The 144179-nt window shown below is 38.8% G+C and overlaps 1 protein-coding gene across 2 annotated transcripts; it reads right to left on the reverse strand.

The window, feature by feature from the left end:
* Window positions 1–1738: 1738 nt before the first annotated feature.
* Window positions 1739–112137, reverse strand: LOC131682698 (lachesin-like). Of its 2 annotated transcripts, XM_058964383.1 has the most exons (11): window positions 110397–112137; window positions 63922–63963; window positions 38658–38755; window positions 38392–38599; window positions 38157–38303; window positions 37954–38082; window positions 37749–37883; window positions 17689–17841; window positions 4186–4272; window positions 2141–2248; window positions 1739–2069 (listed from the first exon to the last, which is right to left on the reverse strand). In XM_058964383.1, the coding sequence occupies exons 1-11, from the start codon at window positions 110485–110487 to the stop codon at window positions 1906–1908; spliced, it is 1362 nt and encodes a 453-aa protein (XP_058820366.1). In that variant the 5' UTR covers window positions 110488–112137; the 3' UTR covers window positions 1739–1905. The 2 variants fall into 2 exon arrangements, with proteins under 2 accessions (XP_058820366.1, XP_058820367.1); XM_058964384.1 differs by lacking the exon at window positions 63922–63963.
* Between the last annotated feature and the right edge of the window lie 32042 nt (window positions 112138–144179).

Here is a 144179-nt window from a genome sequence, read left to right on the forward strand (position 1 = left end):
ATCGGTATCGGGAGAACTTCTTTCGTCTGGGACCTCTCCGTCAGCTTACAGTCAGATTCACCGCCGGGAACGATACCGCGTGGGCCGCGACGATACACCACCAGTCGCGCCGGGGATCCATCTAACCGGATGCCCTACTCTACCGGAATTGCCGAACTGACCGCAGCACCTGGCTGGTTGGCTCGAACTTCTCTCGCCGGGGAACTTCTCGTCGGAGTAGTCTAGATCTATCGTCGGGGACTCGACCGAGTGGTTCGCGAACCAGTCGGAAGCTCAACGAAGAAGTGGTACTGAATGGCACAAGGGAACTGAAGGGCTCAGTAAATTAGACAGTCTGAAGTTTGCCGCCCAGATTGTCCTCGTAGAGGAAGAGCATTAATTCTATACCAACAGCTAGCTTTCCTACCTTGACTACCCAAACCCGTTCCCTGAGTTGTTGGTTTTTGAAATTTTTTTCTCCTGCTCAGAATGTTTTTGAACATTTTTTCAAATATATAAAAAAAAAATCATATCTTTCCCGAAAAAATTTCTTACTACGCCACTGGAGAGGGGCTTCGAAAAATTGAAAAGGAAATGTTTTCGATGCCCCCCCCCCCCTGCGAGTGAAATTAGTGATCCACAAAATAAATTTCGGCCATTACGGGAGTACACAATCGCGATTGACTTTTCGCAGACCCGTCTTAAACCTACAATGCGCGAGGTGGAACAGTTGATCAAGGTGAAAATGTAACTTGTTCTTACAGAAGTTTCCCATATACAGCTGCATCATACGGGACAAGTAGTACTAATAATGTTCAACTCCTTAGCCAAGGCAGCCTTAGACATCTGCTGATAATCCGCAGACAACCGGCCAAAAAATAAATGCTGGACAAACAATATTCAACGGTTCCCACAAGCTCATAGTTAGCATACATAGATAAGAAATAAACAAAGAAGAAGACGGCTATAACAGCGTTACTCGAAAACATAAAATGCATCAAACATGTAAGAGCGAAAATCAAAGCTCTAGCGACGACGACAGGGACACAAACGCAAGCAAGGGAGAAGACGGAATGATCAGCAAGCGACAGAAAATAAACCTGACGATTGTACACCATCAAGAAAGAAAATTAGCACCAGAAGTGGAAAGCAGTGCACCCAGGAAGTTGACAGAAATAATATTCTATTATTTATTTTTTTATGTATATTAAATTGTAAATAAAATTGTATTTTTGTAATTTATCTTATTCACAATAAGGCGAATGACCCTTGAAGTTAAAGCCTTGTAAAACAAATAAATACAATACAGTTTTATCAAAATTAGTTATGGAATTTGCGTTTAATATAGACATAGAATTTGCGTCAAATTTAATTATAAGGTACGTGCTCTTCTGGCACAAAGATTTAGGTTTTAAACAATTGTCTCCCCAGTGGAGAAAAAATAGTTTTTACCTAAATAAGGAGAAATATAGCATAGTTTTATCTATTGGAATGTGTTCATAGTTCAGAATTTCTGAGCGATATGCGCAAAGATATTAAAAATTTATCGTGACATGGCTAATTTATAATCGTTCAAACCAAACCGTTGCCGTTTTTGTTACACGTCATTTCTATTGAATTTGCAAAGTACACCCCGCATTGAAAACAAAACCGTACTTCTCGGTTAAAAACACGAAGGCAACAAAACGCCAAGGAATTTTATATTCGGATGTGAAATAAAATTAATTATATTTTTTACTATAAAACTATTTTATTGTATAACATTATTTGCACGATTTTCTTTTTTCAGATTTGGTTTTGTGTATTACTCTCTCATTTCACTATTCTATTTTTGCTCAAATACACCTCTGACGGGATTATCATCAAGTAAATAGTTGAAACAAATAAATTTATTCAGCATATTTTTAACGTATTCAATGAGTCTGATCACCTTAGGTGAAATATCATAAGCAACGCGAGGAGTAGGTTCAAGTCCATCAGTTTTATGTGCGGCACACTGCAAGCTGCCGATTTTGTGTCGTTATCGACGAACGCTTCCTTCTCTCGTTGGTCTTCGAGATTGGCAGAGTTTTCCCTGTATCGGTCCCGGTCTGTGGTAAGGAAGTAGGAAAGGATGCTCTTAGTTCATTTGATAGTTTAAAAAGCGAATTTCCGGATTTACCTTTATCTTTCGATAGGTCTTTGTTCCACGATTCGCCGCTATCGCCCATGAGAACTTTGTTGGACGATGATGAAAACTCATCCAGTGGCCGGTAGACTTTATTTTTGTCTGTAAAATGGAAGAATGGAAGAATAGGTGTTATCCAAAGTGACCGAAAAAACAAAAATGCAAAAAGATTTTTTGCTTATTCAGTCAATATTTTTTAATTTAACGCAATGACATATTCCCAATGAATTTCAAAAAATTTTTTCCATAAATTGTAGACTGTATTAAGTTCAAACGATTGATTTATGTATCATCGGATTGAATTCAATGTTGTAGGCTAAACAAAGGTGTATCATGCTTGTTTTCCGCGCTTCCATTTATTTTCCTTTGTAAATGCGACAAAACCTGCAACTGACATGTTGGTCCATGAAGAGTAACCGCAACGCAAAATAAATGGGCTAAAAACATTAAATTTCAATATAATATTTAAAAAAAAATTTAGACTACTATCGAATTTGATAAAAACTTGAATAAAATTAAATTGGCTGAATTTTTTCCATCATTTCATATCATTTCATATATAGGGGGGCTATTAAGATAGTGGGGGTAATTCGGACCCCCTCTATTTCTCAGAAAATAGCCAGATTTTCTGACTATCGTACATATTCGTGGAACCGCTATTCTGGGACACTAATTTTGACAGATAAATCTCATTCTTCGGTTTTTTTAGAAAGGAGATACAACGTGTTTTATTTATTGCCATCCTCTAAGCAAAAATCATTATAATGGATAAACCGTGATTAAAGCAACAAATAAAAGTGAAAAATAACAGGTAAGTGTTTTGGACAGTTTGACGTTCCTATTTTATGGAAAGATTTTTGTTTGGGTGAAAATGCAGGTATTTTGAAGACGCTCACCACTTTTGTGCGAAATGAGCATACGGGGCTATTCGGACCGCCTATTCCGTCAACCACCGTTCAGTGGCTTGTGGCTGCGCACACCATTGCACACGCCACAGCAAAGAAAATACATGGGCCGCCAATCGACAGCTGTGACAAACCAGATTAAGTTTTTGTAAAACAATTTATTTTTTATTGCTTCTTAAGGAGTGTCTCTCGTAACTAATTCATAGGTAAACATAATTCCACTGTATAAAAATTAAAGAAATATCATGGTCTGAATTGCCCCGTAGGCAGGTCCGAATTACCCCTATATTGTAAAATGATGGTCAAACGTAGAGGTTTGCCAATCGTCGCCTAGCGCTGCCATTGAGTGGTGCAAATGAACCTTTTATGGCACCAAAATGTAGCTGAGGTTTCAAACTAACAATTAGGACTTTTGACCGGTAACTTTTTTTTTACATCTATCCACCTAAAAGGGTGATTTGCTTAAGTAGATTCGAATAGCCCCGGGTTCCCCTAAAAATCCTTTTTGAAGTCACAAATTAAAAATGAAAATTTTAAAAATAAGTTCCGTTTTAGGTACGGTTCCAGTTTTGGCAACTGAAATAAAAAATATTGTTGCCAAAAATGAAATCCAACTGTAATTGACTTATATTTTCCTATTTTCACTTCCATGAAGTGCAACCTAGCGGTGAAAATACGAGCTATTGAGTTATCTCCGCGTAAATTGTCAAAAAATCTCACAAAAATTTCAAATATGCTGGTCCGGTAGCAAGACTTGTCTCATCTGGTTCAAGCTTGAACAAATACTCCTGGCGGGATACGGAATCAATTCAGGGGGACCGATTAAGTTTTCAAAAATTGTTTTTTGCCAGTTTAATGTATGCATACGTAGGAAAGTGTAGTGGTAGAATCGAGTGATCAACATTTCTGAAAACGCGATCATTTCGACACAGTGTAAGTCGATAAGCTTTATGCTTGTCAATATGACCCTACCACTTTTTAAGTGTCTGCCCATTTCTAAATACCAACATAATTCTTATTCCTTTACATCTTTCTCTCCACAACAGCTTCCAACTGCTCAGACATGAAACAAACTTGTCAGCTTCTTTTCAAACTCGCAAAGTAATTTTTCCTCTACTAACTAGGTTTACTTACAGTTTTTACGATAAGAAACATCCGTTGTAGTAGGTAGCGTCGTCGTGCTTGGCGGACTAGTAGGCGTTGTAGTTGTTGATGGAATATCTGTAAAGTAAACCATTGGAATGGATTGTTAATTGCAGTATGCATACGATGGACGATTGTTCATCATGAGAGATGAGTTAGTTAACATAGGTAACTTGGCAAAAGAATTGGTGAATAATGTCGAATATTTTCTCGTATTGTAATCTATGAACATCTTAAATATCGTAATTGTAAAGAAAATAACGAAAATTGTTCATGAAATTTACTATTTGCACCTAACATAAATCTCAACCATGTTTTAGTCCATTATCATATTGGGAAATTAAGTAAATCTTAATATGTGTAGGAAGTTTTCTAAACATACTTGTAGAGTGAGCTAAACGAGTAATCGGATCTAAAATCAAATAAATCAAAGATTCCAATTGTTGCAATTGTTGATATTGATTATTGAATACATTTTTATCGGAATGTTGTTTGTGAGTTGATACAACTTATTTGTTCTATACAAAAGAAAACAGTTTAAAATCATTTTAAAATTTTGTGCTGAATCCCATAAGGCGCTTTTTTCTGATAGCTTGACAACTTGATCGGATAGGCTCTGTATATATCATAGCTGTTATGGACAGTATCAAGACGAAATAAGCATTTAAGATATTTGTTGCTGTTTCTTGAATTTCCTTAAAAGTAATCTTTTGTCATAGATCAGACCCAATTATTTAACTTGATCAAGTCATGTTAAATCCAATTTGTTTTGCAATGAATTTCATGTAGGAAAAGAAGGTCCTATGCGGAAAAAACTATTGCTGAATGGTGGCATCGCGAAAAATTTTCCATTACTTCAGGAGATCATTCAAAATATTCAAGCATCGTTGTAGTCGATTTCAAATGACATGTAGGTTCATCGCAGATATCATAAAAAGTGGAAAATCAGTGCTGAACATATAACATAGATAAGGGAAAACGCACCTCCGGGGCAAAATGCACCCCTTGCTTATATCTTAAACTGCTGAAAATTTATAGAAAAGTGTAACACCAGTCGGATGTTCGCCATAGTATACATACTTTGTCAAAGTTTGATAACCGTACATCAATAGCATCTCGAGAAATAAACAAAAGACAATAACGTGCTCTTCTCATGTCATTATCGTGGCTCGCGCAACAAAGATTTTCAGCTCATATAGATGCAATTTGTATTATTATAACAGCGTATTCCAGTTCTAATTATACCGTTCTGTCGCACTATATATGAAAAATCTATTAAATAATTCCCTTTTTGCTAAATTTATATCTCTGCTCCATCGGGGGCAAAATGAAAAAAATCTACTTTGATTTGGCTGATTTTTTAATCGAAAACAGAAAAATTGTTCTGAAAACCTACTAATTTCATAACCTAAGGCTATTTAATAGCACACTTCTATGAAATCTCGTTAGCAAACAAAACTACTTGCTTGTTCACCGAGCATTCTACCCCGTTGTTGCGGTGCATTCTGCCCCGTTGTTGTGGTGCATTTTACCCCCGAACAGGTGCGTTTTGCCCCGCTTATTTTTCAAAAGGTAATTTTTAATGATTTTGAGGAATCGGATATTTTTCATGTTCTAGATTATTTTACAAAGCGTTATGATTGTGATTAGAGAGGAAAATGTTGGCAAAACGATACAATTAATTAAAATCTCCCGATTGATGTTCTATAGCTGAGTTATGATCATATTTCCTTAGGGGGTGCGTTTTACCCCATCTTCCTCTATACAGGATTGGAGCTACCCGTTGAGATGCTAGTTCTAACGGTTAGCAAATCAGATTTACAATTCTGGTAAGTTACCTGAAGAGTACGATTGGTTACATAATTTACAATCACTTTACAACAAGTTATCTCTGTGCCATAAAAAGCAAGTCCAGTAAAATAATCATCAAGGATAATGTCCAAACTGTATTTCTTTGAATTCTACTATATAGATTATAATAAAGTGCACGTGCACTTCACTATTAAAATAGATACTGGTATTTCGTCTACGACTTATAGTCCTCAAAAGTGTTCGTATCAGTCTATATACTTAGTGGAATTCATAAAGGAGACATCTATATTAAGCATGCCGAATCAATGGGTTATCGCTTTAGGTGGTAAAAATAGCAGCTTTGTTTTATTTTTTAAAGGGAAAACCAGACGGATTGTTTTTGAAAATTTGATTTATTTTGGCACATAGCACAAGTAATTTATTTCTTATCATTTTTTATTATTTAATATATTATTGCAGTCTTCATTAACTGAACGAAGCGTTCCCGAATAGTTTTTCCTTTAAGAACGGAGTCGGTTTTCCTTGATAAATCAAGTTTTGGAGAAATTTTTTTGTTAATAGGGTCAGTAATAATTGTTCAAGGATAAATTTCTTTGTTCAATTACTAGCTGTTCTAAAATAATAAATGTTCAGTTCAGTTCTTCAAGTGAATGATCTTTTCATGGCAAGCTCGTTTCTATTCCTTATAAACAAGGTTTACGCATGCTTTGATCAATTTAGTATCTGTCAGACCGATTTACAAGTGCTTATTTTTTCCTGTAACCCTGATCGATTGCGCCCATTTTTTTCTAATGAGATTTTTTTCTGACAAATTCTTCAAATTATCGCTCCGAAGCAACATGTGCTCCTAGCGTACGCATACAAAAACTGAGAACCTCCCAATTTTATGAGATATAACAGAGCTACATGATCGCCATGAAAATGATATTAATGCTTTTCATAGTATGACCATAACTGACCATAATGAAGGTAACGCAATATTCTCGCTAGTATTTTTCTCGCATCAGTTGAGCCATCAGAGACATTTTTGCTAGATTTAAAGTATTTTGGACGTAAAATAAATTTTTAACAACTTTTTTAAATGGCAAACTCAAGTGTTTGATGCATGATTTGGTCATAGGAACATAGGTGCAATTGTGCCTTTCTCATTTCTCTAAACTATGGCTCGGTGGCTGGTTATGTTCAACATAATTGTGGAAATATTCATTACATTCTTAGTACGTTTTGCACTTATACACAATGGTTTGCCAGCCACGAACTTGATGAGTTACGTGTCGACGGTGAAACACTTGAAACAAAAAATATCATACTTAATTAGCCTAATCAGCATTAGTTCAATGTTATATGTTTGCTAACTCATTTTGTCATGCGGGGTGGGTGTGAGGAGGGCAAAAATCCCACGAACAAACGACTCCCCAGCTTAATTTGGTATGCTTTGTGATATAGTGGTGGTTTAAAGATGGGGGGGGGGGGGGTATGAGGGCTGGATGAGATGGTGGTCTGAAAGGTGATTGAAGAGGATTTTAAAGGGAGGGGAGTAAACAAAGGAGGGTGGGGGAGGGGGTAACCCATCTCCGTATACCATCAACTAGGCCCCTGTTAAAATCCAGAAACCTTATTCCAGTCAAAAAAAAATTGGCCGGGATTAGATTAACGTTTTTCAGAGTGATTGCATAACCTTTCTATATGAGAAAGGCAAAAATGTGCCAAAATCCAAAAAAGTAAATTTTTGTCAAATTTGTTTTCGAGTTTGCATCAAATCTCGAAGTTTCATGCACCTTAAAGACATTTGGCATCAAAAATAAAAAAAATCTATTTTTAATTTTTCCTATAGTTAAGAGGGTTAATTTCATTAATTTTATTTAGTTATAATACAAGCATCGCTTATTCTCTGCAGCCGGTACTTCGCAAATTCTCAGTTGAGCAGCGCTGCCTGAGACATTTTCATTTAGCGATGAAAAATAAAAATCCATCAATTTAGACGTCAATTTTTCCCATGCATTTGGACTATTTTAAACATACTAAGAGTAGGTAAAACTTGAGCAGCTTCTAGCACTGCGATAGAAGCACCTTGATCAAAATAGGTTTTTCGTGTTTCTTGACCCTAAAAGTCTTCAGAAAAGTTTAGAATCCCTATATGCACTAGAAATTAGTTAACCATAAAAGGGTTAATAGTTAGTTTATGAATGAAGGTTTTTTTCCTTTATGGTGTCACTTGGACACCGCTAAGACCCTTAACGGACATGCAGGAGTGCGTCGACTGCTGTTGCGGCACTATCGAGGATGATGTCCAACAGCTCAAAGGTGTGCGCCAGTAGACGTAGGCTACTGTTTCTACATTTTCACAGTTATCTGCAGTATAGAAAGATTCAAATAAAAGCAAACCAACGAGGCAAACTAACTGCAACTATTATCATATCTTTCCATGAATACTATTTCTTTAGTAGGTATTGGTTGTTAGCTTTACTGGTGCCCGATGTAAGGTAAACACGTGAGTGTGGGAAGTGTCCTTTTTACCCGATTTTTAGTTATTGGCCAGTAATGCAACATTTATTTTCAAGTGCCAACTCCCTATTGAATCTATCACAATCAAAAATCAAATTCAAAATCTCCCTCAATAATTCACTTCCAAATTGATGAGAGTTTCATGCAAAAGCGCTCACGCCTCTATTTCAAAACATACACATACAGTGCAAAGTATGCTCAGGATGTTTTCGTACAAAAAACCAAGTCAGTACTCACAAGGATAGATATTCATTTCATCAGTGGAATTGAAAATCAATGGAAAAGTATTGAGCGGCTTGGCTGCAGTATGCATCGTATGAGAAACTGTGAATAGAGCATAGTAGGGCATGATTTGAGATCTTCATTAAAATAAAATAAACCTGTCATCTTTTAATAGCTTTGGCGGTAACTATAAATAAATACACCAATCAAACAAAAATTCATTCTTTCCAACACCTTAAGATATGCTATCTTTTATAACTATTCTAAACGCGTTCATCAATTAGTACATGAGGATTATCTCTTAAAGAGCTATGAAGGGATGATTTTTTTCTACGATGGTATTCAGATTGGACTGGATCTACAAACAAATGTATAAAATTACATCATTTTTTGACGTAGGACTACGTCTTTGTTTTCGATGTAGGGGTGCACGTTACAAATTCTACAAAAATGGTATGTAACGAAAAGTGGTCCAATTTTAAACGCATATAATTCAGCCATCTCACGATAAATTTTCAAATTTTTTGCGCATATCGCCCCGAAATACTTCTAAGAATAGATTCCAATAGATAAACCCAAAGATTTTTGATATCATGGCATTAAAAATTTAAATAATGAACAACCTAGCCAAAATATCGCGCATTTACACACAGAAGATAGCGCTTCCCTAGTTCCCGCTTCTATGAATGACGTCATCATCGACTATTTAAACGGACGCATTGCGCCGAACCAGCTCAGTTGCCTGTTGAACGGCAGACGAAGCAGATCACTGCGCTGTGTGTTTTCACAGCCAGTGTAGCCGAGTTAGAAGTCCGTTACACCAGCTGTGGAGGTACGCTACCCAGTGACTGAGCTTGTCCGTTCAAACACTATGCTATCTTTTGTGTTGTGCTCGTTTCAAGCACATTTTTATGAATAATTATTCGTACACAAAATAGTTTGTACATGCGAGCTCCATTTGCAAACACGGTTAACATAGTGTCGTGGTATTAGTTGTCCCTTTCGCTCTACCCATCATCAGCGTTAATTCATTTTGCTTTGTGCGCTTGGGTTTAATGTTTGAGGCGAATGTGTAGGTACGTAGATCTAATTTGCTACTAAATTTCACAACGAAAGCTTATTATTTACGTTCGATCATTTCATTGATTCATTTCCCCTTCACGTGATTCATTTCCACTCAGCCTATAGTATTTTGATTCTACTAATAGGTACATACTACAAAGCCTATTTATGAATGAATGCACTGCCACTTGAAAAACCGTTGCAAAAACGCATCTTGTTCTTATATAAAATTGTTTTCGATTCTTGTAGATTTATAGTTTCGATATATGATTAAGACCACTGCATTCGCTATATTTGTATGCGTACTTAGGAAAGTTACAATAATGGAAAAATATAACTAGAATGCTTGGTGTGGTGTGTGAAATGTGATTATATTGTCTAAAATTTGATTTTTCTTCATTGGTCCGGGTTTTTTACCACACACAATCGAAAAGTTTTTACAAGCTAATGTTTATGTTTATTACCTTCACCAACAAGCCCCTTGGCCCCAATGGTGGTTTCTTAAACTAATTACATTTTAAAATTGCCAACATTTTCGCTTTTATGCTATAAAGATTTAGTTCCAGATATTAGTTCGGTCACAGTTTTCTGTCTTCTTTGTTCAGATCTTCTTAAATAAGTTTAATCGGATTCGATCACCTACTACAAATGAAATGACCTGATAACCAAGAAGGTTTGGTTCAATATGTAATATTCGACGTTGATTGGTTGTGATTAAACCAAACGTAAGAAATATATTTGATTTATTATTACTCTAAATGTGCTAAGAAAATAAATATTTTACATTAAATAGTATAGTCCAACGTCTACAGCTCGTGCAACCCCATAGGGCTGCCCCTTGTAGTTTTATTCACCAGATTTCGATAAATTGGAACCATCCTAGCTAACTCGTTACTAAAGACTCCCCCAAGAAATCAAAATGTTTCTGTTCACTTACAAAGTATCTGTTTTGAGAAGTTAATAAAATTCACTTTTGCAAAATTCCAAAAAAAACTTTTAGAGCCATCCTAGGCTGTCTAATTTTCATTTTAGCGTCCTAATTTAATCAAAATCGAGTTCAGCGCACCAAAATTACCTTTAGATGATATTTTCAGACATTTTAAACTACTTTTTAGGATTTGTCCAGCTTTTATATGGAGTGGATTCACTGCGCATGGGGAAGTTCACTTCCATCTGACACAATTCCTGTCAGGCCATGGCTGTTTCCGGCAGTACCTCCACAGGTTCGGGCACGCGGAGGTCCCCGCCTGCTCTCACTGCCCGGGTGTAGACGAAACTGCCGAACACATACTGTTCGTATGTCCTCGTTTCGACGTCGAAAGAAGAGCAATGCTTGACGTCTGTGGCTGGGACACAACCCCTGATACCCTTATTCAGCGGATGTGTCAATCGGTGAAGTGGAATGCAGTCTCGACTGCAACCACCCAGATTGCCTGTAGGCTACAGGGAATTTGGCGCACCGAGCAACAGACGTCGGGCATGACTAACTAATGATTGGTTAGTCGGAGCGAAAAAGGCCGAGCACAGAAAAGTGAGTGAATGGTCTGTTCATGCTGAGGCAGGTTTGGCGCAGCGACTGGCAACCGCGTAACGGGTAAACCCAGCCACCCCGAAGCAGAAGAGCGAGTGTATAGGCGTATAAGTGGACTGCCTCATGCCAAGATGGGAGGGTCGTAGCGTGGTGTGTTGGGACTTAGCTATCGATGCCTCGTGGCGTGGCAGAGGAGCGAAAGGGTGAGCGTCCAAATCAGTCTCACATGGTATGTTAGAGGCTAGCACAAAAGTAAGCCTAGCAAGGAACGAAAAAGGCGAACACACAAGTCAGCCTCGCAAGGAACGAAAAAGGTGAGCACAAAAGTCAGCCTCATGTGGAGTGTTAGAGAGTGAATCAAGGTGTGACAGAGAGAGAGCACGCAAGTGAGCCTCATACAGGACGTATGAATGTGTGAGCGAGAGTGAATGAGTACATCAAGTACAGCCATCCTCCCAGAAGTAATACCGAGAGGTAGTCCCTTGGGGAACATTGACGGAGCCCAATGGAGTTTAGTCGGTATTAATGGCTGCGTCACCATTCGAGCCCGACACACCCCCAGTACACCCCGTGTGGTAGCTTGGCATCTACTAACAGCACGTGTACTGGGCTAGTAAGTAAATGCATTCTCCATTGTAAAAAAAAACCTGTTTTAATCCACCTAGCGGTGCAATTGTGCCTTTCTCAATCATGAACACGAGAATGTTTGCGTTGTTTATATTCATTAAAAGCTTTCAAATGCATATATTACATTTTATTATTATACATGACATGACAAATATACAAAAAAGAAATCATTATTTGAGTTCTGAAATTTTGTAAAAGAAAAAACAGCCACGGTAATATTGAACTGAAAAAGGTGCGAAATCGGCAAAGTCCCAAAAAGTCGATTTTTATAAAAAAAATATTTTTCGTTATAACATAAAATCTCGACGTTTCATTCATGTTTGGCATCAAAAATACGAATTCGATTTCTGAAATTTCATGGGGTCCCCCCTTTGAAAAAAATTTGAGTTCCGGCTTATATGGGAATTTCATATGTGACCGGACGGTTCAGTCTATATTTCCGGAACCATATAAGCGATCCGTGCGAAATTTTATAGACATCTGTGGGGACAATATAGCTATCATTTGGGACTAAGTTTGTGAAAATCGGCCCAACCATTTCCGAGAAGCTGATATGAGTTTGCTAGTTTTAAAAAGATGACCGATTTTTCCGGGCACTTTCTGTACCGTCTATGGTGGTCAATGTAGTCAACGAAAGTTTGTTTGGCTATCGGTGACCTAGAACTGCAAATTTAAGTTGTTTAAGAGACATTTTAGCGAAATTTTTACCTTTTTTGCTTTCATCGAGCTGAATCGAATGGTATATGTCATTCGGCCCTCCGGGCCTCCGTTAGAAATTCGGTTTTCAGAGCAATTGCAATACCTTTCTATTGAGAAAGGCAAAAAAGACCCTTAACGGTCCATCTCTTTTGAGGGTTTTCTCATTCGGATAAAAATATATTTTCTCTGATGAAAAAATCTGAAAAATCTTCTCTATTTCCGTAATTTATCTTTGTTGATTAAATATTTTATTCGCAAATTAGCTGTTACAGAATCAATCGGTGCATTGATTGTGAAAATATCGTGCACACCGTAAACTTCCCATAAAAACTACAAGGGGCAGCCTTATGGGGTTGCACTAGCTGTAGACGTTGGACTGTACTACTTAATGTAAAATATTTATTTTCTTAGCACATTTAGAGTAATAATAAATCAAATTTATTTCTTACGTTTGGTTTAATCACAACCAATCAACATCGACATATCAACATATTGAACTAAACTTTCTTGGTTATCAGGTCATTTCATTTGTAGTAGGTGATCGAATCCGATTAAACTTATTTAAGAAGATCTGAACAAAGAAGACAGAAAACTGTGAGCGAACTAATATCTGGAACTTTATAGCATAAAGCGAAAATGTTGGCAATTTTAAAATGTAATTAGTTTAAGAAACCACCATTGGGGCCAAGGGGCCTGTTGGTGAAGGTAATAAACATAAACATTAGCTTGTAAAAACTTTTCGATTGTGTGTGGTAAAAAACCCGGACCAAAGAAGAAAAATCAAATTTTAGACAATATAATCACATTTCATGTATAGACCAAGCATTCTAGTTATATTTTTCCATTATTGTAACTTTCCTAAAGTACGCATACAAATATAGCGAATGCAGTGGTCTTAATCATATATCGAAACTATAAATCTACAAGAATAGAAAACAATTTTATATATGGACAAGATGCGTTTTTGCAACGGTTTTCCAAGAGGGCAGTGCATTCATTCATAGTATGTACCTGCATTCGTAGTATGTACCTATTAGTAGAATCAAAATACTATAGGCTGAGTGGAAATGAATCACGCGAAGGGGAAATGAATCAATGAATTGATCGAACGTAAACAATAAGCTTTCGTTGTGCAATCAAGTAACAAATTAGATCTACCTACCTACACATTCGCCTCAAACGTTAAACCCAAGCGCACAAAGCAAAATGAATTAACGCTGATAATGATGGGTAGAGCGAAAGAGACAACTAATACCACGACACTATGTTAACCGTGTTTGAAAATGGAGCTCGCATGTACAAACTATTTTGTGTACGAATAATTATTCATAAAAGTGTGCTGGAAACGAGCACAACACAAAAGATAGCATAGTGTTTGAACGGACAAGCTTAGTCACTGGGTAGCGTATCTCCACAGGTAGTGTAACGGACTTCTGTCTCAGCTACACTGGCTGTGAAAACACACAGCGCAGTGATCTGCTTCGTCTGCCGCTCAACAGGCAACTGAGCTGGTTCGGTGAAATCCGTCCGTTTAAATAGTCGATGATGACGTCATTCATAAAAGCGTAGCGCGATAAGTACGCAAATCTGTCGTGCTGGACTAGGGAAGCGCTATCTTCTGTGTGTAAATGCGCGATATTTTGACTAGGTTGTTCATTATTTAAATTTTTAATGCTATGATATTAAAAATCTTTGGGTTTATCAATTGTAATCTATTCTTAGAAGTATTTCAGGGCGATATGCGCAAAAAATTTGAAAATTTATCGTGAGATGGCTGAATTATATGCGTTTAAAATTGGACCACTTTTCGTTACATACCATTTTTGTAGAATTTGTAACGTGCACCCCTATATCGAAAACAAAGACGTAGTCCTACGTCAAAACAAAAGCCATCTCGTGCCAAGGACCATAGCTCTGTCAATGTTAATCAATGCTTAGCTGGTTTGTGTGATCCTTAAATAAACACATTGCGAAAATCACAAACAAATACTACATTTTACCCAGGTCAGCTCGGAAACGTCTCGTTGTTAATAGAGTCAAAAAGGATGGGAAGAAGGGCGGCTGACCTGGGTATAAACCAAGACTTTTCACTTAAATTGTCTTATACGATATAGAGCAGTCGTTTTGCGGAAACTCACATGCTCTCGAAAAATTTCAATGGTGAACTTTCAAAAGTACAAATATATTCATATGTTCAAGGAATTAACACATTATGGAGAAACTGCAGCGAAGCAAATTCAACTCTTTCCATCTCGTCAGTCAACAAAGCCATGTAGAGTGATTTCGGACTGTTTGCGTCTGGGTCATGATTCACATTTAAAAGTTCATTTCATTATTTGTGCCACTTGAAATTCATAACCACCTAAACTTCAGTTATAGTCTGTCGACACATGGAATAAGCTGGGAATAACAGATTCACAGATGTTAAACGAACTGTGTTTACAGGGAGGGCTCTATTATGCCCCACAAATCGGGTTCCGTTGTAGGGGAGGTATAAATATGAATGAAACAAGCACAAGAATAAATGTGCTAGGAAATAGAGTCGCAAATAGAAACTTCTGTCGTTACTAAAGGGGGACTGAGAAATGCTTCCTTCCTGCCATGTTTTGTCTACTCGGCGAACGAACGAACGACTAACGGCATCTGTAGCAACCGGTCCATGATCCTTTCTTCTTGTATTCGATTCGCACTGTGCGGGCAGAGGACCAGTACATACATACCGTATGCGAAATAATGATTTAAACATAACCGCGTCAGTGAGTGTATTCAGCTAAATAAATGCTTTGATATAGTACCAGCATTCTGATGAGACTGCTGTGAAAAACTAAATAACCATTTCAACTTTATAGATTAAAATAACAGCGATCGCGAATGCATGTACAAAGTATGCACTTTCTAAACTACGTAAAAATAAACATTATTTCATCACTACTTATATGTATTGCAGCTTTTTTAACCATTCATACAAAGCATTGAAAAAATTATTACATATACCTGCACGATCGTCAGTGTTATGGTACTCGCTCTGGAGCCTTTTAATACGTGAATATCATTTCAAGAGTTTGTTGATTTAAAAAAAGCCTGATTATGCGTTTACACTAAGGAACGGTATAATAGATGTTAAACTAATGAGAGAAAACAATATAAAAATACTTATTTGACAATTTACATTAGTGTCAGTGAGAAATTCTAGAATCAAAATAATGCTTCAAATTAAAGTTTTTTGTGATAACAAATTTTCAAATGCCTTGATCATTTTGATACGTATTGTCGACACCGTCTCACCATGCACATATTCATTACAATCGGGCTACACTAGGCTGACATATGAGACCTCTAAAATATGTGTATTTTGCATTCAAGGTTACCGCTCGTGCTATCAAATTGAGTACGACAGCCAGAAGATTAATCATTAAATGGAACGTAATCTCGCACACGGTAGAGCTTCTCACGCATAACCATGCTTCGGAGCATATTTCGAATACAATGTGGTAGGGTACAAGAGAACAAAACGTTAAAAATTTTAAATTTGCATTAATTATTTGAACCGTAAAAGTAACTGACTTTTAAAACTACACAGTAAAAAAAAGCTTGTAACTTTACATCTTGCCAGATGCACATAAAAGGAGCGTCCCAATTCATATAAATTTACATTTAATTACTTGTAAAAATGTGAGTTGTTCGGCTTTCCCTGGGCCATTCAGTCTGAATTTTACATCAAAATAGTCGCAAAATTTAATTTTACATATCAGAACACGTAAAATACTAGTATCAGACAGAAAAATACGTCGCTATATTGTTTAAGTGAAATGTAATTTTTATTTTTTCTAAGAGTGTACATTTTAAGAAGTATTTTAGTGAAGTAAAACCAGCAAAACGAGTCAAGCTTGATAAACCACCTTTCGCTTATAGTATCAATTTTCAATTAAACATCTGTGAAATTTTTCATAAATATTTGTTCCCCCTTTTGTGTACCAAACTATATTGTTAGTTTTAAGATAACTGTAAATATTTCCTAAAAAACTATTACTATTGAATTCCTTGTTTTAAAATTTTTCATAAAAAAAAATCTTTTGCCCCCTCTCTTATATATAGAATTTTTTTTTCTAGTCTTAAGATAGCTGTAAATTTTTTCTCTTTTATAAAAAAAATATTTCAACATTGTAACCTCCTAGTTTTAAGATATTCAAAATGTAAAAACAAAAGAATTCGGCACCGCCAAGCTAACGCATTTGTGCCTATCAAATAAACGAAATGAAAAAAAAAAATTCAATTAATAGAAATCAGCCTAATGAATAATACGGTACATCCCCTTATAGAAAAGACGGTAAAATAGCTGTGTCTGAGATAAATCGAGGTTTGTTTTACATAATTGCTCTTTTTTCAACATGATTAACACTCAAACAATATGACTTCAGTCGAAGCAAAAAGCTAATATTGATCAGTTTTGAAAAACGGGTTAGTACAATCTGTTAAAATGTTTCTTTGAAAAATTAGGATGGAAATTTCTAACTAATTATGAAATAAGCAAAGTAATCGAAGTTTCGAACTTGTGTAGCCAGTCTTCTTGGTAGGGGCGTATTTGAAATTTCTACCCTACATCCAAGCACCACAAAGCATGAGCAAGAATAAACAATTCGGTGAACGAGGGAGCCTGCAGAGATAAACCAACCGATAGAGAACACAGAACACTGCTATAGGACTTTAAAGTGACCTAGCATGGCTCGTCGGTGGCACCCTCGGTTTTGATTACCAACTGAGAATAAATTACCTCAGCAGTGTGTACGTATGATTTTATTAGATATTAAACAACTTTGAAGGCAACCTAGAACAGCTTCAGCCCCGACACTGAACAGTGAAAGCCATGTTGTGAGACGAACATTTGCACCGACCAAGATTTGCACTATTGTTGCGAACCAATTATCCTTTGCTGTTAAAATTGTAACTTGTTTTGATAGTTGAAATTGAATTCTCACCGCAACGTTACCAGATTTGATTCAGTCAATAGAGAAGGCATAGTGATTTCCTGTACTTACGGTACACTTTGATTGATCCATCAGTTTCGCCGAGGGAGTTCTTGACCACACACTTGTATGTGCCAAAATCATTGATGTCGACCTCCTTTATCGTCAGCTTCATCACCACCTTGTAGTTGTTAGCTTCGTGTAGTGCTGGTTCGAATCGTTTGCCTGCAAGAATGTACAAGGAGGAAACATGTTTCAACTACAAAGCAATTGTTGCAATTGGCAGCGCAATATTTCCGTCCCATTTAATTGCGATGATACACCCGTATGCGATTCAGTGTTTATGTCAAATATACCTATATTCTAAGCTTTTAAGAATGTGACACTAACTAAGCAATTACTCAATATCAGTATGTTTGATGTAGACTGAGTCTATGGATTGTATGTTGTCTTCAAAATGTGTTATTTCCACCGCTCTAAAATTATTTAATAGCATCTACGATTCCGAGAAGTACTTTATATCAATTTGAGTTAATTAATCATGTTAATGTACTCAGCGCATTAGTAATGTTAATACCGAGATTTTTCCATACAAGAATTTTCACTTACTTGACCGATTAACCCATTAATGCCTAACTTGTTTGTCATGCATAGCAAAACGCTTCTGAACCATTTCGATATCAAATTGGCAAAACACACATGTTGTGATTGGACAGGTTCTATACTAATTAAGAGCACATTTGTTCCAACTGTCTATGAACGTAAACTTTTATGAAAATGCAATTACCGTTTTGAACTATCCGACACTTCGCTCCATTATGATTTAGTTGGAACCATAAACCCTTGCCATTATTGGGATTTGTGCTGCTCCCAAGTCCAGTTTTATGAGAAAATTACATGGTCAAAAATGGTAAATTTCACCTGGAAGATGTTATATTTTTCATATTCACGAAACTTAGGTTTTAAACTGTGAAGTTTCTTTTCAATTTTGACATTAAAAATGTTTTACTTCACTATTTGGTGCTAGGTGCCATTCTGAGATCTAAAATATCTCCTATGTAACGAAACCCTATGTAAGGTTTGCATGTTTATAACTCCGCTATTACTGGATGTATTTTAAGCATTTACATACTAGCCGATTGGTGGATCAATCTAACATGAAATGTTCTAAATAGTGGTGCAGCGTTCCCGTTTAAATCAGTTGTTGCTCTTATCCCAAACGAGCAACATCATGATTATAGTGTCCGGATAGTGCAATAAGTGCTATGGATTTTCGGTAACGTTAGCATTTGTACACACTCGCACCTAAGTGACTAAATCAACTACGGGTATTTTGGAAATGGAGTTGCCGCGTTGGTTGCTCGCTCGCCAAACGAGCAATATGATGACTATATCGTCTGGACGGTCCAATCGTTCGTGAACATGCATATTTTCAAATTGAGCAGGGTGAAGAGCGCACAATAAACACTCCACACAGCAAGGACACGGGTCCAAGTTTTACATGGTTTGACTGTGTGTCAGCAGATACTATGGATTTTTAGCAGTGTTGGCATTAACTCGCCACAGTTAAACCGTGAGTACGTTTCTTGGTGTGTACAAAGTTTATCGCGTGCTATTCGCCATGCGATAGGTTCGAGTCGTGTACACACGATGATTTGCAAAATGAGTTGGTTTGGATTGAATTCAACACCGCAGGGTGTGAGTTGCGTTTGAAAATATGCGCGCAAAATGGATCGATCTCGTTCTCGGGAATTCGGGCAGTGCACGTTTATGATGCTATAGTTGAAGAAAGGCTGTGCATCACCCCTACACACATTATTTCGCTGATCGTCTGTCACTCGATCACGTGTTGGCTCATTTTTCCCAGCACTATAGGGCTGATCTCAGCTTGTTTGTTATGCTGTCGCTCTGGTAGGCTTTTGTACCGCCAAGCAAATTTCCTGCAAGGCTACAACTTCAAAGTTGCGAGTTTTCAGCGCATCATATAGCATTCGGCCGAACCCGGGCAAACCAAGCGACTTTCGTGTTCCAAGTAGGGTTCGTCGCGGTTGCGGTAATTACCGCAACCGCGCGATATTTACCAAAAAAGTTGCGGTGCGGTGAGAAACTTTTCCCCGCGGATGCGGTGCGGGAAATGAGCTTTTACCGCGCGGTATTACCGCAACAGCACTTCAAAAAATAATTGATAAAGTCTGCAGTCTGCATTAAAAACTTTTGGCATTTGAGAAGGACGCAACTAGATTTATTTTCTGAGCGAATGCTTAGCAATGTCATTATTAGAAACATCTCTCTGTCGGAACGTTCGAGTTTCATTTATTACCCTACCTCTAATTGCTCTAATTTCCATAGACTTGACAATGATTTGAAAAGAAATCCGATTATAATCTGTATTCGACCTATCGCTACTTGTTTTTTTACATTTTAGTCATTCAAATATGATAAAACATACTGTTACTAAGAAATAAAATCTATAAGATGTGTCCAATGTAATTTGGCACCATTATTTTACGACATATTTTGGAAACTATTTATTTTATACTTCAAAGAAAAAGTTTACAAACGAACATTTTCAAATACATAAAACGCAAAATCCAATCATTGAAAAACAATTGAATTTTACTGTCAAATCCAATTACAAAATGCATCATTTCTCCTGATTCCTCTTGGCAATCGTGGAATATGAATCGTTTTTGATGACATTTTCTCAACTGTGAATTTTGATTAATTTGGAGAACTTAGAGATGAACTAACTACGGCTTAAAAACAATCCAAAGAATGTAATTATCATCATCATACCAAACGAATTTGGAAGAATTTTTTTTTGCGTGCGCCCATTGTTCGTCCAATTGGGAATATTTTCTACCAAATTAACAAATAATATTTTTTTTTTTCACTCAGTCGAGATAGAAGTCTTTTGTCATCGGTCCGTACACTCTATAGCGACAAATAGTGTTAATCCGCGTTCAAGGTTATTGGCACACTCTACACCTAGTTGAGGTTTCATTATTTTTCCCTTTTTTTGTGTTTCTGTTTCTGAGTACCGTTAGCCGGTCAGTGAAGTGAAGCAGTGTTCTTTTAGTAAGCCGTCTGGATACCGTTACATACACAAGCTAAGTATTAGTTTTCGTTTCCCCTTCTTGGTTGTCTTAATAACGTGCACTGGGCAATAGGCCCGTGCAAAAATGACTTCCCCTGACGGCGGTTCATCTCAAGGTGAGATGGACGTCGAAATAAAATCGGCTCCCCGGCTCAAGGTATATCCGAGCTCGGCCACCGGGCCATTTGTGATCTTCTTCCGGACCAGAGAAAAAAAGTGTTTGAATCTGTTGCAGATTTCTCGAGTTCTGACGGATCGGTATTCGGCCGTGACAGAAATATCGAAAATTCGCCCTGATAAGCTTCGGGTGGTGGTTAACAGTTCTACTCAGGCAAATGATATTGCTGGCTACGAGCCCTTTACGAAGGAGTACCGGGTTTATATTCCAGCTAGCAGGGTTGAAGTCAGTGGGGTCGTTTCCGATTCGAGTCTGAATTGCGAGGACCTGCTAAAATATGGGACTGGCTGTTTCAAAGACCCCATGCTTAAGCCAGTGAAGATACTGGAATGCAAACGTTTGCATTCAGCATCAGTCGCAGCTGACGGCAAGAAAATATACGTCAACTCAGACTCTTATCGGGTGACCTTCGCCGGCTCTGCCCTGCCCAATTACCTCCTCTTTGACAAGGTTCGTCTACCTGTTCGCCTCTTTGTGCCGCGGGTCATGAACTGTACTAATTGCAAACAATTGGGACACACAGCCTCCCATTGTAGCAATAAAGCCCGCTGTGGGAAATGCGGTGGGAATCATGCGGATGATTCCTGTGGTAGAGATGTCGAAAAGTGTGTCTACTGTGGGGGAAACCCACATGATCTCCCTTCATGTCCCGCGTACAAACAGCGCGAGGAAAATCTTAAGCGTTCCCTTCAGGGACGCTCTAAGCGATCTTTTGCAGAAATGCTTAAGATAGCTACGCCACCTGTCTCTACGAACATCTTTACCAACTTGTCTACTGACGAAGGCGACTGTGATGAACCCCAGGAGGGAACATCTTCTGCTGTGCCTAGAAGTAGTAGAAAAAGGAAGAACATTTCTTCTTCCAAGCTTCGTCGTAAAGGCCAGAAGGTGTCTCTTCATGGTCCCCCTAAAATAACTACTCAAGGAAGTACTGGTGCAAAACCGAAGCAAGTCGCTCCCGGTCTCAGTAACCTGAGCTCAGAAAAGGAGTTCCCAGCACTTCCAGGAACATCAAAAACCCCAAGTGTTCCCATATCTCAGCCAGAGAAAGAAAACAGTGCTGGCTTAATAAATTTCTCTGACATTGTGGACCGTATTCTTACAGCGTTAAACATTTCTGACCCCCTTAAAAGTATCTTGATAAGCTTTCTCCCCGCAGTAAAAACATTTTTGATGCAGTTCACTGCGAAATGGCCCCTTCTTTCAGCGATTGTATCCTTCGATGGCTAATTCATCGAACGAGGTCAAGGATTTAATCACTGTTCTACAGTGGAATTGCAGAAGCATTATCCCGAAAATCGATTCGTTTAAAATCTTACTAAATAATTTGAAATGCGATGCATTTGCCCTATGCGAGACATGGCTCACTTCAGAAATAACCGTACACTTCCACGATTTTAATATTATTCGCTTGGATCGAGAAGACTCTTACGGAGGAGTACTTTTGGGGATCAAAAAGTGCTATTCTTTCAATCGGATCGACCTCCCCTCGACACCAGGCATTGAAGTTGTCGCTTGCCAAACCAGAATTAAAGGCAAAGACCTTTGCATTGCTTCCACCTACATCCCCCCTAGAGCCTCAGTTAGCCACCGACGGCTTTGCGATATTGCGGAACTCCTCCCCGCACCGAGGCTAGTTTTAGGTGACTTCAACTCCCACGGCACGGCATGGGGTTGCCTTCATGACGATAATCGATCTACCCTACTCCATGAGCTTTGCGACAACTTCAATATGACTATTTTGAATACGGGTGAAATGACACGGATTCCTGCCCCTCCAGCGCGTCCGAGCGCCTTAGACCTGTCCCTCTGCTCGACATCGCTGCGGTTAGATTGCATGTGGAAGGTAGTCTCTGATCCCCACGGCAGCGACCATCTGCCAATCGTAATTAATATTGCTAACGGTTCAGGGCCACCGAATACAATCAATGTTTCGTATGACCTCACACGAAATATTGATTGGAAGAGCTACGCGTCCGCGATATCCGAAAAAGTAGAATCGACACAAGAGCTTCCTCCGGAGGAAGAGTGCGGGTTCCTGGCTGGCTTGATTCTCGATACCGCGATTCAAGCTCAGACTAAACGCGTACCAGACGCGAATTCACGCGGGCGTCCTCCCAATCCATGGTGGGACAAAGAGTGCTCAGACGTGTACGCGGAGAAGGCCGCTGCGTATAAGACCTTCCGGGACGACGGGCTGCCAGCTAGCTACCGACAGTACGCGATGGCGGAAACGCGCATGAAGAGTTTGATAAAAGCCAAAAAACGTAGCTACTGGCGCCGGTTCGTCGACGGACTAACGAGAGAAACATCGATGAGCACTCTTTGGAGTACGGCCCGACGCTTACGAAACCGAAACAGTACTAATGAGAGCGTGGAATATTCAAACCGTTGGATATTCGATTTTGCCAAGAAGGTTTGTCCGGATTCCGCCCCGGCACAGAAGATCTACCGCGCCGCGTCCCCTCACAATAACGCGAACGAAACACCGTTTTCGATGGTGGAGTTCTCACTTGCTCTCTTATCATGTAACAATAAATCCCCAGGGCCAGACAGAATCAAATTTAACTTGTTAAAGAATCTGCCAGACTCTGCCAAGAGACGCTTGTTGAATTTATTTAATAAGTTTCTTGAGGGTAATATTGTCCCTCATGACTGGAGGCAAGTGAAGGTCATCGCCATTCAAAAACCAGGAAAACCAGCCTCCGACCACAACTCGTATCGACCGATTGCGATGCTGTCCTGTATCCGAAAGTTGTTCGAGAAAATGATCTTGTTTCGCCTCGATAATTGGGTTGAAGCAAATGGCTTACTGTCAGATACACAATTTGGTTTCCGCAAAGGCAAAGGGACGAACAGAAATTCAAATGGCTTATGCTAGCAAAGAGCAGATGGCATCAGTTTTCCTAGATATAAAGGGGGCTTTTGATTCAGTTTCTATCAAAATTCTTTCTGAGAAGCTGCACCAGCATGGTCTTTCACCGACGCTAAACAACTTTTTGCTAAACCTGTTGTCTGAAAAACATATGCATTTTTCGCATGGTGATTTATCGACATCACGAATTAGCTACATGGGTCTTCCCCAGGGCTCATGTCTAAGCCCCCTTCTCTATAACTTTTACGTGAATGACATTGACGAATGTCTTGTCAATTCCTGCACGCTAAGGCAGCTTGCAGATGACGGTGTGGTCTCTATTACAGGTCCCAAAGCCGTCGATCTGCAAGGACCATTGCAAGATACCTTGGACAATTTGTCTGCTTGGGCCCTCCAGCTAGGTATCGAGTTCTCCACGGAGAAAACTGAGCTAGTCGTATTTTCAAGGAAGCGTGAACCAGCGCAACTACAGCTTCAATTAATGGGTCAAACTATTGCTCAGGTTTCAACTTTCAAATATCTCGGGGTCTGGTTCGACTCTAAAGGAACCTGGGGATGTCACATTAGGTATCTGAAACAGAAGTGCCAGCAAAGGATCAACTTTCTCCGTACAATAACCGGAACATGGTGGGGTGCCCACCCAGGAGACCTGATCAGGCTGTACCAAACAACAATATTGTCGGTGATGGAGTACGGGAGTTTCTGTTTCCGCTCCGCTGCGAACATACATTTCATCAAACTAGAGCGAATCCAATATTGTTGTTTGCGTATTGCTTTGGGTTGCATGCACTCGACCCATACGATGAGTCTCGAAGTGCTGGCGGGCGTCCTTCCGCTGAAAAATCGATTTTGGGAACTCTCATATCGATTGCTCATCCGATGCGATATCTTGAACCCGTTAGTAATTGCAAATTTCGAAAGGCTTGTCGAGCTCAATTCTCAAACCCGATTTATGTCCTTGTACTTCGATTACATGGCACAAAATATCAATCCTTCTTCATACTATCCCAACCGTGTCAATCTCTTTCATGCTTCTGATTCAACTGTATTCTTCGACACATCCATGAAAGACGAGATTCGTGGAATCCCCGATCACATACGTCCGCAAGTGATCCCAAACATCTTTCATAGTAAATTTCGAGAAGTCGACTGCAACAAGATGTTTTACACCGACGGGTCAAGCCTCGACGGCTGCACTGGCTTCGGTATATTCAATCAAAACCTCACCGCCTCATTCAAACTCAATGATCCTGCTTCAGTTTACGTCGCAGAACTTGCTGCTATTCAGTATACTCTTGGGATCATTGATACTTTGCCCACCGATCATTACTTTATTATCTCGGATAGCCTCAGCTCAATCGAGGCTCTCCGTTCAATGAAACCTAGAAAGCACATTCCATATTTTCTGGGGAAAATCTGGGAGCGCCTGCGTGCTTTGTCTGTAAGATCGTACAAGATTACCTTAGTTTGGGTTCCCTCGCATTGCTCCATTCCAGGTAATGAAGAAGCGGACTCTTTAGCTAAGGCGGGCGCTTTACAAGGTGACATATATGAAAGACCAATTAGCTTCAGCGAATTTTTCAGTATCACTCATCAGAGAACCCTCGAAAGTTGGCAAACTTCATGGAGCAATGGTGAACTGGGAAGGTGGCTACATTCGATAATCCCTAAGGTATCGACTAAACCTTGGTTCAGAGGGATGGATGTGGGTCGGGATTTCATTCGCGTGATGTCTCGGCTCATGTCCAATCACTACACGCTGGACGCACATCTCCGGCGTATTGGGCTCGTGGATAGCGGTATCTGCGCTTGTGGCAACGGTTATCACGAAATCGAACATGTTGTCTGGGCATGCGCCGAGTACTGTTCTGCCAGATCTCAACTATTCGATTCCCTTCGGGCCCGAGGAAGATCACCCAATGTCCCGGTTCGAGATGTACTAGCAAGCCGCGATATTCTCTATATCGTCCCTTATATACACGTTCCTCAAAACCATCAATATCCAAATTTAAATGCCCCTATCTTTTCTCTTATTATTCCCAGAAGTGCCCTCTTCCGCCTACCGTACCCCAACGATGGTTTGATACGACCCCAAGACGAGACAAAACATCTATCGAATGAACCAACAACACGAGATCTACAGTACAACATCACACGCGCAACGCGATGTGTTCCCGATCCGTATCTGAGCCGTACTACGAAATCGTCTGGAGGAACCCCTGCCGGCTCGAGGAAAACCGCCCGGCGTCCCAATACTTGATACATCCGTTCGAATCTGTAATCCTGGTCGTTGATTCCTGATGCCGGAAACTGAAAGTTTATATCCCCCCCCCTGTTCAGCCTTGTCCACCCTCTCTCCCATGTCTCTGATACACAGATGTATGACTTCACCCCTTCTCCCCTTGAATATCTTCCCAAAACTTAAGTGCTTAGTTTTAGTTGATCAATATTTAATCTCGTTAAGAAATGCCCAACAGTACCACTACTTTAAAATAGCCCTAATTAATTCCCCTTAATCTTGAACCACTCTTTCTAGTTATTTCTAGTTAATAAGCTTGTAAAATGTTCCGCTTAGTTAATAATTAATTTCTCCTACAAACTCCCTTCTAAAAATCATAAAGTGAATTACTAAACAAAGAACACACAAAATGACCCGTCCCCCAAATCTTACGAATATTATATTATACCCTCTTTTATATGTATAAGTTAGCTGTAAAGTTTTTTTTTAGTTTCATTATATAAAACAAAATAATATTGAAATGTGTAACCCCCTAGTTTTAAGAAATTCAAAATGTAAAACAATGAAAAAATGGCACTTTTAAGCTAACGCATACGTGCCTTATCAAATAAACAAATTGAAAAAAAAAAAATAATATTTTTCAGCTAGGAGTATTTTGTAACTTCTTGAAAATGAAGCTTTCTAAGTTGGTGTAGGGCATTGCGATTTTTTTGTCTCCCTCAAGGTCTTCCTTCATATTGTGACAAGTGTCAAAGTTAGCCCAGATGCCAAATTTTGCATAGTTTGGACAGTTTTTACCTTAATTGAAAATTTATCTCGAAGCTTTAACGTAGGGGTTAGGTATTTTTACATAGAATCCGCACACAAAGTTTGAAAGAAATCGCTTAAGTAGTTTTTGAATGGCAGATAACACCGCAAATCATGTTTTTCCAGAGACGTTCTACAAAAAGCTTCGCCACCGAGTCGTTTGTCGATATTTTTGCATAGAAAAATTACAGCATGTTACTGATATGTTACACTATAATGCACAAAAGTTTTGATCAGTTCGATTCACGCAAAGTTAAAAAAAAAATCGAGAAAAAGTGTTTTTTTTCACGCCAAAACCCTTACCACCCTTAATAAAACTTGCAAAGTTGAATATTTTCATAAATGTTACATTCTGAAGAGTCCGTCAAAGATAATTTTCGTGCAAATAAGAATAAAATTTTACCATATATGGCTATACAAAACAAATGAATAATTTTTCAGCACAATTTTTAAAATACATGATTTTTACCGCATTTACCGCATTACCGCGCGGTGCGGTAAATGCAATGCGGTTGCGGTAAGCGGTGCGGTTTTATTATATTTTGCGGTAGCGGTGCGGACTATCCATTTACCGCCCACATCCGCACCGCGACGAACCCTAGTTCCAAGTTGTCAAGCGTAGTCTTTTTTCGTCGCGCGAATCTTTACCAATTCTTCCGATCCGCATTTTCTTCTTGACTGTTCGTAGCTTGGTGTTTTCTGAACGGTTTGTTGGACCTACAGCAAGCCCCTGTCTTGTTGGGGGACCGTCGTGTGGTGTTTTTCTTTGTTGTCCATTACCCCACATGATTGATACAGATCTGCGGTAGGATTATAGCGCTTATATAAAATAGCTAAAATTACGTACAAAGAGGCATGAGATAGGAGCTCGTAAGACTAGGAAATAATCACTATATGACGGTCAACCTTCGAAGTTGACTGTTTTGAAATTGTGTTATCTTGGTCTTGGTGTGGAAGCTATTCTTTATTGCTTTTTCTTGTTTGTAGAATGTAATGGTATCAAATTTACATACATTACAAGTTCGAAAAAAACAACGAATGAACCAAAATCTCCCAAGCAAAATTTCTGGACACGCCACTGTAAACAACTTTGCTGAAAAGATAAAATCGTTGTGGCTTGTTTAAAAAAGTTCGAAAACCATTGAACTTCACTGATATTATGAATATTACACTGAAATTTTATAGTTGTATACCAGTTTTTTGCTCTAGTTGTTTGTAGTGCCAATGACGAAAAAACGTAGGCCTGTTAATACTTTGGAGTATTTCCTTCGAAAGTTTTGGTGACTTCGAAAAGAGCTAGTTTTATCAATAGTATCAGTAAAAGTAAAGAAATGGAAAGATTAAAAATGTAGTGATTACAAAAATTAAAACCATTATGTAAACGGAAATAAAAAAAAGAAGTAAAACAAACTTTGGGAAAACTGAATATTAAAAGAATGTACAGAAAAATTAAAAATATGAAAATCAACCAAACAAATCAAAGTCAATTGTCAAAAAATGTATAATCGAAAAAAAAAAACAAAACAAAAACGTAAAACCAAAAAATAGTAGAAAAACCAACATGGTATACTAAAAAAAGTCACAAAATGGATAAAATAAGAAAAAAATAAAAAATGGATTAAATTATTTAAAGAATTAAAAAAAACATTAGAAATGAAATTTGAAATAAACTCAAACAATGGACTAAATGTAAGCCGAAAAAAAGCTCGCATCGGAAAATGACCAACAGAAAAAGTACTTTCAAAATAGGTTAAATGGTGAAAAATGAAGTATAACAATAATAAACAAAATAATAGTTTAAGTAAAATATGTAAAAAATAAAGAAAATTATATTAAATTAGCCATGGGAAAAAATAAAACTACGAAAAACGGAAAGCTAAAAACCAGAAAATATGGAACAAATTAGAGAAAGGTAAAAAATGGTGCAAAAAGACAATTGGAAATAAATTTAAAATAAGTAAAAATGCAAAAAATATATGTAAGAAAAAGAAAATAAAATGTCATATTTTCCTCACATTCATTGTAGAGTACATTGTTTTGGTAGAGTACACTATTGTGCCGTTCACATTTAGGTGTATTTTTTCGCATTTGTGAACAGTTTTGTTGATTTGGTTGGGTGTAGTACATCACTTTCTCGAATATCCACAAAAAATCACCAGCCACTCTCGCTGTGAAGGATAACGCGAGCTAGCTTTGCTCTGCCCTACAGTACACAAATACGGGGCGTGAAATCACACTTCAGTGTCTTTCGAAATTCTTTGTAAGTACCATATAATGCGTTGGTCCATTGAAATGAAGGTCATATGGGGTAAAGTAAACCTTAACCCAAACGGTGGTGAACACTTTTGAAATATATTGACCAACACTGAGGGGGGCCTTCTTATCAATTAGGGCCTCCAGCCCGATGATGATGTTTGTGATGACTGTGTACTTATAAAATGATGCTGAGAGTTCCTAGTCAAGAAAAGGGCAACGCAAAATTGCAATATAATCCACTTTATTCTTCCGGGCGAAATCCGAATTACCTGAACGAAGACTCAGAATTCGCCTCCACAAACAGGTGTGGCAATCCTAAACAGAAGGTTGAGAAAATTTCTTGTTCTTTCTGTTAATTACTTTCGAAAATAATCCAGCAGTTGCCAAGACTGGAAATTCAATAAATCGAAAAAATCGATTCCATACTGGCAAATTTTGAAGACAACCTCATGACTTCTAATCAAATCATTTTATTGCCCTAAGAAATCTGATCTTGTTTTTTTCGAGTATAGAAAGTTTAACCTTAGGGTCATTCGCTTCTTCATTCAGGTTAGAAAGTTTTCATTAACAAATTCTCTATTCCAGTGTGCGCGGTTGGGAATCGAACCCAGGCGAGCTGCGTACATGGCAATCCATGCGCTATGCCCGCCCGGGCCTGATCTTCTGATTGGGTGATGCAGTAGTTTATAATTTTCGCTGTTCTAGGCAGAGCCACAAATTTTCAACAGGTTGTTTTGAACTTGAAGGAGGAACAAATCTCAAATCATGCCCTGCTATATTCCATTCGCAGTTTATCTTTTGCATCATTCATTCAAACAGCATCAAATCATTTTCCATTTATTTTCAATTTCATTGACTTGTGAATATCTCTCTACTGGGTATTGACTAGTTTTTTCAAGCAAAACTACTCTGAACATACTTCTTACTGTTCATGTAAGCTTGAAAACGCAAAAACATGTCAACATTTAACCTAAACTGGCCTCTACAGAGCAGATAACAACTTTGGATGGTGAATGAAAAGGCATCAATTTGAATTGAAGACGGGTAGATCAGTCATGAAAATCCTACCAACTTGAAAATGAATTATTAAGGGAGGCTCTGAATTTGAATCATGGTTGGGCTGGATTGAACTAAAAGTTGGCATTTGAAAATGAAAATTTGCATCACTGATTCTAGTTACCTCATACACAAGATATTGATTTTATAATTGAATTCACAAATAGTTTTTTGTTGAAAAATTATTTGTCAACAGGGCCGCAGAGAGAACATACGGGCCCGGGGGGTCCAACGTACGGGCCCCCACCAATGTGTATTGCCTAAGTACAAAAAAGACAATATTTGAAATCCATTGGAGTTCACTGATATTATGTATAGTACACTGAAATTTTATATTTATGTACCATTTTTTTGCTCTAGTTGTTTGTAGTGCCAATGAAAGAAAAAAACGTAGAGTTTTTTTATACTTTGGGAGTTTTTAATATCTCTTCGACTGTTTTGGTGACTTTGAAAAGCGTCATTTTTGTTAATAGTTTTTATAAAAGTAAGGAAATGGCAAGATTAAAGATGTAGTAATCTCGAAGATTAAAAATATCTAAGCGGCGATCAATCAAAGGTAATAAACAAGGAAAACTAAATATTAAAAGAATGTACAAAAGAGCTAAAAACAATAAAATCAACCAAATAAATAGATTAATGCAAATTGTTAAAAAAATGTTTAATCGAGAAAAACCAAAACAAACTATAAAAAATTGATAAAGGAAAGCAGGAAACTAGAAAAACAAATGGCGAAGATTAAAAAAGTCGAACATTATTGAACAAATGGTGAAAATAGTAAAAAAAATCGATAAGAATGTAGGAAATTTTTTTTAGAATCAATGAAAATGAATAAAAACTACTAAAAAGAATAATAATATAGAAAACATTAAAAATGCATAAAACTGAAAAACTCGATAAATCGAAAATAATACAATTTATTTAACATTAAAAACAAAACATATTTAAAGCGATAGAAAAAATAAATAAAACGCTAAGAATGCATAAAACTAGAGGAGTAGGGGAACCTACTTAAGCAAATCGCCCTTTTAGGTGAATAGATGTGAAAAAAGTTACCGGTCAAAAGTTCTAATTGTTAGTTTGAAACCTCAGCTACATTTTGGTGCCATAAAAGGTTCATTTTCACCACTCAATGGCAGCGCTAGTCGACGATTTGCAAACCTCTACGTTTTTTCATCCTTTTACAATGTAGGGGTAATTCGGACCTCCCTACGGGGCAATTCAGACCATCATTTTTCTTTATTTTTTTTACAATGGAATTAATTTTACCTGTGAATTAGATACAAGAGACACTCCTTAAGAAGCAAAAAAAATGCTTTACAAAAACCTAATCTGGTATGTCACAACTGTCGATTGGCAGCCCATGTATTTTCTTTGCTGTGGCGTGTGCAATGGTATGCGCAGCCGCAAGCCGCTGAACGGTGGTTGACGGAATAGGGGGTCCGAATAGCCCCGTACGTTCATATCGCACAAAAGTGGTGAGCGTCTCGAAAATATCTGTGTTTTCACTCAAACAAAAATTATTCCTTAAAATAGGGGCCTCAAGCTTTCCAAAACACTTATCTTTTATTTTTTCACTTTTATTTGTAGCTTTAATCGCGGATTTTCCAATTGAAAATATCTGTGTTTTCACTCAAACAAAAATTATTCCTTAAAATAGGGGCCTCAAGCTTTCCAAAACACTTATCTTTTATTTTTTCACTTTTATTTGTAGCTTTAATCGCGGATTTTCCAATATAATGATTTTTGTTTTGAGAATGACAAAACAACGAAACACGTTGCATCTCCTTTCTACAACGAACAAAGAATCAACTTCAACTGTCAAAATTAATGTTTCAGGACAGCGGTTCCACGAATATATACGATAGTCTGATAGTCTTGCTATTTTCTGAGAAATCGAGAGGGTCCGAATTACCCCCACTGTCTTAATAACCCCGGGTCCCCCTATAAATAAAAGACAAGAATAAAATAACTATAGAGAAATTTAAAAAAAAATGGTCGAACTAGAAAATTTTGAAAAACTGGAAAATTGAAATGATAAAAAGACGAAAAAGTAAAGGAAATTGGAAGTATTGAACAAAAACGTGGTATACTATAGAAACACAAAAATGAAGATATTAACACGAAAAAAATTAATAAAATGGATATTTTTTAAAGAATAGAAAATCACTAGAAATGAAATTTGAAATAAATTCAAACAACGAACTAAATGTAAAATTAAGAAAAAGTGCGCATAGTGATAAGAAAATAAATCAAATGGTTTTTTAGGAAAATAAAGAAAAATCCAATGTTAACGTATAGGAAGATGGTCAATAGAAGAAGTACTTTCCAAGTAGGTTAAATGGAAAACATGAAGAAATAACAATAACGAATTAAATCTTAAGAAAAAGGTATAAAAATAAATAAAATTATATTAAATGAACAATGGGAAAAAATAAAACTGCGATAAACGGAAAGCTAAAAACTATAAAATGAGAAGGAAAATAGAAGAAAAAGGCAAAAAATTAAACAATAAGACAAATTGGAATGAATTCGAATAAGTAAAATTGCTTTTGGAAATGCAAAAAATATGAAAAAATAGGAAATAGAAAAAGGATATGGCAAGAATAAATATAGTAAATACACAAATTCTAAAAATTAGATGAAATGACAAACGAAACAAATAAAAAGCAAGGTATTACAATATGAAACAATAAGAAAAAAATAAAGAATACAGAATTTTCTCGAAAAATTGCGAATAAAGTTAAATAACAGAGAAAAAACTTTAAATTAAAGTAAGTGATAGTGATAGCAAAAGTAAGGAACGTTAAAAGATGGATAAAATAAAAGTATGCAAATAGATAAAACAGGCAGAATCTTACAATTGTAGAAATACAAATACAATCCACAACTTGAAAAAATAGATCAATGAAATTTTAACAAAATAAAAATGTAAATGTAGGAATAAAAAAATGAAAAAAATCAGTAATATGGATCAAATTTCAAATAAGGGTTGTGGTTGGATTTTACGCTATGCTGGTTTCGAAAACATTCATAACCCTACAAAAACATGAATTATTCTTTTATTTGTGTTGGTGTGTTAGCACTCCTTAAAATATTTTACGAGAATATTTTCTAGAAAATAGTTCAAAAATAAAAATAAAATCGTTACGTTCAGGAAGCGACGTTCAAAATCTCACGCTCACTCCTCCGAAACGAAAAGATTTTGTATGCGGATTTAACTTGCTACAGTAATCCTGCTAACTAGTAGATTTAATTTGATAACAGAGTTAAATTATCTATTCGAAATCAATCAAACACAATTTAGCAATTTAGTTGAACGTATGCTTCTTAGAATCAATGGCAGCTGCAGGATTGTGAACTGAGAGATCTTCTATTCATGCTCCATGACATATAAAATTCAAAACAAAACTATTAACACTGTACTCGTCACGAAAGGGGCTTTTTGTGTACGCAATTTGCTGTTATAATGAAAATGTTGATAAAAGGCCGTATTTGAAAGAATTGCAAAACGTATTTATTTTTTCCATCCCTGGCCTCTTTGCTAGGGGGAATTAGTAGTCGAAAAAAGCTACGTCATTTGAGTATGACCCTTTTACAAAAATGTTTCGGTATCATCTCGTATCTGAATATGATTTTTTATAGATTGTGTATCAATGAATGGCAAACCAAATATATTAAATTTTAAATTTAAATTTTTGGATTAATTTCGAATTATTTTGGTATATCAAGAGTTTTCGATGACTCATTTGACCAATTGAGCTCTCAAATAGAGGTAGGGTTACCGCCTCTAGTGGTACTTTGACCAGCGGAACTTTACTGAGCAGGGGATAGACTTCAAGAGACACATGGGTATGCGTTGAAATCAATTAGAATTTCGAATTAAAGTGATCACTCGACAGAATTTTGGAGCGCTTCTATTGCTTTTTATTGTATGAAACGCGTAAAAACAAATAAATATGCACTGTTTTATTTCTTATGTAGCTCGTAGCACTAGGAGGAAAATTATCTTATTTTCTTCACATTCACCGTAGAGTGTAATGTTTTGGTAAAGCACTCCACCTTTCTGTGCTGTTCACATTTAGTTGTATGTTTTTGCATTTGTTTATATTTTTTTTTGATTTAGTTGGATGTAGTGATTGGCTTTCTCGGATATTCACAAAGAATCCAAAAGCACCATCCACTCTCGCTGTGAAGGATAACCCGAGCTTTGCTCTGTTCCTCAATAAACAAACACGGGGTGTGAAATCACACTTCAGTTTCTTTCGAGAATCTTTGTGAGGAAAACTACTCCATTGAAGCAAAAGTTCAATGGGGTAAAGTATACCCATATGGCTCTTTTAAAATATTTGTCAACGCCAAGAGGGGCCCTCCTTAACAATTAGGGCCTGCACGCAAAATTGCAAAATAATCCAATGGATTCTTCCGGGCGAATTCGGATTTACCTGAACGAAGGAATTCGCCTCCGAAAACCGGCGTGGCAACCCTAAGCAGGGTTTTTTTCTTTCAATAATTACTTTTGATACTAATTACTTTTGATACTACGCTTTCGAAGATTGGAAATTTAATAAATCAAAAAAATCGATCTCAGATTGGCGAAATTTGAAGACAACCTCATGACTTCTAATCAAACCATTTAATTGTTTAACCCTTACAAGTCTGATCATATTTTTGTTTCGATTATAGACCTTTTAACCTTAAGGTCATTCGCTTCTTCATTCAGGTTAAGAATTTTCCTATAACAAATCTCTATTCCTGTGTGCGGGGTTGGGATTCGAACCCAGGTGAGCTGCGTACATGACATTCAATGTACAAATTCCGCTATGCCCGGTCGAGTCTGATCTTGTTTCGATACGAGAATTAGGTTGGTATAAACATAGTTGATATAAAATATGCAGTAGTTTAGAATTTTCGCTATTCTAGTTACCTCATACACAAGATATTGAATTTTTAATTGCATTCTCAAATAATTTTTTGTCGAAAAAGTATTTGTCAAAATTTTAGTTTCTATTAAAAATCCGGGACCCCTCCAAAAATCCGGGCCCGGGGGGAAACACCCCGGTCCCCCCCCTCTCGGCGGCCCTGTTTGTCAACATTTTAGTTTGTGTTAAAAATCCGGCCCCCCGATAGAACTCCGGGCCCGGAGGAAACACCCCGTCGCTCTAGCCGGCCCTGGCAAAAACTATATTTTTATCTTACATTTTTCTGAAAGTGCTGGTTTGCTTGAAAACAGCGATGAATACGTTTATCCGTTCACACCTATGCAAAAGTTATACACTGCTCAAATCTTTGGCCTCTCTGAATTCGCGTGAAATGCTGATTGAACTGATATAATTTGAAAATTTCTCATTCAAACGTGTATATAATTATTTAAAATAACAGTCCGAAGTGTAGTCATGACACTTCAGTTATGTCACAAGCATTACCCATTACGGTCAGGAAATCGATTTAGGTTGCGAAGGCCTACTTCGGCAACAGAGTGACTTGGATATTACCTAGGCAACACTCCATCCAGGACAATGGTCACGCCGGAGAGCAATTTATTCAGCTCTTCGTCATTTAGAATGGTCAGCAGCAGATGATATACATTGGCGGTAAGATATTCTATCATTGCTGCCTGGTAGATGGGTGCTCCGGAATCGACACGCTCGGCGTAGTGACCCTTTCTCAGCAAACGATGGATCTGGCCGACAGGAAATTGGAAACCAGCACGAAGTGAAATAAAAGAATGATGCCACACTCGCATTCGACACCCAGTTTTGTACTTGGTTCAGTTTACATTCGAAGCCAAAGTGGCTGGCCATCGAACAAAATCAGTTTACTTCCATCGTCGAAGTGAAGCAGCTTCGAACAAAATCTGTTCAACATTTGGACGGCTGGAGCATCATATTGAAGGCTTTGGCTGAGATGAGCTGGAAACTTTCACCTTTTATGAGTATTTTTCGAAAGATTTTTAAAAACACTATTTTTGCGTTATTAATGCATGTCATACAAATATGATACTATATTGCTGAACATATTTTCAACAAAATTGCGATGAAATTTATTAATTACATGCAGTACGTCAGGGGATATAAGCGTTCCAAACCTTACACAACTTTTCTTGCAATTTTTTTTAGAGGGGCTCCTATATTGACGAGAAAACGCGTTTTGCGAAAATTGCTAAAACTTCGACAATTATTGATACTTTTTCATATTCTCACGATGATTTTGCAGATTGGGCATTATGGCATTATACTACGCTACATATACAACAAGTATTGAATAAAATTGTGGTTACATCCTACCTTTACACAAATCCAAACTTTTCCCTTTTTATTGAACCTTCATAATAATAATTCATATATAACACGTTAAGTAAATCTTCGAAACTAAAGTAACATAACAGGCAAACATGCCGAAAATGTACAATTGTAACAATGGAAAACAAGTCCTACATTATCCCATGTTACAGTACCGCGTTAAACTATGAAAGTTATGGCAGTAATTTGATTCAGGCTGACAGTCGTAGGGTTCAATCAACGACGTTCTAATAACACAGTCAGATCACCTAATGACGCTGAGAATAATTACTGTGAATGTAACTCTCTGGATGTACTGAATAAACCCTAAAAAGGAGGCAGTCTGTTGCTAATTTTTGATATGTCGTGGCAGCGTATTTAGAAAAAGCAGTTCAGAAAAACGCTTCTAAAGTTCACGTTTGTGTAGCATAAACCATTTAATGACCCACCATCATTCTAATATGCCCTGCCCACTATCAATCATAGATCATAAACCTTTTCATTATCAAACCAAACCGTTGAAATCTGGTTCCTGATACAGCCTTCCTCCTGAAAAAGTTCATTTCGAATGGTCAACAAAAGGTGAAGCTAGATGTCCTTTGTCCTGTCCAGGAACGCGGTAATATGTCAACCTACTTAGTTTTTTTTTTTTTGGAATGTCAACAAACCACTTCTTTATTCTGGATGAGAAAGAAACTACATATAATGAATCCAATGCCGCTTCGACCTCGTTATAACCCTGTCAGTGGAAGATTGAATGGACGACAAAATTATTTCTGCAAGCTACCCAAAATACGGGAAAAACATTGGGTAAAAATACACAGTAAGGCCTGTCACCCGAATGCGTCTTCCTCTCTGTTGTACTTCATTCTTGATTGAATAACAAGATGATGATTTTGTCACAATTTTTCTCGTTATCAGATTCTTTTTTCATGCTTATTATTTTCATCCGTTTGACTTTGTTTCGTTACGCTTAGTCGCCAATTTGCTGTTTGGCTGTCCTAGTTGTGTTATACACCAGCAACAGAGAATAATTCTAGCGTTTCTTTTTTCCCTAGTCAGTCAGTCAGTCATTTAGTCAGTAGATAAGGAAAGAGCAGAACCAGTCTCGGGAAAGCAACGAGCAGGAAAATATTAATGATGGATGTTGTGTTCGAGGTTCAAGAGTGCAAGGATGGAACGAAACGGTCAGATACTGGACTCAGTAGGAAAGCCGGAAGAGGGATACGATTCACTGCTTCATTGAAATTGCGCCATGAAGCCTGCCTGACTTTTCCACTGACGCATGGCTGATGATTATGTATGATTCCCTTGTTGATATAGAAAATTGAACTAGACTTACTTACCTTGAGTTATGATTGTGTCGTTTTTCATCCAATAGTTGATTGATCTGGGGAAAGCTTCTGAGTTGCACTCTAAGGTCAAACGTTGGCCGAGCGCAGCACCCACCAGCTGGTCCTGTATCCAAATCATGGGAGGAACTGTGAATGATAATAACAAAAATTCCATCATTATCCAAATTATCTCACTGCAAACAACCGATATTCTTACAGTGCACTATCAGCATCACACGCTTACTGACTGATGGCGGTATTCCGTTGGAAGCTATACACAAATAGGCGCCCATGTTCAATCGATTAACACGAGCGATAGAAAACACTGAAGTGTTTAAACTGGAAGCTATAAAAACAAAAAAAATCTCTTATGTAGAATAGCATGACTGAAAAGGTTTGAATATAACTTTTAATAATTACCTCCCGAACTGATTGGTTCGTTGCCCTCCCTACGCCACATAATAGTTGGCTGAGGAGAGCCAGACGCTGCACACTTCAGTGTCACGTTGCTGCCCTCCCGAACCACCATATCAGTGCTTGTTGGATAATCCAGAATGTTGGGCGGAACTGCAAGCGAACGAGATCAGTACCAATTGTATAAAAGATGAATGGGCTATCTATGAAATAACTGATTGATGAAACATGAAACACTTACCGACAACATTGAGGAAGCCAATCTGATTCCGCATTGGATCGGTATTAACCTGGCACATGTACCAACCCTTGTCCGACTCCTTGACGTCCTTTATTCGCAGCACCCATTTTCTTCCTTCGACGTGTGTTATCGTCATTCGGTGATTCTTGGTTATCACATGAGTCTGTATCGTCAAGATCGTCTGCGTGTCCACCCTCAGCCAAGCGACCTGCGTGATATCGTTTTAGCACTCAATAAATTGTCATATCCGTCCCGCTATTTCTCACCTTGTACGTTTGTAAGTTATCAATCACGCAGATCAAAATTGCTTCTCTCCCAAGAGCCACCGTCAGATTCTGGATAGGCTCTCCAAACTTTGGCAAATCTGAAATGAAAAGGAATAACTATTACACTGAAAGAATTTACAGGGTTACGTACAGAACACGACCACTGTGACATTAAAAATGTAGTTTTTTTGAAGAGCGTGCAATATAATTCGGGAATGTATTTTAATCTATCAAAATCATTGACTCATCATAAGACTGGAGTCGTTAGTAAAAACCTGTTTTAATCCACCTAGCGGTGTAACTGTGCCTTTCTCAATCACGAATACTAGGATTTCATCGATGTTCATATCCATTGTAAACTTTCAATTGTATATATTACATTTTTATTATTCGTGGCATGACAACCATAATATAAGAAAAGAAATCAATATTCGATTTCTAAAATTTTGTAAAAGGGAAAGGGCCAAATCGAAAACTTGAACCATCACAACCAGTAATCGGCGGTCTGAGATTTACTTTAGTCGTCTTGAGCAGCTGGTGAGTTATGAAAGGTAATGTTCGCAAAATGTGTAGGATTCTTTATGCCCAAATGGCCTAAATACCACAAATCGCTTGGGAAAAGCTTTCGAAACAGCCACGGTATTATTAAATTGAAAAACCTGTGTTAATCCACCTAGTGGTGGAATTGTGCCTTTCTCATTTGTCGAAACTACGATTCCATGGTTGGTTATGTTTAAGGTGCCCCCCGGTAAAGGTTTCAGCATGGAAAAACACAGTTTTATTGCGAATTTTTTTGAACTTTGCGTGAAGCGAATTGGTCAAAACTTTTGTACATTCTAGTATATCATTTCAAAAACATGCTGCAAGTTTTCCTTGCAAAAATATCAACAAACGACTCGGTGACGAAGCTTTTTGTAGAACATGTCTGGAAGCAACATGATTTGCGGTGTTACATACCATTCAAAAACTGCTTAACCGATTTCTTTCAAACTTTGCATACAAATTTTATATTAAACATACCTAACCCCTACGTTGAGTTTTTGGGATTAGAAGCTGTTTGTCCCAACATTTCTTTTTGAAGGGAATTATAATAGTTGGCTTAAACGACCACAACCTATATTATGCGACTATGGTCCTTTCTAAAATATAAATGTAAGCAAACCCTTGCAGCCAAGCAATACCGTCCGACGAACAGAAGTTTCTTCGAATCTATCTGGAAAGATTAAAAACTTAAACAAAAAGCACAAATAGTTTTTTGTCTCTGTTAAACATCCGAATTTTTAGAAGGTTAATTAGAATTATCGATGACGAAGTTGTGATCAATTCCGTCACATATTTTAATACCATGAATTGTCTGATGGAGTTTGTTGAAATTAAAATGTTAGAATTTAAGCCAAAGGCCAAGATAAGAAATGATGGAGGAGCAGATTCATTCAAGAATACTTCAGTTGTCCTCGAAATCAAGCGAAGAAATGAAGAATAAGAAAAAGATAATTCGAAAAGATTTTCCTGCATGAAAAATCGCCTAGCATCTTGGAAAAGAGCATTTATATCGTACTAGTTTGGCCAACACTGGGTCTGTTTTCTTATTTCGAAGACATCAGAATCCGTCATAATTTTCAGCTAAAGGATGAGACATTTCAAGCAACTTTTCCGGGTAATTTCAGATCAATTTTTTGTTGTCAACAAAGTTGTAGACAATTAGATTTTCTATAAAATTCTCCCTTGTTTGAATATCTAAAGCACCATCTAGAGGCATAAATATGAACTGGTTCCAGTAGTAAAATTTATATTGTTACGAGGAAAACTTAAAAAAAGTTGCTCTGGACCCCCGACGGATTATTTTGATGTTAGTTTCAAATGAAAGGGGAAAGCTTTTATATTCCGAAGTTTCAGAAATGCTGAATTTTTTGCCTAAAGTTGTTCTACCAAACATTGTTCTATGTTGATATCAGGTGGTATTTCGCCCTCGGTCATTTAAGCTTCGTGCAGAGCGTTGTGTAAACAGGAATGTATTTTTTATTCAAGGAAGTTGTACAGCTTGAGCTCGAGCACTCCACAAGTAGGGTTCGTCGCGGTTGCGGTAATTACCGCAACCGCGCGGTATTTACCGCACCCGCACCGCAAAAACTGCGGTGCGGTGAGACACTATTTCCCACGGATGTGGTGCGGGAAATGAGCCCTTACCGCGCGGTATTACCGCAACCGCGCTTCAAAAAATAATTGATAAACTCTGCATTAAAAAGTGAATTAAAACTATGACTTTTACCATTAGAGAAGATTTATTTTCTAAACGAATGCTTAGCAATGTCATTATTAGGAACATCTCTTTGTCAGAACGTTCGAGTTTTATTTATTAACCTACAATGGAGAAATATGATAAACATTAAATTGCTCTAATTTCCATTGACTGGACAATGATTTGAAAAGAAATCCGAATATAATCTGTATTCGACCTATCGCTACTTGATTTTTTACATTTTGGTCATTCTAATGTGATAAAACATACTGTTACTAAGAAATAAAATCTATAAGCTGTGTCCAATATAATTTGGCACTATTATTTTTACGACTTATTTTGAAAACTATTTATTTTATACCTCAAAGAAAAATTTACAAACGAACCTTTTCAAATACATAAAACGCAACCTTCAATCATTGAAAAACAATTGAATTTTACTGTCAAATCCAATTACAAAATGAATCATTTCTCCTTATTCCTCTTGGCAATCGTGGAATAATGAATCGTTTCCGATGACATTTTCTCAACTGTGAATTTTGATTAATTTGCAGAACTTAAAGATGAAATAATAATACTAAGACTTAAAAACAATCCAAAGAATGTCATTATCATCATCAAACCAACGACATCAAACCAAAACGAATTTGGAGGAATTTTTTTTCGCTAGCGTCCATTGTTCGTCCAACTGGGAATATTTTCTACCAAATAAACAAATATTATTTTTCAGTTAGGAGTATTTTGTAACTTTTTGAAAGTAAAGCTTTCGAAGTTAATGTTGGGAATTGCGATTTTTTTGTGTTTCTCAAAGCCTCCCTCAAGGTCTCCCTTCATATTGAGACAAGTGTCAAGGTTAGCCCAGATGCTAAATTTTGCATAGTTTGGACAGTTTTTGCCTTAATTGAAAATTTATCTCGAAACTTTAACATAGGGGTTAATTATTTTTACATAGAATCTGTATACAAAGTTTAAAAGAAATCGGTTAAGTAGTTTTTGCATGGCAGGTAACACCGAAAATCATGTTTTTCCAGAGACGTTATACAAAAAGCTTCGTCACCGAGTCGTTTGTCGATCTTTTTGCATGGAAAAATTACAGAATGTTATTGAAATGATACACTATAATGTACAAAAGTTTTGATCAGTTCGCTTCACGCAAAGTTTAAAAATATCGAGAAAAAGTGTTCTTTTTTCACACCACAACCCTTACCGCTCTTAATATAACTTACAAAGTTGAATATTTCCATAAGTGTTCTATTCTGAGGAGTCCGTCAAAGCTAATTTTCGTGTAAATAAGAATAACATTTTACTATATGGCTATACAAAACAAATGAATAATTTTTCAGCACAATTTTTAAAATACATGATTTTTACCGCATTTACCGCATTACCGCGCGGTGCGGTGCGGTAAATGCAATGCGGTTGCGGTAAGCGGTGCGGTTTTAATATTTCTTTGCGGTTGCGGTGCGGACTATCCATTTACCGCCCACATCCGCACCGCGACGAACCCTATCCACAAGTATCACGGGAAGAGGATATTTGTTAGTAAATATAGGAGTGCAATTCTTCATCAGAGAGGTGACTCCACTCTATCTGGACTAGATATCGACCCATCAACTCATGGACCAACGACTTTACCTCCCGTTCGAAGGAAGACGTGACCAGAGGATTTTTTACCTCAGAAAAATCTCAACGACCTCGGCTGGAACTGAACCCAGACCAACTAGGTTAGGTGACGGTCATGCTCACCACTCAACCACCGGGGCCGTCAGTTTTTATTCAAGGAAATAATACAAGGCAAAAAGAAAGAACGGAAAAAGACAAAAAATAATTTCCAGTGAGGACAATGTACTGAATTTACTACCGATATCAGCAAAACGGCGGCAAACAAAACGAACAATCATTTTCACCGAGAAAAGTCAACAAGTCCATGAAATAAATATGTTGCGGTGACCATAAAATCTTATATCTTATAAAACGAACAAAGGCTGGCTGACTGAGAGGGACACACAGAATCCTACTGTGAAAACAAAACGATCTGTTTCGTTCAAAGGAAGTTTTGAGAATTTAAAAAAATGCAATGCCCCCTATCAATAATGAAAGTTACCTCGTTTGGTCGAAGATGGCTAAGCCGTTGTCACAAACTTTTTCAAATGAAAGATAAATTGAGCTTCATTTGGATTGTACTTTTGAGTCCAGAAATATGGGCTGTAGTGTTTGTTCAAATATAAAACTTGTATATAAGCTGGAGCTGATAAGGTGCGAGATATTTTGGAAATCTCGAAAAACCTACAAAAACGGTTGCCTGAATTTGTCGATGAAAAACTAAGCCTTCACACGTTCCGATGACCATCAGATTTCACAAACATCACAGTCGATTTTTAGTGTGCAAAATAATTCCCGGGGAGGTACTACGATCAAACGGACACAAAGAATCCTTTCTGGGTTAGGCTATAATATAATATAAAGACTGGTGTATGATACAAGCGCATTTATTTACTGTTCTGTCATAGTAGAGCTTGATTATTGATCGTCAAAATAGTTTCTCTTTTGTGCATTGTTTCCAAAATTCAAATATTGATTTTGATCCTTGTACAAAGTATAAAAAATCATAAATATTCCTATATTATATCGGAAGTAACCAGCTATGACATCCTAGTGTTCATAAATGAAAAGGCACAATGCCCCAAGTAGAAGGACAAAACAGATTTTTTACTGAAACTAGGAAAAAAATCAATCAGAGTTTAAATCAACCCGGACGCCTAGACACTCGACAAATATACACAACCGCATATAATACGTCATCCCATCGTAAATCAGAGACTGGTGACTGCAGATGTAACCTAAATTGAAAACGTAAAAATATCTGTGCGCGGAAAGCTTACCAGTTTGGCGAGAAATTGAAAAGTTTCACTTTTTTCTACTTTTCAGACAGATAAGTATCCTGAACTTTGCCAAAAGGAATGCTAAATAGACCGGCTAAGTACATTCATTTCTACCTACCTGGTGGTAGCTGTTTCTCTTGAAGCAAGATAGCAAAGGCCCTTGCGTAACTTTCCCGCATGTGAATCTTTCCATCCGGGGCGAATGAGTGCAAAATGAGCGCCAAGTGAGAAGCACACCAAAAAACTTAAGGTACACAGCAAGGAACCCCCAGAAGCGCACCGAACGAACGAGGCAGAGCAATTAAGTTTTTAACCTAGATTTTCGTAAACTAAGCACGTAATCTGTTGAAAGTTATGTAAATTAACGTTATAGAGAAAGTTTTGTTCCATCGTCGGGTACTAGTTTCATCAGGGTGGATTTGAGACCGCACCGATTAATGGGAGAAGTAAATGGTGCCCAGTCAGGGCTAAGTTCATCCCTGGAGCATTTACATAAAGAGGACCGCTTCAATTCCTTTGTATCCTCCGGAACACAAGCTTCGGAGGAGATACTTCCGGTACGTTTGATTTTCCCCGTTTTCGAAGTCGTTCTTTATTTTTCCTATCAAGTCAGGAAAAGTTATAACGAGGTATTGAAGATAAAAATCAGCATACGTTTTTAGTTTTTCGTTTTGAAAACTGATTGAATGAAGATTGATTCCGTTCAAGTAGGAGTTTAATGATGGAAATAGAAACTAAGCTAGAATGAAAGATGTAGTAGGTTGTGTTACCATGCGTGTTTCATAGATGGCAATTGAAAGTTTTAGAAACTGTATTGATAGTGAATGGTGTAGGATAATTGAAAACTTTCTTCTGGCGAGTAATATTGAATAATATATTATCGGGAATTTTTAATCTGTAGGGGAACTGAACCAATTCGGACCTAGTAAGGGTTTATGAGCAATAGAACTGGAACGTGTCAACAGGTTCACAAATAAATACTTTTTTTTCTGAAAGCTTGATCAATTCTGCACATTTTTTTCTAAGGTGACTTTTTTCTATTATTTACCGTATTGTTTATAAACGGTTCTGCGTAAAAGTACATGAAAGGTCCGAATTACCCCAACCCTGTTCCAATTCGGACCACCAATTACTTTTCGAAAAAAATGAATTCCTTTTTTGGCCTAAGTTATTCTCTTTTGATTTTCCTTAAATTTCGAATTGTGTAATGAAGTAAATATACAATAAAATACAATAAAAAGTAAGAGCTGGGCCAGATTACCTAAAAATAGGTTATGAGCTATAACGTCGAAATCTGTCAACCGATTTGCGAAAACTTATGTTTTCTTGAAAGTTTGACCGACTGCGCACACTTTCCTCTCAAACGGTTTTTCACGATCGCGTATCAGATCGTATATATGGCAAAAGGTCCGAATTGAACCAACCTATATTCTATTATTCAAACACTGATTAAACGAAAATAGTTGATAGTCTCGCTCAAAACAAGATATTAAATAAAAGATATTATCCGGCAAATCCAAAATCACGATAATGCACTTGATTTAATTAATTGTTGTTGCCAACAAAAAACTTGTTTTTCGGCTTACACATTTTTCAAAAAGCGCTCCGAAATAACAGTTGCCCCTAACGGACACACACGAAAACTGAGAACCGCAAAATAGAACAGAGTTATATAACATTTTTATACGCTTTTCATAATATTACCATAGCTGAGAAACAGCTGGAGGTCCGAATTGGCCCACTTCCCCCTGTTTAAACGATCAGATATACGAAGATTGTTCGTCAGGGGAAAGTAGATTAAGATAGACTTAAGGCTAAATTGCAGATTCAACACGTCATTATTTTAGATTATATTTTTTAAAAGGTAGTAACTTACACATACTGTAAACACTTAAAACAAAACAATGCTTATTTAAAGCGTTATCAGTATAACTTAAGGTACGTACTGGCAGTAGGTTTCGATGAACAAAATACATCAGTTACTGGTTGGTAGCTTGAGACTGTTTTAGCAACAGATATCGGAGGTTGTTTTTTGGATCTTATGGCAGATTGTTTTTAGCGACTTCGGAGCATAACATTCCGTAATCCTGGGATGGAAGAATCAGCCCGGATATGCGCAGCGTTATTCGTTTATAGATAATACATTCCGCTCTTCTGAATTCTAAATGAATATGAAGAGATTGGTTTAGTCAGCCACATTTTCCCCTCATATACAGCATATGATAAGTCAGGGAAAATATTTTTCAATGTCCTCCGTAACAGATTCCACTGCTCCGTATTTCGACATGAAGTTTTTTCTGGACGAAATTACTAAACGTCATCAGTACACAATCAGGGCAGTGACGTAACCAAGGGAGGGGAGGGGGGGTTGAATATATCATTGAAATTTGAAAAATTGAATGTGTTCGATAAAAATGTGCCTAATATTTAAAAAAAAAAATTTTCAAAAGTTATCTTCTGAGAATATTATAGAATAGCTCTCAGTCAGAGTAGGGTAGATTCACAGCCTGGGGCTAAATGACTCAAGGGAACGGGTATCAGTTTCGGGAGAAATTGCGCTGCAGGGAAACTCTCAGTCGGATTAAGGTGAGTTTGCCACCTATCATTAGGTGAGTGTATCCAAATTGATCGCAACAAAGCTGGGAACTAAATGGTTCACGGAAACCGGAGCTCAATGATTCATTGTATCAGGAGGTAAATGGATAACTGATACGAATGCTAAATAGCTCACGAAAACAGGAGGCAAACGGCTCACAGAAACCAGAAAGAAATACTAGTGGTAACTTACCGCTGGGTAACATCCGAGTGTAGTTCGAGGCTAAATGGCTCAAGTACGCAGAGGATCTGGATATTAGATGGATCAAGCGAGGCTCTGAGTTAGATTCAGAAAACTCGTTTCGACAGCATGAAGCAACAAGTTTTTTACGCTTGTCCGGACATGCCGTAGACTCAGGTGATTCGCATTCACATTGCCACAAGATCCTGACTCCTGCGGTAACAGACAAAGGGTTAAGTCGCCGATAAACTCTAAGCTTGCTCATATGACCCTTTCCATGCTTTTCTAAACTTTCGCCTTCAACTTCTTGCTCTCCCTTGAGTACTATGGCTCTTAATATTGAAAAATATACTCCACCTTCCAGTCCCTTGCTAATTAAATGCCGTAACAACAGTTGACAAATTGACTCAATAGGTCGTTAACAAAAAAAAATGGTATAAAAAATACACTCAGAAAACTCGGAAAACTGATAACCGGATGAGCTTCAACAACCATGTCGACTACGCTTGCGAAAGGTCGCAACGAATGAGATTATCATACCAAACGTCGGCTGTCCAAAAAGCAGCATGAGACATCTGCTAGTTAGTCTTTCGTCATCAAAACTGTGGGGTTCCGACCTGGGGTGCATTGCTGAAAACCAAGCGGAACCGCGAAAAGCTGTACAGGACATTCCGACTGCTGGCCGTTCGGGTCACGATCGCGTACATAACGATATCGTCGGAGGCAGTATGCGTTATCGCCATGATGATCCCTATCTGCATCACCCTGGGAGAGAATATCGAGTGGTACAATCGGAGAAACATCAGAAACGCGAGTAAGATAGTGAGATATGATATCGAAGTGGCTGCAGGAATGGGACAATAGGAACAAAGAAAGGTGGACCTACCGGCTTATCCCTTTTTTCATAAAACGTTCATTTAACACGGCATTTGCAAAAGCTTTTTTACGCCGGGGTTTCAACATGTTTTGTAACATGTTACAAAAGTTCTTAAGACTATCACGTTATAATAAAAATTCATTTTCTAATGCTATCACTAAGAATAATCATCATTTTAAATATTTATATTACTATTCTATTTTCTTGAATTTCAATGTAAACCTATTGATAGTTTTTCTGTAGTCTTTGTTTATTTTCTTTCCTTTATTTATATTGTTTGATCTAACTTAACTAACTGCGAAGATATCTAAATTATTTGTGGGTAGCAAGAGAAAAAAAACTAGGAACATAGTGGGGATAATTATACACGGTGTTCCTAAAACCGTTATTGACAAAAAATGACCATAAATTTGACATACGGCATTCGAAAGATACAGTATCCAAGCATCTTCTCAGTGAATTTCAAAATGATCCATCGAGGGATTCAAGAGAAATTGCAATTTGAAGTTTTATGACACGTTTCATAAGGCTGCCAGCAAACACCCACGGGTTTGGTCCTATCTCTACAAACAAAATTTTTTTTGTCTACTTATTTAGTACATGTCATTCAAAAGATATAGTAATCAAGTATATCTCCTGCAAGTTTGAAAATATTTCATTGACGGAATCGAAATTTATAACGGTTTGGATGTGGTATGCGGTCGTAGATGGGTTTTCTACCAGACTTCAAGCGTGAATCCATGTTTGTTCATTGACTATTTAGATCGTTTATACGTGCCGCGGTTTTTAAAGGAAAACCTGACCATTTAATTACATAAATATAATGTACAAAAGGTGTTATTTATATGGTACACTGAAAAAATATGCAAATAGGGTTGTCTACCAAACGTTAAATATAATGTGAAAACTAAAAAAATGAATAAAAGTTGGAATGTTTACTTCAAAAGGCCATATTACAATGGTTTGTTGATCGATTCTAATTATTTTTTCATAATTGAACAAGTAGATGTTTCATCGTTAATTTTCATTAAGAAGAATATAAAATAGAGTTGCCTACTTCAAACAATAGACAACAGAATTATTCTCAATTATATGTATTATCACTATTTAGTGAATATCTTTGTATTCAAAACGATGACCTATACATTAGTTGAATGCAACGAACACAAACTACAAATGATGGAAAAATAAAACCATAAATTTAAAAAATATGAAGGTATTTGCTGATACAGATCAATTTATGTTATGATACGGTTTTTGTTGGAATTTTTTTTATAATCGCTGGTTGGTTTGACAGATTAAAAAACTGGTCAAAGGGGATGTTATTAGTACAAGTTCATCTGCTCATATCTCTAACTATTGTCAGTTTTATTGTCGCATTGAACTTATCATGAGAATTTGACATTCAGATGTTTATACAGCAATTGCAATCAACTAGTATATAAAAATGGATAGGCAGCTATTATTAAAACAAAAATATTTACTAAATAATGATAATACATATAGTTGAGATCAACTATATCGCCTATTTATTGATGTAGATGACTCTGTTTTATATTCTTCTTAATGTAAATTAACAATGAAACGTTTACCTGTTCAATAATGAAAAAAATAATTAGAATCGGTCAACAAACCATTGAGATATGGCCTTTTGAAGTAAACATTCCAACTTTTATTCATTTTTTTTAGTTTTCACATTATATTTAACGTTCGTTAGACAACCCTATTTTCATATTTTTGTACATTATATTTATGTAATTGTACATTATATTTATGTAATTAAATGGTAAGGTTTTCCTTTAAAAACCGCGACACGTATAAACGATCTAAATAGTCAATGGACAAACATGGATTCACGCTTGAAGTCTGGTAGAAAACCCATCTACGACCGCATACCACATCCAAACCGTTATAAATTTCGATTCCGTCAATGAAATATTTTCAAACTTGCAGGAGATATACTTGATTACTATATCTTTCGAATGACATGTACTAAATAAGCAGACAAAAAAAATTTTATTTGTAGAGATAGGACCAAACCCGTGGGTGTTTGCTGGCAGCCTTATGAAACGTGTCAAAAAACTTCAAATTGCAAATTCTCTCGATGTATCATTTTGAAATTCACTGATAAGATGCTTGGATACTGTATCTTTCGAATGCCGTATGACAAATTTATGGTCATTTTTTTGTTAATAACGGTTTTAGGAACACCGTGTATATATATTAGACCTCTCCACATTTTGAAAAAGTTTTCAAATATGCATCGGTCAGCTCAAATTTTTGTTCTAGGTGTGAATTTAAGAACTTTCGCCAAAAATGGCTTAATTTGGACATGATTTAGAGGTGTCTCCAATCAAAAATCGTGTTTTTGCTATGTTTCCACAGGAAGACCACTTACACTCTGATTTAATAGGCTCTACATGGCCACATATCGTCAAAGATTGTTCCTTAGACATATCTTAACATGTTCTAACAGGTGAACATAGCTCTAAACGCAATAGAAAATTTGTTAACTGGATTTTCATATAGAAAAGTATATCAAAACCAAGAAAAATTAGTACTATTTTTTCTTGGTTTTGGAATTCTTTTGTATATAAAAATCTAGATAACAAATTTTATATTGCGATTAGAGCTATGTTCACCTATTAAAACATGTTAAGATATGTCTAAGAAACAATCCTTGACGATATATGGGCATGTAGGGCCTATTAAATCAGAGTGTAAGTGATCTTCCTATGGAAACATAGCAAAAACACGATTTTTGATTGGAGACACCTCTAAATCATGTCCAAATTAAGCCATTTTTGGCGAAAGTTTTTAAATTCACACCTAGAACAAAAATTTGAGCTGACCGATGTATATTTCAAAACTTTTTCAATATGTGGAGAGGTCTAATATATATTATTGTTTTCAGGAAATGATAAATATGGCCCACGTAAGTAAGATCTCGTAAAGCGAGGATATCACGAACAGGAACATAGGGTGGTTTTCTTCTGGCTCGTAAGGAGTCTATTAATTGGGATCTGGCTTCACGATATTCAGTGCAAGACCAAACAACATGTTCAATGTCTTCGTAACCCTCTCCGCAAGCACAGTGATTATCTTCTGCGATCCCAATACGGCGGAGATGCGCATTCAACGTATAATGGTTAGACATGAGTCTAGACATCACACGAATGAAGTTTCGACTTACATCCAACCCTTTGAACCATGCCTTCGTTGATACTTTAGGGATAATTGAGTGCAACCACCGTCCCAGATCTCCATTGTCCCATGATTTTTACCAACTAGTAAGCGTCCTCTGACGAGAAGCGCTGTAAAATTCATTGAAGGCAATATGTCTTTCATAGATGTTACCGTCCAGTGCCCCTATTTTGGCTAAATTATCCGCTCTCTCATTACCCGGTATGGAGCAATGAGCGGGAATCCACACTAAGGTGAATTGATAAGATTTATTTGTTAATTAATTCAAGTATTCTAGTATCTTCTTCAAAAAAAAAACGGAGCGTGATTATCAAGCTTTAATGAGCTTAGTGCCTTAAGGTTGAACAGAGAAAGCACTAAAATCGAAAACGAAAAAAGCAGTTTTTTCCAGCAGTACTGTAACAACATTCTACATAAGCTGATTGATTTTTATGAAGATCTACCGCACGGTGTGGAAAAAACTGCTTTTTTCGTTTTAGATTTTTGCCCATTCTCTGTCCAACCTTAATAGTGCTGAGGCTATCTGTGAGGATGAAATAATGGCTCGGGAGTAAAGTATCAATGCTTTCCAGACTATAGTGAACTGCTGCTAGTTCGGCTGTGTAAACAGAGGCATTTTCTGCAAGCTTGAAAGAGATCGAGGTGTTATTGTTGAAAATACCGAAGCCAGTGGCCTCATTGATTCGTGACCCATCAGTATAGAACATTTTATGACAGTCGATGTGTTGGTATTTACTTATGAATATTTTAGGGATCTCCAGAGAGCGCAGGTGATCCGGGATTCCACGAATTTCCTCTTTCATGGACGTGTCGAAAAATAAAGTGGAATCGAGAGTATCTAGTATATTAGCACATGTCATAACATAACTAGGAGGCGTTATTTCTTGTGACATGTGATTGAAGTACACTGTCATGAATCTGGTTTGGGATTGAAGCTCGACAATTCTTTCTAAATTTTCAATTACCAGTGGGTTCATAACCTCACATAGTATAAGTAAACGAGAGGAGAGATTCCAGAATCGATCTTTTAAGGGAAGAACTCCCGCTACTACGTCAAGACTCATCGTATGTGTCGATTGCATGGAACCTAAGGCGATTCGTAAACAACGATACTGTATTCGTTCCAATTTAATAATGTGAGTATTTGCAGCTGAACGGAAACAGAAGCACCCATATTCCATTACTGAAAGTATCGTTGTTTGATACAATCTTATCACGTCACTTGGATGAGCACCCCACCAAGATCCGGTTATTGTTCGGAGGAAATTTATCCTTTGTATGCACTTCTTTATCAGATACCTAATGAGGCCTCCCCATGTACCTTTAGAATCGAACCAAATTCCGAAATGTTTAAAGATCATGACTTGGGCTATCGTTCTACCAACCAACTGAAACTGAAGCTGAGCTGGATCACGTTTCCTTGAAAAAACAACCAACTCGGTTTTCTCCGTAGATAAATTGATACCTAGCTTCAAAGCCCAACTGGATAAAGTATCCAAACTATCTTGCAATGGTTGTTGTAAATTTATGGCTTTTGGTCCTGTAACAGAAATCACGCCATCATTTGCAAGTTGCCTTAGAGTGCATGGGCTGACAATACAATTATCAATGTCATCCACGTAAAAATTGTAGAGAAGGGGACTTAAACAAGAACCTTGTGGGAGGCCCATGTAACTTACTCTGAATGTTGCCAAATCGTCATATGAAAAATGTATGTGCTTTTCTGACAATAAGTTGTATAAATAATTATTTAATATTGGTCAAAGACCACATTGATGTAGTTTCTCTGAGAGAACATCAATGGAAACAGAGTCGAATGCTCCTTTTATGTCTAAGAACACAGACGCCATTTGTTCTTTTTCGCGTAAGCTAATTGGATATCTGACGAAGGTAGCGCCAGACAATCATTCGTTCCCTTTCTCCTCCGAAAACCGAACTGGGTATCTGATAGCGAGCCATTCGCCTCAACCCAATTGTCGAGCGTCGTAGAATATTTTTTTCCAACAATTTCCTGATGCAGAATAGCATTGCAATCGGTCGATACGAGTTATGGTTGGAGGCTGGTTTTCCCGGTTTTGGAATGGCGATAATTCTTACTTGTCTCCAGTTGCGTGGGACATTGTTCTGCTCAAGAAGCTTATTGAATAAATTCAACAAGCGTCTTTTTGCTAGGTCAGGCTAAGATTCTTCACCAAGTTGAATTTAATTCTGTCTGGACCCGGAGCATTATTGTTGCATGAGAGGAGTGCAATCGAAAATTCCATCATTGTCAACGGCGTTGTTACTTGTGGGAGCATCGCGAATGATTTTCTGCGTAGGAGCAGAATCTGGACAAACTTTCTTGGCAAAATGTAAAATCCAGCGATTTGAAAAATCTTCGCTTTCATTGGTCACGTTTCGATTCCTCATTCTTCTGACTGTTCCAAAGAGTACTCGTTGATGTTTCTCTTGACAAGCCATCAACGAAGCGTCTCCAATAAGTAGACTTTTTGGCACGACGTAGACTGTCAAACTTGTTTTGCAAAATCGAATAATTTTCAAAGTTCGTGCGTGTACTCCCTTTCCGTTCCATAATTTCTTTGTAGGTAACTTGTTTAACTTCATATGCATCCGAGCACTCTTTGTCCCACCAGGGATTAGGAGGCCGACTATTCATTGTCATGCCAGGATTGCATTTCATTTGGGTTTGTTCTGCTGCTTCAATAATCAAACCCGCTAGAAGTTCATATTTGTGGCGACAACACATAACTTACCCTAATCAAGACAAAGTCTAATTCCATACGTTATCACCTAATCGTACCCACACACCAATCACGCACTCGATCATCTGATTGTACCTACGGTATCATCCGATCACACACACTCGATATTGTATCTCACTCATTCGTTGGCATATACTCTAGTGCCGATCAGGCTTTGTACATAGAATAGCAATTAGTATTAAATTGACGATCAATCTAATCAGACGTCTCCGCGTATTGATTGATATATCCGAGATACCCCAAAACTGGTGACCCTGATGTTCATTTGAAAACGTCTAGTAAAATCGCGCTCACGAACCGTATAAGTACAACGCGTACGAATTCGTTATCATTTAATTATTCAGACCACCTGAAAACCACGAAAGTGCAGTAATGGACGCCGGCAAAAATGAAGATGGTGGCTCCGGTACACAAGTGAAGAATGAACTACGTGATGAGACCGCCACAATGGTTGCTAACATCAATTACCCTCCGTTCGATGCGGAAGATATTGATACGTGGTTTATTTGCCTTGAAGCAGCCTTCAGTGTCAACCAGATCAGGCAGGATAAAAACAAATTTAATGCCATGATCGTTGCACTCGGCTCACGTGCCAAGTTTGTGCATTCCACCATTGCAATTTCAAACCTCATGGCAGAGAACGACTGCTATGAGACACTGAAAGCCGCCATTGTTGCTCATTTTCGCCCATCGGAAATGCAAAGATTAACCAGTTTGCTTTCCGGGATGACACTTGGTGATCAGAAACCAAGTATCATGTTGTCCGAGATGCGTTGCCTGGGAGGTTCAGGATGCACCGATACCGTCCTCTCTAACCTTTGGTTGCGCGCTTTGCCCACCACCACGCGCTCAATCGTCACAGAGATTTCATCAGCGTCAGTTGATGACCAAGCAAAAATCGCCGACAAGACAATGGAGATACCCAAAAACGAAGTTGCCGCTATCCATTCGAAAGCCGAGCCAATGATTTCTAGCCTCGAAAACCGCATCGATGCCCTTACCAGACGCCAGGAAGAAGCCCTTTCTGGAGATTATCGCAACAGAGGGCGATCACGTGCCCGATCTGGAAACCGTTCGGCAGGACGACGACCGCCCACACCGAGTGAACCAAGAAATCGTCGTCGGTGGATTTGCTGGTTCCACTACCGGCATGGCGCACAAGCAAGTAAGTGCGAATTAGCAAAAAGGGGACAACCCTAACATCCCGTGTATTTTCTACGATGGTAGCATCGAAACATACACCCGTCGTGAAAAAAAACTAAATTATATGCAGCCCACTTGCACTCAAACTCCCATCGCTCCTGATGAACCATCAAAAATTACCAGCATCGTCCTGAACCAACCTTACATCTGGCGGATCCACGTGCGAGATCAGACAACACACCAACACTTTCTGATTGATACTGGTGCTGATATTTCTGTCTCCGACAACACGTGAACAGCTGAATCCAGTAATGACAAACCAGCTTTTCGCTGAACCCCCATCAACACATACGGCACCAAGCGCCTGAACATCGACATTGGACTTCGCCGACCATTCACTTGGGTTTTCACCATTGCCGATGTCAAATCTCCAATCATCGGTGCTGATTTTTTGAAGCATCACGACCTTCTAGTGGACCTGCGACATAGCAAACTCATCGATAACCGAACCAATTTGGAAATCAACAACATTTAAAGGAATTTCAGGACATCACTGTTCTCAACATGAACCAAAGACCAACCAAGGCAAAAACAGTACATCAAATCTTCACCACTGGTCAACCCGTCTTCTGTCGTCCACGAAGATTGCCAATCGACAAGCTGAATGAAGCTAAAGCTGAATTCAGATTCCTCATGGAACAAGGCATCTGCCAGCCCTCGAAGAGCTGTTGGGCCAGTCCGTTACACATGGTTAAAAAACCCGACGGAACTTGGCGCCCCTGCGGTGATTATCGAGGATTGAATGCGATCACCGTGCCTGACCGGTATCTAGTACCGCACATACAGGATTTCTCAAACATCTTGCATGGTAAGAAAATATTTTCCTGTATCGATCTTCAGAGAGCATATCATCAAATCCCTGTGGCTCATGAAGACATCCCGAAGACAGCCATAACGACACCCTTAGGAATGTTCGAATTTAAGTTCATGACTTTTGGGCTCCGGAATGCAGGTCAAACGCTACAGCGATACCTTCATGATATTTTGGGCGACCTCGACTTTATCTTTCCTTACGTGGATGATCTGTGTGTTGCCTCCGAGAACATCGAACAGCATAAGCAGCATTTGCGCGTAGTGTTCGGCCGGTTGCGGGAGAACGGACTCACTATTAACGCCGGTAAGTGCCAGATAGGAAAATCTGAGGTCGAATTTCTTGGCCATCATAGCAATAAAGATGGAATCAAACCAAAACCGAGCAAGGTTGCAGCAATCCTTGAGTTCCCCCGGCCAGTAGCGGCCAAACAGTTGAAACGTTTCTTGGGAACAATTAATTTCTACCGTCGTTTCATTCCACGAGCCGCCGAAACTCAGCGAATACTCCACGCTATGATCCCTCACAACGTGCGAAATGATCAAACAGTTCTGCAGTTGACCGACGAAAACAACGCAGCTTTTGAAAAATGCAAACGTGATCTTGCCAACGTAGCCCTTCTCGCCCACCCATCAGCTGACGCAAAATTAGCCCTGGAAGTCGACGCATTGGGTACCGCAATTGGAGCGGTGCTGCACCAGATCACCGAGCAAGGCTGTCATCCTTTAGCCTATTTTCTAGCAAGCTAAGCGACAGCAAGGGAAAAGCCAGACACTTTGACCGCCCGGGAATTCTGCGTGTATACGGACCACAAGCCCCTCACCACTGCTTTCCAGCAAAGGCCTGAAAGAGCATGTCCGATGCAACAAAGACATCTCAGCTTCATCAGTGAATACACAACGGACATTCGACATGTGCCAGGTGAAGAAAACGCTGTCGCCGATATGCTGAGTCGAATCGAAGCTATCACACAAACAAATGATGCTATTGATTTCGACGCCTTGGCAAACCAACAAAAAACCGATCCCGAACTCAACACATTTGTATCGAACCCGCCAGCCAACACAACACTGAAGCTGAAAGCACTACCATCCCCACTGTCATCTGTACCTATCTATTGCGACATCTCTACAGACGCCATTCGACCGTTTGTCCCGGAGAGTTTTCGGAATCTGATCATCACTAAGCTACACAGCGCTTCACACCCTGGAATATGTGCAACCACCTGACTGACCGCTACGTCTGGCCTTCGATGCGACGAGACTGCAAGAATTTCGTCTCCCGTTGCATCTCGTGTCAAAAGTCTAAGGTTCATCGACATAACAGATCGCAATCGTTGCACATCGCCACTCCTGACGAACGATTTGCACACATCCACATGGACCTCATCGGCCCACTACCACCGTCAGAAGGTAACGCTTATTGCTTAACATTAATCGATTAATTTACTCGTTGGCCAGAAGTTATCCCAATCCCGAACATGACGGCAGCTACTGTGGCCCGAGCTTTCATGGATGGATGGATCGCCCGATTCGGAGTTGCCACTAACGTAACTACCTATTTGGGGAAGCAGTTTGAATCCGAACTTTTCAGTTAACTGACCAGGACACTCGGCATCACTCATTTCCGAACCACGCCATACCATCCTCAGGCCAACGGACAAATCGAGCGAACTCACAGACAACTAAAAGCAGCAATAATGTGCCACCATAACCCATGGTGGACAGAATCGTTGCCGGTCGTGCTACTGGGCATGAGAACGTCGCTCAAAGAGGATCTTCAGGCATCTACTGCCGAGCTAACCTACGGCACTACACTTCGCCTGCCTGGAGAGTTCTTTACTGAGAGCAGCAATAGTGTTAAACCGACATCAGAGTTTGTCACCGACCTAAAACGAACGATGGCGAAACTCCGATCCACACAAACAAGCAACCATTCAAAGCAGACACCATTCGTTCAGAAGGAGATGGCCACATGCAGTCACGTGTTTGTGAGGGTTGGTGCCATCAAACCGCCAATATCACCACCTTTCGACGGCCCATATCGTGTATTTCGCAGGAAGAAAAAAGTATACGTCGTTGACATCAATGGCAAACCGTCTCCCATCTCTATAGATCGACTGAAGGCAGCTTTTATCCAGGCTGCTGAACCGTCAACACCTCCAACCGAGCCTGAACCGGAACCATATAAAACCAGATATGGACGACAAGTTCGGATTCCTCGCCGTTATTGGAAAAATTAAGGGGGAAGTGTTGTGGCGACAACACACAACTTACCCTAATCAAGACAAAGTCCATTTCCATACGTTATCACCTAATCGTACCCACACACCAATCACGCACTCGATCATCTGATTGTACCTACGGTATCATACGATCACACACACTCGATATTGTATCTCACTCACTCGTTGCCATATACTCTAGTGCTGATCAGGCTTTGTACATAGAATAGCAATTAGTATTTTAAATTGACGATCAATCTAATCAGACGTCTCCGCGTATTAATTGTTATATCTGAGATACCCCAAATATTCTTCGGTAGGTGGTAGCTCTTCCGCCGAAACAAGAGAAGTGGAAATTAAAGCTTGGTATTTTTCCAATCAATATTTCGTGTCAAGTCATAAGGGACATTGATTAAATTCGTGGGGCTACTTTGCACATTTTAGTTTTTCAATATTTACTAACAGGCGTACGTTTACTAGTTTTATTATACTGTTGACATTTGGAGAGCCTTGAATTTTAACCATGTTGCATATGTCTTTTGTCATTTTTCTTAACACTGTTTACCACAGCAAACAAAACACTTCAAGGGTCGATAAAAGTGATTGGAGGCTCGTAAAAAAAGACTGCTCAACAAAACAGAAAATCTTAAGTGTACTGATACCACATGTTGTTTTTCGGAAAGAAGAAGAAAAAAGATGAAAAATGGCGTTTTCCGTTTATTTCTAGTACGTCAGGATCGATTTTTATGAGCATTTGAAGGTTTTTGTGGGATGAAAAATGGCGTTTTTCGTTTTCTTCTAGTATGTAAGGATCGGTTTTTATGAGCATTTGAAGATTTTTGTGTCTTGTTTTTAATATCATTATCAACAACTTTACCGAAGATACCAGATAAATAATGTTTTGAGTTTATTCTCCGTAAATATGTCCAAGAGAATTAATTATTAAAATTGTTTTTTTCAAAAGATACTCTGTATGCTTATGAAAAATATGAGCAGAATTGGTTCACACATAAAAAAGTTGTTCATGTAGCGTTCAAAAATATTTTTTGTAGACTAGCTGGGGGCTACTTTGCATACTTCTTGAATTCGATATAAAATAAAAATTAACCAGTTTTATTTACTTTCATTGAAATATTATTTATTTATAGTATGTTAGAATAGGTTTTTAAGAGCATTTAAAGATTTTTTGAATTATCAATTATAAAAATAGCCAGGTGGGATTGAAAATTTCGCAAAATAAAAAAGTGAAATAAGGGGCTATTTATGACGTATATTTGAGTGCTAAATTAATGGCGTACACAAGGCCACGTTCTCAAGTTATGCACTTTTTATGTCAAGAATTCTGAAATAAAGGTTTGAAACCAGTTTTTTCACGGCCAAGATCACATTATTTCGCAACTACCAACTTTGGAGGTTCAATGTCTTCAAAGAAATTATACAACATAATTGAAATAATGTGATCTTGGCCGTGAAAAAACTGGTTTCAAACCTTTATTTCAGAATTCTTGACATAAAAAGTGCATAACTTGAGAACGTGGCCTTGTGTACGCCATTAATTTAGCACTCAAATATACGTCATAAATAGCCCCTTATTTCACTTTTTTATTTTGCGAAATTTTCAATCCCACCTGGCTATTTTTATAATTGATAATTCAAAAAATCTTTAAATGCTCTTAAGAACCTATTCTAACATACTAGAAATAAATAATATTTCAATGAAAGTAAATAAAACTGGTTAATTTTTATTTTATATCGAATTCAAGAAGTATGCAAAGTAGCCCCCAGCTAGCCCACAAAAAATATTTTTGAACGCTATATGAACAACTTTTTTATGTGTGAACCAATTCTGCTCATATTTTTCATAAGCATACAGAGTATCTGCCATTCAAAAACTACTTAACCGATTTATTTGAAATTTTGCATCCACAATCTATGTAAAAATACCTATTCCGTACGTTGAGTTTTCAAGATAATATTTCGATATTTTAATCATGAAATGGCGGAATTTTTCGTGAAAGATAGCAGTTTTTATTTCAAATGAGTAAAAAGCCCCCCTAATTGAAAAATTATTTCAAAAATTCAACGTAGGGGTTTACTTATTTTTACATAGAATGTGTATGCAAATCTTAATCAATACCGTACAAATCTCTTTTTGCCTTTCTCATATAAAGAAAGGCTATGCAATCACTATAAAAATCGACTTTTTAACCGAGGCCCGGAGGGCCGAGTGTCATACACCATTCGATTCAGTTCGTCGAGATCGGCAAATGTCTGTGTGTGTATGTGTGTGTGTGTGTCATTTAAACTCACACAATTTTCTCAGAGATGGCTGAACCGATTTTCGCAAACTTAGTTTCATCTGAAAGGTATAACGCTCCCATGAGCTGCTATTGAATTTTTAGTTGATCCGACTTCCGGTTCCGGAGTTACGGGTTGAAGAGTGCGGTCACACAGCAAATTCCCATATAAACTGGTACCACCATGATGTTCAAATGATGTAAAACATATTAAAATTGATGTAACATTACTCTAGTTTGCGGGTCTGGATCACTAATGATCAATCAAAGTAGCTTTGACCACATTGGCCACCTATGACGGTTCATGACGCCCCCGGGGAACCCGCCAAGTTCCTAAGCTAATATCACACCCATTCCCCAACGAATTCTCTACCGATTTTTACAAACTTGATTTCAAATGAAAGATACAGTAATGCCATTGACTGCTGCTGAATTTCATTCGGTTCTGACTCTTGCTTCCGGAGTTACAGGGGTGTTAGTAAGGATACACTGGAATTTCCCATATAAATCGGTACAATCGTAATACCTCAGAGGCTAAAATGGTCACCAAATTGCTTCTAATCGCAGATCTAGATCACTGATTGCCAATCAAACATTCTTTGAATATATTGTCCACTATCGACGATTCCGGAAGTCCGGAATTCCGGTCATATTCCACAATTAAAGTCACATCGGTTCTTCGGTGATGACTGAACCGATATTATCAAACCAAGTCTCAAATGGAAGGCAAAATATGGAGTTGAGTATTGCGTTGCCACCCCTTTACCCCCCCTCCCCCCCCCCTTTGCCCTTACACCTCCCTCCTTCATCACTCCCCTCTCCTTGGACCACCCTCACGCCCGCATTTCCTTCATCCATCCCGTATACCGAAATAAGATGAAGGATTTCTGACGCATCCTCCACTCCCACTCTACCCATTCCCTCCACTTTCAAACCCATTCCACCAACATTTCAAAATATAATCACATGAAGATAACATTGAACTCATGCTGATTAAGCTAATTAAATATTATTCTTTTGCCTTTTTCATATAGAAAGGTTATGCAATTGCTCCAAAAACCGACTTTCTAACCGAGGCCCGGAGGGCCGAGTCTTATATAACATTCGACTCAGTTCGCCGAAATCGCAAAATATCTGTGTGTATGTATGTGTGTATATATGTATGTACGTATGTATGTATGTGTGTATGTGCGGATTTGTTAACAAAATGTCCACATCGGTTTCTCGGAGATGGCTGAACCGATTTTTACAAACTAGGATTCAAATGAAAGGTATAATATTCCCATAGGTTGCTATTGAATTTCATTTTCAACCGACATCTTGTTCCGGATTACGAGTTGAAGAGTATGGTTACAAAACAAAATTTGTTGATTTGTCCACATCGGTTTCTCGGAATTTTCTGAACCGATTTTGACAAACTTGGTATTAAATGGAAGGTGTGGATCCGAGTTCTGGTTCCTGAATTACAGGGTGATACGTACGATCACGCAGCAAATCCCAATTCTAACGAATTCTGCGATGAATGTAAAAAAGTGATTTTTTTTTCAAAATGTAAACACAACTGTTGAATTTGTAGATCTAGGTCACCAACAGTCATTCAAAGTCTCTTTGGCCACACTGGCCACCATCGACGGATCCGGAAGCATCCAAATTCAGAATAATGGTTATAATGGTTTCTCGAAAATGGCTAGACCGATTTGATCAACTTAGTCTCAAATGAAAGGTGTTGCGTTCCCGGAAACTGATATTAAATTCCATCTCCATCCGACTTCCGGCTCCGGAGTTACGGGTTGTGAAGTGCGATCACATAGAAAACTCCGATTCAAACCGATACCGCGATGAATTCTAAAAGGTGCTCTTATATATACTTACCAAGTGTAATAAGAATGAAAGACATTTCCATAATGTTATATTGTACGAACCTAGCTATTAAATCATAGTTTGGAGAAATGAGAAAGGCACAATTGCACCTCTAGGTGGATTAAAACAGGTTTTTTTAAATTGAATCGCTGAAAGTATCGACTAATTTGATAGAATTCGATCCCAAATCCCGGATTGTGTCCAATTTGAGTTCTGTGCATTAAAAAATATACTTTTTTGGTGAACCGTTAAAAATAAAAAAAAACTCTTTTTTTAGACAGATGAAAGTAAAAATTTTATTTCCAACAAACAATTATTTTAATATTTGTTTTTCATCTACCGGTGATTTTTTCCGATGAAAAGAAATTTAATTTGGGTGGTCCCCATGGTTTCACAGGTTATTGGCGAGATCTACGGAAGGAACCACAGTACTTTTCAACTCGTAATTTCGGAGGAGGGTCTTTAATGGTATGGCTTGGATTTTGTGCTACAGGAAAAGTTAATTTGGCGTTTACGTCCTGCAATATGAACTCGTCAGATTATGTAGAGGCGTTGAATAGCTGCTTAATCCCGTTTAAAGCAAAGTATCTTCGTAAGAAATTTATATTTCAGCAAGATAATGCAAACATTCACAGTAGTTCGGTTACAAAATCCTGGTTCAACAGCCATAAAATTGAACTGTTGGGGTGGCCAGCTCGTAGGCCGGATTTAAATCCAGTGGAGAATATCTGGGCACGCTGACAGAAAGCAATACAACAATATTGCTGAGCTAAAACTGGCGGTTTCAAAAGCATGGACGAATTTTGAAATGAAAATATTAAAGAACTTGGTTGGAAGTATGCTAAAACGGATTTTCCAGATTACTGAGCGAGCGGGAGGGTCAACAAATTATTAAAATTTATAATTCACACAAAAGACTGAATATTTTGTTTTGCATCCATTTCAAAAAATAAGTGCGGCTATAGAAAATAGTCAATGAATTTTTAAGCACACCTGTCAAGAAAGGTTTTATTTTCACGAGTTGTCAATTTCATCATTGATTTTACATTCAAATGCATTCTTGTCAATGTGCGTAACTACACATATCTTCTTTGCATACTGGCTTTCGAGTTACAGCATAAATGTGGGTGCGGCTATAGAAAATAGTCGCAGTGCAGGGGGTGGTTTACTCATAAAATGGCGGAATTTTTCGTAAAAGATAGCAATTTTTATTTCAAATGATTAAAGAGCACCCTCAATTGAAAATTTTCTCAAAAACTCAACTTTGACAGCAGAAAATAGCCTTTGAAAATCGCGGATCTCGTGAAATATTTCTTGGTATTTGACATTTCGTAAATTTGATATCATTTTGGGTAAAATGAATTCAGTTAGGTAATTAAAGACGGGCATTTTTCTCTAACGAATACAGTAGTCTGCAGACGAGGCAATAGGACACCTTCCACATAAAATATTCACTGTGGATTTTGTTATGTCTATTATAACGCGGCAACAGCAACAGGGTATGAATAGCTAGAACAAAATCCACAGTGCATATTTTTTGTGGAGCGTTTGTCCTGTTGCCTCGTCTGCGGACAGCTTACAAAGAAGAATGTCCTTGACCTTTTTCTAATGATCACAACGGAAAGATAACAAAATCGATTAATTGAGATGCTTCTCACTTTCTCTTATCCTACGTCCATCTATACCAATACCGTACACATCTCTTTGCTTGAAATTTCATCGCTAAAAGTTTCTACTAATTTGATAAAAAAGATTACTATTACTAATTACTAGCGCTACTGTCTCCATGTATTCACGAACTGAAACATGGGATCTCGCTCTAGCATATTGTACCTCATTACTATGACATGTGTGTACCCGGGGCAATATGTGACAAACTAATGGGCCTAGCATATGAAAGCGCGAGATAATAGACCATCAGTGTTAACAGCGGAATGCGACCTCTAGTAGTTATAATCTCTTTTAATTTGATAGAATTCGATCCAAAATCCCGGATTGTGCGCTATTTGAGTTCTGTGCATTAAAAGAATATACTTTTTTTTGTAAATATGTCGTTAAAAATTAAAACAAACTCATCATCATAGTTTTTTTTTATTTTAATGCTAATCCTTTTGAAATTTGAAACGTACCTCTGTCTAGTATATAGGCGCTGTTATCATCCACAATTTCTTCTGCAATTGAATAGAAGAAAAAAACATCGTTAGTTGTGTTTTGGCAAAATAAATAACGTCATATTTGCAGACAACAGAGTTAAATATAATTGTAGACAGCATATCTAAAACGTTTTACCAAAATAGTTGTGAATATTCATGTGTGAGGTCGGTCAGTCATCTAGTGAATAAATAGACTTACCTCTTTGAGGTTTGAAACGTATCTGTTTTATTGCCAGAAATTAGTTTACACTTTACCTACGGGAGACATTTGAAGAAGAAAGAGATAGTACTATTTACGCGAAGATTAGTAAGGGAGAGCTAATATAGCTCACCTAATGGAGAAGGCCAAATGTATCGACTGAAATATAGTGAAATGTAGGTTAAGATATTTTTTTTATTGAAAAGCCATCCAGCACGTTACATTAGGAACACGTTGCATAAAAGGGCAGACTGTTTGCAACACCTCTGAATTTTTAAAATGTTGTCTTCATTTGTAGAGACTAAAATATGTGACGCGGAGAGCGAGTAAAGGCGCTATAACCTAGGCTCATTAACCAGGACAGGGCTAAATACTTCTGTCCCATCCCATCCCAGGAACCTAGGACCAAAGGAGTAACACTCTTAGCCAAATCACTCCCAACGATTTATCAAATCCCCATCAAATTGAAACGGTCGGTACGTTTGTCCGCGTTTTCTTATTATCCTTATTCCTTATTCATGGTTTGAAATAGTTCGTTGATTAAATTCTTCATTAAACGAATAATTTAATTGCCGTATAATTTTGAATCATCTTCACTTTGTACGCTGCACAGTTGGCCTGGCCGCTTTATTGATTGTGTCACATATAATATGTACCACAAACATTAATAATGACAAGAAACATTGTAGGCGAAGGTCTGGAATTTTCCAGGATCCCTACATGTATTGGCTGTGTATGTGTAGACTAGACTAGACTAGAGTAGATTAGAGACAAAAATATGTGACGCGGAGAAGCCGTCAACTTGCCCCAGCCCCGGGGTAAGTTGGCGGTATGTATGCCAACAGTCTGCCTTTTTACGCAATGTGTTCTATTTTGCACGATCTACCTAAATCAAAAACTGAAAACACTGCCAACTAGCTCTGGTCTCCCCTAATCAAAATAGATTCAAATAGTCAAAAAGTTGGTTAGTTTCAGGCCACGGACGAAAAAATCGTACATTTTGCCGGCTTTAGAGTTTTCGCATTGTGCATTGTGTGGCTGCTCTGATACCTGAACTGAAAGGTTCACCGAATGGAGGATAATAGCAACATTTCAGACAATGTAAATTAGTTGATGTTATTTTAAAACTATATTGAATGGGTTGTGGAAACACAGTGTTTATCAAATTTTCCTTTTCACCCACCGACTGAAAGGAGAAATAAATAATAATAATAATTTCATTCCGATAAATGTATATAGGCATATAAGCCTATATCTCTCCAAACCTTCAACGGGGTAGAAAAGCTATAAATTTCAATATCCCGTTTCCGGAATCGTCACGATGATTCGCTAGCTTTTCAAAACAAACTCAAACAGATCAACAAGCTTGTTTCCTCAAGATAATAATCTTTGCTTTGTCGCGATTTCGCAGGAGTCGATCAAACAGAATTTGCATAGCCGGAGAAAGATACGCTTGGAATCGGACGGTCGCTTGTTTGTCGTCTCGAAAAAGTTTATCCCTTCCAGCTAAATTATTGTCCAGTAGATGATGGGCTTATTCATAGTAGAGCAGCTGCCAGGCTGAACAGTTTATTTTTGGTTCCCTCGTATATCGTCCTCTTTTAGAGAGTGATTGAGCGCGGATGGCATATCTGTGGGTCCGATGTGAAGCACACAGTCTATTATGAATATAATTCAATAAATTGAGGCCGTAAAATTTGAAAAAGTCCAACAAAGTGAGAAAAGTCAGAAAATAAACGAACGAGATTTCTTCTCCATATCTTTGTCACCCAGTTTCGGGTTTCTGATACGGTTTGCGCTAGAGCGGGAAAGCGCTTTATGGATCAAGATATTTGGCACAATAAAAGAATGTTGGACCTTTTATTTATGTTGACTGGTCGAAGAGTTTTTTTATTTCTTCGTTTCCCTTACCCAGAGTAAAATCGAAAGGAACAAATCTCCTTTCTAATCTTTCCACCGCAAGAGTGCCACCACAAAACGGCACCTTTTGGTTCAGTGAGTGAATTAGGGGTGGGTGTATGTGACTCGAGAGGTGGAAGCACGACGGAAGGTTCCGACACTTCCAGACGCCTTCCACTTTGGGTGCTCTTGTTTGCATCGCCGGGCGTCGTGTCGTTTGGGCGGTTCGTAGATTCCCAGCGCGACTTCAGTATGACTCAATCCACTGCTTAATGCTCCGTAATAAAATTGCGTTACAGGAAATTCACTTAAAGAGAGATTGTTTCCCATTGTACTACCGAGAACGATGGAAAGTAGAGGCAGAATTTATGACTCTTGGTTGCTAGTGGCACAGAACAATAGATCTCATTTGTAAACAAGCTTGTAAAATATATTTGCCTTTTTGTGAAGAAAAATAAAATCAATCGTCAAGGAATCTCATTATCCACTGCTGTCCGGTTGTTTGTTGTTTGTGCTTATCTCCTTTACGAACTGTTTGATGTCGATTATACTTTACACCAATTCATTTTTTAATTTGTTTGTTGGAAATTAAATTGAAAACAACGTTCTAGTTTTGACACTCTTGCAAGACTCCGAATGATATGAGCACTGTATGTAACGAAAATCACCAGCTACTCGAGCAAACTTTCCTTCCGCCAGATCTAAAAATCGTATTTTGCAGCATATTGACGTTATTACGTTATTAGGAATTACTTATAGTAAATGTGCATATAATCTCAACACTGTCATTGGAATGATTGTAACTGACTAACACCAGTTATTTATAAAAATTTAAACTAAGGCCGATGTTCGAGTAATGAACGTGCTAGTACGACGCGTGAACAAGAACAGTCAAAGATATAGACGCCGATTCGTTGACGGACTAACGAGAGAAACATCGATGAGTACTAGGGTGGGGCATTGTTATAGGGGCCATACACAAATGACGTAGCTTTTTTTCGGCGATTTTTGACACCTCCCTCCCCCCTCGTAGCATTTGGTCACAAAATTCTAACCTCCCCCTCGTAAATAACGTAGCATTTACCTACCCCCTCCTCCTCGTCCCATACAAAGGTGATGAAAAATTACATATGTTTTTCCAGTATTTTAAATATATGTCCTTTCAAAATGTTTGACGACTTTTATCAACATTTTCATTATAACAGCAAAATGCGTGCAAAATAAGCCCATTTCATGACAACTATAGCGTTGATATTTTTGTTTTGAATTTTGTATGTCAAGGGGAGCATGAAGACAAGTTCTCTCAGTTCACAATCGTGCAGCTGCCAATGATTCTAAGAACCATACGTTCATCTAAATTACTAAATTTTGTTTGGTTGAATCCGAAGTGAAAATTTGATTCAGCTTCCAAACTAAGTCTACTAGTTAGCAACATTAGCTAACTAATGTAGCAAGTTAAATCCGCATACAAAATCTTTTCGTATTTTTGCGAACTTGTAATTCCGCGAATCGTAAAATTTACCTCATGAAAAACCGCATCAAAAGTAACTTGTTTGAATTTAAATTAATTTCTCTTGGGAATGGAGGATCATTAAATTGTTTTCTCTAAACAATGGGTTTTAAACTTAATGCTACGTCGCACAACTTCTGACCCTACCCTCCCCCTCGTCACACTTCGTCACAAATTTGGTATACCCACCCTACCCCCCAAAATGCTACGTCATTTATGCATGGCCCCATATGGAAAAACGTAATCATAACCTAATCAACCGAGCACAGCATTTTTTTGGTTCCATTTGGGGTCCCAAACAACTGTGCAAAATTTGGAGTCAATTGGATTTGACCCGGGGTAGCGCATTGCGTTTGAAATTTGAATGGAAATTAGTATGGGAAAACCTACTTTTTTGCATTTTCAATTTTACAGACTACAATTCTTCCTGCAGTAAACCAACAAGTAGTTAGAAGTGTAGTCCACGATATGCTGAACAAATTTGCCGAAGGATGCATGGTGCTAGAATATTTCTACAACAAGTTATAGCTGTTCAAAGTTCGATAGATCGAATTAATTGCCAAAAATCATTTTTTTGCCTACACTGCGAGTGGACCAATGATATTTCGTATAGCATACCAAAATAACATGATATACTTTAGATTTACCGCATTGGTATGTTTGGATGAATTATTCAAAAGCCTTAGCTCAATTTCATGGACGTAGGTAGTTTCGCAATAGGGCGTAGTGAGGATAGCGGGAGGGGGGAAGCTTCAACATATAGAAATTCTAACTGAAATAACTGAAATCTTGTCGAATTGAAATTTTCAGATGAATTATTTTAAAACATTTGCACAATGTCCTATGCATAATAGTAACGATGAAACGAAACATACAGTATCCCTCTGCATTGACTTTATATCAATGGAAGTAAAGTTGCAGACTAAATCGACTGATGTCGAGTTGATATGTCAGAGGAATGCATTGATTATATTTCAGTTTAATACGCACTATGATTTGATAGGATGCTCCTTTCGATGTTGTTCGATCACCTGAAGTAAAAATTGCTGTTGAACTGGGGCTCTTGTGGGTTGTGTAAATGTTGTAAAATAATTCATCTGAACATTCCAACTCGATAAGATTTCAGTTATTTCAGTTCAAATTTCCATATTTAAAAGTCTCCCCCCCCCCTCTCCCCCCACTACACCCTATTGCTAAACTACCTATGCCCATTCTTCGGCAAAGTTGTTCAGCATATCCTGGACTACACTTCTATCTAATTGCTGGTACACTGCAGGAAGAATTGTAGTCTGTAAAATTGAAAATGCAAAAAAGTAGGTTTTCCCATACTAATTTCCATACAAATTTCAAACGCAATGCGCTATGCCGGGTCAAATCCAATCGACCCAAAATTTTGCACAGTTGTTTGGGACCCCAAATGGAACCAAAAAAGTGCTGTGCTGAAAAAACGATAATTTTGCCCCACCCTAATGAGTACTCTTTGGGGCACGGCCCGGCGCTTACGAAACCGAAACAGTACTAACGAGAGGGTGGAATATTCAAACCGTTGAGTATTCGATTTCGCCAAGAAGATTTGTCCGGATTCCGCACAGCACAGCACAGAAGATCTAACGCGCCGTGTCCCCTCACGATAACGTGATCGAAACACTGTTTTCGATTGTGGCGTTCTAGGACTGCCAATCTTACATAACCTGAATATGGCGCAGGAAAAAACGTGATACTCGGCTGTACACATTGACTAAAACATGTTTCCCAAAGCGCTAGAAGTATTGTCTTACCGGTTTCGATCCAGTAGGATAACACTGCACTGATGTAGCGGGTATGAATATTTACCATTTAGATAGTTATTTAACCTTCCGACAGTCGCGCGAATTCTATAAAACGTCGATAATTGTTTGCCAAAACATTACATTTTGAGAAAACTGATTTTAAAAATTATATTTTTTTTCAAAATTTATGCTCATATTTTACTTAAAACGTGTCGATAATTCGCAAAATCTTCTATAATAGACGCAAAACATCAATTCTGAATGGGCCGCCGAGAGCCGCGGCGGGCCCCAAGGTTTGTATTACTGCCGGGCCCTTTTAAACCCAAGCCCTCTAGTTCAGTATGAGTTAATATCTCCGTGTTAGTCCGTGGTTTCTATTAGTCTCCGGTTGACTCATATTGCCACATCCATATATAGCGTGCCAGACAGGAGAATTTCGACGGTTTCTTATTCTGTGATATCCAAATCGGATAAAATTGCTATAACTACGAGTTTTTCTATTTTCGGGTACTCATGAATCAGTAGCGTCTAGCTCAAATGGTACGTTCCCCATGTTGATCGGATATATGTGCCTTGCCATGAATCGTCTTTTCATGATTTTCCTGATGGGAAGGATTGGGGAAGTGGTAAGATTAAGGGTAAGGAATATACCCAGGAGACCACGAAGCATTATTTAATGGCTTTAGATATGTTCTATATTCGCATACAAAACACATTCTTCACAGCTTCACAGTTCTATATAGATCATTAAAGCACACCTAGTGTCGGAAAAGGCGAAATAGTGTGCCAGAATAGAGCTAGTTCAGAAGCACCTTAGTGGCTGTCAGCAATGTTAACATAGAGCCGTGTTTTTTAAAAATAACTCTTCCCTTCTTTATCGACACAGCAAAAGAAAAAAAATCGATAACGTAATCACCCTTCCTCTCTTCTTTCGTTTGACATGCCGACTGTTTAAATTGACGATTTAGTACCTATAGAAATGGGACTCGATCCGCAGTCGAAAACCTCGTCTCAATTTGGTATACGCGTGTAATCTCTGATATGTGTGAAGATTTGCATGTATACTTGGTTTAATCCAAACTCTACCTAGATGTTTGGTTGAAATTACGCAAACATCTATTGTGGATTATATTTGCAATTGTATTTTTTTGAAAAATCTTGCTGATTTGCATTTTGATTTTAAGTTTATTGCATCATCATTTATTACATGAAGGCATAGGAGTTTAGGTGACTATTGGAACGCATACGTATATTCGTTATTGTTCGGTGTCTCAAAGCACTATAAGAAGATTCTAAATTAGCACTTAGAGTTTTCTACTAAAGCTTCATAGCATTTATCTTCAAAAGCTTTTTATCACGATGTCTATATTCTGTATGTCGATATAGTGCTAGCATTAAAATACTAGTATACGGCTAGTTAGCAATGTAAATGCTAACTTATAGCTTATCTAGAGTTTTAAATTAGTACTTATGGTTACTTGGGCAAAGACACAAAACAATTTAAACAGAGCATTCTGCACCCCTGGAAGGCTGCTGAACGATCTGCACGTGCTACAATAGCAGGAATAATACTTCCAACCCCAGGAGGGATTTGGAATTTTTATTTTACCAGTGAGCGGATACAAACACTTCTGCTGGGTTGATGGTCTGGAACATAATCAGCACGCTATGTCTAACATGGTGAAATTGCACGGTGTAAACATTGGCCATCTTTAGTTCCATTTGTACTTTTAACAATAGATCTTAAGGAACGTCTCGAAAAGTAAACAGGAATACAGTTTGACCATAATAGACCACTTTCCGCTTGTAATCGTCACTCAGTTCGTTTACTCGATATCAGTTGATTCAGTCTATCACTTTACTTCTATTTATATAAGTCAATGCAGAGGAATACAGTATGTTTCGTTTTATCGTTACTATAATGAATAAGACATTGTGCAAATGTTTTAAAATAATTCATCTGAACATTCCTACTCGACAGTATTTCCGTTATTTCAGTTCAAATTTCAATATATGTATATATATATATATATATATATATATATATATATATATATATATATATATATATATATATATATATATATATATATATATATATATATATATATATATATATATATATATATATATATATATATATATATATATATATATACATATAATGTCCCTAGCGTTGTTCTTGTGGTGAATGCTTCCGTAGAAACCAACTTTTTCATACGTAACCATTTTATGTGAATGACTCGAAAATGGGACGTTTCATCAGACAATACTGGTAATGCAACCATTGTAGATTCCTATGTGCGAGTTCTACAAAAAGACACTGCACCATGGAAAACTTTGTGCAAAAGCAGCTAAGAGAAGCCCACTTACTATAACCGTAAACAGCACACCGTTATGCCAAACCGCAAACGGCTACAAAACCAATATCTCGGAATCTGACAGGAACAAATGTTCTCTCAACAACAATCACGCTCAGTGTCTCCAAGCCAACAACGGGTACCACCAATAAAGAAGCGAACGTAGAAGAGGACGGATGCGTTTGTCCGTGCGCTCGCATTTCTGTTTGACGCTCTATTGCTTTCTTCGAAAATACTTTGAATTTTTCATTTTTTACGCTTTCAAACAATTTAATAAGGCGAATGATTACAAAGAAATTACTATTGCTATTTTTATTGCTCTTCTATGAACACCGGACGTGTTCGCCCATCTTCCGGGTAAAAACTATAAGGGGCAGCCATATGGAGTTGCACGAACTGTAGACGTAGGACTATACTACTTAATGTAAAATATTTATTTTCATAGTACATTTATAGTAATAATAAATCAAACATATTTCTTACGTATGGTTTAATCACAACCAATCAACATAGAATATTACATATTGAACCAAACCTTCTTGGTTATCAGGTCATTTCATTTGTAGTAGGTGATCGAATCCGATTAAACTTATTTAAGAATTTTTTTATTTACTTTTTTATTTCGACTATGTTAGTCACATTTTCTTTTTTACGTTTTAACGACATTCAATTAGCTAGAGATTACTGGGTAGGGAAAGTTATGAAACTTAGAGCCATAGTACTCAAGTGAGAGCAAGGATGTGAAGTAAACAGATCGGAAAACTAGAAGTGGCAGGGTCATTAGAACAGGCTTAATATCGTGCGGGCTGAATTTTTGCCTTCTGATAATGAGAGTCGAGCTTAGGCAGAATAACTACGAATCACCCGAGTTCTCTATCATGTTTCCTGATAAAGGTAGACGTATCTATCTTTACCGTGACAACCGGCAAAAATTAAGCCACGCAAGATCACCACTGAAAATCTTTCGACGATTAGCATCAATCTTAATGATGATTGCTGCTGTTCATCTCTGTATGCCTTTTGAATGCCGGGATAGATTTTTATTAGACTATTGTCACTGTTCTTACAGTCGTGGCGGGTTTGCTACATTGTGTAAGGCAATGGCTGCGTCTACAGCTGCTACCCACCGCTGCCGATGGATTCCCATCAGTTTCTTTTTTTCCTTTTTATTTCGACTATGTTAGTCACATTTTCTTTTTTACGTTTTAACGACATTCAATTAGCTAGAGATTACTGGGTAGGGAAAGTTATGAAACTTAGAGCCATAGTACTCAAGTGACAGCAAGGATGTGAATCATCAGGACACATGATAGTGAACTCGGGTGATTCGTAGTTATTCTGCCTAAGCTCGACTCTCATTATCAGAAGGCAAAAATTAAGCCCGCACGATATTAAGCCTGTTCTAATGACCCTGCCACTTTCATAACTTTCCCTACCCAGTAATCTCTAGCTAATTGAATGTCGTTAAAACTTATTTAAGAAGATCTGAAGAAAGAAGACAGAAAACTTTGACCGAACTAATATCTGGAACTAAAGCTTTATAGCATAAGATTAGCTTGTAAAAACTTTTCGATTGTGTGTGGTAAAAAAAACCGGACCAGTGAAGAAAAATCAAATTTTAGACAATATAATCACATTTTATGTATAGACCAAGCATTCTGGTTATATTTTGCCATTATTTTAACTTTCCTAAAGTACGCGTACAAATATAGCGAATGCAGTGGTCTTAATCATTTATCGAAACTATAAATATACAAGAATCGAAAACAATTTTATATATGGACAAGATGTGTTTTTGCAACGGTTTTTCAAGTGGCAGAGTATTCATTCATAAATAGGCTTTGTAGTATATACCTATTAGTAGAATCAAAATACTATAGGCTGAGTGGAATTGAATCACGACACAATGTTAACCGTGTTTGCAAATGGAGCTCGTATGTACAAACTATTTTGTGTACGAATAATTATACATAAAAGTGTGCTGGAAACGAGCACAACACAAAAGATAGCATAGTGTTTGAACGGATAAGCGCAGTCGTATTCACTGGGTAGCATACCTTCACAAGCAGTGTAACGGACGTCTAACTCACTGGCTGTGAAAACACACAGCGCTGTGATCTGCTTCGCCTTCCGCTCAACAGGCAACTGAGCGTGTTCGGCGAAATCCGTCCGTTTAAATAGTCGATGATGACGTTATTCATAGAAGCGTAGCGCGCTAGGTACACAAATCTGTCGTGCTGGACTAGGGAAGTGCTATCTTCTGTGTGTAAAAGCGCGATATTTAGACTAGGTTGTTCAATATTTAAATTTTTGATGCCATGATATCAAAGAGTTTATCTATTGGAATCTATTCTTAGAAGTATTTCAGGGCGATAAGGGTAAAAAATTTGAAAATTTATCGTGAGATGTCTGAATTATATGCGTTTAAATTTGGACCACTTTTTGTTACCTACCTTTTAGTAGAATGTGGAACGTGCACCCCTATATCGAAAACAAAGACGTAGTCCTACGTCAAAACGCGGGCCCCCAAATAAGACCCGGGCCCTAGTGCAATTGCCCTGGCTGCCTCCCCCTCTCATCGGGCCTGGCTGATTGAATCGTAATATTGTGAGTGATAAAAATAATGAAAATATTACATAAAAACGTGAATCTCAGTGGAGTTTTATAATATTCGCTATAACTTTGTTTCTTGAAGACATAGAACATAACTATCTTCGGCAAATTATCGTAGTTCTGAACGTTCTAAATCTTTGCCCAAGACACAACTTCTAGGATGCGAAATAATAAAATTAACATCGCAGCGCCACCTATGTGGTGAAAATTCAAACTAATTTACATCTTCAAAATAAGGCGCAGATAAAGCCAAGAGACTTTGCTGAACATACCAACTAAAATACATGCACTCTGAAAGTGCTGCAGGTTTTGTCTTGCTAATTTTCGTTCCGGTCTCACTGTGCGTTGCAAGATATCTTGGACAATTTGTCGGATGGGCCCTCCAGCTGGCTATCGAATTCTTCACGGAGAAAACTTACCTAGTCGTGATCCAGCGCAACTACAGCTTCAATTAATGGTCTAACTATTACTCAGGTTTTAACCTTCCAATATGTCGGAGTGTAGTTCAACTCTAAAGGTACCTGGGGATGTCACATTAGGTATCTGAAACAGATGTGTCAACAAATGATCAACTTTCTCCGCAACTGCAACAAAATGTTTTACATCGACAGGTTCAACCTCGACGACTTCATTAACTTCGATATATTCAATCAATGATCCTGCTGCAGTTTATGTCGCAGAGCTTGCTGCTATTCAGTACACCGTTGGGTTTATTGATACTTTGCCCACCGATCATTACTTTATTGTCTCGGATAGCCTCATCTCAATAGAAGCTCTCCGTTCAATGATACCAGGAAAGCATGTGCCATATTTTCTGGGGAAAATATGGGAGATCCTCCGTGCTTTGTCTGTAAGATCGTAAAAAATATTACCTTGGTTTGGGTTCTCTCGCATCACTCCATCCCAGGTAATGAAGAAGCGGACTCTTTAGCTAAGGCAGGCACATTAGAAGGTTACATCTACTAAAGACCAATCTGCTTCAATGAATTTTCCTATATCTCTCGTCAGAGGACGCTAGAAAGATAGCAGACATCTTGGAGCAATGGAGAGTTAGAACGGTGGTTACTTTCTATCATCCCGAAGGTAACAACGAAAGCTGCGTTCAGAGGAATGGATGAGGGTCGGGATTTCATTCGTGTGATGTCTCAGCTCCAATCACTACACGTTAGACGCTCATCTCCAACGTACTGGGCTCGCAAATTGCGGTATCTGCGCTTGTGGCGACGGCTTCTATGGAATTTCAATTGAAATCAGTTCAGTTTTTGAAATCATAACTACTTATATCTTTTTAATATTAAAAGCTAGATTTTTTTATGTATTACAAAAACGCAGTTCGTTTAAATTACTTTTTTTCTCTTAAAAATGGGTTAATCTATATAACTTTCGCAGTTTTGATTTTTCATTAAGAAGACTTTAAAAATGCTTTCAGATATTTTGGAGGAGAACAGTTTGTCTCCATGTGCCGAACCACTACCTTCTTTCGTTAGAAAGTTATATACTTCTTACTAAAAATTTTTTTGAGCGTATATTGCAAGATGTAAAAATATGATTTTCATTTGGCAGCAACGGTATTAAATGCTAAGCGCCATATTAGAAGATAATGATATTTAAAAACGTTATGTTGTTTATGTAAAAGTTTCCATAACTTTGAAACCAAGCAAGTTCAGTAGTTGTTGAAGAAGATCAAATTATTTGTCCTAAAATATTCTTCAAGTTAAAATAAAAACGACAGGAATTAAATAAATTAAATAAAGCTTACTTTGGAATTCTCGTGAGAATGAGGGAAGAAAGTCTACCGATAATGAATGACATCCGTGTAACAATCCTAAACCTGGTGAGAATAAAGTGGCCCACCACCACGAAGCAACGTTACGTAACAAAATATCATAGCTACAGTTTCTGTTAACTCTCATTTAAGGTAGAAGAGTGCGTGTAGTGCTTCCACAAATAGATCCTTGTCTTAGTCCTTGTAGCATCATTTCGTCGACCAGTGTTGTACAGGATAGTTAGGTGGTCACTACGCCGGCAGTAAAACATGAACTGGCTGTGAAAACACACAGCGCTGTGATCTGCTTCGCCTGCCGCTCAACAGGCAACTGAGCGTGTTCGGCGAAATCCGTCCGTTCAAATAGTCGATGATGACGTTATTCATAGAAGCGTAGCGCGCTAGGTACACAAATCTGTCGTGCTGGACTAGGGAAGTGCTATCTTCTGTGTGTAAAAGCGCGATAAAAACGTAAAACATGATGTTGAGTTATGTTCTATCAACAACCATGCGGTAGCCTTGGGTTGAACGCCCAACTTCTACCAGCAGAAGGCAAAGGATTCTTCACATTCCCTTTCGACCATGTCCATATGAGCCTGTCTAGTCCTAGTTTTCCGTTCTATGTTTATAACTGGTTCGCTCTTGAATACATATCCGTCTTTCAATTTCATTGCTTTCGTTCCTCTTTGTCTTAAATTTGCCGAAAAACTCCAAAAAAATCGAGAAAGTATAACACTCACACCAAAAAAATCTGAATTTTATCGTTGACGTAATTGCAAACATGACACAATTCAATAAACCGTAATTTACGAAATGACGGAACATTGCCGTGTTCCGTTTAATTTTACATGAAACATATACTTTACATGCGCAATAACATAAAATTACACTTCCTACCATTCAGAACAAACGCTGTATGTGGAGTAAAATTACATGATTTACGAAATTAAACGTCACGTAAAATTAAAATCAAACGTAAAACTAAGTCATTTTGGATGCTCGTATATGTCAGGGCCAGGAGAAGTAAATTTACACTATTTTTTCTAGGTGTGCTGTTGAAACAAAATAGAAACGCACATTCTCTAACATATTAAAGTTGGTTATTGTACCGATTGAGAATTTAAAGAATGGAGATTGAATGTCGTCCTTTTTCTGCTGGAAGTAGGCAAGCTCCTGACCCATACGATCAGTTCTTGGAGCAAGAGGGGTTTTACCGGAAACATACAGCTCGAGACTCTACATGTTTGTTTCGAGTGGTCTCGGAGCAAATTTTCGATGTTCAGCTGTATCACGAAAAAGTTCGAAATGATTGTGTGCACTTTATGCGAAAGAGACGCGAGTTTTACGAAAAGGTAATACATTTGAAGTGCTTAAGAGCCTTTTTTTATCAAAGTCTACACTAACAGGTTGTGCTCAATAAAATCCCAAAGAGACCCAGTAGAGTTACGCTGGAATTCTGGCCGGTTCTAGTTAGTATTCCGGCTCCAGTGTCACTGGAGCCGGAATACTGTCTAGAGCAATCCAGAATTGTTCATTTTCCGGCTGAACACTACTGGTGAGAATGTTTGCTTTCTCTTGATTTTTGCTGCCTTACCACCAATTTTATAGTATAGTATAGTAATTTTGAATAGCATATTATCGGAGACTACATATCGATATAGATCTTTCATTAGGGCTCAAATCGCAAATGTAAACAAACTGCGTTTTCGCTATTATGCTATAAAAATACTACAAGATTGAGGTGGAAATTAGTTAAAATGGTTTTTAGTTAGATTTATAATTAAAGAAAACAAAACGGTGAAACATGCATTTTCTTCGAGGTTTTGATTTAGGCCCTTCGTCTCATATGGAATATAAAGGCTAAACTTACATTTTTAGACAGAACCGGGCGTACGGTTATTATTCACAAAATTATTCTTTAAACGGCGGTTCTATTATATAAATGATAAGCAATATCTACTATGATCATGTCTACTCGATAGTTGTTGCACATAAACATTCGAATATTTCGATATTTTCATGAAATTTTAAGAAAAGATGTACGCACCCTTTCATTTACATTGGGTTTCTATGCGCCCATTTGCTGAGCCCTATTGAAAAGTATACTATCAAGCTCGCCCATTTACCCAACCCTACCCAACAAGACAGAGTCAGTTTAGCCCATTTACCGCGCCCTTCTGAAAATTATGTACACGGTTGACCTCTTTGCAAATGGTGGTTGCTGAAGGGCGAAATCACGACTGGGATGCAAATTGGGCGCAAGCATTTTTTTAGTTTCTACCCACTAGGAATTAAATTCTTTGTTATATGTGTGTATATATGTGCATACACTGGATATTTGAAAGTAGATCGCGATCGGTGGTCCGGCGAAACTTTGCCTTAGAGGTTGGAGGTAGGTACAGCCCGCGGGGGCTATGACTCGATATGAGAAAAGACTAAGTTGTGGCTTTATTTAAAAGTGCATATTAAAAATACTCTTATCTTGTGTTCTTACTGCCCAATTCTCAAACGAATATTGATATCAGACTAACTCGCACTTTTAGCAATACTCCTACGGCCGGCTGTTTGGAATTGAAATTGCTGTAGTTTAGGGAGAAACTAAATCACTCTCGATGGCCGGCTATCCAGAGTTTAAACACAAGAAAAATCATAATTAAATACATTTTTGCTTTGAGTATACGTGTACTCGGAGATTAACTATCCCACCGCATAAAACATATTCATTTTGTGGTCGCATTGCCTGCTTGTGGCGAATCCTAGACCTGTACCTGTCCTTCAATCCAACTCCGTAATACCTATGGAAGCGTCGCTGAGTCGGGGGCCTTCCTTAAGTAGGCATTACATCAACATTTCCTACCCTATCCTAAGTATCGGTGAAGATGGTCGTGGCCGGCAATAACCATTCTCATGCTATTGGTTTACTGAACTCATAAGAGATAAAGTTCATTCCCGATCATTTATCTCACAAGCAAGATGAGTTGAGCTACCTATAGGCAACATGATAATCGTTAGTATGCAATCTACGAATAGCACCGTGCTTCGCAACGCAACGCAACGCATATTAAAGTTGGTTATTGTACCCTACATGCACAACATTATTTAGATGTCTAATTTTCTCCTTAAGATGCTGTTGTTCTCAAAAGTACTTCATTACTTGTGGAGCGCCGCGTCAGAAGTTATGTTTTGAATTTCATTGAATGATTTCATTTGACACATCTCGATAGCTTTAATGAATTCCAAAGCATTGGCATTGCTTTGGTTTATTACAGTGGCCACAACAATCGGTAAATTCCTCAGCATGTATCTGTTATACATACACAATTTGACTTGCTGGTTGGTAAATGGTTCCGATCTTACTACCTCTGCTCTTCGCCCATAGCTACCCACTAAATGCCATCAAATCCATGGTTGGGCCAATTACTCCGACCGCGTCATTTTGAAATTTAATTATTTGGTGCAAATGTCTCGCCCGAAAGCACCCACCCGAGTTTACTGTAAAAGTTGGGTCAGACCGCATCAAAAGGAAATCATAAAATTTACACGAACCATGGTGAAAGCAAACCAGAATCCCTTATTTCATTTAATTAGCAGCTGCCATATGCCAAACCGAAGCATCTTTTCATCATCAACATCGTCAGCATAATACTCAACAGCTGCAACGTCACCTGAATCCCCCCGCCAACATTGCCCACCAAGCAGATTGTGGCTTAGTAACCGGGCATGTTTGGTAAAGCCCAGGGAGGGGTATACAGCGAACACACACCATAACTGAAGCCACATCCATTGCTTGCTGTATACAAACTTTTTCAGTGATTTTTTTTCTCTGCTGAATTCAAACGCCGTTAAAATTTCATAGCAAAACCACCCATCGTGGGCAAGCCAAGTAGCGGTTTTAAACGAGGAATTATAAATGAAGAGCTTGCAATTTGTAATGAAACAGAAAATTTGTAGCAATCTGAGTTTTTTTCTGTTTTTAATAGGCACTTTCAACACTAGTTTTTTTGTTTTCTTTTAAGATTATAAAAATCACACGAGTTTTAGGTTGAGACTCAAACCCAGATCGACTGCGTAGGGGACAAAACAGGGGTGTAGATTGGTGAGTTCAAAAATGGTCATTTTATTGTCACCCTAGTATGTATGTATGTGTGTGTCATTGAAACTCATACAATTTTCTCAGAGATGGCTGAACCCATTTTCACAAACTTTGTTTCAAATGAAAGGTATAATGCATCCATAAGCTGCAATTGAATTTTTAATTGATTCGATTTCCGGTTCTGGAGTTACGGGTTGCAGAGTGCGGTCGCACAGCAAATTCCCATATAAACTAGTAACACCATAATGTCTAAATGATGTAATACATATTCAAATGGGTTCAACATTGCTTGGATTTGCAGGTCTAAATCATTTATAAGTAGCTTCAAAGTAGCTTTGACCACATTGGCCACCTATGGTGGTTCTTGATGCCCCCGAGGAACTCGCCAAGTTCCCAAGCTAATATTAAAGCTATTTCCCAGAAAATTCTTGATCGATTTTCACAAACTTGATTTCAAATGAAAGATACAGTAATCCCATTAAATGTTATTCAATTTCATTCGGTTTTGACTTTTGGTTCCGAAGTTACAGGTTGGTCAGTAAGGTCACACTGGAATTCCCCATATGAATTGTTACAATCGAAATATCTCAAAGGCTAAAAATCTTTTGGAATTATCACCAAAATACATCGATACTCCTCTATGGATAATGCCGGAAGTCTCAGTTTCCGGGCATATTCCCCAGTTACAGTCACAACGATTTTTCGATGACTGAACTGATTTTCTCAAATCAAATTTCAAATGGAAGTTGTAATATGCAGTTGGGTGTTGCATCACCCCTCCTTCCCCTTACCCTTACACCTCCCCTCTCTACCACCCTCCACCCCTTCGACCACCATAATACCTGCATGCCCTTCATCCACCTTGCATACCAAAATAAAATAAAGGATTTTTGACACGTCCACCCCACTCCTCTAGTAGCCCCCCTTCCTCCACTCCCAAACCCATTCCCCCAGCGTTTCAAAATATGATCACATGAAGATAACATTGAACTCATGATGATTAAGCTAATTAAACATTACACTTTTTTGTTCAACGTATGTCAGCGTCGACTTTCGTGGTACTCGTGGGATCGGCGTCACCAAAAATACACAATAATCTGTGTTTATACAGATTTTTCAGCCAATTTCAGACAAAGAAGCTGTATGTGCAGATTTACAGATTTTTACGTATATATATATATATATATATATATATATATATATATATATATATATATATATATATATATATATATATATATATATATATATATATATATATATATATATATATATACATCAACAAAAGTCACTAAATTAGGAAGAAAATTATTTTTCCATTGTGCACATCGGTAAAGTTCAAGTTTCTGGATGTAAATTATCAGAATGATTTGTAGTGTTTTTTTACGAACATGTAAACAGGTCCTTGCTTGACTGATTTAAACCACAGGAATTAATATCTTCGATAGATGATCCAGTAAAAAGTTAAACGACCCAACTGATTCGATGCAGATATCGACACAGATTTTTCGAAGAATAAATACAGATGAAAAGATTTTTAGGACAAAAATACAGATTTAATTTTGGCAACCCTGCGTGGGATACGTGCTAAGTATAATAAGAATGTAATAGACATTTCCACAATTATATTGAACATAAACAGCTAATGAATCATAGTTTGGATAAACGAGAAAGACACAATCGCACCACCAGGTGGATTAAACTTGGAGTCACTTATTTCGCTTCTCATTTTCCGAGATATTTTCTAGATCGATCCGATGGCAATAAGTTAGAAAATGAACTATCAGAATGTTCTGGCAAGTTCAGCAACGATATGTAAGTACATCCAGATAACTTACAATTGTTCACTGAATATTTTTCTAGCGGCGGAAGATAGAAAAATTAAATACAAAAATATTCTGATATCATCCTATTCCGTTTTATTAAAATAATATTCGGCTGGCTAATTTAAACAGATCATTACTATATTGAAAAATTAGCGCTCAAAAGTTATACACAAACATGTTGTAACTTTTAAAGTATTGAAGACGAGTATTTCGTGTCTTCAGTAAAGTTGTTCAGAAAAGTAATAGCTACAAATTTGCTGAAGGCATCATCTCAATACAATAACTTAAGAAAATTATTAAAAATATTTATTTATAGGAAGATTAATCTGCGAAAACATAATATCAAAAGAAAGAATATTGCATATTGCCTTTTTTAAATACTTCGAAGATGTTATTGGCCTAAATTTAGCCGTTTCGACGTTAATGATAGATTGCATATTTTTGGGCTATGAGTAAATGATAGAAATTTTTCGTCTTACTTCAGTGTTAAATATATCTTTTGATAATAATCATGGAAAAATTAATTGCGTTATATCTGAGTGTTGGGCTTGTCATTTGTAATTGGTTTGGAAAAGATCGGTTCAGCCATTACTGGAAAACACGAATGAGAGTTTGTAACTTACAGGTACACACAGACATTGTCCCAAATCGTCGAGCTGAGTTGATTGGTGTGTAAAACTCGGCGCTCCGGACCTCCGACCGTGACAAACTGTTTTCGAACAATATTTTTCTTTACCAAGTGCGTATCTTGAGTACGAGTTTGCATTGTCACCATTGCTGAACAACCCGGGCACTGCGAAATATGACCAAGTCTAACTGCGCCACGCAAATTAGCACTCGAATTATAAATATTCTCTTAATCGACCTTTTTCTTAATTTTGAACCCCTTTTGACAATTATAATTATCTTTACGTTTTAACCCCTATTATTTATATAATTTATAATACAAAAATGTTCAAGTGCTCATAAAAACCGAGCAAGCGTACTGAAGACAAACGGAAAACTCCATTTTTCATCTTATTCCTTCTTCTTTTCGAAAAATAATGTGCGGTCTCAGCATGCTGTAGTTGTTTTTTAGTCCGACAGTGCAATAGAAGCTCAGGGAGGCATATGAATACTGGGAGTATTCATCACTTAACCCTGAAGGGCACAAATCCTTTTTTTTATTTAGTGGAAATTGTCTAATAGCTTTAATAAGCTACTATGATAATTGTGAGATATTTTGCGTAAGGTTGTTTTAAAATAACATTGTGCAGTTTAGGTTTAACGATAACATGGATTTCTCTAAAATATAATATAATTTTCTTAAAATATAATATATTATCACATACTTTCGTGATAGATTGATTGGATTGTTATTTGGGAAGGGTATGTTGTACATGTCCTAACTTGTTTTGTAGTTGAAATTTATTTTTGTTGAAAAACTAATGGAGCTACATAAAAAGACAACATAAATAAAATTCATACATAAAAAATTGCACTTTAAAAAATATTCGTGTGATCACAATTTCCAAGAACTTCAAGAAAATTGATAAATATCATCGAATTCTAACTAGTTGTGGAAACCCTTTCTAACGATCACCCCCAACAAAAATCCACAATCATCAGTTAATTAGGAATTACATAACAGTCCGTTGAATGGTGGACAAAATTGTGCTTCAAATAAATCTGAACCAAATGAGTCGCAATGGAATTGTGGAAAAAAAATTCCAACGGGACAATTCACCCTCGGCACCCAAATTAGTGTGCGTGGTGAATAGATGATGGTGCTCTGTCGAGGTGATTTATTACATTTCATAAATATGATTTCAACAGTTTCCCACTCGTCCGGCGTTTTTCCTTTTATGGTATAAGTTTCGTTATGTCTTGGAGTTTTCACATGGTACTCTGAGATACAGGTTGAGCATTTTTGGTATAACAAACACGCTAGTCCAGCTGGAAGAAGCAACTATAGGCAAGATGCAATTTAATCGAAATGAAAGGAGCACGAAACGTGCTCAAACCTTTCACCATCACGATCATCTCATTTCATTTGCTTTCTTCTAATTTTGTATTACGAGTAGCACGAAGAAAATGGATTAGGTTTTTTTTGAAAGCCTGTCTTCCTTTCGGATTTTCGTGAAATTGTTGAATCGCGTGATGCTGTCCATTTCTGACGCTGAGATGATGGCTCCAAAAAAAATACAACAAATGTACTGATAAATAAGACAAGATGAATAGAGGAAAATGGCAAGCACTCCATCTGGTACTTATGGATGTTACAATATCCTAAGAGATTGTTCGCATGACATTGAATGCATGAGCACTGATCATCAAGTTGTTTCAATAAAATAGGTAGAGCGTGTCAAAAACCATATCGGAGCTCGTGAATTTCAGCAGTTGTTCGATGCTTAAACTGTATTTCGTGTGGCGACCAGTGTCTGTCGGAACCTTAATAACATTAATTGTTGAAATCGATAAAATATCTATATGGTTAATTTCACTAGCAACTTGCTTCATACCATAAAAATTTATAAACTTTTCCTCCTGATTTTCAAAATGTTTATCGATATGTACAAACCCAAATATAGACCAACATTTCAGTAGCCGAAAAGTAACCGCCACCAAACGACTACTGCACGGTGCACATTAGATATGTTATGGCTGGGCATCGCCCCAAAACCAGCAGGAGAAGAATTTCAATCTTTCGACGAACATCGTAAGGCAGAACCGTAGTAAGTCAGGACTGATTCAAACCATCCGCTACATTACGTCACGTTCTATCGTGTCAGCTTTTTTGGCTTTTTCGTAGGAGACGAAACACTGCCTGCGACCAGTATTTAAATCTATTGTGGTTCTCGTGTCAACTATGCCAGAAAGTATTCTTTCTCCATGGCAAGTATAAATGCACCCATTGGAAATATGTTATACACAATTTTCGAGAGCCGTTGCGTATCGACGATGTAGCGTGTGAATCGAGCTTTATAGTGTCTGACGATGCTCTGGGGGGCGCTTTGCTGACTTTTGGCAAGCAACGAGAGCAGCAATCTGCACTGCTGGTTGGTATCCTATTGTTTTCTTAGTAGAAATTTATTGTCTGACGTACCCGTTTCTTTCGTCGCAGAACACGCATTTTCGGGTGAGGTTGTGCTAGAAGCAGCAGGTAGTTTCTTTGTATTCTATCGATATTAATTTCGCCTCAAGACTGTTGATGAAATTTTTCAATCGTAAAGTATCCCAAAATGAAAATATCGAGGCATGGTTAAAGGGTTGGTGCTGATACTGAACGATGACACCACTTCTCTACACGTACTCTAGAGCTTGGGACAGAAGAACATATTGTGTAAAACTCAAGTGGAGACAAAAACCGTACACGATGGCACAGGTAGGTAGTTTCCTTCAAAACAAACTTTTAAAGTCGTGATGCATACATTTTTCAAGCTTCTAATGTCCTTATACCGGTTTCGCGTGAATGAGGTCATTCAATATTTAATGGCACCATTGTTTCCTAGGGATACAAGCAACTCAAAATTTCTAAAGTGTTTAGAACAAGCGTTTGAATATTTAAATTCACGGGAATAAAGATGAATTTGGTATTAAAAATTACGCTATGTATTTAGGACTAAGTTGAAGACATCCCACATTTCAAAGCACAGTTTCACATTTTGACCAAATATGAAAGGCGCCCGACGAAATGTTTCACCATACTTTTAAACTCTAGAAATATCGCGAGATTTTAAATAATTATTTTAATTGTTAATCATCTCATTTTATCAAAAACAAATTGATTATCTTGAAGCTCAAGTTTCCAAATTCGACCAAATTGATTATTATTATATTATTATGAATCTTAAATCTACCATTTATCGACAAACAATTCAAACATGCTTCGAACTGTGCGTAAGATGGACACCTCAAAGTTTTGGAACCTTTTCCCAGGTATTGTAAGCTATTTTTAGTATCTTTGTCGCAATGGAATTGTAGTTCTATTAGTGTTCCTTAAACATAAATAGAAATTATTGCTTAAAACTGAAAATTCCATGTCTTTGTCCATGTTAATTTGCGAATTTAACTCTAGATCTTGCATTTTGCCAACAATGCGGGTAAGATAGACAGGACCAAAATATACTATCTTGCTCGCAATGAACTCCTTTAATTAAATAGATTTGCGTAGTTAGTGGTTGCAAATGTTACACCTATTTTCAACCTAGTAGCGACGGATACCATAAGTATTGAGGTGAATCAACAAGATTTAGAAATGCTCGTCTCTGGAACCAACAAAACCTTAACCCTAGAACGTTGCACTTGCGTTTTCCACTAGAGTGACAAGAAAAAAACCTTTTTTAATCCACCTAGCGGTGCAATTGTGCCTTTCTCATTTCTCTAAACTATGGCACGGAGGCTTTTTATGTTCAACATAATTGTGGAAATGTCCATTACATTCTTAGTACACTTTGCACTTATACGCAATGGCATGCTAGCCACGAACTTGATGAGCTACGTGCCGACGGTGAAACACTTGAAACAAAAAAATATCATACTCCATTAGCCTAATCAGCAACAGCCAACATTGATCATCTGCTTGCTAACTCATTTTGTCATGCGGGGTGGGTATGTGAGGAGGGCGAAAGTCCCATGAACGAACGACTCCCGAGCTTAAATTGGTATGCTTTGTGATATAGTGGTGGTTTAAAGATGATGGGGTTGGAAGGGAGGGGTATGAGGGCTGGATGGGGTGGTGGTCTAAGGGGTGATTTAAGGAGATTTTTAAAGGAGGGGAGTGAACAGTAGAGGGGGGGGGGGGTGTAACCCCTCTCCGTAAACCATCAACTACGCCCCTGTTAAAATCCAGAAACCTTATGCGAGTCGAAAAAAAAATTTGGCCCTTGGAAAAAAAATTTGGCCGGGATTAGGTTCACGTTTTTCAGAGTGATTGCATAACCTTTCTATATGAGAAAGGCAAAAATGTGCCAAAATCCAAAAAAGTTAATCGTCGTCAAATTTTTTTTTCGAGTTTGCATCAAATCTCGACGTTTTATGCACCTTGAACACATTTAGCATCAAAAATAAAAATTCTATTTTTAATTTTTCCTATAGTTTATATGAGAAATTTCTGTGTGGCCGTACTCTGAAACCCGTAATTCCGGAACCAAAATTCCGATCGATCCAAAATTCAATAGCAGCCGATGGGAAGGTTGCACCTTTCATTTGAGACTAAGTTTGGGCAAATCGGTACAGCCATCTCTGAGAAAAATGAGTGACATTATTTGACACATACTCACATACATACACACACATACACATACATACATACACACATACACACATACATACAGACTTTTTCCGATCTCGACGAACTGAGTCGAATGGGATATGACACTCGGCCCTCCGGGCCGGGATTAGGTTGACGTTTTTCAGAGTGATTGCATAACCTTTCTATATGAGAAAGGCAAAAATGACCTATATCGGCGTACCCATGAGTCGATTCCTAGCTGCACCAGGAATACTTGCTCCAAATTTGAAGCAAATCGGACAAGTCTAGCTACCGGACCAACGTGCCTGAAGTTTGGTCCGGTTTAAATCAAAGTGAAAAAATGGTGGTTTTGACTTTTTTCACAAAAATTACTATAACTTTGCGGATTTTCAACCGATTTGAAAAAAAATCAAATGATTCTAAAAGTTGAAAGAATGGTCTAGAATCGGTATAAAATGAAATAGCGATATTTTTGAAAAATTGCAATTATTTGAAAGAGTGAAAGCTTAAACATCGGGTTTTGGAATATACCACGAAATGGGATGGAAATTGAAATGAAAAAAAAAACATTTCTGACCAGTAATACATTGGTAACACGCAATGTTACTATTACAGCAGCTACTGTGCGTAAATTATACATACGAGCCATTGTTTTAAAAAACTAAAAAAAAAGTTAACAATAAAAATCATCAAAAATGAGAACGATTTTTTTCTACTTAGACATTAATTTAAATTAATTGAATAAATGATTAAAAACGTTTATATAATACTGTTACTTACGTAGTAAAACAACCAGTATTTAATCAGTCTACTTTCTACTTCTGTCGCAGTCAGACGTACAATCGAGCCAAGTGAACAACAGGCCTCTCGATCTAGTGTGCATTGCCTCGAGAACAAAGGAAATATCGGATTATTCTTGTCATCATGAGTAAAGTTGACGAAAAAGCTCTACTCCGACCCAACGCTGCGGTCGTTGACTTTAAATTTTGTTTAAAACGACCGAGTTTTAGTGAAGTGGAAAACCTTCTGAAGGTAAAAATGCAACTTAGGCTTGCGGAAGTCTTGTACCTTCAGTATCATCATCTTCGCAATGTAGTGTTAATACCATTCAACACGTTAGCACAAGCCGAGCGTTTCGTTTTGAAGAACAACTTAAAACACGTGGTTGAAGGTGACAACGTTGGAATTAAGATTCCCGTATATATTGAGAATGATTATATAGATGAAAGGTTATATGACCTATCACCTCGTACCCCTCCTGAGCCAATTGCAACATGCATGTCGCAATACGGAGAAGTAGAATCCGTTACACCTGATACTTGGAGAAACTTCTTCCCGGGTACTCCTAACGGCGTTTTTGTAGTGAGGATGCGGGTTGAAAGGCCTATACCCTCCTACTTGGCAATAAAACTCAAAACTCACGGAACTACAATTATGCAAACTACGCTATGCACCCATGAGGGGCAAACTCCTACGTGCAAGTATTGTAATCAGACAGCTCATCATGGACAACCTTGCGCGGAAGATGCAGAGGAAAATGCATATCAACCGATTGCCAACTCATCTACGGCAAACCAATCTAAAACAGAGTTTGCAATACCAATGCCTGAACCACAAACGGTGGCCAAATTTGTGGCAGCTGTTCAGACCATAATGACAACCGCAAAAGAATCTTCCAGCACCCCAAAAGCAACTGTTTGCCAACAGACCTCGCGAAAGAAGGTCTCCGCTCGCAATAAAAAGTTGCGCGCACGAGATCCAATTAATTAATTCTTGTCTATATTTTTATTTTTACATGTATTGTAAACGTATAAAAGATTCACGGCTCCGTCAAGCTACCGCTATGAGCCATGCCAAATAAACGAATTAAAAAAACAGTATTTAAACTGGTATTGCCACGAGTCATATTTTCACTGACAGTACGAAACCTGACGAAACGCTAACGGCAACCGTACACTGGGGTACAAATGTGCCCCACGCCAACTTGGACACCTACTTCCACGAAGGCTATAAGCAAACTGGCTATACTACCTTTTCCTACCTTACTAAGAACTCTAAATTGAATTATGGTTTGGGCCCCAGATAGGTAAATGCCGAATTCTCGTCTTCACATGGCTCCAAAAAAGGCGTGGGGTACATTTGTACCCCAATGCAACGTTCTAGGGTTAAGTAACAATGATGAAATATTAAACCTACGAGCATGTTTATCCACATTTGTATCGTTTTTGTTGATATTTCTTACATTTGCTACAACTGGTATGTGATGTGTGGTTCTGGAGGGTTTGTGTACTGTTAGTACTGAACTGTATTAACTAAAAAATTATGCTTTGCGTTGCATTCACAGAAAAAAATATTTTGTAATTTTAAGTTTATTTTCATGCACATATTTGGAGCATGAATATAAATGTAAAATAAAGTTCCACCACAAATGCACACGACTTTTCGTGCTTTCTTCAGCGAATTTTATTATAATTTTACACGGGGATTGAAAATTACAGTTTCTTTGAACGGAAAACCAATGCACTACATTTTTACTCGAATACTGTTGTAAAATGAATGACATGTAATATTACACGAATGAAAGTGTAAAATTGTATGCTGTTTGATGCTCCAATTGATTTTAACGTAATTTTCAATCAAATTTTTGATTCAATCGTTGTATGTTTACATTCGTATTGATTTACATGTTATTTAAATTTCATTATTTTTTGGTTTGTTGTAACGATGATTTTTGCGGATTGCACACTAGTTCATCATGTCTAACTGCTGATTATCCAATAAGAGTTGCTTAGGAAGTGGTAAGTAGGAATTCATACCAGTCCGACCCATATTCAAACCTCAACAGCATGATATCCACCATTACCGGTCGCCCCCATCGTTCACAGGGAAGGATAAAGTATAAGGTAGACGAGAAGTGTTGATGCTTTCACCTATTTAACGGAAGAACGACGATCCGTCAAACTCTTCCATAGGTGTTGCAAAGTCGGTTTCGAAGGGTATAAAGCCTAAGATTCGCTCCAAGCAAGCAATGTAGAGCTTAGTTTATTAGGTAGTTATTTAGTTAGTCTACGAGTATACGATGAATCAAAAAGAAAAGTTCTCGCTTAGTTTTTGATCTTTTTTAACTCTGGGTAGCTGGCTACCAAGAGTGTTCCAAGTTTTCTAAACAAAGGCAATTTGAACTCCATATAGCTCCATGGATGTTTTTCCTAGAAAAGTTAATCTTATCTTCGTAATGGACGGAATCATTATTTAAAGCAACAGTTTTTAGACAGATTTCGTTATTTCTTTTCTAATATATATTGTTGCTTTGAAAACTACCGAGTGATAACACGCTAAACAGACAAATAGTTGCAATAGAGTGAGATGTTATAAATTTTCTTTTTTTGATACCGGATTGTTTGTCAAATACGCGTTTACGAGCGATAATAAGGTCCATTGAAGGGAATTACAAAGGATTTATAACCTGATGCAAGGGTTTGTTAACAATATTTAACTTGTAATTTGATTCATAAATGAAGACTCGGCGAATTTTCAATACGCATTGACCCGTGATTGTCGATACTAGTTACTATATTTTTGCAGTAGTGTTTTCACGACTGGATCAGTTCGCGCCCTCTCATTTTGCTACTATCAACAGAAGGCTGATAGCACCCAGTCGTCGCCAGTCTAAGAACCAAATGTCATTAATAGACTTAGACTCGCGGGGAGGTAAGAAATATGAACTTGTGAGAACTATGTTATCTCACCGTTTGACGACCTTTATTAACCAAAATATATGCTTTATACTAGAACTTTGAGGTTGTCGATCTTACTAGGGGTCCTCTTCCTTTGCGTAAATTTATTGTGTTTTGCAGGATAATCGCTCGATATGCGATTATATGAAAACTCAATCCAGCTAGGCGCATGACAGCCGCCTATATAAATTCATAAGCAGCTTTTTCTTTGAAGCTTTTGAAAAACATAAAGCTGGGAGAAAAATGGAAAAACATTGCAAGAGAAGATCCTCTACATTCGTTTGCAATAGATATTGAATATCACTCTTAAAGCTCGCTTATGCTAGACTGTCTCATTGTCTAGTGGCTCCACTGAAATCGGCTTGCGGAGCAACTGCGGCTATATTTGATACGCCTTTCATATGCCCGCAATGTGAGATTTTATTATAAGCGCGACAATATTAACTCCGAAGATACAGTGGCGGTGCGAAATGTTCTGCCGCTCGGGGCCAAAAATTAAATCTGTCGCCATTTTTTTAAGCGACCATTAATAAATTACGTAACGTTTTTAGGGAGGTACGACAAATTGTGACATATGGGGGTGTAAGTTAGATCGTTATGTAACAGGTTTTTACTGAAGAAAAACTTTTTTTCAAGGAATTTGTTACGTGATAGGGGAGGGGGGGAATGATAAATTTGTGATGTTTCAAAGATTTTCTTCCATTTAATTCCACTATGTTTATTTAGTTAGATGCACTTGCACTATTTCGATTACTACTTGTAATCTTCTTCAGTGTTTGTATGCTGATATGAATGGTTTGAAATATTTGGTATAATTCTATCAGTATTTGTAGGTTTCCTATATATTTCGAAAGTCAAGGACCCCCCTCTCTTTTTACAAGCACATCCAAGAAGGGCAAATTGTTATCTTTCTCTTCTTCGTGTGTAAAATTGATATTTTTATGGATGTTATTAATAGTTTCCAACATCCGGGATAAATTTTTACGTTTGATAATACAGAAGATATCGTCAACGTATCGCCACCAGCGTTCCGGTAGCTCACCTTTTTATTTTAAACATTCTTCTAAGTTTGCCATAAAAAGTTCACAAAGAAATGGAGAGAGTGGGTTACCCATATTGATGAAATAATTTCCCTGATTTCATTTCCAGGTTTGTGAATTTTTGGGAGTCCTCTTATTCGGGTAAGATGGGATTTGAAACTTTGAAACGAGTGAGATTCTCACCCAAGAGGGGTTTACAGTCTTTAAGAGTTTTTTCAACACGTTTAATCATGTCCTGGAGGGGGTTCGTTCTCTGTGTCCTGAGACCAAGGTAACGGATATTCATCGCTCTTCGAAATTTTACCTACATACAAAAACGGTCAGGTTCATGCACCTAGGTACCCACCGACCACAGCCTACCCGCTTCCCTAGATAAAACGACTTTACAATCCCGTAATTTCCTATAGACTGATACAAACACTGAAGAAGATTACAAGTAGTAATCGAAATACCGGTATCTGTTAAATAGTGAAGTGCAAGTGCATCTAACTAAATAAACATAGTGGAATTAAATGGAAGAAAATCTTTGAAACATTACGTACATTCCACTAAGACCTCCGTTCGCGTATATATTATAAATTTGTGACAATTTGTTACAGCACAGATAAAAATATTTTGTAATTTTAAGTTTATTTTCATGCACATATTTGGAGCATGAATATAAATGTAAAATTAAATTTCACCACAAATACACACGACACGTCGTGCTTTCTTCAACTAATTTTATTATAAATTAGTTACACGTGGATTGAAAATTACAGTTTCTTTGAACGGAAAACCAATGCACTTCAATGTATTTTTACTCGAATACTGCTGTAAAATGAATGACATGTAATATTACACGAATGAGAGTGTAAAATTGCCTGCTGTTTGATGCTCCAATTGATTTCAATGTAATTTTCAATCAAATTTTTGAAATAGTTCACGAAAACAATAAATATTATTCATGTATTCGTGAACTGGTTCATGATGCCTAGTACATGATTTACAATCTATTTTGCATGCTCATGATATTTAGAAGATATCGCTAATCATTTATAATTTCATGCAACATGACAATGAAGTTTTCCTGCGAACTCTTTCACAAAGTTTGGAGAATTATTCGTGGTATTATTTTTATTCCATGCACTGTTTTATGAAATGTCCATCTGCTAGCGACCATTGTAATAGACTATTAGGACCTCGAACGTCGTTATTCGTTTGAAAAGATTAATGATGATGTCTGGATAGAAAACGAAATAGTGCGCGTGATATAATTCACAGAACAAGATATCGCGAATCAGTCACATTTTTATGATCCAATTCATATTGTCACGTTATTCCGAATAAAAACCAAAAAGTAATAGATCACAATTAGGTGAAGAGAATTTACGAATACCATGGTAAAACTGCTGATATCATGAACATTAGTCATATTACTCTTCTTGTCAAATTTGGAAGTTAGTTCCAAAATTAAACGTTACGATAACATGAACAGAAATTACGAAAATCATTACTAAGATCCTGAAATTATGAACCTGAATTACTCTATTTATGACTAAAATATTACGATGACATGAACAGCAGTTACAAAAATCGTAACTTAGATCCTGAAATCGTGAACTCGTGACAAAAATATCTAAAATCGTGACTAAGATCCTGAAATCATGAACATGAATCACTCTAACTAAAATATCGCGATAACGTGAATAGAAATTACAAAAATCGCGACTATGATCCTGAAATCATGAATTTTAATCCCGCTAGTTTGACAGAAAAATGCGATAGTAAACTCATGAATAAGATAGCACAATAACGTGATGAGAAATTACAAGAATCGCAAATAAGCTCTTGAAATCATGAACATCATTTGATTGTGGGCTGTGTATTCCCAAATCATGAAATAGAATCACAACAAAAACTAAACATGTCCAGGGAACAACAACAGTACCCTAACCAAACATTGTAATGTAACGTCATGTATACATTTGAGCGAACTAGTTTTTTGAAAACACAAATAGTTTCATGCATTCGAGGTTTATTATTCATAATTTCAGGAACTTGGTCATGGTTTTCGTAAACTGTTCAGTTCACGAAGTCGTGACCTTTTGTTCATGAATTTAAAACTGGTTTTTTTCGTGTACGATTCCATGGCTGGTTATGTTCAATATAATGGTGGAAATGTCCATTACATATTTAGTACGATTTGCATGTACATACAATGGATCAACAGCCACGAACTAGAAAGAAGCTATGTGTTGAAGCTGAAACACTTGAACCCAGCAGTGGATCCAGAAGGAGGGTTCGGGGGGTCAGGACTGCGCCAAAAGTTTCAACTTGTTAACAAATTTTAAATTAGTTTCAATTTTAAAGTAGTTTTCAAATTCAAAATCATTCCAAACCAAATTTTTCACTGGTTTTACAGACCTACTAGGGAAGTTTATTTTGGAGGAACTAAGACATTTTCTTCGGGGGTAGGGGGAATTGATGAGCGAAGGTGGGTTTAGGGAAGGATGGTGTGTGATGGGAGGATAGGCCAGGATTAGGTTGATGATGTTCAGAGTAACTGCATAACCTTTCTATATGAGAAAGGCAAAAAGTAAGGTGAACTTATAAATATGGGACATCACTTTTTTCACTTAAACTACCATAACAAACGAACAAAACGTACCAGGGCTTCTAAATTTCGAGAAACATCGTTGTTTAAGCTTCAAAACAAACGCTAAAAAATTGGTGCTTACTTACCGTTCAGTGGTGCAGTTGTTTGAATAGAAAAAAAGTTATTCTGAGAAATTAGGGTGAACGTATAAATGTGGGACACACTGTATTTTCCCATGGAACCAATGTCAAAAACTTCAAGCAAAGTGAGCGGAGGTCTAAAATTGTTGTTGAAATTTGGCATCTGAGTTTACTTTGCTATTTGTCACAATAGGAGGCCTTTGAGATTTCAAAAATGAGTTTTTTTTTGCAATGCCCAAATGCCCTAAGTGGGGGGGGGGGATGGGGGCGATACTACACTAAGCTGCATATTATAGCTTCCATTTGAGACTTGTTCCGAGAAAATCGGTTTCGGTCATCTACGAGTAATCGATGCGCAATTGTTGGTCACACACGTACGAATACACACGTTTTGTGAACTCAACGAAGTGAATCGAATGGTATAAGAGTGTCGGCCAACAATTTCAAGACACTTGTAACTCATTTTAATTATTTTTTGGCCGCATACTTCAACCCGTAACACAGGAACCAGAGCTCCGATTCAAAGAAAATTTAAAGGCATTCAATAGGAATATTCAAGCTTTTATTTGAGACTGATTTTGTGAAAATCGGGTAAGACATTTCTGAGAAACAGATGTGAATTCAACTCAGGAACATATCCACTTTCCCGAAGCTTCCGGTTCCGCCGAAGTTGTCCAATGTGGTCAACGTGGGTTTGATTGAGCATCAGTGAGCTGAAACTATAAATTCAAACATTTTCGAAAACATTTTATAAAGTTTTGCATCTTTTTGATACCATGCTGATTCCGATTTGAATAGGAGTTTCATGCGTGACCTCACTCTTCAACCTGCAACTCCGAAACCGGAAGTCGGAATTAAATGAAATTCAATAGCTATGGGAACGTTGTACCTTTCATTTGAGACTAAGTTTGAAAAAATCAGTTCACCCATTCCTGAGTAATCGATGTGCTTATTTTTGGTAACATACATACATACATACACACATACGAACACACGCACAGACATTTGCCTAACTCGACGAACTGAGTCGAATGAAATAAGAGACTCAGCCCTCTGGGCCTCGGTTAAAAAGTTGGTTTGCAAGTTGATTGCATCGCCTTTCTATAGGATAAAGGCAAAAACGTATTTTATCGGAAAAAACGCTAAAAAGATATAATAGATATTCATTTAAGCTCATTTAGAAAAGAATTGCAATTCTGAAGAGAAAATATTTACTCGAAAAGGTCTGAGACATTTCAAAAATTGATTGTTTTAAGTTCAGTGCTCGAAAAAGTAGTCACTTGCGCATGTGTAAACTAATGTTGTCAGCTTTAATCGTTGTCGTTAGGTAGAGCATGTAAATTAAGACAAGAACAACAGTTACAAAAATTCCTGTGCATAATTGTGCAAAAAGTAACTACGCACTAAGTGTAATCAACAGGAATTATTGTTTATTAACCCTCCGGCACTCGCGCGAATGGTTCCCCGAATGAGCAGTCCCTGGTGCTGAAAGATTTCGCTACAGTTCCTGAAGCTGTTGCATAAAATACAACTGCGCAAGTGCCAGAGGGTTAAGGCTCATTCGCTTGCAATCAGAAAAAAAAACTCAGCAATATTTTTTTTCATACATCTCAAATGAATAATTAGTCACAGGTGCTATGGGGCTCGTATGTTGTTCCCCCCGGGTCCGTATTTTCTCTCAAAGGCCCTGGGTACATATCTTACAGCATATCCTGTGATACCAGTAGCATGACATACAAAGGTATGACGAAAAATCAGATAAAAACCAAACTGAGTGGACATAGATCGAACATCACCAAATTCTACAGTTTGGTCAATAATCCATCGTCGTATGCAGTCGAAGAAATAGTCAGAATAAGAGAAAAATCTGCGTTCATTCAGCACACCATCAATCAAGGACACAATTTTGTTCTGGAGTGGACGAAAATAATTGATTGTACATTCGGATCTTCGGCTCTGTCACTGATAGAGATGCGCCATATTGCCAACACACCCAACGTAAATTATCGCACAGATGTACAGTTCCTCAACTCAACATACGCTGGTATCACACATGCAGCTAAAACCATTACATGTAATAGTAGAGTAAAATCTAAGTTCTCCTGATGACACCAACACTATAACAACAAAAGCACATTCCACAGTTTTGGGCCAAAACTGTATCGATGAATGTACATAAAAACCTGTTTTAATCCACCTAGTGGTGCAATTGCGCCTTTCTCATTTACCCAAACTATGATTCATTAGCTGGTTTTGTTCAATAGAATTGTGGAAATGTCTATTACATTATTATTTCACTTAGCACGTATATGGGATACGGTTGTCGTGGGGACTACCACGAAAGTAGACGCAGACTCACTTTAAACAAAAAAGTATAGGGGAGACCGGGGCTAGTTTGCGGTGTTTTCAGTTTCCATTTTATACCGCTTTGATGTACATAGATCTTGAAAAATAGAACATGCGGCTGTAGCCAACATTCCTGAATTTTATCAAAGTGTTTGTTGCATTTTCTTTGTTTTTATAGACAAAAATGTGTGACGTGGAAATACCGCCAATTTACCCCAGTCCCGCCATTTTACTTTGACGCGTATTCCATATTTTTGAAATTCTTCAGGCGATTGGCCGAAGTAAATATCCCCTGCATTGACGAGATACACAAAGTTTTACTTTGGAGTGAATTCCAAAAATAAAAATATTTGATGACTATATTTGCACTGTAAATAGTAGCGCCAACTTGCCCCGCGTGCGTCACCGCCAACTTACTTCAACCGCATATTTTACAAAAAACTATTCAAAAAACCCGTTTTAATCCACCTGGTGGTGCAATTGTGCCTTTCTCATTTATCTGAACTACGATTCCATGGCTGGGTATGTTTAATATAATGGTGGAAATGTCTATTACATATTCAATGCGATTTAAAAATACGTACAATGAATCGACAGCTTCGAACTTGAGTTGTTATGTGTCGACGCTGAAACACTTGAAATCAGCGGCGGATCCAGGAGGAGGGTTCGGGAGTTTGGACCCCACCAAACATTTTCACCTTGTTAAGAAATTTTAAATTAGTTTCTCTACTCAAAATCATTTCAAACCAAATTTTTCACTGGTTTTCAGACCAACTAGGAAAATTTATGCTGGAGAAACTAGAAAATTTTATTCGGGTAGAGAGGTACATGATGAGCGAAGGGCGGTTTGGGAAAGGTGGTGAGTGATGTAATGGAGAGGGGGTACCCCTCACCGTATTCCCCTAATGGCGCCCCTGTTAAAATACAGAAAACCGATATAAGTCAAAAAACTGGGATTAAGTTGACGATGTTCAGAGTGATTGCATAACCTTTCTATAGGAGAAAGGCAAAAATGTGAATTTGCTGTGTCCGCACTCTTCAACCCGTAACTCCGGAAATGAAATTCAATAGCAGCCTATGGGAACGTTGTACCTTTCATTTGAGACTAAGTTTGAAAAAATCGTTTGAGCCATTCCTGAGTAACCGATGTGCTTATTTTTGGTCACATACATACATACACACGCACACACACACATATATAATACGCACGCACGCACGCACAGACATTTGTCGAATTCGACGAACCGAGTTTAAAATTTCTTAACAAGTTGAAAATTTTTGGCGGGGTCCAAACCCCCGAACCCTCCTCCTGGATCCGCCGCTGATTTCAAGTGTTTCAGCGTCGACACATAGCAACTCAAGTTCGTAGCTGTCGATTCATTGTACGTATGTGTAAATCGAACTGAATATCTAATAGACATTTTCACCATTATATTAAACATAACCAGCCATGGATAAATGAGAAAGGCACAATTGCACCACTAGGTGCATTAAAACGGGTTTTTCAGTGATTGCATAGCCTTTCTTTATATGAGAAAGGGAAAACAAAATAGAAATTTGTTGAGTAGGAAATGCCGCCCTTAGCGGCCACTGCGAATATATAATCGAAGCAGACGAAGGGAAGTCTAAGCTTGCAACACTTCAACATTCAGATGAATTCAACAACACTAATAATAATGCTTGCAATTTAGCACTATAGCTGTTAAATGTTAGCATATGTTAAAAGATGTATTACCAGTCATTACTTTCGGTCTCTTTAGCGCGACAGAGTTGGACAGATAGAGCGTTATGTATTTCTTTTAATATATCCAAAAACTTTCATATCCGGGCATGCAAAAATCACGGTCAAACAAATATTGCAGTTCCGGTATAACAAATTAGACGAAATATGCATTCGTTGACCGACCAAATATTTCTGCTGACATTCTAGAAACATTCCTTATTTAAATAGCGTTTGCGTTAAGGATGGTATCTCTACAAAGCATCCCAAGCTTTGAAGTAAACACTCATATTTTTATGAAAGTACCACCATTTCCATAACTAATTTGTTTGCAGCCTTTTCACTTAAGATCTATTAAAATAAAGTATTAAAAGAACTGTTAAAAATTCTGATCAATCGGCTCATCGGTTGCAGAGATATCGTGCGCACCACTAACGCTACTCTAAGGAAGCAGTACAACGGCCGGCAATTAATCCATTTTTCCATGAAAATATGAACATTCTTTAGTAGTGTCTTGAGTAAGGCTTGAACTACATACCTATAAAAAAAACACGAAAAAATATCAGTGAGCTTAAAAATACATAGGCCATTGATCTACAAATCAGTTGAAAAAGCACAATCTGCATTCACTACTCACTCCAAATGTTTGCCGGTCAAGATATTTCCTACAGCATTTCTTTCGCAGAACATAAGCCTTTTGGAATAAATTAAAAACCACAATTTCCCGTCCATTGGGAGTACCGGGAAATTTAAAAATCATGGGATTCCCGGGAAATGAATGGAAGCTCTACGTGTGATAACGTCCGCGATCATAACGTCCGAAGGGTGATACATCACAATAATAATTCGTCAACAGATCCGAAATAATTCTTATGTCACAATATCTGAAAGAGGTGCTGCATCATAATATCCGAGGTCTGATGACGCATATTTATATTGGGATAATATATAATGTCCAGAATTATATTACACAATCATATTTTCGGATATTATGACACATAGACACAGCGTCATAACATCCCTCGTCATAAAGTTCCAACAAAATGTGTATCATAATTGAGTATGCGTCATAATGTCCGAAACCTTATGACGCACATGAGTTTTCGGATGTAAAATCACACACGTTGTGCGTTTATAATATCTCAGGTGTTATGAGTCATAACTTATGACACACTGCCGTTTACCGAATATTGGTCGTAATGGCCATTTTGTATACTATGCCGCACAGGTAGTGTGCTATGACGTCCCAGGTCAAAACTTCCCAAAACATTGAGTGTCATAACGTCTGGGACATTATGACGTACGAGAGTGTGTCATGAGATCCTAAAGCAAGAATGTGTCATAATATATTATATAGAATATATTGGCACATTCCCCGTATGTAGTTGATAATTTGTGCCTTGCCGTGTCTTAACATCATTTCCTGAGCGGAAGGAAAGGAAAGGGAGAAGGGAGGAAGTAGAATTGGAAGGGTTGAAAAAATAACAGCACAAACACAAAAACAAACATCAGGTAAGCTAAACTCACAAGTAGTTCAACTCGTCTGCGAGTAACCCTAAAGCTCTTTTCCACATTGGATAAGAAACGTTAGTATATCTCTGAGTTTCAGTCTCCCAAACATGGTGTCGTCGATGTAAGGACGGCCGAAAACTCGAAAACGCAATTGCGTTTCTACTGGGCAGTTGCATATCAGCTGATAATATATGAGGTTCCGTAGTCAGATTCACAAAGATCACATGAAAAAGACTCAGCGCGCTGAATAGTTGCCATGTGATAATTGAGTTTGCAGTGGCCGGTTAAAGCCCTGATCAGCATGTTGCAGTGGAGCTTCAAAAAGTGTGGGAGATTTTTCGAAATGACTTGGCACGGTTGTTCTAGTAACGTCTTTGTTTGGCGACACGTAGATTTCTCCAATATATGCGGTGCTCGGACGAAGCCCACGACCGTATTTCAATCGCTGAACCTTCCCAGGCCAATTCGTCAGCCTATTAATTTCTAGTAATACCGGAACGTCCGGGCACCTAGACCAGGTAGATTATGATGACAATGATTAGTTCTTCGATTTGGGTTCGGCACGTGATCACTGGATTGGACTGTGATTTGTCTGAGCTTAGGGTTTTGATTGCAGCCTGACTATCGGAGCAGAAGCTTATAACTTTACCGGACAAGCTCTGTTGAAGATCCGATTATACGCCCTACATAATCGCGAAGATTTCTGCTTGGAATGCAGTACAGTATCTACCTCAATTCTCGGCAGTAGACACCAGCACCAGCACGTCCCCCCTTCATCAGAGAACCGTCAGTGTACCATATAACCAGACAACCACTTCTCTCGAGAGGGAATTTTCACATGGAATGTCCTGTAAGGAAAACTACATGTGAGTGTAATATCGCTGGGAGCAAGAATATCTTCACCCTATGTAACCATTTGTGACCGCAATCGTGTATGGCTGGTAGCAAGATCAAAATGGTTACTGTTCCAAAGTGTATGTGTAATGGTTTGATATGTAGAAGTGCCTCAAGAGCAGCAGTCGGAGTCGTGATGAAAGCACCAGTCAACGCCATGAACGCCATTCTTTACAGATGGTTTAGCTTTGACCGGACTGTCATCACCTCTACCCTCTGCCACCGCACAAAGTATCCGTATGACAGTATTGGACGTACAATTGTCATGTAAATCCAATAGATGAATTTAGGTTTGAGACCCCAGGTCTTTCCAAAATTTCGTCTGCACTGCCCGAAGTCCATGCACGCTTTCTTGACTCTGAACTCAATGTGAGCAGACCAATTCAGTTTGAAATGCATTATAACTCCAACGTATTTGACTTTCTCTTGTATATAGAATCTTATTGCTAGTCTTAAGATAGCTGTAGTTTTTTTTCTCTTTTATAAAAAAAATATTTCAACATTGCATCCTCCTAGTTTTAAGATATCCAAAATGTAAAACCAAGAGAATTTGGCACCGCCAAGCTAACGCATTTGTGCCTATCAAATAAACGAAATGAATCAAAAAACGCTTTTAATCCACCTAACAGTGTGATGAGACATTTCTTATAACTCTTATCACTCTCTTCGGATATTATATCGTTTGAGAACATTTAGAACTTGATGCTTCGCGATGTTTTTGATAACACATACTACATGGGAAAGTGGCAGGACTCAGAGAATCGCTCAAATCAGCATAGGACAACATCAGTGCTAGAAATCTCAAATCAAATCAATGGGAAGCGAAAAAATGGACCATAAAATAGACATAGCTACGAATTATTGTTAATGCTCTGTTAATAAAATATCTAAATTGTGGTGGGAACAAAAAAATCGCATTTTTTTTAATCGATTTGAAGTTTATACTTTACTCAAATCACCAACGCGACTGAGAACTAAGAAGTCAACGCTTTTTCTTGAAAAGGGCGATACTAGCAGTGACACCATTCAAAGAAAATCAACAGTGAATATTTCCAGACTTTTATTTCCTATTTAAGAACTATTGTGTTTTTTACATCCTAGATTGCATGATTCAGTGATCGAAACCCAAAACTTCATAAAGTATTTGAAATTATTAAATTAAAATTTGTTTTTGCTATTGAAATTTACAAAATGATGGTATCGCCCCTTTGGCGATTGTTTACTTTTTCGGTCCCACCTATCAGCATTGAAGTATCGTTCTTACGTTTTTTTACAATAACTACCGTTCTACACCACCAATTTCGTCCGGGTTTTTTTCAATAGCGATCATTGTTACTATTTACAGCTGGTATCAGCTTGAAATCCTAAAAAATACAAAAAAAAACAGTTTCGCCTCTAAATTGCTAGCAAAAAAGTATCGCCCTGTTTGTTTGCATGGAGCGTGGAAGGGCGAAACTTTAAATAAACAAAAAAAATGCAGTTTCGGCCGTTGTATTTTTTGCTGTAGTTTAAGAAAGCAATATCGTAGAATCCAAATTTTTAGGTTAATTTGTTGCGTTTCAAAGCCCTCATTCGCATGTATGAAAAAAGCCTTATGTTTACATTTGTAAGTATCGCCCTTTTCACAAAAAAGTGTTGAAATGAAATCGCAGCTCCGGATATCACGCTATCTCTGAAGTGCATGCGTGCATAGTTCCAAATTTTACTTCGACATCGACTTTTTCTAAAGGTGACTTCCCAGTAGTATCCTTGATTTGAATTATTATCGCTAATCCTAATGCCAAAGAACAAATAAAAACCTCTCGAAAACGAACCGTTTGGGAAAATCATCATCATTACTGGAATTTTCATTTTCACGAAACTTTTCGATAACCTTCCGTCACTTGCGTTAATGCACTGGGTGCACAGTGCTCTGAAAATCTAGCGAAATCGTCTTAGAGCACCAGCGGGTCTAATTCAGAGCTATCTGCGCGGCGAGTAAAGTAAAGAATACCAAAAATTAATTTCTATTCCATAATTTTCAGTTCAGCAATTCGAGAGATCGTGCTCACCGCAAGCCATGAAAAATAGACTACGTTGTGAAGCGATGGTCACTATTTATTAAAAAATCACGGTTAAATAAAAAAATAAAATTATTAAAAAAATTTCAAATAGTTTATAATTTTCACAAACTTATTAAGAAAAATTGTTTAATAATCTTTCGTAATATTGTGTTAGAAAAAAGCTGAAAATTTCAGTATTTTCTCTATCTGCTACATATTAACCCTTAAGTATACCAATTAATTGGTATACGAATTGGAATAGATTCGCCAAATTTTGGAAGAAGTTTAAAAAAAAACCCCTTGAAAATTACCTAAAAATTGTTGTACTTCGATACAATAAAAAATCCCCAAAAATGAAATGTACCTATTAATGTGAAACACAGTGAATAATACATACAATAAAGACCCATTTTTATCAGTCTCATGGCGTATTTTAGGCTGACAAAATGGGGACATTGACTAAAGCGGGCAATTTTTTTTCTTTATAATAAACTAAAGCTGTTAAAATATTCTTCCCGTCCCTTGATGTAGTCTGATAACTATTTCTGATTATGATGAACTTTTTATTTTTGCATATTTCCATCTTCATGATAAGGAAAACATGCTCAAGAAAGGATTTACTCGAATTCAGTCTTGTTCGTCTGCTAGAGCCCATCAAACATATGTTCATATTTGGCTGATAAAATCAGAGTTTTAATGTATTATAATAGATATTCAGCATTCGAAGAAGTTTCTTGTGAACGAGTGTAGAACGACTTTGTTTCTACTTACTTGAAGTCAGCGGCGTAGCCAGAAATTCGGTTTGGTGGGGGTTTGGTGAAAATCGATCATACTGTCCAAACGGCATAATTCCGAAACCGTAATTTTTGAAGTTTTAAAATCATGCAGAATTAATTTTTCAGAAAATAGTAACAGAGTTCGTGTCTAGCGAATTTGTTGAGACTTTATTGTAGTCATGAATATTAACCTGAGAAAAATCACCATAAATACTTCTTGGACGATATACCGTCAAAATTATTTTATCAAATGATGCGCTGTTTAACGTTTGTAAAACTCATCGAAGATACTAAACCTTCGAAGTTGGCGGTTTCAAAATGATGCTATCTTGACCTTAAATTACTGATTTTAAACATTTGACCTATACATATAATTGGTCATACAACAAAAATCAAATGCTCATCAAAATCGATCAGAACCTGCTAGAATCGAATGGACATCGTTATTTTTCATAAATTTCTCTCTACATTCGGAAAGTGTTATCCTCGTTATTAATCATATTACGTTTTTGTCTCAACTCGACGCATTCCCAAAAAAACCTGTCTTAATCCACCTAGTGGTGCAATTGTGCTTGTCTCATTTGTCCAGACTACGATTCCATGGCTGGTTATGTTCAATACAATGGTGGAAATGAATATTACATGTTCAGTACGATTTGCACATACATACAATGGATCGACAGCCACGATCTTGAGATACTATGTGATACTGAAACATCGCTTGAAACCAGCGGCGGATCATGGAGAAAGGTCCGGGAGGTCCAGATCCGGCCGAAAATTTTCAAGTTGTTAAGAAATTTTAAACTAGTTTTGATTTTAAAGTAGCAACCCCTCACTGCATACTCCCTCCTGGCCGGTATGATTGACGATTTTTAGAGTGATTGCATAACCTTTCTATATGAGAAAGACAAAAATGTACCAAAGTCCAAAAAAAGTCAATTTTTGTCAAACATCTCAATGTTTCATGCATTTTAAAGTCATTTGGCATACAAATTTGATTTTGAAAATTTTTCATTTCAGTTTATATGAGAATTTGCTGTGTGATTGCACTCTTCAACTCGTAACTCCGGAACCGGAAGTCCAATCAATAAAAAATTCAATAGCAGCCGATGGGAAGGTTGTTCATTTGAGACTAACTTTGTGCAAATCGGTCCAGCCATCTCTGAGAAACAGAGGTCACATTTTTTCCACATACACATATACATACACACACAGACATTTTCCGATCTCGACGAACTCAGTCGATTGGCATATGACACTCGGCCCTCCGGGTCGGGATTAGATTGACGAATTTTAGAGTGAATGAGAAAGGCAAGAACATTTTTAGCAAATGTTGAAAGTTATGCATTTTTTTGGTGAGCAGTTCTATGTTTCATAGACATTAAATCAATTTTAACTTCTCTTCCTATTTAATAAAGACCCTTATTACAGTACATCTCCACAAAAACGAGATCAATTTGAAAATAAATCTGAGGACTATGATTGATTGCAGAACTCTGTAATTTTCTATTGGAATGTTTTCAGGCAGGAATTTGATATTGATGCTATTAGACAACTGTGAAATCAAGATCAGTTACATATCAAGACCCCATTTCGACAATTTATCAAAAGTCCTCATGATGTTTACAACAACAGGTTATCAATCTACGGATCAGATAATTGTTATTGTAATATTGAATTAAATCAGTCTGCATCAATAAATTTTCAACTTCAATCCAATATTTTTTTTGGGTGTGGTGGGGGGGGGGGGGTCGGGAGCGTTGTATGTTGTTAAACCCCAAAACCTTCTCTGGGCTACGCCATTGCTTGGAGTTATTTATTTCGCTTTTCATTTTCCGATATGTTTCAGATCGATCCGATGGTCATTAGTTAGAAAAATTGCAGTCAGAAGGTTCGCACAAATGAACATTTTTGCACTGATAAGTTATCAAGTTCCTTCCAGACAACTTGGAAGTGTTCGGTGATTATTTCTAGCGGTTGTAGATAGAAAAATGAAATACAAAATTCGATTTGTCGAAATAATGTTTGGCTTATTTCAATGGATTATTTCTATATTAAACAATAAATAGGCGACAAAGAGTAATCCACAAACAACAAGCCATAACTTTTAAAGTATTCAAAATAGATATTTGAAGTCTTCAGTAAAGTTATTCGCAAAAGTAAGAGCTACAAATTTGTAGAAGGAATCATTTCGATATAATCACTTCCAAGAAAATTTGTGAAAATATCTCACTCATAGGGGGATCAATCAGCAAAAGCACAATACCAAAATAAAGGGCATATTGCCTCCATTAAATTCTCCGAAAATACTATTGACCTAAAATCAGCCGTTTTGGCGTTAATAATAGATTATATGTTTTTGATCATATTTCTGGCAATGGGAAATGATAAAAATCTTTCGTCCGCATTTAATGTTAAATATCTCTTTTGATAATAGTCCGATTTCAACAATCTATAGCTTGTTCGAAAGGTGTTCGTTAAAGCTGTCTAAAATCTAAATAAATTGTTAATCTATATTGTCAATTTCGGCAGATAATTCAAAAAAACTGCAAAAAACGCCATTTTTACGCATTCAAACATTCATATCTTGGAAACTAAACATCAGAATCAAAAACAAATTAATAGCGTTCATACTGTTTTTTAGTTCTTTCATTTAAAATTGGTTTGGATAAGATCGGTTCAGCCATTGCTGAGAAACACGAATGAGAATTTGTCCGTTACATACACACACACACACAGACACACACACACACACACACAGACATTGTCCCAAATCGTCGAGCTGAGTCGATTGGTATATAAGACTCGGCCCTCCGGGTCTCGGAAAAAATCTTGAAAGTTTGAGCGAATTCTATACATTTCTTTTATAAGAAATGTAAAACGTTTTTGACTTGATCTGCACACAGTAGCTCTGAATCAAAGGGACTGCAAGGGACGAACCCTGGTTGTTATTCGCTTCTTCGTGAAAAAAACCATTGAAGTTTTGTTTGGGTTAACTGATAATTTAACTTGTCGACACCACTGTTCGATAGCTCTTAATGTTTGTTGCATTAAGTTAAAGATTGTTCGGATGCAAAGTCCAGTAATTTGTATTTGGTAATCGTTAGCAAACCCGTAGTTTGGAAATCCAAGCTCATTGAGTCTCTTCAACAAGCCGTCGGCGGTTCCATTACAAAGGTGGCAGAACGCCACTCTGAGGACAACCGCAAATACTCTACTTCCGTATCTCAGACTGTCGCAATGACCAGCAAAGAATGCGGTTACTAAGCATTTCGTTTATCCAACCCGAGATACATGTAGATACCCCATGACCGCGTCGCTTTCACAATAAACTGGAAGGACACATTATCAAAAGCACATGCAATATCTAGATGAGCTAGATTTCTTGAGCGAGAAGGCCTTCTGAATATTGTAAACAACATCGTGAAGCAGAGTGATCGTAGATATCCCCAAGCTTGTTATTTGCTCACACAATGCGCACAAAGAGCTAAATACACAGATGAAAAAAGAGCAGCTCAAGAACACTGCGATGTGTAGATCACCCCCACAAAGAGCCGCCTTGAAGAGCCACTTTTTTGTGCCTCCCCTCACTGGCAAACAGGGAGGAAGACGAGTAAAATTACAATACTTCATTCATTATTCAGATAGAGTTTGATCGGAAGAACGTTTCTATGTTTTTCGGTTGCATTGCCTGCCTTCGTGAGCGTAGGAGCAAGATGCACACTAACGAGCCCCTTTATTTCTAATCTTTTATGTGTGCAGCCAGGGAGTAGAATGCGCACATCGTCGTTGTTGTGCTATCTTATGACAAGAACCTTCTAACAGTTATTTCTCGCCATGCTTTCGGGATATACCCGGCAGCAACACTGGAAAGCATAATCTAATTCAAAATATGTTTGAGAATATCAAATCCCTTTTGCAGTAGCACGGGAAGTATTCCATCTTTTCCGGGTGATTTGTATGGAGCAAAGCTGTCAACTGCCCACTTGACCGATTCAGTGGAAACCAATGTGCATGCTAACGCCCACGAGTCCGAGTCACCAGAATGAGATCTGTGAACATTGTTCAGCTCCGGATCGATACAACATGGAAAGTGTGCGTCGAAGAGACAATTAAGAACATCTTTTACGCACGAGACATAAATACCATCTCCGGTTTTTAAGGAGTTCATCTGAAAATCTTTCGATTTCGAAAGAATTTTATTTAACATGCTGCGTTCAGACTAGAGACATTAGTGCATAGGTTTTGCCAGCCAGCTCGCTCTGCAGATCTAAGACATTTCTTATATGCACTACGAGCTGACCTGAAAGCCCTGGAATCATCACGATGACGCCGGTTCCAAGCTCTTCTCATATCCTTCTTCATTCTTTCAAGCTCAGCCCTCCACCAAGGAGTTCCCCTAGTGATTTAACAGTAAGAAGTGGACTAGCTTCTTCATAGGATGCTACTATGAATGAGTTTGTCGCATCCATGATGTCATCTAAGTCGTCTAGTTGACTAATTGTTGGAAAGTATCCATGAAATTTAGTCGCCAAGTTTTCTAAAAAGAAGTTCCAATTTGTAGTTTTAGGATTACGATATGTTACCACATTGAAGGTGACATCAAAATGATCGAAAAATATGATATCATATTATGATATCATGATATCATGATATCATAATGATCGGAGAAAGGCGGCTCAGTTTCATTTGAAATCTGTCAATTTCCCAGTTCATGCGAAATTCTATCCGAGCAAAGCGATACGTCCAGTGCTGGGCTCCATCACGGTACCTACTAGACAAACCTGCTAGATAAAAGAGAATGAAAGGGTTAGCAGTCAAAACAATAATCAATTCTTATTGAGTTACGGTTGTCACTCCAATGAATTGACAACAGGAAGTCGGTTCTCTTCTGTATCTCTCATTCGTTGGAATCATTACTGAGAGGAATGCAAGCAGACCATCATTTTATTTACAACATAAATACGGTTATGATGGTCATCTTATCACAAACAACGAGCTAGTATTAACAAACAGGCGGTTTCACACAAATAGCTTTGCATAAAAGAATCAGAAAGGTGGAGGAAAAATCAACAAAGTACCGCATACTGCCTGTATACAATATACTGATAATATTTCGTTTATCATATCAATACAAAATAAATGGTACTCAATCTGTCTTCACTTCAATGCACTCTCTCTCTCTCTCGCGCGCGGTTTCTATGAGAGAAAGTTAACTGAGACACTATGCGAGAATAATAGAAATGAAATAACGGTCATTTTTGTGGTGGTACGGTTATTTCATATTTACCATCACAATTCAAATACCATCGGTTGCACAGCACTGGTTATGTCTAACATCTCCTCCCTCCCAGACCTCGTAAAAGTTGGTCGGTTTCCTTTATTCAGAATATGAAGATTTGTACTACTTATGTAGTTTATCAGTTCAGAGCCTAACCTAAAGGTGAATGCGTAAGGACGAGGGCTGGGAAGAACAAGAGGTTTAGGTTTATGCAGTAAGTTTAGCACAAAACACTACAGCAAGAATCCGAAACCACCACGAGCCAACAGGCAGCGGTGTCTGTTAAATATTCCTTCTCGACAACAGACATTGTCCCAATTTGTTGAGCTGAGTAGATTGATACAAACGAGTAGGCCCTCAAGATCTGAGAAAAAAATTCAAAGTTTGAGGATTGCTATACCATTCTTTTATAAGAAATTAATGAAATTAACCCCTCCTTCCCCCTGTATAGATGTGGAGGTAAAAACAGTAAAACTAACAATTTCAAAAATAGTTATATAAAAACTGGCATGACGGCATCTAGCATAGCTTTAGTTCGGGTTTCTTTCCATACTATCCTTCAGAAATAGAGTTTCATGTAATGTTTTTCACCGTGCTGTGGCAACTATATTGTCACCTTTTTCAAAACAGTTTTTATTATGAAATAAATGTAAACATATTTCAAACTAAGTAAAAGAACCGTTTTTCAATTAATATAACCTTTACCATTAGCCCCAAACTCTGGGCCTTAAAAAGAGTTAAAAAAGGCTCATAACCACAGGTGTTCGAATTTATACTTGTACCGAAGTGACGTACATACTATTCTCAAATAGTGAGCTTTACTTACATTTTGCACATTTGCACAAGTTGAGTTGGTAAAATTCAATGAAACTCTAGCAAAAATAAACCTCGCCTGCATTCATTCTACATTTGGATTTGCAAATCTGAAGATTATTATCATCAAAGCAAATAAATTACATTTCGAAATACCGATTAGAGTGCAAACAAGTAAAATATTCAGTTTCCATTGACATGCCCACGATGCCAGTCATCCATCTACCTAACCATCTATCCAAATATATAGGTAGTTGGATGAAGGCACGTTCGGTTGAATGTCGGTATGCAATAAAGTTTCTTACCTTCTTCGCTATGCGTGCTAGTGATGAGAAATCCATTTAAAATCAGTAAAACACTTGCCAGCAGCATTGCACTCGATTTTAGTGCTTTCATGCTCAACACTTTTGCTGCAATCCTCGTTCCTTCACTGACGGCGAATATCTTTTCCTTCTTGAAGGGAAGTACAAATTCTAAGCTGTTGAGAACCTACTTGTGTAGAGTGCTGTGTGTGTGTGATTGTACCCAAACCAGCGATTGGCGGGATAGCAATAATTCGACTAGATTCGCACCCCTGTGGTACCTGGTGTTGCAACCGGGTCAGCTCACTATATTTGCGCGCACTGTAGCAAAGCTGATGAGTTGATTCCTCTAATGACTATGATGATGATGATGCTGATAGTCTTGTCGATGATGGTTGTGCCGGAGCTAAGGATAAGCGTCTCCCCCAACACCATCCATATTGGAGTAACGTTCCTGTGGACTTGAATGCACCAACCCAAGCCGAGGTAAAGTAGATCCAATAGCCGAACCAAAACAGACAGAAAGTGGACGAGTGCAGGAAAAATAAAACACTTTGAATTTTCTCACTTCACTTTAGCCTTGCATAATAAATATTTTGCTCTCACACTTTTCGAAGGCAACTTGTCGTGGGCGAAAGTTACGGTATGCTAGAAGGGGGATGGAAGGTGCTTCCGGCTTTGTGGGCTCGGGAAACGCTGGGCGGAGAGATTTCCTTTCCGTTTTATTTTCAGCTTTGGCTTGTTCTGCCGGTTTTTACACTTTTGGTTTTCTTTGTTTGAAATGTTTTTATTGCCGATTGTCACGAAATTGTACTTTCCACAAGAATTTATTACATTATTACCCTCTTCGTTGGATCTTCTCCAATCGGTTGCCACAACAAGCAGGTGGACCCCTCACTCATTTCGAACAATACACTGTATGCACGAACGACGATCGGGCAACGCACGACAAGGGAAAGGAGAACGCTACATCTAGATGGCGCTTAACCTGGGTGGCACCCTTTCCTTTTGAAGTGGCTGTGTTATTGATATTCATTCATCCACTTAGCAAATTCGTCATCCGTAAGCGCTGCTACTATTTGGGCCTTTGATATGCGTTTCTTAGGTTTCTTTTCTTCGTTAGAAAACTGTTGACGGGTGGAAGCAAGTTCATTATTCAGATTTGACTGTAATTAATTCCCTCCTTTGATTTTCTTTTAGAATTTATGAAAATTACCCTAATCGCACACCGGAATCAATTTTCTCGTTAACCAATTCGTCAATTTATTTTTCCTCGGTTCTCACGGTTTTGTTTATTTTTCGCTTATTCGACTTATGACCTATGGAGGTATGCTAACAACGTCTTTCATTAAGTCGCACTGGGGTTTCCTGCCAATAATTTACTTCCATCGTCAGATTGGAAAATACCACCGATTCAGGCACACACAAATATGCCGCAGAGAACATTGTGAGCGGCTCATGCTATCGATGGGAATGGTTCCAACCGACCGCCAGCTGGTAAAATAAACAAACATAAACTCAGATTGCCCTTGTCTCCATCACAATACTATTTACACTCATTTTTATGACTCTCACGGCGTAGGATAAGAAGAGCACCGAAAGTGCAGCAAGCGGTCAGCGCTCGGAGGACATTTCTCAAAATACTAAACAATAACTTCGCGCACTGAAACGGAAAAGTCACTGCGTGCGTTAATCCACCCCTTTTCGGCTCGGAACTGTTGCGAACAAACGAAGCCTTGCGAAAGGACTAAACGAAATCTATCTAATGCAATCACTTTTGTAAGGATAAAATAAATAACTTGCGAAAGCAGCTGGGCAGCATGAACTCCCTCACGAACTGGAGATTCATCCGAAAGTGCTGCTCATGCGCCAACCAAAATGTCGAAAACTGTTCATTCGACACTCTGTGTTTGAATTTGTTTTCATACAGTTTCTACTTTTGTTTTGTAAAATAAACTGTAGGAAAACTATGTTTGTGTGTCTGGGTTGCCATATTTGCATTTTAGCACGTGTTAACTTGAATTTGATGCGATTAATTTTACGCGGTTCAACCAACCACGTTGGGACAAGGATGGAAGAATATGATGAGTACTATGTTGACGATCTTACGAGTACAGTCTGGTGTGTTAGCAAAACAATGGTACGACATTAAAATAACACGGAAATGTTTACGGACACTGATGGTGAAATTGGATTTGGAGCGTCAGAATCCTTGCAAAAGCAGGCAGTCAAACAGCATATCGCGGGACAACAGCAAAACGCCGCTTGCTGTTGGCAAACTGAGCAAAATTGACTCTCGAGCACCAGCTTCCTTTGGCAATTTAGCCAACTTTGGCAACCGAGGCGCTATTGAAATTGTTCAGATTTGAAAAGATTCGTTCGCTTGTTTTTACCGAACTCATGATTATAAGATAGATCCAAAGCGGCGTAAAGCATCCGTTTGGAAGCCGAAAAGTATGGCAAAAGATTTGTTTGAATTACATTTATTGCCAGCTCTCTAAAGTTGTTTGGAGAAAAGTTTCAATTCAAGAAGATGAAACCAAAACAACAAAATTTAAGCCAAAACCCAAAAAGAAAATTTCTTGATTTTTATCTACATATACATACCTAAAAACATTTTGCAAAATGTGGCGACATTGGGAGTATCTATATCAAAATTGGTTCATGAATTGTTGCAAGGATTTAAAGATGTGATATTGTTAACAGTATTTTAATGTATTTGAAGTAGAATACTTCTAACGTTTCAATATGGGGGTCTCGTTTCAAAACATCGGCTGTCGCAGCCTCGTCAGATTTTGAACGGTAATAACTTCCATCATACTTAATAGAATGATTTGAGGTTTAAGGCAATTTTATCGAAAATATGTTCCGTAATGTAGTATTAAAATTTTGAGTATGTATAACATGCATATACAAACCTAAAAGCATGTTATACATACTCCAAATTTTAATACTACATTGCGGAACATATTTTTGATAAAATTGCCTTAAACCTCAAATCGTTCATCGGATTTACCCCACTATTTAGAGGTCGGATTTGCCCCACCGTGTCATTTTTAATTACGATGCAATTAAAAAAATATGAGAAAAGTTGGACTAAATTCATCTATGCACTTTGTAGGACTTTAATCAAGGAATTTAAATCCACCTGCATTTTTTATGCAATCACACGACAACATTGATATTAGTTCCCGTAGTGCTACCGATGTTCGATTACCCAACGGTCGGATTTGCCCCAACTTACCCTATTAAATAATTAAAGTTGTGTTTTTACACGACATTACCAGAAAAAAACCACGAAAAAAGTTTTGCTTATAATAAAACGTACGTATTCTGCAGTTTTTATTAACAAATTGAATTTTTTTATTGTTAGGTCATTTTTTGCTAATTTTTTCTTTTACTATTAAGAATGTTTCGGCGAAACATCCCGAATAGAAATGTACAGTAACAAAACCATGATTTTTACTGTGACAGTACAGTAATTTTACAATAATTTACAGTAAGTTTTAATGTTGTGCTACAATACAAAAGCAATAAACTTTAACGTTTTACGGTAAATTTCAATGTAAAATAGACTTTTACAGTGAAAAAGGGGGGTGGTTATGCATCTTAACATAAAAAAAAATCAATTTTTCTCCATACATTTGTTTTACGAAAACAGTAAAATTTAATGTGAATGAACTGTATTAGTTTTTTGCTGAACAGTGAAATTTATTGTTACATGAAATTTTATTGTAAATCTACTGTGAGAACTTGGCATCGGACAATGTTGAAACAGAAATAACTATTTTTTTTTTTCATTTCGTTTATTTGATAGGCACAAATGCGTTAGCTTGGCGGTGCCGAATTCTTTTGTTTTTACATTTTGAATATCTAGGAGGTTACAATGTTGAAATATTATTTTTATAAAAGAGAAAAAATTTACAGCTATCTTAAGACTAGAAAAAAAAATTCTATATATAAGAGAGGGGGCAAAAGATTTCTTTTTATGAAAAGTTTTAAAACAAGGAATTCAATAGTAATAGTTTTTTAGGAAATATTTACAGTTATCTTAAAACTAACAATATAGTTTGGTACACAAAAGGGGGAACAAATATTTATGAAAAATTTCACAGATGTTTTAAAACTAGGGATACAATTCTATTTACAAGATGGGGGACAATAGTTTTAACAAAGAGTAGAAATTACAACTATCTTAAAACTAGGAATACGGAATACAAATTAGATTTTTTATCGGATACTTATGCTTGGTCATTTCCAAAATCGGTGTAGAAGTAGTTGTATCAAGGACAGGGGAGAGAAGGCGTAGATGGTGACCGGTAGAGAAGAGCAAAACTTGCAACTTTCGGGCAAACGGGAGATCAGCGAAACAAATTAGCGCCTCAGTCTAGTAGGTCGGATTGGCGGATGGTATTCTTCGGACCCGCGGGGAATCCTTCAAAGGGAATCCTTCGGACCTCGAGTCCGAAGGATTCCGTAGTGATAAGGGCGACGGCGGTTACATAGTGGCAGTCTGAAGCATATCGGTTCCACACGGCAAGAGGAAACTTCTAAAACCGAGAAATAAAAATAGAGGGGCTAAATTGGGATATTTATCGTTTTTATGAAAGTATAAATAAGTGAAATGTAGGGGAAATCACGATTTGCCAGCATATCTCGGACTGAGACATTGGGTGGTCTACCTCGGGCCCGAAGGGAATCCTTTAACTGAGACCTGGCGTCCAAATACCCGGCGCATACCCAGACAACGTGCTCGATGTCATGATAGCCCTCGTCACAAGCGCACAGACTACTCTCCGCAAGCCCAATACGCCGCAAATGTGCATCTAAGGTGTAGTGGTTGGACATAAGTCGGGACATTACACGAATAAAATCCCGACCCACATCCATCCCCCTGAACCAAGGTTTCGTTGATACCTTTGGGATAATCGAATGTAGCCATCGTCCAAGTTCACCATTGCTCCACGAGGTTTGCCAACTGTTGAGTGTCCTCTGACGACAAATACTAAAAAATTCGTTGAAGCAGATTGGTCTTTCGTATATGTCACCATTTAATGCGCCCACCTTTGCTAATGAGTCGGCCTTTTCATTGCCCGGGATAGAACAATGAGAGGGGACCCAAACAAAGGTAATCTGACAAGATTTTTCAGATAACGTACACAAGGACTCCTGTATCTTCCCCAGAAAATACGGGAATTGCTTTGTAGGCTTCACCGCACGAAGAGCCTCGATAGAGCTGAGGCTGTCCGAAATGATGAAGTAGTGATCTGTGGGCAGAGTATCGATGATCCCAAGGGTGTACTGAATTGCAGCTAACTCTGCGACGTAAACTGAAGCAGGATCATTGAGCTTGAATGAAGCGGTGATAGTATTGTTGAAGATACCGAAGCCAGTGGACCCATCGAGATTTGATCCGTCAGTGTAGAACATTTTGTCACAGTCGACTTCTCGGAATTTATTATAAAATATATTGGGGATCACTTGATGGCATATATGGTCCGGGATTCCACGAATCTCTTCCTTCATGGATGTGTCGAAGAATACAGTAGAATCAGAAGTATCTAGGAAACGAACACGGTTGGGAGTATACGTAGAAGGATTAATGCTCTGTGCCATGTAGTCGAAGTACAAGGACATAAATCGGGTTTGAGAATTAAGCTCGACGAGCCTCTCGAAGTTTTCAATCACCAACGGGTTCAGAATGTCGCATCGGATGAGCAATCGATATGAGAGTTCCCAAAATCGATTTTTTAGCGGAAGAACGCCCGCCAGCACTTCGAGACTCATCGTATGGGTCGAATGCATGCAACCCAAGGCAATGCGCAAGCAACGATACTGGATTCTCTCCAGTTTGATGAAGTGTATGTTCGCAGCGGAGCGGAAACAGAAACACCCGTACTCCATCACCGACAATATCGTTGTTTTGTACAACCTGATCAGGTCTCCTGAGTGAGCACCCCACCATGTTCCAGTTATTGTTCGGAGAAAATTGATCCTTTGTTGGCATTTCTGTTTCAGATACCTAATGTGACATCCCCAGGTACCTTTAGAGTCGAACCAGACCCCGAGATATTTAAATGTGAAAACCTGGTTGATCGTTGCACCCATTAATAGGAACTGGAGTTGCGCCGGCTCACGCTTCCTAGAAAAAAACAACCAACTCAGTTTTCTCCGTGGAGAACTCAATACCCAGCTGAAGAGCCCAAGCAGACAAATTGTCCAAGGTATTTTGTAATGGTCCTTGCAAGTCGGCAGCTTTGGGCCCTGTAACAGAGACCACCCCGTCGTCTGCAAGTTGCCTTAGCGTGCATGAATTGGCAAGACAATCGTCAATGTCATTCACGTAAAAATTGTAGAGCAGGGGACTTAGACATGAGCCCTGGGGAAGACCCATGTAGCTAAATCGCAATGTTGTTAAATCGCCATGCGAAAAGTGCATGTGCTTTTCAGACAACAGGTTTAGCAAAAAGTTATTTAAAATTGGTGAAAGACCATGCTGGTGCAGCTTCTCTGACAGAATGTTGATAGAAACTGAGTCAAAAGCCCCCTTAATATCCAAGAAGACTGATGCCATCTGCTCTTTGTTAGCATAGGCCATTTAGATTTCTGTAGAAAGCAACGCAAGGCAATCGTTCGTCCCTTTGCCTTTGCGGAAGCCAAATTGTGTATCTGACAGTAAGCCATTTGCTTCAACCCAATTGTCGAGGCGAAACAAGATCATTTTCTCGAACAACTTCCGAATACAGGACAGCATTGCAATCGGCCGATACGAGTTGTGGTCGGAGGCTGGTTTTCCTGGTTTTTGAATGGCGATGACCTTCACTTGCCTCCAGTCATGAGGGACAATGTTACCCTCAAGAAACTTGTTAAATAAGTTCAGCAAGCGCCTTTTTGCAGTGTCAGGCAGATTCTTCAGCAAGTTGAATTTGGTTCTGTCTAACCCTGGGGCGTTATTGTTGCATGATAAGAGAGCAAGTGAAAACTCCACCAACGGTGTTTGCGTTCGGGAGGAGACGCGGCGCGGCACGTTTTCTGTACCGGGACAGAGTCCGGACAGATCTTCTTGGCGAAAGCGAATATCCAATGGTTTGAATATTCCACGTTCTCGTTGGTACTATTACGGTTACGCATACGTCGAGCCGTACCTCAAAGAGTGCTCATCGCTGTTTCTCTCGTTAACCCGTCGACGAACCGGCGCCAATAACTGCGTTTTTTGGCTTTCATTAAACTCTTCATTCGCCTTTCTAGCGACGCGTACTGTTGATAGCTAGCGGGTAACCCGTCTTCCCGGAAGGCCTTATATGCAGTGGACTTCTCCGCGTACAGCTCTGAGCACTCTTTATCCCACCACAGTGTGGGAGACCGTCCATGGGTATTCGCGCTGGGTACTGGTTTAGTCTGAGCTTGATTCGCACTGTCGAGAATCAAGCCAGCCAAAAACCTGTACTCTTCCTCCGGAGGAAGCTCTTGAGTGGATTCGATTTTAACGGATATCGCGGTCGCGTAACTCTTCCAATCAATGTTCCGTGTAAGGTCATACGAGGCATTGATTGTTTTCGATGGTCTTGAACCGTTAGCAATTGAAATCACGATAGGCAAATGATCGCTACCGTGGGGATCAGGGATCACCTTCCACATGCAATCTAACTGTAGCGATGTCGAGCAAAGCGATAAATCCAACGCGCTTGCGCGTGCTGGTGGTGTAGGAATCCGCGTCATTTCTCCCGTGTTTAAGATGGTCATGTTGAAATTGTCGCAAAGATCTTGGATTAATGTTGATCTATTATCATCATGAAGACAACCCCATACCGTACCGTGCGAGTTAAAGTCTCCCAGAACTAGCCGCGGTGCCGGTAAGGATTCCGTGATATTACAAAGCGTTCGGTGCCCTACCGAGGCTCTAGGAGGAATGTAGATGGAAGCAATGCAAAGGTCTTTACCTTTGATTAAAACTTGACAAGCGACAATTTCAATGCCTGGTGTTGGGAGGTTAATTCGGTTGAAAGAATAGCACTTTTAGATCCACAAAAGTACTCCTCCATAGGGGTTTTCTCGATCCAGACGAATTATATTAAAGTCGTGGAAGTTGAGATTTATATCGGAAGATAACCAAGTTTCACATAATGCGAAAGCATCACATTTTAAACTATTTAGTAAAAATTTAAAGGAATCGATTTTCGGGAGGATACTTCTGCTGTTCCACTGTAGAACAGTGATCGAATCGGTGACCTCGTTCGATGACTTAGCCATCGAAGGATACGATCGCTGCAAGGAGGGGCCATTTAGTAGTCAACTGCTTCAAAAATGTTTGCACTATAGGGAGAAAACGTATCAGAAGGCTTTTAAGAGGATCAGTAACATTGAACGCTGTGAAAATTAAGTCCACTATGTCAGAAAATTTCATTAGTCCGCTACTGGACTGAGTATCTGTTTGAAAAAAGGGGACACTTGGGGTTTTTGGTGTCCCTGGAAGTGGTGGGTACTCCTTGTTAGAATTAATATTTCCAAGTCCTGGAGCAAATTGCTTCGGCTTTTGTGCATCACTTCCGTTGGATTTATTGATTGTAGTTGGCGCACTCTGAGGGGACGAACCCTTGGCACCCTTACGAGGCAATTTAGGGGAGGCTAGATTTCTCCTCTTCCTGGATTTCCCTGGGTTAACCAATGATGTTCGCTCTTGTGGGTCGTCAGATTCTTGCTCAACGCCAGCCAAAAGAGCAAAGGAATTTTCGGAAGGGACAGATGGCGAAGCATTCTTTAGCATTTCTGCATAAGAGTGCCTCGAGCGATCCTTAAGGGAGCGCTTAATTTTATCCCCGCGCTGCTTGTACGCCGGGCATGACTTAAGAGCATGCGGAGGGCCCCCGCAGTAAATATACTTCTCAGTTTCTCCACCGCAAGCGTCATCCTCATGCTCTCCCTCGCATTTGCCGCACCGTTTTTTATTGCCACAATAAGTGGCTGTGTGGCCCAGTTGCTTGCAATTGCTGCAGTTCATTACCCGCGGTACAAACAGGCGAACGGGTAAGCGAACCCTATCCAGGAGGACATAGTTGGGAAGAGCAGACCCGGAGAAAGTCACCCGAATCGAGCTTGCATTCCAGAATCTTCACCTTTTGAAGTGAAGGGTCCTTAAAGCAGCCAACCCCGTACTTCAACAGGTCTTCGCACTTTAGACCCGGTTCGGCGACTATTCCATCGATCTCCACTGCCCTACAAGGCACATACACTCTGAATTGTTTCGTAAAACGCTCGCTGTGAGCAATCTGGTTTGCCTGATTGAGGTCATTTACTATAACGCGTATCTTATTAGCTCGAACACGTGTTATCTGAGCTACGGCCGGGTAGTTAGCAGTCAGCTCCCGTGATATTTCTAGAATATTGGGCGATTTCGTGTTGGGCCGGAAATATACCACCCAGGGTCCATTTGAACTGGCTGGGTATGTTTTAATACGGGGAGGACTGGGGGAATCAGGGGAGGGAGTAATATCGGGTTTATCCGGTAAATCCATGGGAATATCATTCCCATCCAATGTTCCTTCGCCCTCGGCCATTTAGGCACGAGGATAGCACGTGGTGTAAACGAGAGATAAAACTTGTATTCAGGGGAAAGGGAAAAGTAGACCGATCGGGGAAAGGGAAACGAGAGAAAGAAAAATAATACTTAGCTTATATAGCGGCGTGTCTGGCAATTCTGGTATTCACTTCACCAGCCTGGGCACCGGCGAACAAAGACTGCCTCAAACAATAGTTGACCTTCACTGTCAATATATATTCTTGTTCACTTTATGCACAGCACCAGAAAACGAACTGCTTCGATCGAGAGCTCGGAGAGTTATGACAGACATAACTATAATATTTATTGTTTAATGATTGTTTGTAGTTTAAATGCTATTGTAAAATTCTATCCGGGATAGCTAGCAGGACGAATCAAAACGCCGCAGTCAACAAAAGAAAGCAAAATGGATTGTATTTTATTTGTTTTTACCTTTTATGTTTTAAGCACGTTTTTTTGACTGGTTTGTCTGAAGATTGTATGATTGTGTTGTGTCTTGACGAAGAATTTTATTTATGTTGGCAGCGCGCGGTGATGATGGTTTGACATCTTGTTGTGCGGGGGATCAGACCTCGAACGAAAGTCTGAGTGACCGCAGGGCTGAACTGTGCATGAACATTCACCCGGCCCTTGAGGCGAATGTCTCGATCCAGGGGGATTGGAACTAGCTTGTGTGCCGGTGGCTGATGTTCATTTGTCCTCTGTTTAGACGGCCTTCCTGGATGTGGCTGATATTTGGTTCTCGCAACAAGTTTAGAATCTCATTGATAATAAAGTGCCCAGAAGTGAGGGCCCGGCAGGAGTTTGTCGATGTGGAGAGTTGACATAAAGGACGCGAGTTGAAACACGCCTTGATTTGTTTTAAGACGGTCGAAAGCTTCTGATATGTAAACGTCGTATTTTTTAGAATCGCTCAGAGATGCTTTTTCATGCTCTTTATCGCCGCCTCCCAAATTCTACCCATATAAGGATCAGAGGGAGTGATGAACCATTTCACCTCAAGGTCAGCCAGATACTGACTTACTGCATTGTTGAACTCGGGTGATGACAAATGTTCCCGGATAATTCGGTCTGCACCCACAAAATTGGTTCCGTGGTCCAACCAGATTTAACTACAAAGTCCTCGTCGGCCACAGAAGTGCTAAGAGCTGTTAAGAAAGCGCTTGTAGACAAATCCGAAACTGCCTAAAGGTAGACTGCCTTCGTTGCGAGGCAACCAAAACCATTCACACAGCCCTTTATTGTGCTTGCTGTTGGTAGATTAGAGGAGCGGAGAAGTACCGGGCCCGAATAATCCACACCACAGTGTATGAACGGACGAGCTGAAGTCGTCCGGACTGTAGGCAAACTTCCCATTAGTTAAATTTTCATTCGACAGCAGCGCGTGCAGCTTACTACACAAACCCGCACCACCAATTGGCAGCATACGGTCCAGTATCTCTGGTTTAGCGTTGCGATCATCAAAGTTGGCCCAGCGTGCGAATTTCGAAGATGCATTTCTGACAGCAGCAGGTTGGTATATCGGTGTTCCTTGGGCAAAATCACTGGGTGGCAGACGTCATACAGTTGGCTAGAATTTTGGAGTCGACCACCAAGTCGCAGAGTGTCATCAGCGTCAACGAAAGGAAATAATGTTCTTAGCTTGCTATTGCCCGGAAGAGTGAGGTTTTTCATCAGACAACCTATTTCCACTTTAAAGCAACCTTGCTGAGATGCTCACGCCAGCTGCAAACATGAGTTATTGATTTCCTTCGGAGTGAGTGGTCTCTACACTCGGGCGGTACCGTTTCGACGAGCCAAGCCGTTGTAGCGCAGTTGGTTAATCCAGCACAAAATGCGCCGAATGTGCGCAAAATCTGAATAACGATTAAGCAGGAATGCCAGTGTTACATGGGCTCCCCTGGGAGGTGGCACAGCACTAACGAATAGACAGGTCACCGTCGTTCATTTTTCTAGTAGTCCTCCTCATCAATTGAACGTACTGAACATACTGACTTCCGTTTCGGACAGCCAGCCGGGGCCCCACCACCACAATGAATGTATCAATAGTTCTATAGATGTGATACCTTGTGAGGCGCAGTCAGCAGGGTTATCTCTCTTATCACATGGTGCCAGCGATTTCTCGGAAGGTGTTCCAAGATCTTAGAAGTGCGATTGGCCACGAATGCCTTCCACTTTCTCGCTTGCGACGAAAGCCAGTGGAGTACAATCTCCAAATCGCTCCAAGCAAACAATTGTAGATGTAAAAACGACACCATCACCTTCATCATCAAGTCGACAACTAGTTCCATCAACTCTAAGCGTGGCAGTGAAACCTGAAAAATAGGAGCTATTCTAGGCTTGGCCGCCACAAGATTCGTTTTAATCCAGAGGCTATGTGCCGGTACGTTCAACCAGTTCATTGAACAGGTTAGCAATAACTGACCCGAAATTCATTTTCAGTTAAAATTAACAGCAGCACCACACAAATTGATTTAAATGAAGGTAATAATCTTCAAAACTTGAAGTTCGACAATTTGATCCGAACGATGAACCAACCTAGCATACCAAGCGAGTAAATTTCAAAAAATTTCTATCTTCCCATGACCGGTTCAATCTCAGCCATGTACGCATCTCGTACTCTCACCGCATGCTCTAGATCAGCGGTTCTCAACCTTTTTCGTACCACGGACCTCTTAGAAATTGCCCTGGGGTATTGCGGACCCCCACGGATAAACATCGATTTTGTATGCTAACAATATGTTATTTTCAGTTTGTTAGGAAACAAGACTTGAAATTCCAATCTGCACTCGGAAAATATATTTTTCTTCGCGGATCTCCAGAAATAACTTCGCGGCCCCCTAGTTTGAGGTTGAGAATCGCTTCTCTAGATAGAGCAGCTGCATGCGCGACGGCTGAATCAGCAGCGTGTGTGCCATGAGCGACGGCTTTTTCTATTTCCTAGTGCACCGGTTCAAGTAAAATATTGAACCAGCGTTCATTGCTATAGCGTCCATATGGGCGTCAGAGTTGTGTGCAAACGAGAGCGCTTTATAATTTTGGAGCGCGTGGCGCCGTACGTTCATAACAGTCGGTCTAACGCTTCCTTGAGTTGCCTGAACAAAATGTTGCTGCACTTGAAGCATATTGGTTTTAGGCGCGTATGTATTTCGTTGGTTCAACAATAATAATGAAACGTCTACTTTTGCTTCAAAGAAATTGTTTGTTGAACGCTTGTCTACTGAGAGTGTAAAATGGACATAAACTCAAACCAGGGGTTGTTCGAATGATCTCGCGAGAATAGTTTATTTTCTGGATTCAATGAATTACACGAGAAACGACAACGCCGATGGCTGAGTGGTAAGCGTGACCGCCACTCATTCCAGTTGGCCTGGGTTCAATTCCAGCCGAGGTCGTTGAGATTTTTCTGAGGTGAAAAAATCTGTGGTCACGTCTTCCTTCGGAAGGGAAGTAAAGCCGTTGGTCCCCGGTCCATGAGTTGATGGATCGATATCTCGTCCAGATAGTAGAGTCACCTCTCTGGCGTCGGTAAAGAAGAAGTAGAATTCAACTTCTATACTTACTAACAAATATCCTCCTCCCGTGATAATTGTGGAGTAGTATATACGGCCTCTAGCAAAAGCAAGTATCGAACTAACAATTCCTTCCCTTTCTTTCCGCGATCAACGTTCGGGCCTGGCCGGTGCCGGTATTGATCAATAAACGCTTTAGGATTACCAGGAGTTGCACATTGAAAGATGTTTCGCTGCTCCCAAGCATAATTATCTACTGATTCCCTCTGCAACTTCAGCTAGTCCAGATCGATAACGGAGTAGCAGCCAGGGGTGATCGCACAAGCTCAAGCTCAAGCTCAATGAATTACACGAGGAACATTCAAATTTCTATCCCATTTGAAAGAATTGAGAGATGACTTTAAACCGATTGACAAATATTTTAATATTTCTTATACAGAAGGACGAATACTTTTTGGTCGTAGAACATAAGATTCTACATTTCAAGTTAATTCATATTATACCATGATTTATAACTATTCACGAAATTCATCGTAGTTTCGTTGTCTACGATGAATTTCGTGCAATGTAAATAAATGTTTAAAATTACGAAAATTTTCGTTCATCAAGTCATCATGTATTCAGTTCGAATAATGAAACAGATTCGTAATAAGAGTACGAAAGTAGTTTCGTGGTTTGTACGAAAAATTCGTAATGAAAATAAAAACGTTTCCGTAGAACTACGAATAATTAATCATATGTACGAAAAATTCGTATATAGCAGATATACGAATATATTCTCTCAGTGTACTTTTCGCTCTTTTAAGCATTCTACCAGACGCTTTTTGGACAATTTACCGGTGAGTTTTGACTACAAATTAATTTTGCTCAGCTCTTGCGAACAGAAAAACCCGTCGACGAACATCTTTTATTGGCCCTATTCGTTAGATGTTGGATGGAATCGACGGTTTTGTCGGACGTCGAACACCCGAGTAACGTCAGAAGAGCCGAATGGATTGAAAAACTTCGACGAATCGGACAGCTTGTGACGCTTAGTATTCGCGCTGTCGATGTCGAAGGTGATTTTGAATTTAACTCCTTCTCTGGGCGATCCATCAACCGAATTTGTGCCGATAATGCTGCCATTCTTGCATCAAATGCCACACTGAAGGCATCTTGTTCCCCGGGTCCAGATGGTGTGCCCTCGATTTTTGTCAAAAAGTGCATAAGCGGACTTCTTGAACCACTTCGGCGAGTCTTTGAGCTATCACTCACTACTGGAACATTCGCTTCCTGCTGGAAAGCAGCGCACATGTTTCCAGTTCATAAAAAGAAAACAAATCGATCATTGACAATTATCGGGGAGGGGGTGGGCGCACCTAGGTTCGAGTCCCGACCCCACACATAGGGTTAGAAATTTTTCATACGAGATTTTTCGAACCCGAAGAGGCGAATGACCTTAAGGTTAAAACCTCTATAATCAAAATAAAAAAAATATCGGGGAATCTCGTGTTTAAGTGCCGTATCAAAACTATTCGAGCTGGTTGTTTTAGACCCTATTTTCAATGCAAACACTACATTGCAAGTGACCAACACGGTTTTATGCCTAAACAGGCCCGATGAGAGGGGGAGGCAGCCAGGGTATTTGGGGGCCCGCGATCTTACCCGAAAGATTGGCGAACACGTCCGGTATTCATAGAAGATCAAAAATAATAAATAATAAATTGTTATATGATGAAAGCGTATAAAAATGAAAACTTTATTTGATAGTTGACACTTGTTAAAACAAACATTCTTAAGGAAGTTGTCTACTTTATGTACAAGTTTAAAAAACCTGTTTTAATCCACCTAGAGGTGCAATTGTGCCTTTCTCATTTCTACAAACTATGATTTAATAGCTGGTTCGTACAATATAACATTATGGAAATGTCTTTCATTCTTATTACACTTGGTAAGTATATATAAGAGCACCTTTTTGCATTCATGCCGTAACTCCGGAGCCGGAAGTCGGATGGAGATGGAATTTAATATCAGTTTCCGGGGACGCTACACCTTTCATTTGAGACTGAGTTGATCAAATCGGTCTAGCCATTTTCGAGAAACCAATATAACCGTTATTCTGAATTTGGATGCTTCCGGATCCGTCGATGGTGGCCAGTGTGGCCAAAGAGACTTTGAATGACTGTTGGTGACCTAGATCTACAAATTCAACAGTCATGTTTACATTTTGGAAAAAAATTCATCTTTTTACATTCATCGCAGAATTCGTTAGAATCGGGATTTGCTGCGTGATCGTACGTATCACCCTGTAATTCAGGAACCAGAACTCGGATCCACACAAAATTCAACAGCAGCTGATGGACCTTTCATTTAAAATCAAGTTTGTCAAAATCGGTTCAGAAAATTCCGAGAAACCGATGTGGACAAATCAACAAATTTTGTTTTGTAACCATACTCTTCAACTTGTAATGCGGAACAAGATGTCGGTTGAAAATGAAATTCAAAAGCAACCTATGGGAACATGATACCTTTCATTTAAATCTTAGTTTGTAAAAATCGGTTCAGCCATCTCCGAGAAACCGATTTGGACATTTTGTTAACAAATCCGCACATACACACATACATACATACATACATACACACATACATACACACAGATATTTTGCGATCTCGGCGAACTGAGTCGAATGTTATATGAGACTTGGCCCTCCGGGTCTCGGTTAGAAAGTCGGTTTTTGGAGCAATCGCATAACCTTTCTATGTGAGAAAGGCAAAAGAATAATGATTAATTAGCTTAATCAGCATGAGTTCAATATTACCTTCATGTGATTATATTTTGAAATGTTGGTGGAATGGGTTTGAAAGGGAAGTTAGTAGAGTGGGAGTAGGGGATGCGTCAGAAATCCTTCATCTTATTTCGGTATACGGGGTGGATGAAGGAAATGCGGGCGAGAGGGTAGTCCAAGGGGAGGGGAGTGATGAAGGAGGGAGGTGTAAGGGCAAAGGGCGGGGGGAGGGGCGGCGACGCAATGCTCAACTGCATATTTTGCCTTCCATTTGAGACTTGGTTTGAGAAAATCGGTTCAGTCATCACCGAAGAACCGATGTGACTTTAATTGTGGAATATGCCCGGAATTCCGGACTTCCGGGATCGTCGATAGTGGACAATATATTCAAAGAATGTTTGATTGGTAATCAGTGATCTAGCTCTGCGATTAGAAGTAATTTGGTGACCATTTCAATAGTTTTTAGCCTCTGAGGTATTACGATTGTACCGATTTATATGGGAAATTCCAGTGTATCCTTACTAACACCCCTGTAACTCCGGAAGCAAGAGTCAGAACCGAATGAAATTCAGCAGCAGTCAATGGTATTACTTTATCTTTCATTTGAAATCAAGTCTGTAAAAATCGGTAGAGAATTCGTTGGGGAATGGGTATGATATTAGCTTAGGAACTTGGCGGGTTCCCCGGGGGCGTCATGAACCGTCATAGGTGGCCAATGTGGTCAAAGCTGCTTTGATTGATCATTAGTGATCCAGACCCGCAAACTAGAGTAATGTTACATCAATTTTGATATGTTTTACATCATTTGAACATCATGGTGGTACCAGTTTATATGAGAATTTGCTGTGTGACCACACTCTTCAACCCGTAACTACGGAACCGGAAGTCGGATCAACTAAAAATTCAATAGCAGCTTATGGGAGCGTTATACCTTTCAGATGAAACTAAGTTTGCGAAAATCGGTTCAGCCATCTCTGAGAAAATTGTGTGAGTTTAAATGACACACACACAGACATTTGCCGATCTCGACGAACTGAATCGAATGTTCAACTATAAAATGGTGAGAAGCCAATTTAAAGTATTTTCGAAGAAAGCAATACAACAGAAATGCGAGCGCACGGACAAACGCAACCGTCCTCTTCTACGTTCGCTTTTTTGCTGGTAGTTCCGGTTATTGGCTTGGAGACACTGGGCGTGATTGTTGTTGAGTGAATATTTGTTGCAGTCAGATCTGTAGATATTGGTTTTGAAGCCGTTTGTGGTTTGGCATAAGATAACAGTGTGCTGTTTACGGTTACAGTAGGTGTGATTTTCTTAGCTGCTGTTGCACAAAGTTTTCCGTGGTGCAGTGTCTTTTTGTAGAATTCGCGCATATGAATATGGTTGCATAACCAGAATTGTCTGATGAAACGTACCATTTTTGGTTGATCCGCATAAAATGGTTGCGTATTAAAAAGCAGCAGTACTCGATTGCCCACTGTACTCGCAGTTGTTTAATTTGCGTCTTCTTATTTCTTTCTGTGTCTATGTGTCTTACTTCTTTCTGTGTCTATTGTCGGGTCCTACATATTCTCACAGCATATCAAAACCGGCACCTACGTTAGCCATATCACATTGTTTGTTATTTAAACCTGCATAAAATCTACGATTAAAAAATGTTTTCTTGGATTCAATATGATATAAACATATATAAATTGAAAATATTTGTGATGTAATAATTTTAAACGAAAATTTTGAACGTCATCTTCTAGTTTTTCATTTTGCTTACAATAAAAGCTAAAAACTGCTCAATTGCAACCAGCAAATAAATCAATCCGTGTATCGCTTTGTCTGCACAGTAGAAGCCAAATGTCGTGTTCCAAACCTCTATGGCCAATCTTTACACCCTAAAATTTCATCATGTAAGATATAGCGTGCTGAGTATATTCCAGACATTCAATCAAGCAGAAGTGTTTGTTTCGCGAAATGAAATATATCCGCTCACTGTTAAAATAAAAATTCCAAATTCCTTGCTATTATAACACCTGCAGATCGTTCAGAGACGCAGAATGCTCTGCTTTAATTGCTTTGTGTTGTAACCATAGGCACTAGTTTAAAATTCTAGATAAGCTATAAGTTAGCATTTCCATTGTCTTCATGTAATAAATGATGATGCAATAAATTTTTAATCAAAATGCAAATTCTGCACGATTTTTCAAAAAAAATACGATTGCAAATATAATCCACAATAGACGTTTGCGTAATATCAACCAACATCTGGGTAAAGTTTGGATTAAACCAAGTATACATGCCTGCGGCTCGAATCCCATTTCTATAGGCACTAATTCGTCAATTTAAACAGTCGGTCGGTCAAACAAAAGAAGAGAGGAAAGGTGGGTGGGGATTCATGGCAAGGCACAATTCTCCGATCAACGTGGGGAACGTGCCATTTGAGCTAGACGCTACTGCTTCCTGATTCCTGAGTACACGCAAAATTGAAAACTAGCTATGGCTATGGCAATTTTACCCGATTTGGATACCACGGAATAAGTAGCTGTCGAAATTCACCTGTCTGGCACGCTATCTGTGTATGTGGCAATATGAGTCAACCGGAGACTAATAGAAACCACGGCCTCACGAGTTTCCCATGGTTGAAGAGGAACTAACTCATACTGAACTAGAGAGCTTTGGTTTAAAAGGGCCCGGCAGTAATACAAGTCTTGGGGCCCGACGCGGCTCTCGACGGCCCTATGCCTAAACGATCGCCAACGACAAACCTGCCCTTGTTTACAACATATGTAATGGGTATGGATCTATCAACGGCCTTCGACAAAATCAACCACGATATCGCAATAGCGAAGCTGAACAAACTCGTCATTCATGGACAACTTCGGCGCTAGTTTCGTTCTTACCTCGATGGAAGGCAACTCCAAATCAGCATTAAGGACTGTCTCTCTGCACCATTCTTCGATACATCCGGCATACCACAAGGAAGCCATCTCGGTCCAGTAATATTCCTCCTCTACTTTAATGACGTCAATATCACATTTCAAGGACCCCGCCTTTCTTTTGCCAACGACATGAATTTTTTCGACAAATACGGGATTAAACCGATGCCGAGCTTCTTCAGAGGGAACTGGACAGTTTTAGTACGTGGTGTGATCTAAACAGAATGTTTTTAAACCCGAGCAAATGCTCAATCGTTATTCAGTTTAACTACCATTTCTTCGGTTCGAGCATTCCAAGACACTCTCACATCAAGGATCTCGGAGTCATCATGGGTTCGGCACTAACGTTCAAACCACATACTTCATACATCGTGGATAAGGCGTCACGACAGCTTGGGTTTATCTTCCGAATAGCGAAATACTTCAGGGACGTGTACTGTCTTAAATCGCTTTACTGCGCGTTGGTTCGCTCAACGTTAGAATATTGTTCTGCTGTTTGGAATACGTACTACCACAACGGGATTGACAGAATCGAGGCTGTCCAACGCCGGTTCATACGCTTCGCCTTTCGGCGAAGCCTTACAATCCTCGGACGTCTGGATCTTCAAGCCCGTGTTCGAGCTCTACGGAATAACTTTCTTCTGCGTGTTACGTTCAGGAGAACCAACTATGGTTGCCAGAGCGCTGTTACCGGACTCCAGCGAATTTTTAACAGTGTGGCGACGGCCTTTGACTTCAACCGGACGCGGAATGCGATAAAAGCGAAAATATTGTCAATTTTAAAATGTAATTAGTTTAAGCAACCACCATTGGGGCCAAGGGGCCTGTTGGTGAAGGTACTAAACATAAACAACATAAAGATGAAGAAGAAGACTACAAATTAGCTTCGCAGTTTTTTCAAACAAACTGAAACTGGCTCTAACATAATTAATCTTCTCGCCAACCAAAATCTACCTACCAATGCCTTAGTGATAAAAACGCCTTAGTGATAAAAACGCCTTAGTGATAAAAACGCCTACCAATGCCTTAGTGATAAAAACGCCTCAAGCATATTTGAAAAATGAAACGTCAGTGTCAATAGGCTTAGCAACCGTCAAAAGCATGTATCAAACTGAGTCATACGCAAGCAAAAATATTAATTAACTTATCCCAACGCAACTCACAAGCAACACACACACGCACGTCGCACCGCACGAACTCAATGCAAAAAAACATTGTAAATCAAAAACATGCAAGCCCCACACAGTACAACAGTGTACGAGTCAGTGCCGGTATAACCTCGCACATAGTGTAAAACTAACACCCGTTTCCCTCTATCCCTCAGTCTATCGTGCGCTCGCCACCTGGTTGTGCGAAACCCTGCATGTACACGAACGTATGTACCATCCAGGCGATATAAGCATGATGTTGCTCATTTAAAATTCGAGCGATGAATGATTAACGCGGCACCTCTATTTATAAATTTCCTCTATTTGATTTAGTCACTTAGGTGCGAGTGTGCATATTCCAACGTTGTCAAACACCCATAGCGTCTACCGTTTATTGTACCATCTGGACAATACAGTCAACATGTTGCTCGTTTGGCATGTAAGCATCAACTGATACAAAACGAGCACGCTTGCCCTGTATAAATAACTTTCCTGCGTGTGATGAATACTTAGATGCTTACTTTAGACGGCTTAGCCCGAAATAGGATTGCAAAATTCGTATTTTTTCCGTTGTTTTTCTAAAAATCCATTTTTGCTTTATTTATAGTATTCGTAAATTTTACGAAATGAAATGCAAAACATGTGTGAAATGCAAAACATGTAAATCTCATACATAGCGAGTGCCCTAAATTATGCACTACTCTTGATCTAAATTGGGACGAAATAGGTTCAATACCCTACATAGTCAAAATGATTCATCAACTATACTATACAACTATAGTCATAACTTTATCAAGAAATAAGTGTGCTCAACATTTCAATGACGTTTACACCCAATCTAACATGAGAACCTCCGTATATTAATCATCAGCCCTGTATCGTGTATCTGGAAAACTTAACAGCACAAACAGTATAATTCTATCAATATCGACAGAGCCTTTGATGAAAATTTTTCGAAGCACGCCCACATGTGTCAATATTTGAACACTGATGAAATTCGTCAAATTGCTTCCGCAAACAAAATTCACTTTCGCGCGCATTTGTTCGTCTCTCTCAATGTACGTGCTTCAGAAGGACGCATCCCCTGGCCGAGTGCCGATGCTAATTTATTTAATTTCAACACTTTTGTTTAATCGATGAGGCAAACTTTGCTAGGTATGTGCGAGGACTGAACTAACGCGCCTGAGGCACATCAGGAACACATGAAACGTCGCGCCCAACATGATAAATAGGGATCATGTTCATGTAGGCAAGCATTAGCTTTCATGCTTACCACTAGGATGTATCCGTTGCCTGATACGGTACGTACGGTGGGGTACTCACACTTGTGGTGGAAAATTAGCCCCTGGTTGGTATTTTCACTCGATTTGTGTAGCCTGTTCCATGATCGGAGCACGTTATGCCAGGAATTTTGCTCCACTTCCTGTTCTGAAGCCATCGGTGGCCCCACGGGAGCAGAATAGTAAATTCTTCCACCGTGCTGTGGCGACTGATGAACGTAAGGCACTTTGCTGATCTACCACCAAATACTACACTGAATGCATAGGTTGGCTGGGATTCGACTCTTTTTAAAAGGTTTTAAATATTTTGGTTTTCACGAAAACTACCAGTACTCTGAATAAGTACCGTGAAATAAGGTGTCTTTATACCATAATGCGAAAAATACTGTTAAAAGAAAGTTTCGTATAGGAAATTCAACTTGCAGATTTATTATTTGCATATTTCAAGGTTCCATGCGATTTAGTGGTACGGAACAAACTGTTGCGGATACGATTTATTCGTACAATGCTGAGTATTCATGCATTCAAATATCTGGTGATCCACCTCTTTTGCGATGATGTGATAATCGATTATTGAACTAGGGTATTTAGTTGAGTATAGCACTTAAAATACAATACAAAAGTTCAGGGTGCAAAAAAGTGGAACAATTGTTACAAAATCTTATATATTTCCCATGATCGCAACTCAGACCCATAAAGATAGGAAATCCCATAGAAAATGGGACAAATATGCGATCATGGGCAGTATACTACTTGATTTCGTGAATCCTGTCGCTTGTATTGGTTGCCAATTTTCGTGCTTAACCTAAAGTGACCATATGTTTTCAAGACGAATGCGGGACGCGCTCAAGAACCTTACATTTTCCAAATATTTGCACAACTTGTGTAAGATTGAGAATCTTTTCGGAAGGATTCATGACCTGGGTCATATTAGAAGTCGAAAAGGGCACTGTGACAATCAAGATAAATTAGCTCATTTTGCACATTCCCCACGTAATTGGGAGATTTGGCAGCACGACTCGAAAGTTTTATGAGTTATTTGAACAATATGAATGTACAATATGGGTATTTTGGAACAAAAATAATCATCATTTTGATAAATGCGGGATACTTCCCGGGATGTTTTACCATGCGGGTCAAGACCTCGAAAACCGGGACTGTCCCGCTTAATCCGGGACGTCTGGTCACTTTAGCTTAACCATTAGTTTTGATTGTGAAATTCATAGCTCTTTTACTGACACTTCTTTTGATAATTAGATATTTACCACTACCGCACCGATAAGCAACAAAACCAACGGTGGAAAACAGACACCAAAGTTCGTAAGAAAAGTCTTTGATCCTAACCATTATATCAAGACGAATCAGGCTGAAAACAATCCTATTAGGATTTAATATTCGTAAACAAGATAAGGATAATCGTCTCATCTATTCCCAAGACATTTACTTCTTCTTTTGATTTTTGTTTCAAATCAAATAAAACAATCATGATATGGCTATGAAAAGTGAAAGTTACATCTTCCTTGACTTTTGTAAACACAAACAACACTTGCCGATTCCCCTAACAGGATATTTTCGGTGCTGTTCTCATCCAGATATGTATAGCTGCAGCGCATAACAGTGCCTTCAGGAAGCGTTTTCTCTCAATTCTTGTGTTGATCCAATATCGCAATTTCGTCCGAGAATTGCATCTCTATCGATACAGTTTTCCAAAACTGGGAAATGTCGAAAATCACCGGTAAAGTGAATAAGCCTCTGAATGATAAGAATAAATGACGAAGCGCAAACTTGTAAATTTCTGCACCGCATGCCAGCAGCAGGATAATATCAGCCATGAATTACGAAACTACCAGCCCACGAAGCCTCCGTTGCAGACATAGCCACGACTGGAGGTTTGCTTTCTCATTACACTCCCTGGAACAGTCTCATCAGGAAGCAGGAACCGAAAGAGTCCACGGCACGGTGGCTGGTGCGACATCGAGGGAAACGAAGCGAAAAAATGCGATGATCAACATGATTTATGCACATGTGATTTTTGAAGCACCACCGGTAGCGCACCGTCACACTAACCGTGGAACGATGCCACGGTCGTGTTGAGAATTCCGACAGGAGCAAAAAAAAGTTTTTGGAAGAACAGGGCGCGAAATGTAAATTACGGTGCGGTGGCCTACGGAAATTCTTTTACTGGAACTTTTTTTATCTTTTTCACGTATTATCTCTGCCTTGTGGATAGCGTGTAGCGTGGGAGCTAAGCCGTTAATCATAATGTCATCACGGTGCGAGATTGTAGATTTACATGTTTCGTTGTTTTGCCACGAGTAGTGTTGTGCACTAGAGGTTAGGAAAAGTGATGAGCATCGTTTTGTAATTTTCGCCACGCACTTAGTGGTTGCGTAAGGTTCAACTATGTAGCAATGCAGTGCAACGGTAATTACGTTATGCGGTATTCTCTGGAGAGTTGGCTATAAGGTTTATGAAATAAGATTTCACATTTGTACGTGTTCTAATAGGGCAGCAGAATAATAGAAGTTAGTAAACGCACTGCCTTAGTACACGACATGAATTGAATTTATAATCATAAAGGATCCCAATATATCAGTTATAGAAACATTTCATAGCAGAAATAAAAACCGATTTTAATCCACCTAGTGGTGCAATTTCTCATTTGTCCAAACTACGATTCCATGGCTGGTTATTTTCAACATAATGGAGGAAATGTATATTACATATTCAGTACGTTTTGCCCATACATACTTAAGATGCTATGTGTCGACGCTGAAACACTTCAAAGCAGCGGCGAATCCAGGAGGAGGGTCCGGGTAGTCCGTATAATATTTAATTTGCTTAATTAGCATTAGCTCAATTTTGTCTTACGGCTAACTGTGTGTGTGAAGGAGCTGAACAACCGAACCACCCCCGATCCTATCTTGGTGTGCCTACTAGGTGAAGGTGATTGGGATGATAGAAGAGTGGGTCTTAAGAGGGTGCATGAGGTGGTCGTTTCAGGGCGATCTGTTGAGGGGCTTTTAGGGGAGGTGGCTTTGACGGGGTGGACTTGAGAGGAGCGGGGTTTAAGAAAGGCTGGTGTATAATGTTGGGGCAACCCCTCACCGCATACACCTAGCTACGCCCCTGTTAAAATACAGAAAGCCAATATAAATAAAAAACAGGTTAGAGGATTAGGTTGGCAATTGCCAGGGTGATTGCATAATCTTTATATACGAGAGGCAAAAATGTGACAAAAAAGTCAATTTTCATCAAAATAATTTTTTCGAGATTACATGAAATCTCGACGTTTCATGCATTTTAGAACCGTCGTAGGTAGCCAATGAGGTCATAGAGACTTTGGTTAGTCATTATTGATATAGACTAGCGAACCAAAGTAATTTTAATAAGTATTTAACGACATTCAATTAGCAAGAGATTGGAAAGTGGAGTATATTTTTCAATTTTAAGAGCCATAGTACTCAAGGGAGAGCAAGGAGTTGAAGGAAGAAAGTTTAGAAAAGCGTGGAAATGGTCTTATGAGCAAGATTAGAGTTTACCGGGACTAAATGGATCTTTTGGCATTAGAAAATGTGAATCACCTGAGTATGTGGGATGCCAGGACGAACGTAATGTAACTTGTTACTTCATGCTGTCGGAACCGACTTGCTGTCGGTTAACTTTCTTCCTTCAACTCCTTGCTCTCCCTTGAGTACTATGGCTCTTAATATTGAAAAATATACTTTCCAGTCCCTTGCTAATTGAATGTCGTTAAAACATAAAAATGGAAAATTGACTCACTCTTAGTCGTTAATATAAAAGGAAAAAACATTTTAATAAGTTTTGCATCGTTTTGTATCGTGGTGGAACCAGTTTATATACAAATTTGCTGTGTGGCCGCACTCTTCAACCCGTAACTCCGAAACCGGAAGTCCAATCAATAAAAAAATTCAAACGTAGCCGATGGGAAGATTGCACCTTTCATTTGAGACTAAGTTTGTGCAAATCGCTGTAGCCATCTCTGAGAAACAGAAGTGATATTTTTTCCACATACGCACAGACATATTCCGATCTCGACGAACTGCGTCGTACGGTATATGATGCTCGGCCCTCCGGGATCTCGGTAGATCCAGGAGTAGGTTGAGTCTTTGATTTTCAGGTGTGTTTTCGAGATCTCCGCCAGTGGTTGATGAATCTGTTCTGTAAGCTGGTGTTGAACTCCCTGATTTTTTATTCATTTCGTTTATTTGATAGGCACAAATGCGTTAGCTTGGCGGTGCCAAATTCTTTTGTTTTTACATTTTGGATATTTTAAAACTAGGAGGTTACAATGTTGAAATATTTTTTTTAAGAAGAGAAAAATTTTGCAGCTATCTTAAGACTAGAAATAAGATTCTATATACAAGAGAGGGGGCAAAAGATTTTTTTTATAAAAAATTTTAAAATAAAGCAATAGTTTTTTAGGAAATATTTACAGTTATCTTAAAACTAACAATATAGTTTGGTACACAAAAGGGGGAACAAATATTTATGAAAAATTTCACAGGTGTTTTAAAACTAGGGATACAATTCTATTTACAAGATGGAGGACAATAATTTTAACAAAGAGGTAAAATTACAACTATCTTAAAACTAGGAATACGGAATACAAATTTAAACTTTTTTACCGGAGACTTATGCTTGGTCAAGATATTCAGGGGCTTATTTCCAAAACCGGTGTAGAAGCAGTTGTATCAAGGACAGGGGAGAGAAGGCGTAGATGGTGACCGGGAGAGAAGAGCAAAACTTGCAACTTTCGGGCAAACGGGAGATCAGCGAAACAAATTAGCGCCTCAGTCTAGTAGGTCGGATTGTCGGATGGTATTCTTAGGACCCGCGGGGAATCCGTCAAAAGTCATCGGACCTCGAGTCGCTCTCGCTTCAGTTTCCGTAGTGGTAAGGGCGACGGCGGTTACATAGTAGCAGTCTGGAGCTGATCGGTTCCACAAGGCAGGAGAAAACTTCTAAAAACGAGAAATAAAAAGAGAGGGGCTAAATTGGGATATTTATCGTTTTTTGAAAGTATAAATAAGGGACATATAGGGGAAATCACGATTTTCCAGCATATCTCGGACTGGGACATTAGGTGGTCTACCTCGGGCCCGAAGGGAATCCTTTAACTAAGACCTGGCGTCCAAATACCCGGCGCATACCCAGACAACGATGTCGCGATAGCCCTCGCCACAAGCGCACAGACTACTCTCCGCAAGCCCAATACGCCGCAAATGCGCATCTAAGGTGTAGTGGTTGGACATAAGTCGGGACATTACACGAATAAAATCCCGACCCACATCCATCCACCTGAACCAAGGCTTCGTTGATACCTTTGGGATAACCGAATGTAGCCATCGTCCAAGCTCCCCATTACTCCACGAGGTTTGCCAACTGTTGAGTGTCCTCTGACGACAAATACTAAAAAATTCGTTGAAGCAGATTGGTTTTTCGTATATGTCACCATTTAATGCGCCCACCGTTGCTAATGAGTTGGCCTTTTCATTGCCCGGTATAGAGCAATGAGAGGGGACCCAAACAAAGGTAATCTGACAAGATTTTTCAGATAACGTACACAAGGACTCCCGTATCTTCCCCAGGAAATATGGGAATTGCTTTTTGGGCTTCATCGCACGAAGAGCCTCGATAGAGCTGAGGCTGTCCGAAATGATGAATTAGTGATCTGTGGGCAGAGTGTCGATGATCCCAAGGGTGTACTGAATTGCAGCTAACTCTGCGACGTAAACTGAAGCGAGATCATTGAGCTTGAATGAAGCAGTGATAGAATTGTTGAAGATACCGAAGCCAGTGGACCCATCGAGATTGGATCCGTCAGTGTAGTTTTGTCACAGTCGACTTCTCGGAATTTATTATAAAATATATTGGGGATCACTTGCGGGCGTATATGGTCCGGGATTCCACGAATCTCTTGCTTCATGGATGTGTCGAAGAATACAGTAGAATCAGAAGTATCTAGGAAACGAACACGGTTGGGAGTATATGAAGAAGGATTAATGCTCTGTGCCATGTAGTACAAGGCCATAAATCGGGTTTGAGAATTAAGCTCGACGATCCTGGATTCTCTCCAGTTTGATGAAGTGTATGTTCGCAGCGGAGCGGAAACAGAAACACCCGTACTCCATCACCGACAATATCGTTGTTTTGTACAACCTGATCAGGTCTCCTGAGTGAGCACTCCACCATGTTCCAGTTATTGTTCGGAGAAAATTGATCCTTTGTTGGCAGTTGTTTCAGATACCTAATGTGACATCCCCAGGTACCTTTAGAGTCGAACCAGACCCCGAGATATTTATATGTGAAAATCGTTGCACCCATTAATAGGAACTGGAGTTGCGCCGGCTCACGCTTCCTAGAAAAAAACAACCAACTCAGTTTTCTCCGTGGAGAACTCAATACCCAGCTGAAGAGCCCAAGCCGACAAATTGTCCAAGGTATTTTGTAATGGTCCTTGCAAGTCGGCAGCTTTTGGCCCTGTAACAGAGACCACCCCGTCGTCTGCAAGTTGCCTTAGCGTGCATGAATTGGCAAGACAATCGTCAATGTCATTCACGTAAAAATTGTAGAGCAGGGGACTTAGACATGAGCCCTGGGGAAGAACCATGTAGCTAAATCGCAATGTTGTTAAATCGCCATGCGAAAAGTGCATGTGCTTTTCAGACAACAGGTTTAGCAAAAAGTTATTTAAAATTGGTGAAAGACCGTGCTGGTGCAGCTTCTCTGACAGAATGTTGATAGAAACTGAGTCAAAAGCCCCCTTAATATCCAAGAAGAATGATGCCATCTGCTCTTTGTTAGCATAGGCCATTTGGATTTCTGTAGAAAGCAACGCAAGGCAATCGTTCGTCCCTTTGCCTTTGCGGAAGCCAACTTGTGTATCTGACAGTAAGCCATTTGCTTCAACCCAATTGTCGAGGCGAAACAAGATCATTTTCTCGAACAACTTCCGAATACAGGACAGCATTGCAATCGGCCGATACGAGTTGTGGTCGGAGGCTGGTTTTCCTGGTTTTTGGATAGCGATGACCTTCACTTGCATCCAGTCATGAGGGAAAATGTTACCCTCAAGAAACTTGTTAAATAAATTCAACAAGCGCTTTTTTGCAGTGTCAGGCAGATTCTTCAGCAAGTTGAATTTGATTCTGTCTAACCCTGGGGCGTTATTGTTGCATGATAAGAGAGCAAGTGAGAACTCCACCATCGAAAACCGTGTTTCGTTCGCGGTATCGTAAGGAGACGCGGCGCGGCACGTTTTCTGTACCGGGACAGAGTCCGGACAGATCTTCTTGGCGTAAGCGAATATCCAACGGTTTGAATATTCCACGTTCTCGTTGGTACTATTACGGTTACGCATACGTCGAGCCGTACCCAAAAGAGTGCTCATCGCTGTTTCTCTCGTTAACCCGTCGACGAACCGGCGCCAATAACTGCGTTTTTTGGCTTTCATTAGACTCTTCATTCTCCTTTCTAACGACGCGTACTGTTGATAGCTAGCGGGTAACAGCTCTGAGCACTCTTTATCCCACCACAGGGTGGGAGACCGTCCATGGGTATTCGCGCTGGGTACTAGTTTAGTCTGAGCTTGATTCGCACTGTCGAGAATCAAGCCAGCCAAAAACCTGTACTCTTCCTCCGGAGGAAGCTCTTGAGTGGATTCGATTTTAACGGATATCGCGGTCGCGTAACTCTTCCAATCAATGTTCCGTGTGAGGTCATACGAGACATTGATTGTTTCCGATGGTCTTGAGCCGTTAGCAATTGAAATCGCGATAGACAAATGATCGCTACCGTGGGGATCAGGGATCACCTTCCACCTGCAATCTAACTGTAGCGATGTCGAGCAAAGCGATAAATCCAACGCGCTTGCGCGTGCTGGTGGTGTAGGAATCCGCGTCATTTCTCCCGTGTTTAAGATGGTCATGTTGAAATTGTCGCAAAGATCTTGGATTAATGTTGATCTATTATCATCATGAAGACAGCCCCATACCGTACCGTGCGAGTTAAAGTCTCCCAGAACTAGCCGCGGTGCCGGTAAGGATTCCGTGATATTACAAAGCGTTCGGTGTCAAGCGACAATTTCAATGCCTGGTGTCGAAGGGAGGTTAATTCGGTTGAAAGAATGCCACTGTTTGATCCCCAAAAGTACTCCTCCATAAGGGTGTTCTCGATCCAGACGGATTATATTAAAGTCGTGGAAGTTGAGATTTATATCGGAAGTTAACCAAGTTTCACATAATGCGAAAACATCACATTTTAAACTGTTTAGTAAAAATTTGAAGGAATCGATTTTCGGGAGGATACTTCTGCAATTCCACTGTAGGACAGTGATCGAATCAGTGACCTCGTTTGATGACTTAGCCATCGAAGGATACGATCGCTGCAAGGAGGGGCCATTTAGCAGTCAACTGTTTCAAAAATGTTTGCACCATAGGGAGAAAACATATCAGAAGGCTTTTAAGAGTATCAGTAACATTGAAAGCTGTGAAAATTAAGTCCACTATGTCAGAAAATTTCATTAGTCCGCTACTGGACTGAATATCTGTTTGATAAAAGGGAACACTTGGGGTTTTTGGTGTCCCTGGAAGTGGTGGATACTCCTTGTTAGAATTAAAATTTCCAAGTCCTGGAGCAAATTGCTTCGGCTTTAGTGCATCACTTCCGTTGGATTTATTGATTGTAGTTGGCACACTCTGAGTGGACGACACCTTGGCACCCTTACGAGGCAATCTAGGGGAGGCTAGATTTCTCCTCTTCCTGGACTCCCCTGGGTTAACCAATGATGTTCTCTCTTGTGGGTCGTCAGATTCTTGCTCAACCAGTACCGTCTTTACGCATGGGCACACTGAGCCAGGGCCACGGGCCCCGGGATTTTGGGGGCCCCTCACTTAACATGAATATAAAATCCTTCTGTAGATTATATTTCAAAGAAAAGTCGCACTCAATTGTTCATTACTTTTTAAGATGTGGGTAACAATAGATCAGTAGCAACTCGGAACCGCACATTGTACTGTATTCCAGGTGATCAAGATGTTTGAAAAGCATCAGAGCAGCAGGAAACGAGGCACTGCATGACTAATGAACCAATTCAAGCGTCAATCCAACATTTCGATTCAAGTTTCAATTTCTTTTCAACAACAGCAATGACACGTTTGCTACACCCTCTATAAAAAAGTTTGGAAGTCACCGGACGTTAGCCAACCAACCAGAAAATCTTGTTTGGCAAGCGATCTGTGGATGTGGCAAAATAATAATTATATTTCTTCGTTACATCTGAGTCTGTCAACGGAAAAATCCACATGGAAGCGTCCAAAAGAGACTTCTCGAGGTCTTACGAAGAATCAACACTTTTTGGTCGGATTTGGCATGTTTCCCTCTGCCCAATCAGTCTTAGACTGGCACAGAAACAATAATGTTGTTTTGCAGTATGAAAATGTTGGGACGCAGAAAAAAGTTTTTTGGATTCGAATTGTTTTGTACGAACGGAACCATACCTAACTTAAAGTTAGTTTTTAACGTTTAGGATTCTCCTCATCAGTAACTAGCATAATGTTGATGCCAGTGAGATGGTTTTAGCATTTAACCAGTGCCAATTTTGGCGCTAGTCTAGATTAATCATCTAACTGGCACCAAGATGGTGCTAGTTACTGACGAGGAGAATCCAAAACTAAAAACTAACTAATGTTAATATTCACATTTCTTTTCCATCGGTCCCTCTTCGCACTGGGAAGCGATTCTACTAACTGAACCCTGGATATCACACCGATCGGCTTTACTTCCCCCACGTAGGAAGATGTAGCCAGAGAATTTTCAAATCAAAGGATCTCAACGGGTTGTACTTGGGGATGAACCCAGACCCACATTCCGGCTTGCCGCTCAACCGCCAGAGCAGTCTTCAAAACACCAATTTGTTGAGTAGGGATACTATTATTATTACTTTAAATGCTACGTATACCCCAATGTTGAAATTGTTGAAGGACGCCTTCGCGCCAGACTGTGTTGTACGCTTTTGCTACGTCGAGTATGGCTATATCAGCGTGGATGCCTTCGGACCTTGCTCTGTCAAGTACTTCTCCGGTACCGAATCCCTTCCAGAAGACGAATTGGCTTGGCCGAGTAGTGGTCAGTCGCCGGTTTACCATTCTCTCCAGTGTCTTAGCGGTGCATGACAGCAGGCTGATTTGCCTGATATCGCTCGGGGTACGGGTACCCTGGCAGTTTTTGAGAATGGGGACTACCATTTCTCTGGAAAGGCTACGCGTTCCCAGATAGTGTTAAAAGAGCATAGGAGGCCTGCTTTGCCTCCGGGCGGAAGATACCTATGCATCGGGTAACCTATTCTGTCAGAGCCGTCGGACTTTCTTCGTGCATTAGTGAGAGTGACGGCAAATTCAGCTGCGATAAGGAGTCTGTTGTAGGCGGCTTTGCAGTTTGGCGTGAAGTCGTAGGTGATGCTTCGAGTCTGCTTTTTTGCTGAGCGAATGCGGTTGGTAGGGCTTTGTCGGCGGATAACGATTCGGGATGGCAGCCTATCGTTAACCGCCAGAGAGTAGCCATTTTGTCGACTTTTGCCACAGGGTGGGGTGATTGGGCATTGTGTTTTGTAGGGTACAGAGCGCTTTCTAACGAGCGTGGATGGCAGCGGCCGCTTCCGGATTTCACCAATGTACGGCACGGTGTGGTGGTACTCCACGGTCTCCATCAAGGTGAGACTGTATGGTAGCGTCATAGGTATCCAAGTTGGCGTTCTCATGTAGCCAACGTCTTCGTTGGGTGGTTTTGAGTTAAAAGCGGTTTATGCGTAGCACGATGCGGAAGTGGTCACTCCCAGCGGTGCACCTGTGGTTCTACTAGTCCCACATTTACAGCCGCCGGACGCTCGCCGGCGGGGGCCGGTATTTACCCTGTCGAGGTTGGTGTGGTTGGCCTAGATATTGGTTTATTCTTCATGTTTTTCTCGCTTTTTGCATTATTGGTGAGCTTGTATAGCTGTTCATTCGAAGACATTGATGGATCTACTAGGTTTTTTCGTTGTGTGTTGTGGTTTGATGGTAATCTGGTGGCCGTTCTGCTTCCGGTTGCAGTGTCTGATGTGCGGTCGTCGTTGACTCGGCTGAACGGATTTCTGGATTTATCCATTTGCTGCTGTTCCCGGGTGTTCTGGACCGTGGCTTGCCGGTTTTGGTTGTCATCACGGATAGCCGGTTTTGTTGTGGCATTCAGATCTCTAGTAGTTATTCGTGGGTGGTAGGTTTGGCGTGCTGATGTGTAGCTTTTGGTTGTGTGCTAGTGTAGGTTACGACGGAGAGGGGAAGCTCGCGCTTCGTGGAAGGATATCCCTCTGTCCGTTTTGATTCTAACCATATCTTTCTCCTTTACGAAGGTGGGACAGTTCCGACCTCCGGCAAAGTGGGTCCTCTGGTAATTGACGTATTTACTCGGTTCTTTGCAAGGGGTTTCTCGTGATAATTCGTATACCTGGCTGCAGTTCAGGTAAGTCTCTTGCTGTTTGCAGTTTTCGCTACCATGTGCGTACCTCCCGCACCGGTAGCACTGTATCGGAGAGGGGTAGTACTTTCTTACCGCGATTCTTATCATTCCCATGTATATAAATTCCGGAAGATGGGAGCCGCAGAATGCTAGCATCAAGAGTGGGGTCTTCGTTGGAGTGCCGTTGACCTTCTTGGTTATGCAGCGAACTTCTATCACGCCCTGACCCTTTAGGCCTTATTGTCTCTGTGTCTATATTGTTGGTGTCGACAACAAAAACTTATCAATGGGTTTTGTTGAGGTGTGAGTAGTTGACGATTTACACCATGGTGCCGTTAGCGAGCTTCCGTTTAGATGCTTTTGGATGACATCCGCAACATGTATTGCAATCCACGCGCCTCTGTGGTGGCCTTGATTGTCTGTACCCAAAGCCGTTCTTGAGAGTCAGAAAAATCTCAAAGGGGTTTTTCGGTAAACTAGTGCCATTTTTCTTGTTCCTCCCTTACGGCCCGTAGGACGAGTGTTTGCTGGTCGATTTCGTCGCCGTTGTTTAGAAATCGGGGTATTCCTTGGCTCAGAGCGGGGTTCCCCCGCTTACCTCATTTGATGTCGTTTATAAGGTTGCCTTTGTTGTAACATCGCTAGCGTCCCTCGGCAAAATGGCGTCTGGTCGGCGTTGTTTCAGCACACTGTTTTATATTCGATTATTTCGCACGTTATGGGTTTGCTATCTGACACACACTCTTGTAGTACAAAATCTTTAATTACACGTAAAATCCTTTCTCAAACAGCTCTCGCTCGCTTTTAGCGACGAGATAACAACCCTACGCGGATCACTTTACCCCGTACCGGGAGTCGACAGCTCGATGTGAGGGGGAAGACAAGACACTATATAGTTTTTAAATAAATTTAATTTTAAATGAAATAAAATTTCTAATATCCACTATTTTATCACTCGCGTCAACAAGAGATGCGTAAAAATCGCGAGGTTTGGTTGCCGGGAGGCTGCGACCGAGCTTGGATGCCATCACTTGTGTGAAGTGCGCAGAGCTTAACCTATGATCGACCGATCACGACGGTG

The sequence above is a fragment of the Topomyia yanbarensis genome, chromosome 2 (assembly GCF_030247195.1).
Source record: "Topomyia yanbarensis strain Yona2022 chromosome 2, ASM3024719v1, whole genome shotgun sequence".
NCBI lineage: Eukaryota > Metazoa > Arthropoda > Insecta > Diptera > Culicidae > Topomyia > Topomyia yanbarensis.

Bases quoted from the DNA above. Each gene is read 5' to 3' on its own strand.
- LOC131682698 (XM_058964383.1), bottom strand. From the start codon at position 110,487: ATGAAAGCACTAAAATCGAGTGCAATGCTGCTGGCAAGTGTTTTACTG. The intron at 37,884-37,953 runs GTAAGAATATCG...TATCATTCACAG, and splicing joins TGTGATGCTGATAGTGCACT to TTCCTCCCATGATTTGGATA. The intron at 17,842-37,748 runs GTAAGTAAGTCT...ACATTCTTGCAG, and splicing joins CGACACAATCATAACTCAAG to GCAAACGATTCGAACCAGCA.